This window comes from Puma concolor, chromosome A1 (assembly GCF_028749965.1).
Source record: "Puma concolor isolate L17-30 chromosome A1, mPumCon1.1.hap2, whole genome shotgun sequence".
NCBI classification, from domain to species: Eukaryota; Metazoa; Chordata; class Mammalia; order Carnivora; family Felidae; genus Puma; species Puma concolor.
The window spans coordinates 140,662,544-140,806,722 of NC_141667.1; the positions used below are offsets into that span (position 1 = coordinate 140,662,544).

At 36.8% G+C, this 144,179-nt stretch overlaps 1 protein-coding gene and 1 long non-coding RNA gene across 2 annotated transcripts; one reads left to right on the forward strand and one right to left on the reverse strand.

Annotated features, from left to right (window-relative positions):
• Positions 1–19,486: 19,486 nt before the first annotated feature.
• On the reverse strand, positions 19,487–87,099 carry SRFBP1 (serum response factor binding protein 1). Its single transcript, XM_086705617.1, has 8 exons — positions 86,921–87,099; positions 76,612–76,700; positions 75,506–75,578; positions 37,658–37,729; positions 27,426–27,507; positions 25,611–26,319; positions 23,890–23,918; positions 19,487–20,054 (listed from the first exon to the last, which is right to left on the reverse strand). Exons 1-8 carry the CDS (start codon positions 86,954–86,956, stop codon positions 19,870–19,872), a joined length of 1,275 nt encoding a protein of 424 aa, XP_086561743.1. The 5' UTR covers positions 86,957–87,099; the 3' UTR covers positions 19,487–19,869.
• Positions 87,100–87,192: 93 nt separating this feature from the next.
• Positions 87,193–96,560, forward strand: LOC147584526 (uncharacterized). The gene is made up of 3 exons (XR_015255533.1): positions 87,193–87,538; positions 87,887–88,010; positions 93,783–96,560. It is a non-coding gene; the product is annotated as an uncharacterized LOC147584526 (long non-coding RNA).
• The last annotated feature ends 47,619 nt before the right edge of the window (positions 96,561–144,179 follow it).

Sequence of the window (144,179 nt, forward strand, 5' to 3'; positions counted from 1 at the left end):
TTTAGTTATTACAATGACATTATCTTTTTAGAGGGATGGTATTAGGAAAAAAAAAAAAACCTTTTATGAGAATCTATAGCTAGGGTGCTGCTGGAGGTAACATTCATGGATAAATAAACAATCTGGTAGTTGTGATCACTTCATTTTTGTTTTAGTGCCCTTTGGTTTCTGGTAACAGAAACAGATCTCCAACTTGCTTAGTCCAAAAAGGAATTCATAGGCTCATGTAACCAAAAAGAGGAAAAGCAAAGTTAGGGTTTGCTGAAGGAGCAGCTGTTATCAGGAAATCAAACACCATCAAGGCCACATTCTTACTGCCTGTTCTCTGTTTATTTATATGTCAACTTCAGGCTCTCGGTTTTAGTTTCTTCATGAGGATCGAAACCTTCTTGCCTACAGATACAAATCTGGGTGCACAACTACCTGGCTCGCTGATCAGAAAGAAAATATCAATAACCTGTAGCTCAAGTTTGAAAATCAAGGGAAGGTATTTCCTAAGCTCAGACTCAGTCATGTGAATATTATGACAGGTCTAGGTTGAGTCAAGTGCTCTTTCTTATTCAATCACCAAAGTCAAGGATGAATCGTCAGGCAAGAGACCGGCTGCTCCCATCCAAGCACATGACTGCATTTTGGCTTTATGCATGGGTATGAAAGGAAAGTGAGGGAAAAGAAAATGATTGCTCCAGAGGCAGGGGTGAATTATTATGGGTACTGTCAATGAGAAGTTTACTGGGAGCCAGCAAGCCACCCTATTTATGTCTAACAAAAAGATTAACAACATCAACATCTATATGGTCCAACTCATGACCTTTTCTTCCAGCTAGTCATTCAACTGATTTCTGCGAAGACAATCCCATATTATCAGTATCTGAGGGCTGATTTTTCCTCCAGAAGGAAACAGTGCATTCCTGCTCTCCCTTTCAACACTGCCCTTCCTCCCCTACTGGCAGGTCTAAACAACCTGTTCACTTTCACCCCACCTTCTGTGTTTCATGAAGTTTTAGTAGGACATTTCAGGAGGGAGGCTTATCCTTACAAGTGAGAAGACTTTAGTTCCTTCCTATCCAAACACAGTGGAGTTGCAAAAAGGAGGGTGGAGTCAAAGATAAAACAGGAAAAGAAGAAGAGGAAAAGCCATTCTTTTAAGGTTTTGCTCCCCCAGGTGCTACCCATTTCCAATGACCCCTCTCCCATCCTTCTATTTTCTTGTTAATCATTAAGCATCAGTGAGAGGCTGTCTCTGGAAGCAGTACCTTGGGGAGAGGGCATTGCACTCTTTATTTCTATTAGTTACATTGTGCTTTTAACACATTTACAGTCCCTGTAGCATGGGTACAGTTCAGTGGTGGAAAAAGTCAGAGGGAAAACTCAGAAAAAAGCACGACAACATACCAGTGTTCTGGAATAACTGCAGTGGTATTGAGAGCCTTGGGTGAGAGTTACTAGCAGTCAGCTATGCTCATCTATCTCTCAATATTCACCCCATTCATTCTTTTTAATCCAGGATATAGAAAAACTGACGTGGGGTTGATGCTGGAGAGGTGGGGGTGGTGCAAAGGTGTGACAACTCATCCCAGAGGTTTCTGAACCTGATTCCAAGAGCATCAGTGGTTCAGCTACATTTGCTTTGCAGATCAGAGATCTAAGGAGATGAGGTCAGAGGGATGGGAACAAAAACACACACATGGTGTGGCTTCTTCCCTAATTTAGGCAACCTGCTCTCTGGAAAATTCCCTACCAAGCCAAGATTGTGTCCAAGGTCCAGGCTGACCAGGGATGCTTTTTAGTCCACAGGGAGTTATCCTGTTATTGTTTCAGAGTTTGAGAAGGCTTATCAGGCGTGAGGCACACATAGCTTTATTCCCTACCCCCACCTTCCCAATTTTCTCAGGAGAATATTCTGTGGAAAAAAATGACATACTCTCCTTTTCTCTCTCCTCATGCACAGGATTTCACAATTTAGCTACAGGGGGTCCTCAGGGATTCTTTCTCAGTGATCAACAAGAGGCCAGTGTGAGTACTTTAACCTCAGACACTGGTCTCATTTGAAAATGCAAGGAAAAAAAAAAAATCCAAGACTTGGACTTTACCCTATCAGAATATTTTGGACCTTTACTCAAAATCAATATGTCCATCCTGTTTTAATGGAAATCATTTAAGTTTGTTGCCATTAATAAAAAATACCCATTTCTCACAGTTCTCTAATACCATGAAAAATCGAGTTAGTATTCAAACTTCAAACACTGTCTCATGACTTGTTTCTTTCTTTTTTTTTTTTTTGAGTTGGTTTATTTAAATCAGGATCAAAGAAGGACCACACATTGAATTTGATTATAGTCTGTTTTTAGTCTCTCTCTCTTTTTAAACATCCTTTTTTATCATTTTTCCTTTGTCTTGCTATTAATATGTATGAAAAAAATAGGAATTTTTATAGGATACCTATTCTCTCAGAATTTTCTACATTCTAGATTTTGTCGACTGTATCCTGGTGGTGTCATTTAGTCCACTCCTTTGTTCTTTGCATATCCTATAAAAATTCTGGAGGAGTGACCAGATAGGGGCTGGGTTTGATCTGGGGGAGCAAGAAGACTTGACAGGTGGTAGTGTGCCCCACACAACTGCATCCCATGAGGAAGCCCAGAATGTCCCCGGCTGTCTCTCTTTTTGTGATGGTAAGAATGATCCGGGGATTCAGTGTTGTCTGATGCATCCACCGTAAAATTCCCCGCCATGTTTTCACGCACTCATTTTAGCAGCCATTAATGATCACTGCTAGATCTATTATCAAATGACCAGAAACAGTGACTTTTTCTGAAGAGCTGAGAGAATTCCATAATGGCATGTATGGTCTCTCATTTGAAATGAACTACTTGTTCCTTTCATTAATGTACTTTATTAAATTAAATAACATTTAACATGAAACTTGATAACTGACCTTTTTTTCCCCCCTCCTTTTTGTAATTTGAGATAATTTTGGAACCTTATGAAAGACATTTAAGGTGCTGTGCTCTTTCACAAGCAAAGCCAAAACGTTGTTTTTGGAGCTGTTTTTATCGTGCGTGTGTATTTTTCCCCCATTATTGTCAAGTGTAATTTTAACCTCACACAAATGATCTGTTGATCTGAAATATCATGGGAAAACTATGACCTAGAACATTTTCAAAGAGGTCAGTTACTGGAAATGCAAGAAAGCTAAGGACACTTGGCAAGGTGGATATATTACATGCTTTAAATCTCTACACAAGTCCATAGCTTTCTTCTTCCTCAGACTTTTCAGTTTTAAATTTGGTTTCTCAATTTCCTGTTAACTAAATCTCAAGAACCCTAACAACATTCAAGACCTGCCTTTATCTGGCCCCAATTCCCCACTGCATCGGTTGTATACCCTACCATTTATGTGCATTTCCCTTCTACCCAAGCTAGACAAATGTCCATTCCCCTTACACCTCTTCTCTCTGCAAGAGTAAAGTACTTGTGCTCTGAACACGCAGGAGTTTTACTTCTCTACTGCTTAAGGTAAACACCTTCTTTATAGATTCATGTATATGCATGCTCTCTTATTAGACTTGCACTGGAAGTTACTCTTTCATGGTTAACACCTTGTGTTTCTGCTTTGTTGTGTGTGTGTGTGTGTGTGTGTGTGTGTGTGTGTGTGTGTGTGTGTTCTTGCTTTTAAAAGAAATGAGCAACTTAATTCCTTCTGGGGTAATAATACCTCCCCCACATGGCCCTGATAATCATGGTGTCCTTTGCCAAATGGTAGTGAGTTCTTGGTTCCAAGCTAGATGGATTGAAATATACTTTCTCCATAAAATTTTAATTATAAGAAAAGTAACTAAAATATTAATAATGGTTAGAAGTGATTATTGGCAGCCAGATGAGTTTTGCAAGAATAGCTAACACTCACTGAGTGCTTGTCAAAGAACCCTACATGCTATGTAGAGACTCCTATTTGCAAATGGGGCAGAACTACGTCTTAGTGTTTATTTTGTTCTGTTCAGAGTATTTCTTATCCTTTTTTCTCTCTCATTTACACTTAATGGGTCATTTCTCTACTCCCAATTCATATTCACTCAGCAGCCAAGATTCAAAACAAACCTTAGCCCTAAAGTGCCAGATGAGTTCTTTCAGGCACACTTGGGGGGCTGTTTTCTCTGTCCCCAAAAGAACAGATAAAACTGGAAGGGGAAAAAAGAGTCAGAGGGAGGGTAGAGTGGAAGTCAACACGGAGAAGGAAATAGTCAGAAGGAAGAAGAACAAAAAGTTTCAGAGGTTCAGGGACAAAATGAAAGATTTTCTGATTTTTCCCCTATGAATAACCTGTCACTCAGTAATCCTGGACAGCCGTGGGTTCTCCTGAAGAAAAGGAATAAGGGAACTTGGATCTTTCGTATGAAGATGAGGGCATTAAAACAACAAACCATACCAAACTCTTACTGTAACCACAGTCACATTGGAACTGAATAAAATCCTATACATGAGGCAGTAGTAAAAACCAATATTAATTCTATTTCTTCCTTTCAAGTTAGCTGCACCTATCATATTTCTTTTATTTCAAACTGTACTGGCTTCAGCTTTCAGTACGATGTTAAATAGAAATGTAGTAACAATATAATAATAGCCATCCTTGTCATGTTTCTAACTTTTAATATTTCTTCATTAAATACAATATTGCCTATCAGTCTAAGATACCTGTTTTCATGTTGATGAGTTATCCTCTATTCCTAAATTTTTAAGTGCTTTGCTTAGAAATGGGATAGATTAGTGAGTCTTCCAGTTTTTTACTGGGATGAAAAAAGACTTTTTTATTGGTCTTACTGGAGTGATGTTTTTAATTAAATTCAATAACATCTGAATTGAATTAACCATGATAATGTTAAACAACTTTAAAAAATATAGAGAACTTGGTTTGCAGGTTTGACATTTTCACATCCACATTTATAGATGATTTGGCTCCTCTCAACCCCCCATAATTTTTGTTAGGTATCAAGATTAGCAAAGCTTCAGAAAAAACATGGCAGCATGATGTAGTTAACAACACAGGCTATCCAAGTTCACCTAGTATCCTGGCTTCAACCACTTACTTGCTATGTGACCTTCAACAAGTCACCTGACCGACAAAGATAGGGTGACAGAACAGAATGTAAATGCTCTAAACCTTATGGTTAAAATGGCACAATTAACTAAGGTTGAGAAGGGATGGGAAAGAAAAGATGCGTTTGCTACTTCTTTATATTTTCATAGTGTGGGTTAAAATATGTAATTTAAAGCTGATAAATATATCCATCTATCTATTCTGAGATTTATTAACATAAAGATAAACAAACCCTAAACTCATATCCAGCAGTGGAGGAAAGGATGCTGAAAGGAAGAAGAAATATATTAATGTAATCATTATTCAGAACAGACTATCAAAAGCAGGGGTCGAAATATAAGAACCAGTGGTTAACTCAGGCATACCACCACCTGTTTTGGCAGATAAAATTTAATGAAATACAGCCATTTGTTTACATATTATGTATGGCTGCTTTTGTGCTACAACAGCAAAGTCAGGTAGCTGTCAGAGATAAGCTCCAAAGCGGCCAAAAACGTTTGTTGACACCTGCTCTAAAGCAACAGAGTACTGAGTAGAGCATATAAAATTACGATTATAAAGATAGCCTCTATTAAAAGATACAAATATTTCATATTATCAAAGAATCACTGACACACAAAATTGCCTAAAAGGGATGACAATGTGATTGACAGCCATCTTCTCAATAGAAACTACATCAGAAAACAAATGATATATTTTCATAGTAGCGGAAGAAGATAACTAGCCAAGATTAGTTCCTCTACTAGACTATCGTTGAGAAAGAGATTAAAATAAAGACATTATTTTGACAGACAAAAAGTTAGAAAGCTTACTAGTGATAGATCCTCACTTGTACAAGGCTGAAAAATATGTACTTAAGAAAGTAGTTAATAATACTAGAAATAACATTGGAAACGAAGAAAAATGATGAAGAAAATGGTAAGAATGTGAGGAGATCTACATAAACACTGAATAAAGCAATATTGATATTGTCTAATTCTAGCTAAAAATAAAAAGGCAGAGCTAAAACATTTGACACAAATACATGCAAGATAAAAAAAAGTGGACTAAATCTATGAGGCCCATGTGTCGTTCTGGTAGGCTTAATGGAATTAATTTAGATTTTAAGAAAAGATTCACTTTAAAAGTTAAAGAGTAGTTACCAAAAGAAATTACAAAATAGCAGAGAAGGAAAATGGGGAAAACAAAACAAAACAAAACAAAACAAAACAAACAAAACAAAAACACACACATTTGAAAAGCAACTGAAAAACAGGAGAGAGAAAACCAGTAGCAGAGAAATCGTGATGTATCAGAGTCTGTGGGATATGGTGAAAAGAGCACAAAGAGAAAACTATGTATCTTACTTATGTACACCATTAATCTAGAAAGTATAAAGCAGATATGCAAAATAAGACAAAAGAATTGTGAAACTGAGTCAAAGAAGAAACCTCATTTAAGGTGCCGTCGGAGGACAGAAGGGGGAGCTCTCACCCCCTTGGGTTCCCCACAGGAAGAAGCCTCCGGTACTGCTCCAGCAGGAGAGAGGAAGGATTTCTCCTCAACCAGCAACAGGTTCAGACAATAAGAAAGTACTGCAACTGAGTCAATGAGAAGCCATCACCCTCCTGAATTCTCACTTCCCTCCAATGGACTTGTGTACAAAGTAGCGCCTCCCAATTTTCTCCTTTTCTCTATAAAGTAACATTCCTTTCCTTTGATCTCTGGACTTGCCTATGGTTTGCCATAGCTTGCATGTGCCGAAGTGCAATTCTTCTGCTATTTCTAAAGAAAGCCAATTTATTGGTAAAATAACTGGCCATTCTATTTTTAAAGGCTGATGGAGAATTACCCCAAATGTGCAGAGGTAATTTTAAAAATCAGAGATTACACTGTTTAGCTCTGTAAATAAAATATGTCATGAATAAAATGGTTACTTAAAAAAATGTATATATAAATTGAGTTCAGGTGAAAATCTAAAAAAATTAACATAGAAAACATAGGGAAAGTTGTCAAAATGCACTAGGCTGAAATATTTTTTTCAGACTTATTCTATCCACTAAAATCACATAGAACATTTTCATAAATGGCTTGAAAGGTGCTTGATAAAATTCAACATCTATTCTTGATTTACAAAAATACACCTAAGTAAGAGGAATGGTTCTTCACACCTTAAGACATATCTACCTGCATCTAAATAGACAGCACCAGAAGTATTCCCATTAATGTCGGGAACAGAGAGGAGGTCCACTCTCAGGGCTATTATTTTATGTTGTCCTGGAAGTACCGGACATTCCAGTTAGGCAAGAGAAAGAGTGTTACAAAAACTAAGAGCAAGTAAATGATCACTATCTTAAAATGATATAATTCTGAGCCTGGAAAAATGGAAGCGAAATGATGGGATAACTATGAAAAACGGTGAGAGTTCGGTAAGGTGGCTGAGGAAACTAATGATATACAGAAATTCACAGTCTTCCCATACACCCACCATAACCAGTTAGAAGGTTAAAGAATTTACAACATGAATAAACCATTTATAACATGAATAAAATTTAAAACATGAGTAAAATCATATACTGTTTGGGAAAAAATCAAAGTCATGAGACAAACGATAAAATGAATTTTGTTTTTTTGTTTTTGTTTTTGTTTTTTGCAAATCACGATAGACAAAGGGCTTATTTCCTGAACATATGAAGAGCTCCTACAAGTCAGAAACAAAAATACTACCAGGCGCAAATAATTATGGCCAAAAAACAGGTCATAGAAATGAAGATTCAAATGGCTGTGCTAATTTCTCTGACTTCAAATTAATGACAATGGACGTCAAACGGGCTCCTAAGGCTGCCCAGAATTCATACTGGTTTCTGACTTCAGTTATTCTCATACTTTTCATAGATTAATTCATACCTTCTCCTCTATAATCAGACATTAACTTCTCTCCCATTTTCGTTCCCCATTGTTACTGCCCAAGTCCAAGCCATCCTATCTCTTACTCGGGTTCTTCTAATAGATTCCTAACTGGGAGCTGCAGCTAGTCAATTACAGGAGTCATTAATAAACTGAGAAAGCTTGTATATAGCCATGATTATTTATTCAAACTAGTATTTGAGGTGGGGAGGCTGACAGCTATATAAGCACAGCTTTAACGTGGTGGAAGTCAAAGAAGAAAAATCAAGTGAGGAGGATGGAATAACCAGTTGATGTTTTCAAAGGCAGGTCAGAGAAGCTCTCCCTGACAGAATGACATCTGAGCAGAGACCTGAAATACTGAGGGATGGACCAATCTCAAAGTGGAGAAAACAAATGCAAGCACCAAATAAAGTAAATCCTATGCATTAATTGTGCAATTATAGCACTTCAAAATCTTAAAAATTTGATAGGGCCTGAAAAACCTCTCCTTCTTCACAACTGGTGCCAACAATGAAAACACAAAATTCAGAACTAGTCCACATCTATTTAAGACACAAATAAGTTGGTTGTTGTTGGTATATGTGAGAACTATGAACTTTGGTCCATGATAGGGGGAGTTAAGCTAAACACTGAATTTTTATACCATGCTTAGTTTAAAAATAAACACAAATAACCTTCCTTCCTTCACTCACCCTCTAAGTTTTGGCTGTCTTTACTAAAAAACATCCTTTTAATTTAATCCTGAAAACAACATGGAGAATGACTTTCTTTCAAAACAAGTTTTCCCTTGAAGAGAAACACATGTTCAAAGTACAAACAACATTCCAGTGTCTGACTTAAGGCTACTTAATTTCTGCATGATGACGTCATACTTAGGCTACTGAACATGTTCCTGTATGTATCATTTCTTCTACAAGTCTAGAATTTAGGCCCATTCATGGAAACAGACCTATCATTTTATGCAACTAGAGAATAAAGAGAACCTGTGTACTTCCCAAGTCACAATTTCTCGGAGTAATCAAAATTAATATTCCAACATAATTTTTGAAAATAAAATTTACTAGCTACTTTTAAAATCTGTTTGTAAAGAAAAGCCTAAGAAGAGCTAAGAAAATTTTAAGAAAAAAAGATCAATGATTAAACCAAGGTATTGAGTATCTAGGGAAAATATAAAGCTATAATAATTTTTAAAATATTTATTGTAGTAATGCTTTTTTTCATTTTTATTTTTTTTATAAGTTTCTATTTAAATTGCAGTTAGTTAACATGCAGTGTAATTATTAGTTTCAGGTGCAGAATTCAGTGATTCAACACTTACCTACGGTAACACCAGGCGCTCATCACAAGTGCACTCCTTAATCCCCATTGCCTACTTCACCCATCCCCCAACCCACCGCCCCCTTGGTAACCTTCAGTTTGTTCCCTCTAGTTAAGAATCTGTTTCTTGGTTTGTGTCTCTCTTTTTCCCCCTATGATCATTTGTCTTGTTTCTTAAATTCCACCTATGACAAATCATATGCTATTTGTCTTTCTCTAACTTATTTTTCTTAGCATAATACTCTCTAGCTCCATCCATGTCGTTGCAAATGGCAAGATTTCATTCCTTTTTATGGGTGAGTAATATTCCGGTGTATATATACCACAAATTCTTTATCAATTCAGCTATAATAATTTAGGGTGTAATACTGGATCAGAGAGATAGATAAAAGAGAGCTAGGAGCTAGGAGCAGTTCTGTAATTATAAGGTGACATTTCAAATGAGTAGTGAAAGGATGGCCCAACTACTCAAAAATAGAATTCATATTCATATTAGAAAAACAGAATAGTTAGATCACCACCACTTATTATACATGTATCAAAATAACCCTAGCTGAGTAACAGATAAACATCCTACATCTCAATGACTTAATCAAATACTCACTCACTTCTTGCTCATGTGAAGTTCAATAGGTGGCTGGATGAAGTTCAGGTTCTCTTCCATGCAGTCATGCAAAGATCCTGGCTGATGGAAACTTCATCTTCAAAAGCGATCCTGCAAGGGTGCCCACGATGTCAGCACCCTGCTGGAAAACAAGGGAAGAAATGTGGAAGACTGCCTGGAACATTTTGTGGGGAGGTGAACATCATGTAATAATTTTTACCCACATTCCATTGGCCAACATTTGTCTCACTTCAAGGAGGCTGGCAAATGGAAGTTAGCCAGGTACCTAAGGAAAAGAAGTAGATGAAGTGAGCACTTAGGTCGGACACAGTACATCTTTCTGGTTACCAAGTATCCTCTACCACAACTGGAACACATTTCTTTCTTTCTTTTTCTTTTTTCAAGGGAGACAACCCAAAGTTCTATCCAGTTACTGCAAACAGCTTCAAGTGCAACATCTCTGAATGATGGCATAGTTCTTTCCATCAGCTCTGGATATGGCTCCTTGATCTTCAGTGATACTTGCACCAACAACACAGCTACAGAAATGTCTTTACTGCCACCTGGCCCAACATACTATGATGAAACAAGGATAAATTTGTAATAAAAACTGCATCTGGTATAAGGTATAGCAGAGACACACAGAAGGCACTGGTCTATAGTAGTTACAAAAAACTTCTGGCAGGAATTTTTAGCTCCCCCTATTCCAGCATTAAGAACCTATCCTTGATTTCAACTTGGCTACCTGGGAGGAGCTACTTGTTCAACATTCTTCATAGCTCTGAATCTACTCTTTAGCAGGTTTTTTGTCTATTAGCACATTTGAGATACATGATGGGGACTGACTCTCCTTGGAGGCCTTTAAAGTTTTGTAACCCATATCTTCCCTGAGCAAGTGTAGGAGCCCTAAAATACTTTTAATGACAGAACATCCGAAAGCTGGTCAAGTCCAGGCTTGCAATTTTTTTTTTTTTTTGGCATTACAAATAAGCAGGTTATTGTTTTTGAGAGAAAGGGGATCTATTCAGCTGCATAAGCCCATAGCACTTTCAAAGCTCTTTCCTAAATATAATTCTCAAGGTTGACTTACTTTCCCCCTCCTCTGCCCCGTCTTAAAGCTATCATCCTTAGGAGGAAATGCCACTGTTACTCAGATCTGTGCTGTAGCCAGAAGTCTTAATGGATTTTTGTGCATAATCTCTTGTCCTTTGGGACTAGAAGCAATGGCTTTTTCATCCTATTACTTTTTGTTTTTCTGTCCTTGCAAGCTAACAGGCTACTGTCACATCCCATCTCTTGTTTTCTATCACATTGATAAATGCAGGTCATAAAAATCAACATTACATTTTCTAGCCTTTCCCTAGAGCTATGGGGTCAAGGGCTCAGGTTCAAATTCCAAGTAATTGTAAATGACCTTTCTAAAAACTTGTTTTGTCATTCATTGCATTACACAAACCTCATTTTCTAATACTGGATATTAGTTTTCGTCTTGTCTGTGGGGGCAATGCCATGTACAGTACTTTGGATTTATTTTTACAGTAGCATCCTCCTTCCACCACCCATTTCTGAGAGTAATGATACTTGTTCTATCAAAATCTCTATTGAAATCTCTAATTTTCGCTGATTGAACACGGTAGGTGTTTGTTATATAACTTAAATCCAATTGGCCTAAGTGGAGGAATAAGTAGAGGACTAGAATTCTCATAGCTACTTAGGTTCCTAGGCTGATGGCTATTCCTTCATTTTAAAAATGGTGTCTTCTAGTGTCTCGCTGGGAATTGGCATCCAGCGGGTGGACACAAGAAGAGTGGAGGACAGAAGAGGAGTTTATGGGCTGGACCTGGAAGTGGTTTACAAAATTTCCACACGCATTCCACTATGCAATTCTTAGGTCACAGGACCTCAACCTAACTTCAGGTGATGCTGAGAAATACAGGTTGGTTGCGTACTAATTAATTTGATTAAGGAGCATACCAATCTATCAGAATACATAGGGGTAAGTTCCAGACAAACTAAAGGCTAAATATAACATAAACCTATAAAAAGTACTAGAGGAAAAAAGACCTCTATTTACGTATGTTAATACATTTGCAGAATATGGGGATTCCATGGGCCTACACTGGGCACTCAGGATTCAGATGGGGAACAGAGTGGAGAAAAAGTTTTCATTGATGGTAAAAGCCTGAAAGGAGAGGGTACTGCAGCAGGACACAAATGCCCACAAGGACTCTTGCTCCCTACTGAAAAAAGCTTGTCACTATAGGTCACTGTAAGGTCATCAGATACTGTCAAGAGGGCACAGGTAAAAACTCACCGTGGGTTGGGGAACGGTAAATGAAAAAGAAAGAAAAAAACCCGTATCTTTGGTAAGAGTAAGGAAGCTAACGTGTGTCCAGACTACGGGATAGATATCCTACATCGGGGTGGGGCAAAAAAACTCTTCCAAACAAGACTCACCAAAGATGCAAGAAGAGTTTTGCTGCCACAAAGAGCTGCAGAATCAGTGGATCCACCCATAATCCTTTAACATATGAAAACCACAAAAAATTTCGAACATCAAGAACTCGAAGAATTCTTTCCATGAGTCCTTTCTTGAGGAATCTACTAGAGAATAAAGCCCATCCAAACAAAAAATGACTTGGAAAACTCTAGCACTTTATTGAAAATCTAAGATTAAAACTAATCTCAGAAGCAGAATAATGTTATACAATAATGCTCTATGTCATGCATTATAGGTTCCAATTAAGTCAAAATAATGCAACCAGAAATGGGAGGTGAATGGAGATGAGATGAGGGAAGTTAGAATAAGCTCATTAAAGGTAATTAGACAGTGAAATAGAACAGGTGCAACACAGTGAATAAAAAAATGTGACGATGGGCATTAAGGTGTAACCACTAGAACAGAAATATTAATCTTGCTAAACACAAAATGAATTTTTTAATAGAAAGTACAGTTTGAAGAGAAAGTAAAATAATAAGTATGATAATTCAACAAATGTGCATGGGTTGAATTTGCCTATTAAGTGTTAAGATTTTGAGCTTAGCTCATGAAGACCTAACTATACACTGTACTGAAGAAACACACCTAAAACAGAATGATTCAGAAAGGCTAAAAATAAAGGGATGGACAAAGTATTCCAGGAAAATGGGAACACTAAAAAAGCAGGGATAGCAACACTGACGTCAGATCAAGTAGGAAGCAAACAATAGGGAAAGATTTTCTATGATTTCAAGCGCATATGCAAAAATGAAATAAAAGGAGAAACTGAAATATCTGACTACATACAGTAAGTGACAAAAAAAAAAAAAACATGATAGCAAAGTAAATAACACAAAATCAGAAGAGTTAACAAACTGGGAAAAAATACTTGCAATACCCGTTAAGAGATAAAGGGCTAGTGTATGTAATATATAAATAAATCTTAAAAATTATGGGGAAAAGTCAAAAACAAAACTCACTAGTAGAAAAAAGGGCAAGACATGAAAAAATTCACAAAACCTAATGTAGAAAGTATTTAACAATTTTGAAAAAAGTATCCAACTATACCCATAAGAAAATACATAGTAAAACCACAATGGAGAAGTTGTGAAGAAACAGGCCTCTACTTGTACTGAAGCACAACCTTCATGTTGGAAAATTGGCAATTTTTAAACAAAACTACATATGCACTTACCTTCTGACATAGCATTTTCACTCTAGGAATAAATCCCAAAGAGAGAACTCCAATAATATGAAAAGATATACCGTTGTTTGTATTTTCTTTGCAATATTTTTTTGTAACTGCAAGACAGGGAAAATAACTTGTACACCCAAACATAGATGAGTGGTTGAATAAATTGACGTCTACCTAATGGGGTACTAGAAAGTTTCTTTTTGTTGTTGTTCTTTGTTTTAAATAAGGAAAATCTTTATGGACAAATTTGCAGTGATTTCCAGGATACATTTTAATTATTTTATTTATTCTTATTTTAGAAAAAAGAGTGTGAGTAGGGGAGAGGGGCAGAGGGGGAGAGAGAATCTTAAGCAGGCTCCGTGCTCAGTGCAAGCCCAACGTGGGGCTCAGTCCCACGACCTTGGGATCATGACCTGAGTCTAAATCAAGAGTTGGAGGCTCAACGAACTGAGCTACCCAGCTATCCTTCAGGATATATTTTTAAATGAAAAAGGTAGTTTATAAAATCATCTAGGAGTGTTAACTTCTGCATTAAAAAAGGAGAAATAAATACATACACATTTATTCATCTGTGCAAAGAGAAACACAGAAAGGATACACCAGGGACTAATGAGATGGATTATCTAGAGGGGATGGGTGGGAATTGGGTAAAAAGAAAAGAAACAATTGGAAAGAGGAGTTGCCACCACCTCTCAGAGTATACCATTTTGTGCACCTCTGACTTATGGAACAATGTTCATGTTTCACACACATGAAGAAAAAATAAAGTAAAATTACCAAGGATGGAAGAAAAATCCTTTAAGGAAAATACATCAGAAACACGTGAACTAAAGTTCATTTCAAATGATGTACTTACTACGTGGAAGAAAGGCATGGAAAATGCACTAACCCAGGTCACTTTTTACTGTTATTACTCTAAAAATTAAATATAATTCACATACCGTATATTCATTCTCTTAAAGCACATAATTCAGTGGATGTTTGTATATTCACAAAATTGTGCAACCAACACCACCATCCAATTGCAGAACACATTCACCAATCCAAAAAAGAATGCCTCCATATCCATTAGCAGTCATTCAGTCACTACTCCTCCCTCCCCTAGCCCTTTGTAATCACTAATTAACTTTGGTCCCTATGGATTTACCTATTTTGGATATTTCATGTAAGTGGAACCATGTTTTTGTTTGGCTTCTTTCTTAACCCAATGTTTTCAAAGTTCATTCAAGTCGAGGTATATATCAATACTTCATTCCTTTCTATGGCTGAGTAGTATTCCATGGTGTATATGTGTGTGTGTGTGTGTGTGTGTGTATATATATATATACATACATATATATATCTATATATATATATAGATTGTTATCCAGTCATCTGTTGATGGTTTTTGGGTTGTTTCTTTCTGGTTATTATGAATAATGTTTTATGAACATTCATGTTTTACTTTTTGTTTGAACATTTTTCAATTCTTTTAAGGTCTACAGCTATTAGTGAAAAGGCAGTTCACATGAGACTCTCATTATGCTTATGTTGGTACACTTGATGGTATTCCACACATCTTTGAATATCTGTTCATTGTTTTTTTTTTTTTTTTAATAGGAAAAAATTGACCAATCTTTAGCTTCACCAAATATTTCTTCTGCCTGTTCCAATCTGCTATTGGCCACTTATGTTGAATTATCCGTATCATTTACTGTACTTTTCAATTCCTAATTTTTTTTTCTCTTATAATTTCTATCTCATTGTTGATATTCTCTATATGGTAAGACTGTGTTCTCAGATTTTATTTTAGTTTTTTAAACATTGTTTCCTTCGGTTCTTTGTACATCTTCTCAAAATGGTTTATTTAACGTCTTTGTTGAATAATTCTGAAGTCTGGGCCTCTTGGGGGGCAGTTTGTTTGCTTTTATTTCTCCGTATATGGGACATACTTTGTTTCTGCAGGTCTTCTAGTATTTTAGAAAACTGGTCATTTTAAGTACTATAATGGTGCAAATCTAAAAATCAGACATTCCTCTCTCCCTAGGGCTTGTTGTTCCTGTTTTTTGTTGCCGTTTAGTGTACTTTTGTGAAACTGTCAAGTCTGGATTCTTTGTTGTGTATGGCCACTGAAGTTTCTGCTTCATTAGTTTAGTGGTACACTAATAACTGGACAGAGATTTCCTTCAATGCCTGGAATCAACACTTCTCCAATTTTGCTGAGAGGCTCTGTGTGTGTGTACGGGGGCACACCTTCAGCACTTAGCCAGGAAGTGGACAATTCCACCTGAGCCTTCATTTCCTGCTTGCGTAGAACCTCAAGGTCAGCTAGAAGTTAAGAGCTTAGCACCTTCTCAGCTCTTTCCTGAACACAGACACAGCCCTATGCATGCACATGACTTGCTTAATTCCAAGAAATGTCAAAACTTATCAAAGTCCCTAAGGATACTGAATTCTCCAGATTTCCTTTCAAGCTTTTTGATAAACGCATTTGCCTCAACTGTTATTCACTGCCTTAGGCAGATGTGATGTTAAACAATTACCTCTGATAGTTTTTGAAAAGTGACATCAGGAGAAAAGGCTTTTCACACTGAGCAAGTTCTTGGTCAAGACAGACTTGCAAGTGGGGTCTTCCAGTGGATAACCACATTGGTCAAATAATGACAGTTCTCAGTGAATGTATCTTTGAAGCAGGTCCAACCCTGTTTTTCTTCCTCTAGTGGCTGCCAGGGTGCTGGTTTTCACTATGATTGTGAGCTGCTGGTTCTCAAAACTATCAAGGATCTGAGGAGTGAGAAGTTGAAAATAGGGCAAGTTAAAATGTCACAAAGATCACTGTTCCTATCAAGATGCATCCTTTCCTGAAAAATACTCCCTGGATTGCAGTCAACCTGTGGCTAACTCCATAGTTCAGAACAGGTTGATTCTGACAATATAGTTTTCTCACTGCTTTTTAGGGAGAGAATTTCAGTATGTCTTTACTCCACCATTTTTGCTGACATCATTTCGGGTAACTTTCAAACTTCGTTTTGAGACCATTTGTCCTTGAGCTAAAGAAAAAAGAACTCTAAAACTATACTGAACTTTGGCTAGTAGACTTGTATTTTGCAGAGGCATCAGTTAGCAATTTTGAAACTAACTTCTGTGTATTCTAGGGATGAGATAATAAGTAAATACACTGTGGATAAGGAGAACCATATTTCTCACTGTTAGATAGCAAAAGGATACAAGACAGCCTGAGTAGGCTCCGGCTGGCCAAATTAAGGACAATTTGAGCATCAAAATAAACAATGGATTTCTAATGCTGACGATTATATAGTAATAGGAATCAGACTGGCCATTCTACATTAAATGACTAGAAGACTGGATAAAATATATAAAACTTAGGTTTTCAGACAATGGACAAAAGGCAGTACAATATAGTAATAACTCAGAGAAAGAAAACAAACCAGTTGAGCGCTTTAGCTCATTGCATGGAGTTTCAAACTACACTGCTGAGGGAAGGAACCCTAGAATAGCTCAGTGGCCTTACTGAAGAGACAGAGTTCGGAGTTTACATAGACTACTGTGACTAGAATTTGAAGCAAAATACTAGAGAGGAAGGAGATGAACAGAAAACAAGTGCTCTGGAGATCTTTGCAGGACCCTGTCAAGCCTATGGCTTAAGACTGATCTGTGCAATGTATGAGGAATCTGCCAAGGCCAGGAAAAAATTCACCAGAAAGGAGTTTGTGAAACAACCTACAAAGGGCCAGGTGTAGTTTGTGTTCTCATCTCACCAGATATAACAAAAGGACTTGCTAAATAAAAGACAAAGCATCAGGCAGGATGCTCAGAATGGGAATGCCTCTGGAGTGGAGCCAAATGAACCCTACACCAAGGTTTCTCAATCTTGGCACTGCTGACATTTTGGGATGGGTAATTTCTTGCTGTATACAAAGTAGAATGTTCACTAGCATCCCCGGCCTATATTCACTAGATGTAACACAAAATATCTGCAGATGTTGCGAAATGTTCCCTAAGGGTAAAACTCCCCAAAACTGAGAGCCACTGCAGACAAGATCATTAAAACAGCTATTAACGTCCCATGTGTTCAAGGAAGTAGAGAAAAACCTGAACACGATAAGAAGACAAATGAAATATTATAACAAAAACAATGGCAAAGAGAGGGGGAGAGAAGAGGAGGAAGAGGAGGAGGAGGAGGAGGAGGAGGAGGAGAGCCACGGATAAAGCAAATGTGTTAATGTTACTGTTTGGAGAACCTGGGTGAAGAATATTGTGCAGTAAAGAATTTGGCTTTGCCCAAAGAGAGAATTGCCTTTGCCACTGGCTTCTTGGAGGTAATCTGAGGAATACCTGATAGAAGTCTCTTTGTTTAGGGCAGCAGCTAGCTACAATCATTTGGGCAATCAACTGATCATGCTTACATATTGCAGCCACCACAAAAATTCTGGACACCAAAACTTGAGTGAGCTTCTAACACTGGCCAAACTCTAAGCACACTGATGCCAGGATGGTAAAGTGTCCTGAGGACAACAGAAGCTTTGTGTTAGTTAGAACCCTCACAGACATGGTCCTATGCATCTCTTCCTTTGAGAGGTTCTAATTTGTACCCTTTCCCTGTAATAAACAGTAACTCTGAATAGGTTTCAGTGTGTGTGTGTGTGTGTGTGTGTGTGTAGGTTTCAGTTAGTTCTGGGAGTTTTGTAGCAAATTTTTGAACCTAAGGGTGTTTGGGGAACCCTTCACCCACAACCCCCACCTCCAAACCTGCAGAGGTGTCAGAAGTATGAGAAGTGACAGTGGTCTCGTGTCTTGTGTGGGCTCTTCCCTCTAACCCTGTAGCTGGGCCCTGATTCCTTGCAGTAGGATAAGAAGTCTAGGACAGACTTGGTGGTCTGGAGGACAGTACTCTCCAAGTCACAATTTGGCTAAACCTGGGTAGGCATGGACACATTTTTCTTTCACCTTTCCTGTAATAATTTTTCATAATTAAAATTTCAATGGAAATTAATTTTAATTTTATATAATTGACATGTCAAAATAAAATTTTTTTTTTTTAATTTTTTTTTCAACTTTTATTTTATTTTTGGGACAGAGAGAGACAGAGCATGAGCGGGGGAGGGGCAGAGAGAGAGGGAGACACAGAATCGGAAACAGGCTCCAGGCTCTGAGCCATCAGCCCAGAGCCTGACGCGGGGCTCGAACCCACGGACCGCGAGATCGTGACCCGGCTGAAGTCGGACGCTTAACCGACTGCGCCACCCAGGCGCCCCTCAAAATAAAATTTTTAAAGCAGGGAAAGTAAATTTTGCATTCAACAGCAAAAAACAATTTTCTTTCTGTATACTCTCTTGAATTCCATTGCTTTAGTTATCTAAATTCTTAAGCTCTTGAAAATGACAGAAATGACTCTCCAGAGCTTATGAATTTCTGCTAACCAGAGGCCTTTTCCTGCCATTAACAGCAACATGGAATTTCCTTATCTTTAGTTAGTTAACCAAGAACCTTTAATTTCTTCCAGAGAAGCCAAAGTGAAACATTTGAAAGGAGTTTCAAAATCCTGTCTTTCTTTGAAATAACAGTACTGTATAGCGAGAATAGGCCCTTCCCCTGTGAGGCATCTCATAACCTCATTCAGTTCTCTGGAAATGCTCCTTCAATCATACCTCCTTCAGGATTTGTCCTTATAAATAAATTCCCATCCATGATTCCACAAAAAAAAATGTTTCTATAAAAGCACATTAAAGTAACTACATGTTATACATTCTTGATATAAACAAGTATTTCTATGCAGTGACATATATAACCAATTTTTTGGTCGTGTTGCTACACTTAAACACGTATGTTTCCTAAAAACTAGAGATAAAATTCAGAAATCAAAAACTGGGAGCTTATTTTAAAAGTCAAAGAGATCACAAATCATTAAAAGTATAATAAAAATTAACATTTATTTTTATAATTTATTGTCTTCATACCCATAATAAAAGTTAACTTAGTTTTGCTAAGAATAACTCTTAGGAAAGATGATCTATTTTAAATAACTATAATTTCCTCATATTTTCCACTGTAAAATATATCTCCTAAACATTCATTTTCAAGGCAAGAAACAAGAGCTACACTTGTCATATTCACTTCATGATAAGTGCACATGACCAAGACCGAGAGAGTTGTGATCTCAGAATTCTTGCACAGAGGGAAGAGTGCGGGTATATTATTAAGAAACAATTTAAGTATGTACTTGATTTGTGCACGGCTTATGTAAACATAACTTTAATAACAGGCTGGTTCACAGAAAGAAGTCCTAATCAATCATCAAATGTAATTTTTTTCCCCTGAAACACAGCAATTTTAGACTGCTGTTCTTTCCGCCTCCTGCTTGCTTCCCATGAAGGATGAAGAGGCAGCTGTGACTGCTGTTTTGTATTTTCAAGTCCTCTCTGTGCACTCCTATTAAACGGATTCTTGAGCTGAAGTTCATTTTGCCGAAAACCTGGGAGGAGAAAGCAAAAATAGTGAAAACTAAATGCCTAAAGACCATACAAGAGAAAGACATTTCATTTTCTCACATCAGCGTTTAAAGAAGGAATTTAATTTTACTTCAATGGTATATATCACAATTTAAAATCTAAGTCTAACAGGAATAGTTTGAAATTGTAATATACATATGAATAGGCAATTTCGGGACACATGCCTTCTAATATTTTAAACAGATGTTTATTGTGTATCTCCTCATGTATGTTGTGCTGTCTTATTTGCATTGAGGAAACAGTTTAAGAAAGAAAACAATGCAGACAACATGGAAGGCCAAGAAAAAAAAAAAGAAAAAGAAGAAAAAGAAAAGAGCATCTTATATTTTCAAAGGAACATCATTAGTTTAGGATATCTGTGTATGATGTAGCCAGAAAATTCACATATATTTACTAAAATACTCGATTTGACCATGGTGATGGGAGGAGAGATGAATTTTTAAAGGGCTACTGACTGATTCCACTGCCTTGTTATTGAACATAAAATTATTATGAGATAAATTACTAAATTCACTCCAATTTAAGACAAAGCTCTTTTTCAATCATAAAATTATCCACCAGATACAAGGGTGGCAAGTTGCTTCTAGTCCTTACATCCTCTTAAATTATAAGATACTTAAAACTACGTTATTTTTTTTTTAACGTTTTATTTATTTTTGAGACAGAGAGAGACAGAGCATGAACGGGGGAGGGGCAGATAGAGAGGGAGACACAGAATCGGAAGCAGGCTCCAGGCTCTGAGCCATCAGCCCAGAGCCCGACGCGGGGCTCGAACTCACGGACCGCGAGATCGTGACCTGAGCCGAAGTCGGCTGCTTAACCGACTGAGCCACCCAGGCGCCCCAAAACTACATTATTTTGAACAAGAAAGTAGCGTTTGTGAGAAACACATCAGCCAGAAAAGACATGAATTAATGCATGTTTATAGAATGAGGGTGGGGGAAAGGGAGACAAAAATGTAACAGAGATTTTAAGTAGTACGTGGGAAGTGTAATTTCTCCACTGCAACTTAGACATCATTCACTGTCAAAAGCGTTCTCAAGATCTCCTTAAAAAGTAAATGTCGTAACATTACACAAACAAACGCACACAGTTTGGGACAACATTTCCAAAACATTTATTGTACACAGAATTCAAAACGTCCTGCATGCTACACAAATCACATGTGGTCTAGAAATCTGATATAATACTCAGAGTGGCTCTAGTGATGAAGAACAAAGAGTTTAAATGTTAAAAGAAACTGCTTCATAAAAAATGAGATTTAAATAAGGCAGGCTTCTAAACTAATATATATATTTAGATAATTAGGTAAAGTATATTTGTAGGTGTAAACACATTATAAATTAAATTCTATAAATATATAAGCTAAGCGAAAAAACAAAAGCCCTTCCACTTGGGTCTCCTCACTGGGAAAATGTGGGGGGTGCCTGCAGTTTACAGTTACTCTGTGTCTGAATATAAGGTGAATGAGGCAGATGCCAAGTGTCTGCCAGACCTACTTTTCTTTTCCTCCTGGGTGCACAGCCAGGATACATTCCCCATCCTGACCACAGCTAGATGAGGCCATGAAGCTGAGTTATAGCCAAAGACATGTGAACAAAAGGTCTGATCAGAAAAACCTCACATTCGATCCTTTAATCTCTCTCTCTGCTCCCAGAGAGCACAGAGAAATCCCAGAGGCACGAGATGGAAGGAGGCTGCAAAGAGCACATAGGCTGTGACGAATGAGAATTCAATCACCACGATTTGGTGGCTGCTTGCTACAGCAGGCAGTCTACTACGAATAAGAGCAAAGTGCCACTCGGAAGGAGGATGCAGCCATCACAACAACATGTACAGTTGGCAGTGGCTCGGCCGTTCAGTGGTAGGTGGTAAGGAAATGGATACCCGAGGCTGAAAAGTGGGCATATCTCCCATGCCAATGGAATGGGTAGAACTGTGGCCATTCTCACTGTTGCCAAGTGAGAACCTGGGAGGCAGCCTGTATGCCTATGGAGTTCCCAACACCAGGGTAGGTGGTGGGAAAGAATAAAAGAATTAGTGTACTGATGGCTCTTTGGCAACAGACTACAAAAAAGAGCAGCGTCCAGGAAAGAACTGGCCAGCTCACAGACAGAAACTGAAAGCAACAGAGAATCCAGATATCTGGGAACTAACTTAAGGTTAAGAAAAGCCTTTGGACTTTGAAAGTAAGACGGGAGACTAAGATTTTAAGCAGTAAAGGCCTCTGGAGATTCAGCCCCAGAGCAAAGTTAAGAGTAGAGTATGGCCTTCTCAACCAAACCTGAGAGTCTCAACACAGCAGACACATGGAATGATGCTTGGGGTGGGGAAAAAAATACCCTCAAACATAAAGAAAGCAAGTTTGACAACTTGCTCTAGGAAAAAATTGGTGGTGTGGTGACTAGCTCATGGATGGACTAACGGGAAATGAAGAAGTCAGAAATCCACTAAGTTTTGGAGGGACCTGTGTTGTGACAGAAACCCTAAGTCTGGGCTGAAAAAACTCTCTTGACTGTGAAAGACTCTGAACGGTCTCCAGGACCATATGTTTTTACCAGTCACTTGGTGCAGCCCCCAGGGAAATTATACCAAATGTCTGCTTCAGGTGTGGTCATAGAACAAAAACCTCCCAAGAAGACAGTCAGAAGCCAGGAAGAACAATGGACAAGGAAGTTCCTCCAGCTCCTTTACAATTTTTGCTCAGTAGTGGTAGACATGTTATGTGCCTCCCAATTCTCTCTTAACTGACTGGAAGTTTATATTGTGGTTACCTTGTCCCTGATCTGCCACTAAATATTTGGTTATGAGCTGGGGACGGGCAGTCTGTGTTTAAGTGGCCAGGCCACCAAACTTGGGGCAGTCCCATCCAGGAAACCAGATGGAAAGTACCGCCTCATCCAGGGGATGGATGATGCTGGGCTGGGACTCTGAGGTGGATTCCCTGGGAAGGAGAGAAGTGTGCTCTGTTTGGGGGAGGGGCAGTGAAATGGAATCTCTCACATCTGGTGATGGAAGGATGGTCAGTGGCAGACAGTTACGTGTTTAAGAAATTCCACTTTCTTTTTTCCTCCTAACCACACAATTAGACAACGTTTCTTAGCTCCCCTGTGGCTAAATGGCACCATATAATTGAATTCTGGCTAATGAATTATGAGTGTAACTGATTCCTGCCACTTTCTGGCCTGGCCCATGAAAACCTCCTGCACAATTCTCCATGTACTTCTTCCCTTCTGCTGGCCAAACGGAAACTGCAGGAGAAAGGAGCCACAAGATGAAAGGAGCCTGATCCTTGAATTACTCTATGAAACTGTCAATTCACAGTGGACTGTGATGTGAGTGAAAAACAGATTTTCATTATTTTAAGCCAGTGAGAGTCAGGGATTATGTATAGAAGTGAGACTACCCAAATATATTTAATTTGACTTGTTATGAATTAATGTGAAAATACTTTTACTCTTAACCCAGAAAGTAACATACTTGTTACTGAATATTTAATAGTATGGTGCTAAGACATAACGTATGTGATAACTCAGTTCAAGAGAAATCAAATAGAGCCAATATGTCCTGGTAAGTTTTATTTACACCTTTCCTCCTGGCACAGATAGGTAATAACAACAACAACAAAAAAACCAATTACAATTTAAAAATCACACTGATAATTAGAAAATGTTCTGTTCCCCTTTCTGTGGGTACATAATTCATTCAGACTATTAAGCAACCCGGAGTTTTTATCCTTCCATTCTGGAAAAGCATCAGTTAACTATATAGAAAGGGCAGGAAGCCAGTAATACATACCTGGGGTTTTGCTTTTTGGAGGCTGTTCTCTGTAATTTCCAAAAGAAGAAAAGACCATTAGGACTTTAAAAAGATAAATAACTTTACAAAGATAAAATAAAATAAACTAGGGATAAAACTCAAAGGACTATCGCACTCCCTCATCCCCCCAACAATCGTTAAAAAAATGATAACCGCCCCCCCCCCAAGTTTTAGCTGTATCAAAGTTTGATTTTACAATCAGTATTTACAACCAATATTACAACAGAAACGTGTGAATTTCCTTCTCACCCCACTTCCTTACAGGGACTTCTGGTCATAAAATATCCTATCTTGGTTAATCTATTGTCTCCACTCTTGAAGACCATCCAGACAAAAAATTTCTAAAGTCTTCATAAAGCAGGAAAGAGTCACATGTAACAAAAATTAAGATTTACATTTTGTGAGAGATGGAAGGGATAACGGTATGTTATTCTCAAGTGAGAAAAGAAATGGAGCCTTGTGAGGCAGGTTTGGGACACATAAAAACGATTTTAATTAATTTTAAGGTTCCAAATATGGTTGTGTGTCTTTCTACACTTACTTCCCTGGAAAATGTTAACATCACAAGTTTCTGTTCTATTAAAAATTATCCCTGACTTTACAAAAACAATTTTCTGAAGAAAATAGCTGTTACTGAAGAAATAATGTAACCATGTGAAGCTATCTCCTACCAGATTAGAATTACAAATGAAATTAAACTTACTGACTTATCACAGGAGAGCTGTGGAAACTGGTGGTGAATAGCAGGGACAGAGGCAGCAACATTACCAAATACACAGGAGTCCGGAGAAGCTCAGTGAGAGCAAGCATTTCATAAGAAAAGGACTGATGTTTAAAATGATGGCTCTGGGTTGTCAAAAACATAGCCCTCTGTTCTTTTTTTTTAATTTTTTTTTTTAATGTTTATTTATTTTTGAGACAGAGACAGAGCGTGAACAGGGGAGGGGCAGAGAGAGAGGGAGACACAGAATTGGAAACAGCCTCCAGGCTCTGAGCTGTCAGCCCAGAGCCTGACACGGGGCTCGACCCACAAACTGTGAGATCATGACCTGAGCTGAAGTCGGATGCTTAACTGACTGAGCCACCCAGGCGCCCCAAAGCCCACTGTTCTTTTCAGAAAGTTCTATTTAAAGAGTAAGATATGTGAGATATTTTCAAAAGGTTTTCATCAAAAGCAAATTCAAAGTTTGAAGACTTTGGTCATCTAAGGGATAAACTTAAATTAGCTGGACAAATTACCTGGCTACAGGATAAATGTGGCACTGCCATTTAGGTATTTTAAACAATTTTTATTTTAAGATGTCCCCTTTCTTTTAAAGCTTATTTATTTATTTTGAGAGAGAGAGGACAAAGCAGGGCAGAGAGAGGCAAAGAGACAGAGAATCTCAAGCAGGCTCCAACAGTCAGCACAGAGCCCAATGTGGGGCTTGAACCCAGAACCATGCGTGAGATCATGACCTGAGTTGAAATTGAGTCAGATGCTCAGCCAACTGAGTCACCCAGGCACCCTCCCATATGTGTATTTGTAAATATGATCCGAATATAACATTCAAAAGGGCCAAGTCTAAACAAAGGATGTGTTGTATAAATTACATGTATGTATGGGAGAGATTCTGTCGTAGTTAGGATGTGCAGATATTTCTTATCTTTAAAAAAATTAAGAACTAATAATTATTTTAGGATAGAAAAAATACTCTTACCTTCTGGAGATTTTAGATCCAGATAAAGAATGGAAAAACACTGACTCAAACTTCCTTGATTCTGTACTTGACGGGTTTTTGTCTTTTCTTATATTCTGATGGGTTTCAAGTAGATCTTCTTCAGGTAACACTTTTTTGGGGGGGTTTTGTTCCTTAACTGAAGAATGGCAACTACTTTCTTTCTTTCGTGTCCGTCTGACTTTCCCAATGAAGAAGTCATCACCACTGTCACTATCCTCAGACATTGAAGACTGTTTGTAAAACCTTTCTTCTGTGCTATCATCAAAATACTCCTTTTCTTCTTCCTGTAATTCTTCTCCATCACTGTTATCACCAAGGGAGCTATTGGACCCTTTACTTTTTTTAGTTTTACTTATTGTTTTCATTTTTGGGTCAGCAGGTGTCTTCCGCGGTTCAGATGGAACTACAGAATCCCTTTCAGAAGGCTTTGATGGAGAATCTGGAATGTCTACAGCATTGGGTCCATGTTCCATCTTGGTTATTTTTTCTTTTGAATTTCTTGGTTTCTTTGCCGATATTTTGGCTTCTTTCTCTTTTTGCTCACTGACAATAGTTCCTTCATGCTGTAACTTACTGGCATCATCATTTGAACACAAAGTGTCCTTGGAATGATTTTCTACTGAAGCATTCTTTGATGAGTTAATTTCAACAACATTTTGTCTTGCATCTTTAAAAGCTTTGACAGCAGCTGCAAAAGAAATAGCACATGACTTGCTTCAGCATTAAAACAGATAATAAAACATAACTGTTTCAGTACAGTATTTCTTCAACTATTTGGATATACTTAAGAGGACAACTGCAATTATATATGCAAATATATATATGCAAATATATATGATAGATCTGAACCCACAGAAGAACTCTAGTGACTTTATTTTATTTTTTTTATTATTTTTTTTTTTAATTTTTTTTAAAGTTTATTTATTTTTTTGGGGACAGAGAGAGACAGAGCATGAACGGGGGAGGGGCAGAGAGAGAGGGAGACACAGAATCGGAAACAGGCTCCAGGCTCTGAGCCATCAGCCCAGAGCCCGACGTGGGGCTCGAACTCACGGACTGCGAGATCGTGACCTGGCTGAAGTCGGACGCTTAACCGACTGCGCCACCCAGGCGCCCCTCTAGTGACTTTAAAAACCAAACTGAGAAATGCTCAGAGGTATTCAATTTAAAACTCTAAAATTAACCATCCTTTCAGGCCTTGGAATTATGAAAAACAGTGGAAACTTCAGTGAATACAAATAAGAAAAATAAAATGGCCACTTCAATTTCTTTAGCAAAATTGTGTTGATATGGTTGTGGCACATTATAAATCGTGCTTTCAGACATAAAAATAAATATCTTCTAATCTGTGACAACATTTAATTCTTTCAACGCATTTTATAATAATGAAAATTATGTGAGTATGTGACAACATTTAATTCTTTCAACGCATTTTATAATAATGAAAATTATGTGAGTACGTGGCCACATCAAAAGTAATATTAATAATTACATTAATATTTAGCAAACCAGTTGTATTAAAATTTACCATGAATATATGTTATATATATAAATACATACATATTTATATATTAGAATTTAGGAAAAAATACAGATTTAATTTTTCATTAGACATCAGATAACTTCCATATCAGGCACCTTACCACATTTAAAAATATTTGAAGGAGATATTTATAAAAGGTCCTCAAAATGAAAAAAAAAAAAACATAGAATAAATAAATCAATAGCCATTTATTCAGAATCATATACCCAAGTGCATTTAGGTACATGGCTTAAAAGTCATTTAATTCATACCTTTTAGCACATCTATTTTTTTCTTCAGAAGAGGATGCACTGCTAGCCTAGCAATTGCTCTTTCAGTTGCAGTAGAATCAGGCTGCAAATTGAAATAATAAACATGGGAATAAAAGCCAGATAGTACTATTAAGAAGTGAGTAAAAGAAAATCTATCGTAATTTTTTTATTTTTTTATTTTTTCAATATATGAAATTTATTGTCAAATTGGTTTCCATACATCACCCAGTGCTCATCCCAAAAGTATCGTAATTTTTTTAAAACGAAGAGCTAGGTAACAGGAATTTGTCAGTATTCTCATTAGATAAATCACTTGTATAATCCATGATGAAGAAAAAATAAAGCTCATGGTGACAAAAATAATACTGCCCTGAACAATTAAATCATCTAATCAGGAACACCTCGGTGGCTCAGCTGGTTAAGCAGCAGACTCTTGCTTTTGGCTCAGGTCATGATCTCATGGTCTGTGAGATCGAGCCCAGGGTTAGGCTCTGTGTTGCCAGTGCAGAGCCTGTTTGGGATTCTCTCTCTCTCTGCCCCTCCTCCACTCATACTCTCTTTCTCAAAACAAATAAACTTAAAAAAATTATGTCATCCATTAACAAATATTCTTTGTGGTCTTAGTATATCTCCAGAACTGTGGTAGGCATCCTGTGTGATGGGGAGGGGGAGTGGGGGGTAAGCCCCTGCTTTCAAAGAGCTTAAAAAATCTAGTTAAAAATAGACTAAATAAATATGAAAGAACCAAATAACATATTAGTACTAAGCTGGGTGATTCAAAATATTGTACTGTTTGAAATTCCAGTTAACAGAGATATAGAAATTATCTGATGTTAAATATCTGTATTTTGAATGTCTCAATATCTCTACTGTACTCTCAGAATGTTCTACCAGTGCTTGGCTGATAGCCAACACTTCATAAACTTGATGATGCCTGAATGGAAGCTGATTATATATAATAGTTAATATATTTATGAATTTAGAAAAACCAATGATTTGGGATAATTTCTTTGAAAATCATCTGTAGGCTGACAACTTCCAAATTTCTAACTGCTACTCTAACTTGAGATTGAGGCTCCTGTATGAACCTCCTGCTTGACATATTAAAAGAGAATTCTTTGATATCCTTCCCAAACCTACTTCTTCAGTCTTTCCTATCTTATTATATGTAATTTCAATTTTGCTGGTTGTTCAGAACTAAAACTTTAAGAATTCTCCTATCACATTTCTCCTTCCTTCAGAGCTCACAATTATTCCTTTAGCAAATCTTATAGTTCCAAATGCAAAATAGATTCAGGGCCAGTCATTTCTCACCACTTCTGCTGTTAAGACTTTTGACCAATTCACCAACACCTCTCACCTGCAGCACCAACGAAATATCCTCAAACCTGGTCACCTGCTCCCCTACACCTGATTTTCCATATAGCATCACAGGGAGTTTTTAAAAGGTAACCAGATCATGGTATGTCCTTATCTCTTCTTCTTCAAGCTTTACTGCCTTCTGATGCTTAGGCTATTCCAATATATGCTCTTCTCTACCTGGAATGGTATACTCCCAAGTATATACATGGCTGATCATCTCCTATTATTCATGTATCTGCTCAAATGTTATCTGAACTAACACAACACTTGCCATAATTCTTTATTTACTTCACATCACTTAGCACCGCATGTCAGTGCAGGTATTTTCCTATCTGTGAGGCAGGGGCTTTGTTTTCCTCATTGCTACAGACATAGTGCTTGGATTGGTAACTGGTAACAGGCTGGATTCGATAAACATCTCATAAAACAAGTGAATACATTTCACTAGTGTGTCACGTAGAGTTGTCAGTCTTAAATGTCTTTATTTTAAATTTACTCTTCATTGTTAATGGACCAATATAAAGCTTTTTTTCCCTTAGTAATACAAACTTATGAGTACATTAGTAAGTGCAAGATGATGGCAGTTTGAAGTCTACCGTGTTTGAAGGACTTATCCAGGCAATGTACAAGAATCAGTTGCATTTCTATGAAATAGCTAAAAGGAAAATAAAGAAAACAATCCTATTTACAGTATCATAAAAAATGATAAAATACTTAGGAATAAATACAACAAAGGAAGTGAAAGATCTTTACACTTAAAACTCGATAAGACTTTAATAACAAATCAAAGAGGTTGCAAATAATTGTAAAGGTATCTGTAATTATAGATTGGAAAAATTAGTATTGTTAAAATATCCACAGTTCCAAAACTACCTATAAATTCAATGCAATCCCTATAAAAATGCCAATGGCATTTTTCATGGAAATAAAAAAAAAATCCTACAATTTGTATGAAACCACAAAAGACTCTGAATAGCCAGAGCAATCTTGAGATAGAAGAACAAAGCTGGAGGCATTATGCTTCCTAATCTCAGACTATAGTACCAACTTTTAGTAATAAAATAGTATGGTATTAAAATAAAAACAGACCCCATAGACTAATGGAATAGAAAGGAGAACCCAGAAATAAACATTTGCATGTACAGTAAACAGCTTTTTGATGAGGGAGTCAAGAATACATGACAGGAGAAAAGACAGTCTTTTAAATAAATGGTATTAGAAAAACTGGATATTCATATGCCAAAGAATGAAACGAGACCCATATCTTACCACTCACAAAAATTAACTTAAACTGGACTAAGAAGACTGAAATGTGAGAAGTGAAACGGTAAAACTCCTAGAAGAACACGTAGGGAAAAAAATTCCATGACAGTGGTTGTGGCAATAACTTTTTTTTGGATGTGATACCAACGGCACAAGCACCAAAAGCAAAAATAAACTAGTGGGGTAAGATCAAACTACAAACTTGCTGCGAAACATAAGAAACAGTCAACCAAGTGGAAAGGCAATCTACAGAATGGGAGAAAATATTTGCAAACCATATCTCAGATGAGGAGCTAAAATCCAAAATATGGAAGGAACTTATACAACTCAACAGCAAATAAATAAAACAAATAAAAATAAAATCTGATTAAAACATGGGCAGAGGACTTGAACAGATACTTTTCCAAGTAAGAAATGGCCAACAGGTACATGAGAGGAAGCTCAACATTACTAATCTCTGGGGAAATGCAAATCACCCAAAACCCTGATGAGAGATCATCTCATACCTGTCAGAATGGCTAGTATCAAAAAAAAACAAGAGCTAACAAGTGTTGGTGAGCATGAAGAGAAAAGGGAACCCTGGCACACTGCTGGTGAGAATGAAACTAGTACAGACACTAGGGAAAACACAGGAGGCTCCTAAACAAATTAAAAATAGAAGCAAATGAAGTTCAGTTATCTCAGAGAGATGCTGTGTTCACTGAAGTATTATTCATGATAGACAAGACATGGGAACAACCAGGAGTCCACTGATAAATGGAGTGAATAAAGAAAATGTGGTGTCTATATACATATATATGTAAGTATACACATATATATATACACATATATATACACAACGGAATATTATTTAGCCATGAGAAAGAAGAAAGTTCTTCCATTTGCAACAATGTGGATGAACCTGGTAGGCATTACAATGAGTGAAATAAATCAGACAGAGAAAGACAAATACTGGACTTGGAATTTAAAAATACCCAAACTCACAGAGACAAGACCAGATTGTTGGTTGCCAGAGACTGGTGTTAGTGGTGCAGGAAAAGTGGTGGAGGGGGAGACTTCAGTCAAAGGGTACAAACCTCCAGTAAAAAGATGAATAACATCTAGAGATCTAATACTCACCAGGTGATTATACATAACTATACTCTATTATATACTTGCAAGTTTCTGAAAGAGTAAATCTTAAATGTTTTCACCACACAAAAAAATTTTAATTATATAAGGTGACAGATGTGTTAATTAATTAACCTTATTATGGTGATCTTTCACAATATATATGTGTATCAAACCATCAAGTTGTAGAACTTAAACTTACACAATGTTTGCTACATGTCAATTATATCTCAATAAAACTAGAAACAAAAAATAAAAAAAAATTACCAAAATATTTAAAGTTACTATATCAGCATCTGTAGGCAAAAAGAAAAGAAATAGTTTCTCAAATTCTCATTCATTTAGCTGGAAATCTATTTAACAATAACACTGTCTTGTAGTTAATGTGACAAACCTACTTTGTGCACTATGGTATCTGCAAATATACATTTCAACATGTCCTTATTACTTCTAATTTTTATAAATTGGCAATTTTGATAAGGTCAGCTACTTAACACCACCGCCAAATATCTTAGAGAACAAAGTACTCCTGTTATACTGAAATCTGAAAAAATGTCAAAGCTATTTAAGAATACTTAAACATCAAGAGATAATACAGTGTAGAAATTTCATGAAAATCTTGGTGAGTATGTGAAGGTGCACAAAACATTTCATTTTTCTGGCAAAATGAAATTGAACACTGAGAGGATCAGCCCCGTCATTTTTAGATCTGACACAAAAAGGACTTTGGAGGGGGTTGAAAATGCATTACCAGAATGTTTGATCTGGAAGAGTTTATTAGAGAAATGAAAAAACACAACAAACAAACACAAACAAAACAAAACAAAACAAAAGCAGAGCCAGAGATAGTCAGTGCCCTGTCTAAAGCCATGAAACTAATGGCAAATCAACAGTAGCCAGAATGCAGAAACTCCTAGAAATTTAAGCTTCTTCCCTTTGCCGACCAGCAATCTTTGTAAAAAGAATGCATTGTACAGAACTCCTTAAGGTACATCTAGTCCTTCAAACTTCCTTACATTTAGTGGCCAGTTGTTTTCAATTAATTTAGATCTGTTCTTGATGGTCTGTTACTAATTTGCAAATCTGAGTAGCTTATGATTTGGGGAGTAGAATTCTAACTGGGAAAAAGGGCAAACCGAAAAACTGTTAATGGCATATACATACTTACATGCTTTATCAATACTAAGGATTTCAGTTAGACCAATAAAAAATGTGACACATGTATTTCTTAAAATATTTGATTTTAAAAAACTCTTAGTTAAAAATATCACATTTTATAAGCGAAAACAACCATTTAAATAAACTTCATTTCTCCTAAGGAAACAATGCCAAATTTAACATTTTAAACTTCTTTTGAAGTTTATTCTTAATACAGCAATTTGAATTCATTCAATGCATTTTTTGAATTTAAATTTTAACAAGAGGTAAAGGGAATACAGACCAATGATTTTACCCAATAATTAGACTAAACAGTCCTGACTTGATTTCAAGATTAGCCAGCAAGTTGGGAAGAAGCTAAACTCACAGTCCAGTTTCTGAACTCAGTCTAGTATTCTCTATCAGTTTTCTTCTAAAGTATGTGAGATGACTTTTCTCTCATTCTGTGACTCCCCTCCAAGCCCCCTCGAAGCTTTCTGGAAAGGAATCAAACATAATTATGAACAAAGAGGCTTGTGAACTGAGTGGGGGCAGATTCGTGGCGCTGGCAGTGCCCTGGGTCTCCGCTGCAAGCCGCCAGGTCTCCATTCTGCTGAGGACACTGGGCGAGGTGTAAGAGCTCACAAGAACAAGCAGGGCAGAAGCTGCCATGAGACCCTTCAAATCCTTTACCCCTCCTTATTTTGTTACTGGTCACCTTTCTGCCTCACTTACGTTTTCCCTCTTTATATTTACTGTTACTTACGTTTATATTAACATGCCTCAAGATGTGAAAGCACGGACTTACACATTAAGGACACAAACATCCTCTTCCGAGGCTCACAATCTTGCCCTAATTTCAAAGGTTAAGACAATAATGTATAAAATAAGTGAATGTGATAAACCTCCTTGGAGAGATGAAAAATGTTATGGTGGTTTATAGAAGAAATTCAGTCATATACCTTAAATTTAAATGAACTTATTTATTGTGAAGCTTAAAATGCTAAGTATTCTCTATGAACAGATTTTACACCTGCGTGAAAAAAGCCTTCACAATATTAGAGGATGTGTGAAGGAACCACAGCTTTCCTTATTTAACACTGACACAACATTTGCCATGGAAAATTCTCAGGAAACTGTGGTTTTCACACACCTCCAGTTTCTTCCATTTCAAATAAATTACATAAAAAAAGGGAAAACACCTCATCTTTTTATGGAAAAATTTTATTTTGGCATCTGGGTATTTATTATGAACACAAGCATTTGGTGTTCAATTCTGAAAGGAATTTTGAGAATGTACATGTGAATATAAACAAGTCTAAAAATGAAAAAGCTCTCTTACATGCACTGTTCATTCCTGTGAAATGCTGCCTAGAACAAAGGGACTCTTAACGCAGTGGTAGAAGTAGAATGCTGGTATGTTTCTGACATTAATTAGACTTAATTTCAATTCTAGGTTCTACCTAAAGATATATGAATGTTTGTATTTATTAAAAATATCTAGGGAGGTAATATGAACCAGTCCTTTCAGCTGATTCAGAAGAACTGTGGCAACCTAAGGCTCTGAGTCCACACTTAAGGCAACGGGAGACCTTTCTAGATTTGTTCAGGTTGTATAAAACCTACGACACCATGTTTCCAAAATGTAGTCTGACCGACAGGGGACCCATTCCAGGATTTCCCCCTAAACTTCTGTTTTTTTGGGCAGGACCAGGGTTTAGACCTTGGACCTGCCATCTTCTAATGACTGACTATAGGTGTATTTTTGACCTTTCTGGGCCCCTGTGTCTCATTTGTTAAATGGAATTATTATCATCTTCTCAGAGAAAGCTAATGTATAAAAAGCATCTAATGAGTCAGGCAACTAGTAGATGTTAACAGATATTAATTTGCTTCCCCTTATCCTGTAGTTGTTTACTATAACTATCTTTTACTCCCCAGAAGATGACATATTTCTCTAGAAAATACTGTGTCTCCTATTCCCTTCCTATATTCCACACTGCCTGGCTGATGGCTTTGCAAGCAACAGATGTTTTTAATTGAGAAGCTCCTGAAATTCTGGCACCAGCTGTCTGGAAATGTCAGAATTATCATCCTTCAACTCTCTAGCTTTAAAATTTCATCATATACATATTAACTGCCTACTTAACCTTTCCACCCCTTTTCTGCATTTCACTATTACGACTACACACACACGCACACACACAAATCCATGTGTGTGCACATATACACACCTGAATGCTTTCCACATGAGATCACTGTTGCAAGATTAACTGAGATAAGACTGTATATGGAAGAACTGTGCAAGTTGTAAGATATTACACACATTAGTTTGCTCTGCTCTGCTCATCAGACAGCCTCAAATGTGCAGAGCTCTGTGTAACAGACTTCATTTCTGTGAGGTTATCTTCCACTGAGCAGCTTTTCTATGACACACTGAAGAACAATCAGTCCTCCCTCCACAACACTGCTATCTGCCTCATTTTAAAGAAAATTAGCAAATTTTCATACACAAGAACCAAATCAAGTGGAAGAACATCACAAATGAAATAAAATACTAACAGAACAGGTGAAATCAAATAGCTTGGGAGGAATCTGAAATGGTTTCTTAAGCACGGCAGTCTCCCTTGGCTTTAAATCCCTGCAGGATTCCATCAAGAACTTTGATGAAATAAAACAATTTTTCCTCCCTTCCTCTCTACCTTCCCTTCCTCCCTTCCTTTGTTTGGAGGAAGGTACTAACAGGGCAAAAATATAACCAGGTTTCACTTGACACTTCACAGTGAGATCTTAAACTTTTTATCTGAACTGCTATTAAAAATCTCACGACTACAAATATGGTCCTATGCAAATGATTTTACTTATACAAAGTAACAATGATAAGCTAACATAGACATTTGTTTCCCCATTTTTTGGACAAAAGACATTTCACACAATGGAAAAGCTGAACAAAGGGTTGTACGTAGAAGATACTCTAAAAAACTGATGTGCTTTAAAAAAAAATGTTTATTTTTTGAGAAAACGCGCACGTGCACGAGCAGGGGTAGGCAGAGAGGGAGAGAGAGAGAGAGAGAGAGGGAGAGAGAGAGAGAGAGAGAGAGGGAGAGAGAGAGAGAGAGAGAGAGAGAGAGAATCTCAAGCAGGCACCATGCTGTCAGTGCAGAGCCCAATATGGGGCTTGATCCAGCAAACCATGAGATCATGACCTAGCAGAAATAAAAAATCAGACGCTTAACTTACTGAGCCACCCAGGCACTCCTAAACAATGTACATGACACATGTACTAATATTAACCTTCCAAAGTGAAAACAATCAGGCTAGGAAGATTTAAAAAAAAAAAAAAATACAAACATTGGATTTTTTTATCGTGGGTATTTTCAAATACTGCCAAGTTTTACTGTTAAGAGTTTAAATGGAAACTTATTATTATTAGGATACTACATTGCTTTTTAGTCTCACCGTAAGTGAAACATTAATGAAATACTTCTAGAATTTAAATTTAGCATCCAGAAAGTTCGAAAAATTTATTTCAGTAAAATCTTAAAAGATTATTTTTTTAAACTCTCAAAACAAAAATACATTCTATGATATTTTTACAGTTACCACTATTCTATTTAACATGTATGTCACCATTATGCCTGAGATACAGACCAAACTACAGTTTAAAACCATAATAGGATCATATTTTTTCCTTCTCTTCATGAATAAAATCCTATGAAAAATTACTGTAAAATTATGCTGCTACAAAATAGAGAGGCTGTTGTAAAACCACATTCAAGACTTAAGTGGTTTTTTTTTTTTTGGTTAATGTTGGACAATGACAACAACAAACTCTCCCTCCCTTCAAACAAACAAAACTCTTTTATGTTCTTACCATCTTAAAATGCTTTAAAATTCAGAGATGCCTGGGTGGCTCAGTCCAGCTCTTGATTTTGGCTTAGGTCATGATCTCACGGTCATGGGATCAAGCCCTGTGTAGTGCTCTGCGCTGAGCATGGAGCCTGCTCGGGATTCCCTCTCCCTCTCTCTCTGTCTCTCTCTCTCTGTCCCTACCCCATCTGTGTGTGCACTCTCTCCCTCTCAAAATAAACATTTTTTTAAAAAATGCTTTAAAATTTGACATGTCTCATACCAATTGTAGAGAAATCAGTGGGCAAACTGACATTCATAGTTGGAGATTCCAAACACGTGTCTCTTGGTACTCAATAAAACAAGTAGGCAGAAAATCAGTAAAGAAAGAAATCACCTGAACAACACCAACAACTAATGTGACCTACCTGACATTTTTAGGACACTGATCCCAAGAGAAAACATATCGTTTTCAAGTGCACAGGAAATATTCACCAAGATAAGCCACGTTCTGAACCATAACACTAATAAAAATCAGAGAAAATGTGCTCATGGATCATAAAGGGAACAGTAATGAAAAGATACCTAGAAGATCCCCTAATTGCTCAGAAACTAAACAATACACTTAGAATTAAACCACAGGTCAAAGATGAAGTTTCAAAGGAAAATTAAGTTCTTTGAAAAATTGAGTTCTTTGAACTCAAAGAAGACGAGAATACAACATACCAAATTTAAGGGTGCAGATAAAAGAGTGCTTAGAGGTAACTTTATAGCACTACGTGCTTCTGTTACAGAAGAGGAAAGGTCTAAAATCAGGGCCTGAAGTTTCCACATTAAGAAACTAGAAAAAGAGCAAAATGAACACAAATGCACGAAACAAGAAGCAATACGGGTTAGAACAAATGCCAATGAAAGTGAAAATAGAAAAACACAAAAACATCAATTAATCCAAAATCTGTTTTCAGGTTGGAACTCTTATATGTAGACACTACAGAGTGAGTGGAAATGAAAAAGGGGAAACAGGAAGGGAAAGAGAAAGGGGGGGGGAATAGTATGGTGCAGAACTGGTTTGGAGTCCTAACTGTGCCACGTAACAGTAGTCTCCTTGACTCAGCTCACTCCATGCTTTCTGATCTTCCGTTTCCTCATTTGTAAAAACAGGGGTAAAAATAATCTTTCAAAGAGCAGTAAATATGTTGATTAAATAAATTAGTAACAAAAATTACTTGGAAAAAAATAAAAATACTCTTTGTACTCATTAGTAAGAATAAGAGACTAATTGTTGTCTCACATAAATGCCACATTTTAAGTTCAACATACCTTTAAGGACTTTGAAGGTGTGATGTTACAAGCAAAGCAGTATTCATAAATTACCATAAAATATTTTTTTAGTGGCAATATTGGAGCTCAACTGGGGAAAAATCATCATACATTAATAGTAACTGGCTGGTTGGTAAGTTTTCAAGGAAAAGGGTGACAAGAAAACGAAAGTCAACCAATTATAGATATACCTTTTTGCAGATTTTTTCGAAGTTGATATCATCACCGAGAGCAGATTTAGTTACTATATCAGGTTTCAATTCCTATAAAAAAAATAAAGTAATTTTAGTTATGAGTCTAATTTTAAAGCATCATTCATTACTAATTATTATGAGGTACATTCCTTCCCATGTTTTGCTTTTAAGAAATTTGATATTAAATAAGTTCTTAGTTTTTAGACGAGAATAACTCCTATCATAGTAATAAATTATCATACTCTGAAAAACCACAGAAAAAGGAATTTAAGAGCTAATCCTCCTAAGATAATTACACTCAGATTCCAAGGAAGCCAGAAAATTCAATGTGCCAAGAAATCTCTACCATAATAAAAACTCTTTAACTGAAATAAGATTAAAATAATTCAAAATGTTAATTTAAGATTTCAAGATTAAAAGAAATTACTTATTTCAATGACATTTCAGGACATTGGCAATTATATCATTTTATATCAAAATGTAAATCTTTATAGAGAAATACTTAATTTTAATTATTAAAAAAATCTAACCTACACAATACTTTTATATTATGCAAAGAGCTTATTTTAGAAAATTGAAAAACAGAAAAGCAGAGAAAAAATAAGTAAAATTACTAGCACTGTTTATTTACATGGTTACAATTCTATTACACACTCTTGTACATGCTTCTTTAAGAGAATTTAAGTTTGATATACATTTCACTAAGTAACAAAGGGTGACTTTAGACCATACAAAAATGAAGTTTCTCTTAACAGCTATCAAGTTATTCTATTGTGCAGGAAAAAATACAGTGAACATTTGCATATTTTTTTTTCATAATATTGTTGAGAAGACAGCTAAATAAAAAATGAGCTAGTTGGTTTTAAAACAACATTGACTGACAGTGAGGTAGACGTGTGTGATATGGTAAAAATTGTGTAGGTACTATTACATGAAAATGATTTAAATTATATTTTAAATAAAAATAGAACCATAGCATTTTGTGAGCTAGCTTTATCATCTAATGACAGGGCCAATGTTTATCCTTTTTTTTTTTCCCATTCTCTTACATCACTGTCCTTATTTGTTTAACCAAACTTTTATTATTGGACTTATTTTCTGATTTTTATCTTTTAATAAATAGGAGCAGAATGATATCCTTGTATGTACTGACTTGTGTATCTCTTGAAAAATGTCCACATATTCTATATTAAAGAGCTGTGTAAAACTATGTTTTTGGGAAGAGGAGAATGGAAAAAAAATTAAATATTGATAATTATGATCCAATGTCATAAAGATCAGAAAGCACGGTTTCTGAGAATATTCATTCTTATTGTATATACACTAATATGACTGTACACTAATATAAATATTTAAAAAATCTATATAAACAGCATAAAAAGAAAAGACTCTTTTAAGTGTGTGTGTGTGTGTGTGTGTGTGTGTGTGTGTGTATGTATACATAATACGTCTTTAGGAACTGACGAATTAATATGAAAGATTAGCTTCCCCGAGGTAGTTTAAAGTCAGTAAAATTATTTACAGTACAGCTAAAAAAAAAAAAAAATCCAAATCTTAAGACTTGCCCTGCTTTTGTCATTGGCTGGCTATAAGTACTTTTTTCTACTCTGTAAGTGAAAAAGTCATTCTAAAGAGTGAATCAGTTAAATTTTATTGCAAATATGAACATAATGCTTCCAGAAGGGAATGATGTTGCCTAAATCTCAAACCATCCACATACTCCCTCCTAAAGAATAAATTCAACAAGGACTACAAGAACCATGCCTTCTTCATTATTAGGAGGTACAGGATAACAGAAACTTCAAAACATCAAGTTGAGAAACTTAACACCAAATTCAACAGAGCACTCACTGCATCACAATCTTGTGCACACAAAAAGCCAGGGAATACAAGATTAAGAAGACTCTGGGAGAAAAAAACGTGAGTGAAGGACATACATGAATGACAGACAAAAAGCACCACTAGAACTAGAAAACAAAAACTACTACAGAGAGTCAAAATGGATACAAGACTGAGACTTGGTAATTCACAGCAATGGCTACAAGGGAGGACTTGAAATCAAGTGGTTCTGAAGGCAGGGGCCTCAAGAAGCAGGCACAGAATCAGATAAATAGGGGCTTTGTTCCTCCTTTCAGATATAATGATGAAGGTAAAGGAAGAAAGAGAGAAATTAAGGGCCCTTTGTAGACCAAAGAAAAGACAGGTAAACTAATTCCTCCTTATCAATATTCATTAAAAAAAATGATATATGGTGGATCCAGATGGCTAGGATTTCAAAAAAAAATTAAATTCATATAAAATTAAGAAGAAAACAGAAAATGTAAATAAAAACACTTTATTTCATAGATTCTCTCCTAAAATTATGAAACAAACAAAAACTGTAAACACCCTCCAAACTGTATTAGGGAGTCTCAAACAAGCATTTGGATTTATACAAAAAATATGCAAAATTAGAAATTAAGACACTAAGAACAGAAACAGGTAGAACAAAGAAATACATGAACAGCTGATAAAGTTTAGGAAATAAAATGAAAGAAAAGAAAAATAAAACATCTCAGAGATGGAGAACAGATTCAAAGAAAAATTCAATAAAGCATCTTGAAGAAAATCAACTGGGGCAGTTAGGTGGTGCAGCTGGTTGAGCGTCATCCAACCCTTGATTTCAGCTCAGGTCATAATCTCACAGTGTCAATGAGTTCGGGCCTGATGCTGGCTGTGAGCTGATAGCATAGTGCCTGCTTCCCCCCTCCCTTTGCGCTTTCCCTGCTTGCATGCTCTCTCTCTCTGTCAAAATAAATAAATAAACTTAAAAACAAAAATAAAAACCAAAACCTGGGAGGCTCAGTTGGTTGAGTGCCCGACTTCAACTCAAGTCGTGATCTCACAGTTCGTAAGTTCAAGGCCTTCATTGGGCTTTCTGTTGTCTGTGCACAGCTCCCTTCGGAGCCTCTGCCCCCTCTCCTTCTCATGCTCTGTCTCAAAAATAAATAAACATTAAAAAAAGAAAAATAATTTTTGAAGAAAGTCAAGAAAACTACCAAGAAAATGAAAATGAGGTAAAGAAAATAGCAAAGGAGGATCCCACATATCTATAATTGATATCTCTGAAGATGAAAAACAAAACAATGAAAGAAACCAATACTTAAAACTGTGATTCTAAAAAAAACAAACAATAGAAAACAAACAGTAGAAAACTTAAAAACAGAAAACATTTTGTTTGGGAAAACAAACAATAGAAAACTTAAAAAACAGAAAAGCTAAAATGAGTTGCAATGATCAATAATGCAACCTATCTTTGTAAAGCCATTAGACATTAAAAACAAAGAAAAAATCTTCAGAGACTGGAGGCAAAAATAACAATTTAGTTTAAGAGTAAGAAAATAAAGGTTGTTATCAAGAATAATATTCAAAGCGAGTTCAGAGAAGCATTTTCAAGGTAAGCAGGTTCAAGCAAAGGATTTTATACCTAGTCAAGCTGCTCTACAAGTATCAAGTCTACAGGAAAAAGTTTTGAACCTGCAAAAATTCAGAGAATGTTGCACACATCTGCCTCTCCAGAGGAATCTTCAAGAGGAAAAGCTTTGGCCAACAAGAGATAACTTTGGTAAAAGGACTGATGATGAGTATCTATTTGCCGAGCTATAATGAAAACAAATATGGGGGCACAGGATAAACAATTGAAGGTAAACTTGACATAATCTAAGTAAAATGAAAATGCAGTTGAAAAAATAGGAGAGAAAGGGAGAGTAGAATAAGATCACTCATTGACTACTGTTTAGGTAATATGCAGGAGTCAAAGGACAGGGTTTAAAATGGACTGGAAAGTAAAATATTACATAAGAAAATGGGAAAGTAAGGGCATTATATAAAATATGTAAATACAAAGATAAATAAACCATGGAACAAAAATATGTATTTTTCTAAATACCACAAACTTCTTAAACATTGCAAAAAGAGACATCTAGACAAATACAACATAGAATACCCAATAATTAGAATGTACAATATTATATGACAGAGTTGAGAACACAAGGAGTATATTTTAATGTGAATTAGTTTAATGTACCTACTAGAAGGAAAAGATGTCCAGACTAGATCAAAAAGCAAAACCTAAGTCTATGCCATTTATATGAGACACACAAAAATGTTACTCAAAAACGCTAAAAATGAATTTGCAAAGATACATGAGGCAAATAGAAACAATTAGAAAACAAGAGTTGAGATCATGTATCAGATAAAAAATAATTTAGATAAAGACAAAAAATGTTGGGGCGCCTGGGTGGCTCAGTCGGTTAAGTGCCTAACTTTGGCTCAGGTCTTGATCTCGCGGTCCATGAGTTTGAGCCCCGCATCGGGCTCTGTGCTGACAGCTCAGAGCCTGGAGCCTGTTTCCGATTCTGTGTCTCCCTCTCTCTCTGACCCTCATCCGTTCATGCTCTGTCTCTCTCTGTCTCAAAAATAAATAAACGTTAAAAAAAAAATAAAAAAAAAAAAAGAAAAAATGAAACAAGACAAACAGAAAACTACAGAATATGGAGAAATAGAAATACGTTACTAACAGAAGACTTTCACACAACTCTCCATTCAACAGATCTCAAAATAAGAGGAAAAAGGCATTAGAAAGTCTTAACCTAATAAGGCATATCTATCTGTCTAATGGATTTGTTACCAACATTATGCTCTTATAATACAAATTATACCTTCTCAAGCATACATGGAACATTAAACGATTGATCAAATATTAAGTCAAAGTAAAGTATTATCAAGCAAAGTATGAACAATACTCCCTGATCACAATGAAAAAGTAGGAATTAAAGAAAATCAACCTATAAACAAAAAAGCTCTCCTACCAGGAATTTTTTAAAAAACAACAAAATCCTCAAACAACTCTTGAGAAAGGGAAAATATAAACAGAAATTTCAGGGTTTCTGAAAATTAATAAGGAAACACTATATTTTGGAATTTACAGGAAGTAGTTTTTATTCTTTTTTTTTTTTTTTTTTAATAAAATGAGGATTCCTGAATCTTTTAAAAATGTATTTAGTTTTGAGAGAGGGCATGAGTGAAAGAGTAATAAGCAAGGGGCAAAGAGAGAGAGGGAGAGAGACAGAGAATCCCATGCAGGTTCCAGTCTGTCAGCGCAGAACCTGAAGTGGGGCTCGAGTTCACTTGAAGCGAGCCTTGAAATGATGAACCGTGAGACTGTGACCTGAGCCGAAGTCAGACGCTTAACCAACTGAGCCACACAGGCACTTCTAAAGTGGTTTTTATTGTTAAAACAACTATATAAATAAAAATAAGGTATGAAAATAAATGAACAAATGCTAAACTAAAAGGAACCCAAATTATCTTTGTTCAATTCTTTATCAAATGGAAAAGAAGACCCAATTAAATCATGTGATTTGTCCAAGGTCCTATAGTTTGTGGTAAGACCAATTAATTAGTGCTTCTACTAGATCACTACTTATTTTATTGCTTCTATGATGTTATCCAAAAGATCTTCACCATATTTAAAAGCATTCATGTGAAAACTAACACAAAAGTAAACCGTATTTCATGGTTTCCAATGTCATATGACCATTTGAACATCATCAGAACCTTCTACTGTGTAAGAACCTTCTAGTTTTAAATGAAGCAGTAATGATTTCTATAAGCTGTGTTTAATGTACTTTTCAACACACAAAAAAAGTGTGTTTTTTAATAAATGTGAGGTGCTGAGCAATCCCAGTAGGTAATTTTGGCAACTTCTGTGGTCTTTCAGAGCTACTACAGGGAAAATGTTACGAAGGTTCAAAATAAACACAATACACTTAAAAGAGAAGTACAGACTGAAGTTGATCTGAATTTAACAATGTTGAATATATTTAAAGAAATGTTGCCACTAAAAAAGACTGGGCATTTTTTGGGCTAATTATAAACAACAGCCATTATCAAGATCTGTGAAGGGTCTGAGAATTTACCCTCCTTGAAAGTTAACAGGTTAGCCTGGCATAGTCTGATGGATGACAGCAGTAGACACAAAACTCCTGGGCCAGAAACAAAGGACAGTTTATTACTCAAACAGCAAGAACGAGAGTACCTGCTTTTTATCTTATCCATTGTTTTGCAAAATATCAAAGGCCCCAGACACATAGTGGACAATAAACTTAACGAATGCTGCAATCAAAACTAAGGGAGATTTTTAGGAATATAACACCTTTGAAAATTGGCTATTAAGTACGGAGCATATTCTCAGAATGAAGAAGGACAAGTGTTTACATTTGTATCTTTGATAGTACAACCCGCAAACACAAATTAGGGTTATAATAAATCCCTAGTTTTACAACATAAGCACCTATTATTTACACATTCTGTACTAGGTTGAATGGCTTCCCAAACATGCCTTGAAGATGGAGGAAGGGGCCATGAGGGCAGGAAGGCAAGTGGCTTGTAAAAGCTGAAGACGGCAGCAAAATGATTCCTTAGGGTCTCCAGAAGGCATACAGCCCTGCTGACATCCTTGTTTTAAGACTTCTGACTTTTAGAACTCTAGGATAAAATATCCTTCTTGTTTTAAGCCATCAAATCTGTGATAATTTGTACAGCAGCACTAGGAAACTAACAGACTTTCTATCTCCTACCAATCTTCATATTACAAAGTAATTCATTACACTGTATTATTTGGACAAGCACAATGTACCATAAATAATGCCCAGAATTAAGTATCTTAATACCAACTTATGAAATTACCAAAGTAAATTAAGATGCAATATGGATGGCTTAACCTTTCCTTATGACAATACTCACTCTTGGAGCCAAGTTGGTTATTGCCTTAGTTTTAAATGTAACCACATGACAACAGAGGGAATGCTACCTTCCAAGTTATAGTCCATACAAAACTTTTAAATCATGTTTAAATACTAAGCCTATATGAGTAGGGATGCTGTACCCAAACTAAAATTTCGGTTTAGTGCTATCGTAAGTTGGCACGGAGAAACTAATAAATCCAATGTCTTTCTAGACCATGCAAAAACACCATTAAATATTATATTGTGAAGTTATCCCCCCTTCCCATATGTTTATTCACAAGAAATCAGGCACTGCCTTTTAAATAAGACTCTTCTTGATGTATTATCACAAATGGATAGATAGCACCTCAAATGTTAGTATTCCCTTCAGCATGGTAAGAGGAAATTTAACCCATAACCTTTTTGCATCCTTCTCAGAATGTGTTGTGGAGTTTACTTGGGAAGTTCATGTTAAACTTTCAAAACTCACAAACTGTCTCTCATTGCTCTAAATTCTAGATTTATGTACATTCTGACTCAGAATAGCTAATATACATTTTATTTATTTATTTATTTATTTATTTATTTATTTATTTATTTATTAAAACTGTTCATTTACTTTGAGACAGAGAGAAGGAAAGACAGTGCAAGCAGGGGAGGGGCAGAGAGAGGGAGACAAAGAATTCTAAGCAGGCACCATGCTGGGAGTGCAGAGCCCAATACAGGGCTTGAACCAAGGAATCCTGAGATCATGACCTGAGCAGAAATCAAGAGTCTGATGCCCAAATGACCAAGCCATTCAAGAGTCCCCTCTAATACATTTTTAAAGTGAGAAGTCTTAAACAACATTTTCATTTTTCTTGGATTGTATGAAAAACTAAATAGGTTATAATTTGGCCATATGATTTTAGTCATATTTTAAGAATGAATTACATTTCAAATGGATTATGAAAGCCAGTTGCTATAGCAAATTCCACTAAGGTCCACTAGATCAGTGATTTTAATTGCGAAGATAGGGAATTTACTTATTTATTTATTTATTTATTTATTTATTTATTTAAAATTTGAAGTAATTGACAATTTTCAAAGAATGCTTTGGATGATGGGTAATTTTTAGGATTTTCAGCTGTGGTGTGTCTTACCTGACAATACATTTACTCTCTTTGTTATAAATGAATGGCTCCGCACAAGAGTTTGAAAAACAAGTGAAATTGCAAGGTTTGGGGATAAAACTCCAAAAAGCCTTAATTTAGTTAAAAAAGTAGAGAGCTCTGAAAGTACAAATGATATTTAGAGGCTTGAACAATAAAGAGATGCGACAATTCCAGCTTTTTGGCTAACTATTCAGAAGTGAAAGTACATTCTAACCAGCTTGTTGGGAACAGTTCTGCTTCAAGAACATAAGAAGGAAGCAAACTTTAACATGGCCAGGTAGTAAGCTATCTAGTCCAAACGAAATGGTTTTAGGCATTATACAAATCAGTCACCGAATAAGTTATGCTTATATTAACCTCTGCCTTCCATTTTCCTGATATAAAAAAGGAATGAAAAACACAGAGCGTAAGGTTCTTCCAGGTTAAGAAAGGTGTCTTACACATCTTTGCCCCTAGATTCCAGTATAAGACATTTGTTGAAAGGACTGGACCAGAGTAAAGAAATTTAAAATGCCTATTTGTTAGTGAGAAAAAAGAAAATCTAAAGGAGGTCAGTAAAATCTCTTATCAATAGAAATGGCCAATTCAGGATTTGCGAATAAAGTTTCAGTTGCACGTGTGGGCGTTTTCTTTATGAAGCAAAGGTAAGAACAAATAACTGGGAGAATGGGAGAAGGTAAAATATGACTTAGGGACTCATTGAAACCTACATATCATATTATGAATGGGTGGGAAACTACCTTAGCTAATAAGCCAGCTAACAGATTTATATTCTTTCTGAGAAAAGATTTCATACCAACTGTAAAACTAAGATCCATTTTAACACCCAGCAACAGATATTTTACATAGCAGCTAAGTAATGTATTCCAAGGACATTTTATATGTACTTGGTGTTGAAAGGTTATCTGGTCCCTGCACGCACCACACATGAACATGGTGAAAAAAATATTCATTAGAAATTGAAAGAAAACACACCAGTTCAGGGCTTATATGATAATTTTGCACTACGACATTTCTAGTGTATGGGGTTAATTCTACATAAAATGACTAACCAGAAAGGAACACTTAGCTTTCTTTCATACAGAATAAATTCCAAAGCCTTTTTGCAGAGAAAAGTATTTCTCTTAAATTTTAAAAAGGTCCGGGCACCTGGGTAGCTCAGTTGGTTAAGCGTCCAACTTCAGCTCAGGTCATGATCTCACGGCCTGTGAGTTTGAGCTCCGTATCGGGCTCTGTGCTGACAGCTCAGAGCCTGAAGCCTGCTTCAGATTCTGTGTCTCCCTCTTTCTCTCTCCCCTTCCTCGCTCATGCTCTGTCTCTCTCTTCTCAAAAATAAATAAAAACATTAAAAACGATGAGAAAAAAATTTAAAAAGGTCTTTCTCTATTTTAGATTGAATATAATCATCTCAAATATTCTACAATTTCAAAAGAACAAAATCCATTACTCCATATGGAAATTTGATTTTGTATCAAAGTCATATGCTACAGACTTAGGGAAAAAATACCTAGATATATTTCAATTTAGGAAAACGTTCTGAACATTTCTGAGTCAAATAAGTATGGCTTAACACATTAAGTGACAAAAAAAAAAAAAAAAAGGAAAAACGTTACAAAAGACAAAAGGAAAGACAAAAAACCACAAATGAAACCATTCTCAACTAGAAAACCACGGATCAGGGATAAATAATGGGAAAATGAAAACACCAGAGTTATATTGCAGGTGCTAAATGCGGAATACTGCACTAAACAACTTTAAAATGAGTGCAAGAAAGACTCACACTAAATTAGACAAGCAAAACTTGAGCAATTTTACTCAACAGTACAGAAATCCTATAAAGCGTTTTCATTTTAAAAAAAAGGTCTTTAAATTTATCACCAACACAAGAGAAACAAAAATGATCAGTAATTTACTAATCAAATACTAACTAAACTTAGCTTCTGAAACTGGGCTTAAGTAGTTTCTTTTCCTTAGGTTTCCTTAAAATTACTGAAGTTTGAAAATCTTGGAGTTTATCCACTTGGGAGTTCATTCGTCAGGGGAGCAGGGCTCTGTGTTGACTTGTGCAAGACACACCTTCTTTTACTGTTAGACATTCAATCCAGCTTTATTTTCTAGCATCAGTATAATTTCTTTTATTTAAGATTTCCAATAGAATTATCCAAACCATTTTAAACATTAAATAAAGCATTAAATTCTATACAATTTATATGAGAGTAGTTAGCAATCCATTCATTAAAACACTGGAAATATAAGAGACTTAAGCTAATGAATAATTCTACCCCCATGTGGGAAAGGGCTAACTCAGCAGACCTGGGATGCTCAAACTTCATGTAACTGAGAAAGGTTTATCCTCAGGACTGGCCACTGACTAGCTCTTTGGGATGAGTTCAGAACGCTTGGATATGTACACATAGAACCAATGTGATCAGATAGTTTATGCTAACAATGTGATTGATGGTGGCTATGTCTTTGCTCTGGGAGGCTTAAGTCTTAGCAATTGAGGAGGACAGTCATGCAGATTAATTCATGCCTACGTGACTGGCTCCCAACAATGTGGGCACCATGACTCAAGTGAGGTTTCCTGGTTGGCGACTCTTTGCAAGTGTTGTCACACAACATTGCTGGGAGTGTGACCATGTGACTACACTGGGAGAGGATGCAGGCTGCAAGCTTATGCCTGGTGTCTTCTGGACTTTCCCCTCATGTGCCTTTTCCTTTTGTTGATCTTAATTGATATCCTTGAACAGTAATAATCTGTAACTGAGCATAACAGCTTCTCTTGAGTATTATGAATGCTAGTGAATCAATGAGCCTAAGAAGAAACGATAATCCAAGAAAGTTTAAGAGATCCATTCAAAGAATTACAATAGGGCTAAGCCTGGAATCCCCACAGTTTGCTTTTTGCCATATCCTGTCAGTGGTGATATATTAGAAATTGTTTTCATTCTTTCCTAATCACATTCAACTAAAGTTGCTCAAGTTTCCTACATTAAAAGTAGTCATCCACTAATAATAAGATTCACCAGAATATTCCAGTTCCTTTATTCCATACTATGCTGCATGCTACTGCTTTGCTTATATTCAAAATAGCAAATGTAACTGGAATTAGGTAATCCCAATTTTGATTATTTGGCTATCTCCTTGTCTTTGTTCTCTCCAGAGTACTGAGTATACTGACTCAAAACTAGATAACCAGTGTAGTTTGCATCCAAACTGTTCTGTATTAGGCTGTGGGGAGGGAGACTGAGTCAAGACAAAAATAACTTAGACGCAGTAACCATGCTGACATTTTTAATTCCAAGAGGCTCTCATTAAAGTTGGGCTTTTAACCTAATAAACTACAAAATATGTTTGTATTCTCCAAAATGTGATTAAAACTGGAGTATGTTTAGCTTATGAGGGGTTAATACTGGACACAAGGAATTAAAGGGTGACAAGAGAAGTCTGAATTCTTAAAGATTTTTTTTTTTTTTGTCTTTTTGGAAATGAGGAAAGAAACGCATTTCTCTGAAATAGAGAATCTGAAATAACCCGTGAGAGCTACTGACATCCAAATCTTCATGCTTTTCCAGATGGAAATCTCATTATGGTTACCCTTCAGTGACAACAAAAAACTCTGTTCCTAAATATTGTTCTACTGTTTCCTAAATACATTTCTACCAGATGGAACTTCAATAAGGTATACTCTGTCATCATACTGCCAAAGGATTTTTTCCAAATAAAATATCTCCATCTTCCTCCTTCACCTATTCCTGTGTTCCCGACTGCAATTAATGGCATCTCCAGCCTCTGCTACTCAGATGAGACAGCTTAGAGTAATCTGACACTGTGGGCCTCTTCGTCATGCTTCTGTTATGTTCCTACCCTCCCCGCCTTTTGCTTTCTCTCCTGTAATTCTGTTGAATTTGGTCCCCTCTTTCTGACTACCCATAGGTTCAGGATTTCATTATGGATTATGTGTATTGTAACAGCCTAACTGGGTTTCCAGCCTCCAGGCCCAACAACTTCCAAGGCCCATTGTGTCAAATGCTTAATACAGAACAAAGACAAAGACCTTTAGTCTTATATTCAAACTCTGTCATTATCTGGTTTCCATGTATCTTTCCTATATGTATTATTATATACTATATAGTATATATAATTATACTATAGTATATATAATTATATACAGTATAAATATATAGTATACACTATATATACTAGTGTATATAGTATATATAATTATTATATTATATAACAATATATAATATATACAGTAATAGTATATACAATTATATACTATGAAGGGTCTCATAGGCCATCCAGCTTTACATAACACCTACAAAAATTTTACCTCCTCCAGTGTCAGCATCTTTAGTAACTGTCTGCATTTTCAGTTTTTATTTGTGGAATGCCTTTCTGCCATCTGTCACCTACCTTTTACACTCCCTTGGTCTCCAGTTAAAATCTATCCATGTTTCAACTCTTGGTTTCTAAATGCCACTGAAATGAAGCAGGGCTTCTTAGAGAAATGGCTGATTACAGATTGGAAATATGAAATGTATAATCCCTACAACATTTTGTTATGCCAGAAAAGGAAGAACTAATCAGATTCTCTCAAAAAGAGAATCTTTCTCTCAAAAGTCACGTAGCCAGCTTAGAAGGGATACTACTGGTCAAACTTGGGTGTCAAATAAAACAATGACAGCAAGAGATCATAAACCCAGTGACTGCATAATTTGTTGTTCAAAACAGAACACATGTGGGAGTGACATGATGCCGTATTAAAAATTAAACTGAGACAGGTGGTGATTATCAGAAGAATCCTGGGGAAATCTAGCCTTTAGGGAACCATATAACTGTAACTCTAGTTATCTCCAAAAGCTCTTTATTTTATCTTAATTCCATTGCAAGTAGGCTTCTGCCCCCAATTATTCCCCATGCATATTTTTGTGAAAGTCACCAATGGCTTCCATGTTGCTCAATCTCACAAACAGATCTCAGTACTCCTCTTACTCAGCGTATCAGTACCATCTGGCTCTTCCCCTAGTTGACAATCATCAGCTTTTAACACGTTAATTCCTCCTTCTCCTTAATTTCATTTGACTTAGAGGACCCACAGTCTAGGCTGTTCTATCTTAGCCTCCTTTGCTAGTTCCCCTTCTCCTCTCTGGCTTGAGAGTGGACCAAGATTCTGTGCTTGGTAATTTTCTATTCACTAGTATTTAGTGATTTCATCCAGTCTCCTGACTTGAAATACCACATAAATGTCAACAACTCCCCAAAGTCACTATCTCTAATCCAAATCTCTTCTGCACCCCAGACTCATTTATCAAACTGCTACTTCACAGCATCTCTCCTAATCCTTCCTACTTTACTGTTTTTTCCATTGCACATTATCTACTAGCGTGATATATAATTAACTTAATATGTTGCCTTCCCTTGGCCAACAGACACATGAAAAGATGCTCGACATCACTCACCATCAGAGAAATACAAATCAAAACTACAATATCACCTCACACCTGTCAGAATAGCTAAAATTAACAACACAGGAAACAACATGTATTGGCAAGGATGTAGAGACAGGGGAACCCTCTTACAATGCTTGTGAGAATGCAAACTGGTGCAGTCACTGTGGCAAACAGTATGGAGTTTCCTCAAAAAGTTAAAAATACCTATTGTCCTTTGATCCAGTAAATGCACTACTAGGTATTTATCCAAAAAATACAAAAACACTGACTCAAAGGGATACATGCACCCTGATGTTTACAGCAGCATCAACAATAGCCAAATTATGGAAAGAGTCCAAATGTTCATTGACTGAGGAATGGATAAAGTTGTAGCATATATACACAATGGAATATTAGTCGGCCACAAAAAAGAATGAAATCTTGCCATTTGCAACAACATGAATGGAGAACAGAGTATTATTCTATGTGAAATAAGTCAGAGAAAGACAAATACCATATGATTTCACTCATATGTGGAATTTAAGAAACAAAGCAAGTGACCATAGGGGGAAAAAAAAAGAGACAAGGACTAAGACACATACCCTTAACTATAGACAACTGATGGTTATGACAGGAGAAGTGGGTGGGGGGATGGATGAAACAGGCAATAAGGATTAAGGAGGGCACTTGTGGTGAGGTGCACCGGGTATTGTATGTAAGGGTTGAATCACTAAATTCTAAACATGAAACTAATATTACACTGTGTATTAACTGGAATTTAAAAAAAAACTTGGAAGAAAAAAAATACGTTGCCTTCCCCAATTCTCCCAAAAAAGAAGTTATGAAAGATTAGGAAACTCTGTCTAAATTTCCCCCCCTCAGATGTATCACAGGAGCCTAGAAAATCACATGGCATGTGGTAAACGCTAAAAAAATACTTACTTAAGCTATACATGCTTGCTAGGTATCTTGAATTGTTAAAGAAAGATCTTTGTTATCTCACTATTGGGTACATAGCACAATCCAGACCTGCCAGCAAACACTGTCCCTATTCAGGAACTATGGCAGAGAGTACACTTAATAACTATGTCTTTCATTCAAGTTTACTACTTCTTATTTTTCTAAAAAAAAAAAAAGGAAAAAAATGGGGTGCCGGGGTGGCTCAGTCGATTAAGCATCTGACTTTGGCTCAGGTCACGATCTCACAGTTTGTGAGTTCGAGTCCCGCGTCGGACTCTGTGCTGACAGCTCAGAGCCTGGGGCCTGCCTCAGACTCTGTCTCTCTCTCTCTTTCTGCCCCTCCCCCACTCGTACTCTGTCTCTCTCTCTCAAAAATAAATAAAACATTTAAAGAAAATAAAAAAAAAACCCCACCAGTTAATTTTTACTCTTGCCCACATTGAGATGTGACTATAAATATCGAACTTAACACAGAACTTCTTGTAAGAAAACTAGAAAAATAATCTAAAAACAGTATTTCTTGGTTCTCTAAGTACTTCACAACCTTTTCAAACTAAGAATAAAGCAATATAAATTTAAATCTACATTTTATTACTTGTGAAGTCACAGTCAGTCACCTTTTAAAGGCTCAGCTTCATGCTACAGAAAGCCTTCCTTGAATCCGCAAAGCTATATTAAATGGCCCTCCTCTGATACATCTATGAGTGTTTTGTACATTGTACTGAAATTCTGTTCATATGTCCATCTCTCTCTTTATACACTTCTCAAGGGCAAACATATTAATTCCTATATTTGTATACAGTAGCAGAGCATCTGGCATAAAAAAGCAGAGACCTAATGTATTACTGTTGACCTGAAATAAAGAGCCTTGGTCTTAAGAATAGCCCAGATAGGACATTATAAAAGTATGCTAAATTTTCTGACAAATTATAGGACTAAATAATATTAGGTAATTTTTTTTTTTTTTTTTTAAATCCTGCAGTACTAACTAAATTAATAAGAATGATTTCAGCTTCTGGTCTAAAGTCACGACGCAACGTGGACAATGATGATGGACTGTGTAGTATAGTGGATTTCTAAGAGATCTCTGTTCAAGAACACTGTCACTGAATAGTTTTAGCATAACTTTACAAAAGGCTATTAAAGGTAACAGCTATCTTAAATATTTTCTCTAAGGGCGCGTGGGTGGCTCTGGCTCAGGCGGTTGGGCATCCGACTCTTGATTTTGGCTCAAGTCATGATCCCGGGATTGTGAGACTGAGCCCCACATTGGTCTCCGTGTTGTACATCTCTCTCCCGCCTGTCCCTCTGTCCCTCTCCCCAACTCACGCTGTCTTTCTCTCTCTACAAAAAACAAGTTTTAAAAATTTAAACATTTCGTTGTCATTTATATAGAGTAAAAAACTACAGATTCAAAATCTTACAAAGCATAAGAGACTCTTAAAAACTGAGAACGAACTGAGGGTTGATGGGGGTGGGAGGGAGGGGGGGGTAGGTGATGGGTATTGAAGACAGCATCTTTTGGGATGAGCACTGGGTGTTGATGGAAACCAATTTGACAATAAATTTCATATATTAAAATTTTTTTTTAAAAATCTTAAAAAAATATTAAAAGAGTACTATGATAGGAAGACTGATGTTGCATATTTTATTTAATCCCCACAGCAGTCATATAGGAAATATTTCCAGTTTTAAGATGAAACACACAGATGAGAGTACAAAAACGTATCAATCCAACTTGTTAAACATTTCAGGAAATGACATAAATGGCTTTAATTGTTGTTTTTTTTAATTATATTTTTCCACATCTTAAAAGTTATGAACACATTGCCAAATTTATTTTGAAATTCAAATTCTTAAACCTGAAATGAAAAATTAACTAACAACAAAGTCTAAAGCATTAACGTTAGATAAAGGATAAAAAACAGGAAACTAGAAAATTCACAAACAACTTTGATAAAGACTTATCTTCACTCTGATTAGAAAAATTTAATGGTTTGGGGTGCCTGGGTGACTCAGTATGTTAGTCCTCCAACTCTTGATTTCAGCTCAGGTCATGATCTCACAGTGAGTTTGGGCCCCATGCTGGGCTCTGTGCTGGCTATGTGGAGCCTGCTTGGAATATTCTCTCTGTCTCTCTGTCTCTCTCTCTCTGCCCTCCCCACTCATGTGGTCTCTCAAAATAAATAAATAAAAACTAAAAAAAAAAAAAAAGAAAAAAAAGAAAATTTAATGTTCTTTGCTATAGCCTCTTTAAAAACCTATTTATAACAGATATGCATGTGAATATTTAAACATATTACTGAGTTTTCTATTGTGCAGAACATCAGGCACTGTGTGAAAAGACAACCAAATACAATATTATTGTTAGTACATACCTATCAATAATTACTTTATTCATTTATTTTCCTACCAATAATTATTTTACATGTAAACAGACTAAATGCTCCAATCAAAAGACAGAGGATGAATAAATGGATAAAAAAAAATATAACACCTACCTATAAGCTGCCTAGGAGACACTCACTTCTGAGTGAAGGGATGGAAAAAGATAATCTACACAAACAGAAATGAAAAGAAAGCTGGGGGAACAAAACTTGTATGAGATAAAACAGACTTTAAAACAAAGATTGGGGACTTGAACGTTTTCCATGTGTAGTATAAGACAACAATAAACAATGAGAGTTTTATTTTTTCCTTTCCCATTTGGAGGCCCTTCTTTTCTTTTTCTCATCTGTCATGGCTAGGACTTCCAGTATTGTTTAATAAAAGTGGTGAATGTGGGCATCCTTGTTGTGTTCCTGATTTTACAGGGAAAGGTTTCAAACTTTCATCACTGGGTGTGTTGGCTGTGGATTTGTCACACATGGCCTTCATTATGTTCAAGCACGTTTCCTCTTTACCCTCTTCACTGAGAGTTTTTATCATAAGGGGATGCTGAATTTGTCAAATGCTTTTTCTGCATCTCTTGAGATAACCATAATCTTTATTCTTCATTTTACTTATGTAGTGTATCATGCTGAATGGTTTACAGATACTGAACCACCCTTTCGTCCTCTGAATAAATCCCACTTGACCATGATGTATGATCCTTTCACTATACTGTTGAATTTAGTTTCCTAATATTTTGAATTGAGGATTTTTGCATCTCTGTTCATCAGGGACACTGTTCTGTTAAGTTTGTGTGTTTTTTTTGTAGTGTCTTTGTCTGGTCTAGGTATCAGGGTAATGCTGGACTTGTAGAATGACTTTGGAAAAGCTCCTTTCTCTTCAGTTGTTTAGAATAGTTTGAGGAAAAAAGAAATTAACTCTTCTTTAAATGGTTAGAATTGTGAAGCCATCTGTTCCAGGACTTTTGTTTGTAGGGGGTTTTTTGATAACTGATTCATTTCATTACTACCAACTGGTCTGTTCAGATATTAAGTATCTTCCTGATTCAGTGTTGGAAGATTGTAGGTTTCTAGGAATCTATCCATTTCCTATAGGTTATCTAATTTGTTGGCACAGAATTATTCAAAACAGTCTTATGATCTTTGTATTTCTGTGCTATGTGCTGTAACTTCTTCTCTTTGATTTTCGATTTTATTTATTGGGGGCTGTCCCTTTTTTTTGAGGACTCTTTGTAACGACTTACCCATTTTGTTTATCTTTTGAAGGAAAACACTTCTTGGGGTGCCTGGGTGGTTCAGTTGGTTAAGCATTAGACTTTGGCTCATATCATGATCTTGTGGTTCAGGAGTGTGAGGCCGTTGTCAGGGTCTGTGCTGACAGCTCTGACCCTGGAGCCTGCTTCAGATTCTGTATCCCTCCCTCTCTCTGCTCCTCCCCCATGTGCACTCTGCCTCTCACTCAAAAATAAGCAAACATTAAAAAAACAAAACAAAACAAAGAAACACCTCTTAGTTTCTTTAATCTTTTCTACTGTGTGTTTTTTTTTTTTTTTTTTAAGTCTCTATTTTGTTTACTTCCACTCTTATCCTTATTATTTCCTTCCTTCGACTAACTCTAGGCTTTGTTCTTTCTCTAGGTACTTTAAGTGTAAGGTTAGCTTGTTTTGAGATTTTCCTGTTTCTTGAGGTAGGCCTGTATTGCTATAAACTTCCCTCTCAGAACTGCTTTTCTTGCATCCTATAGATTTTGGAGCATTGTGTTTCTATTTTCATTTGTCTGAAGGTGTATTTTGATTTCCTCTTTGGCTTCTTGGCTGACCCACTTGTTGTTTAGTAGCATGTTGTTTAGTCTCTATACATTTGCTTTTTCTCCAGTTTTCTTCTTGTATTTGATTTCTACTTTCATACTACTGTGGTTGAAAAAGATGCTTGATAAGATTTTTCTTGAATTAATTGAGACTTGCTTTGTGGCCTAACATACGATCTGTACTGGAGAATGTTCAATGTGCACTTGTGAAGAATGTGAACTCTGCTGTTTTTGGATGGAATGTTCTGATTTATCTATTAAGTCCATCTGGTCTAATGTGTCATTCTAGGCCAATGTTTCCTTATTAATTTTCCATCTGGATGATTTATTCATTGATGTAAGTGGGTTATTAAAGTCCCCTACTATTGGGGCGCCTGGGTGGCGCAGTCGGTTAAGCGTCCGACTTCAGCCAGGTCACGATCTCGTGCTCCGTGAGTTCGAGCCCCGCGTCGGGCTCTGGGCTGATGGCTCAGAGCCTGGAGCCTGTTTCCGATTCTGTGTCTCCCTCTCTCTCTGCCCCTCCCCTGTTCATGCTCTGTCTCTCTCTGTCCCAAAAATAAATAAACGTTGAAAAAAAAAAAATTTTTTTTTTTTAAAGTCCCCTACTATTATCTTATTATTGTCAATGTTGAATTCCCCCTTTGTGTCTGTTAATATTTGCTTTATATATTTAGGTGCTCCTATGTTGGGTGCATAAATATTTACAAGTGTTCTATCTTCTTGTTGGGTTGATCCCTTCATCATTTGGTAATACCGTTTTTTTTCTTCTTACAGTCTTTTTTTTTTTTTTTTTTTAAATTTTTTTTTCAACGTTTTTTATTTATTTTTGGGACAGAGAGAGAGACAGAGCATGAACGGGGGAGGGGCAGAGAGAGAGGGAGACACAGAATCGGAAACAGGCTCCAGGCTCTGAGCCATCCGCCCAGAGCCCGACGCGGGGCTCGAACCCACGGACTGCGAGATCGTGACCTGGCTGAAGTCGGACGCTTAACCGACTGCGCCACCCAGGCGCCCCCAGTCTTTGTTTTAAAATCTATTTTGTCTGATATAAATACTGCTACTGAATGAAATCAGTAAAGTTGTAGAATACAATAATCAATATGGGCATACCTTGGAGATATTGTGGGTCTGGTTCTAGACAACTGACATAAAATTAATATCGCAATAAAGGGAATCAAATGATCTATTAAGTGTCTAATAGTATTATGTCTAAAATACAATGTACATTCCTTAATTAAAAAAAAAATGTTGCTAAAAAATGCTAACCATTATCTGAGCTTTCAGCAAGTCATATTCACTGAACACAGATCACCATAACAAATATAATAATGAAAAAGTTTGAAATATTGCAAAAATTATCAACATGTGGCACAGAGATGTGAAGTGAGAAAATGCTATTGGAAAATGGTGCCAATAAGCTTGCTCAACACAGGGTTACCACAAACCTTCAATTAGTAAAAGATGCAGTATCTGTGAAATGCAATAAAGTGAAGCACAATAAAACGAGGTAGGCCCGTATAAAAAGTCCGTTGCATTTCTACACACTAATAACAAGCTGTCAGAAAGAAAAACTAACAAAACAATCCCAATTACACCAAAAGAGTAAAATATCTAAGATTAAATTCAACCAAAGAGATGAAAGACCTTCTCTGAAAACTATAAGACACTGATGAAAAAAATGGAAGATGGCACAAATGAAAGGAAAGTTATACCATGCTCATGACTGGAAGAATTAATACTGTTAAAATGTCTATACTACCCAAAGCAATTCACTGATTCCATGTAATCCTTATCCAAATACCAATCGCATATTTCAGAGAACTAAAACAAATATTTCTAAAATTTGCATGGAACCACAAAAGACCCCAAGTAGCCAAAGCAATCTTGAGTAAAAACAAAAAGCAGGAGGTATCACACTTCCAGATGTCAAACAATACTACAAAGCTATAGTAATCAAAATAGTATGGTTCTGGCACAAAAAACACTTAATCAATGGAAAAAGAATAGAGAGCCCAGAAATAAACCCATGCTGTACGGTCAATTAATCTATAACAAAGTACACAAGAATGTACAATGGGAAAGAGGCAGTCTCTTCCATAAATGCTGGGAAAATTGGGCAGCTACATGCAAAAGAATGAAAATGGACCATTTCCTTCCACCATAAACAAAACAAAACAAAACCAAAACTCAAAATGTATTCAAGTCCTAAATGTTAAGACCTCAAACCCTAGAATAAAACATAGGCAGTAAGCTCTTGGACAATGGTTTTACCAATATTTTTTGGGATCAGCCTATAGGCCAGAAAAACAAAAGCAAAGATAAAGAAACAAGGACTATAGCAAACCAAAAAGCTTTTGCTTAGCAAGGGAAATCATTAACAAAACAAAAAGGCAACCTACAAAATGGAAGAAGACACTCACAAATGACATATATAATAAGGGTTTAAAATGCAAACTATAAAGAACTCCTAAAACTCAATATTAAAAAAAAAAATCAATCCTCTAATTTAAAAGCAGGTGGAGGACCCGAATAGATGTTTTTTTCCAAAGAAGACCTATAGATGGCCAATAGGTACATTAAAAAGATGCTCAAAATCATTAACCATCAAGGAAATGACAAACTACAATGAGATACTACACCATACCTGTCAGATTAGCTATTATCAAGAAATAAATAAATAAATAAATAAATAAATAAATAAATAAATAAAATAACAAGTGTTGATGAGGATATGAAGAGAAGGAAACCCTCATGTACTCTTGGTGAAAATGTAAACTGGTGCAGCCACTGTGGAAAACAGCATCCTCAAAAAAAAAAAAAAAAAAAAAAATTAAAAATAGAACTACCACATGACCCAGCAATTCCACTTCTAGCAATTCTGCTCAGAAAATGAAAACACTAATTTGAAAAGCCACATGCACCCTAAGTTCACTGCAGTATCATTTACAATAACCAGATATGGAAGCAACCTAGGTATCTACTGATGGACAAATGGATAAAGGAGACGTGATGTGTATGAGACAACATGGATGGACCTACATGGTATCATGCTACATGAAATAAGTCAGACCAAGAAGGACAAATACCATATGACTTCACTTATATGTGGAATCTAAAAAACCTGCTAAATGAACATGCAAAACAGAAACAGAATCATCAATCCTGAGAATAAGCTGCTGGTTGCCACAGGGGAGGGGAGTAGTGGAAGGATGGGTGAAATAGGTGAGGGAGACTAAGAGCTATGACTTTCCGTTATACAATAAGGAAGTCACAGGGAAGAAAAGTATAACATAGGAAATATAGTCAATAAACTTGTAATAAGTTTGTGTGATGACAAAAAAATAACTAGATTTACCACAGTGATCATTTTATAATGTGTACAAATGTTGAATCTCTATGTTGTATACCTGAAACGAACAGAATGTTGTATGTCAACTATACTTCAATTAAAAAAAATAGGGGCGCCTGGGTGGCTCGGTTAGTTGAGTGTCTGACTTCGACTCAGGGCATGATCTCGCGGTCCGTGAGTTTGAGCCCCATGTTGGGCCCTGTGCTGACAGCTCAGAGCCTGGGGCCTGCTTTGGGTTCTGTGTCTCCCTCTCTCTCTGCTCCTCCTTGACTCGCACTCTGTCTCTCTCTGTCTCTCAAAAATGAATAAATGTTAAAAAAAATTTTTTTTTAATAAAAGCCAACCAAAAAGAGAATTTAATTTTCAAAGTAACATGCAAATGACCTGAACTGATAACACAAAGGAAGATACAATGCACCACACTGTTAAAAACTCCTTAGCTAAGTACTTTTGTGCATGAAGATGAAGTTAAGCAGGGCAACTTCTGGTTAGGACTGTACTTCTCAATGGTGGGAACAATAGAAAGATACAAATGGCTGTGGGACTGTTCTCAAATTGTACATATTTCCCATCCATTATGATATTATTTCCCCAGGCATGAATCTTCATGCATTTATCCCCTGCCTCCCCCAACCAAACCACTGTTTGCGAGGTTGGTGAAGGCTGTGACAATGACTCACTCTAGTTTTCTTTTTTTTTTTCAACGTTTTATTTATTTTTGGGACAGAGAGAGACAGAGCATGAACGGGGGAGGGGCAGAGAGAGAGGGAGACACAGAATCGGAAACAGGCTCCAGGCTCTGAGCCATCAGCCCAGAGCCTGACGCGGGGCTCGAACTCACAGACCGCGAGATCGTGACCTGGCTGAAGTCGGACGCTTAACCGACTGCGCCACCCAGGCGCCCCCTCACTCTAGTTTTCTAAGAGTGTGTGTGAGGTGGTGATGACTGTTGCCTTTTCGGAGCTAGAGAGTCATGAAAACAGGAATGCACCAAGTACATGTGGGAAATATAATGGTGACTGTTATATGCAGACAGAAATAGAGATGAAAGAGAAAGCTGCTCAATATGAGAAAGGCCAAGTGACAAAAAAGCTTTTAATACCTATGAGGAATTAGACTTGGTGTGGGAGTCCAGAGGAAGCTAATTTAGGCTCCTGAGCAGGAGAGTGATACAATAAAATAAATCAGTCTTACTACTGGGAAATTTTACTAGTGTCAGGTTTTCTGCTGGCAGCCAGTTAAAGAATTACTAAATGTCTACAAATAGTACTGTCTCACTTCAGTTCCAAGTTGACTTTCATGTTTAAAATTACATCTTCATATTCTCAAAATTAAACTGCATACATCTTTCTATTATAAATTATTTTCATCAAGATAGGAAAAAAATGACTAATACAAAAATAACTACAATCTCAGGGAGCAAGCGCTAAAACAATTTATATAATTCAGTATTTCTAAGACTTGCATTTCACTTAACAGTAAGTATCAAATAATTTAGCCAAATGAAACTCCACAACCATCTTGTCATTACCTAGTCCTAGCTCTCACAGCAGAAATACGTTTTAGAAAACAAGACAAAATAGCTTGTTTAACCCAAGCAATCAAAATGGGATATATCTTTTAAGACAAAAAGAAAAAAAATCTAAACTCTTCCTAACACATAAAATTACTCACTTCTAACATGTCCAAAGCGATAGTCAGAGATAAGGTCCAGCATTTACATCAACCTGAAGATTCTACCAAGAGCACTTCTGCATTCTAACAAGTCCGAGGAGACAGATTTTTTCGTTGTAGAGATTTTTTTCTAACAAAACGGCTGGCACTGGGAAGAAAGGTTTACTCTTTTTCCTTTGTTTAAAAGAACATATCGTGGTCAATTTATAAGGAGTAAATGAAATACTTAGAACCACTTAATTTTTATGTCTTCTCAGGATAACGTGTTAAGAACAAAAATAATAAAAGTGAGAGGTTTATAGACAGTACGTGTTATTACTCAGTACATCAAAGAAAAAGAGGAAAAAATTACAGCTTGGTATGAACATACTGTATTCGCTTTTTTACTCCGAAAATATTTCATCTACATATGTTTGCTAGTTTTCCTTGACCAACCATAACCAGAAACAAAGAAAACCTCAAACTCAATGGACAAGTACATAGGTCTATAGCACATTCCGCCCCCCTCTTCCCTCCCCAACAGTGAATCACCTTGAGAATTCATCAAAAAGACTTAGTTAGGGAAATTACATGAGGTGATTGAGCCAGCATTTTCCTGTAATTTCGGAGTTATGACTAAGATATACATATGTGCTAGAAGGAATATAGGAATGTATTAAAAGAGTGGTCTTTAAAAGAATGAGGGAAAATCTTTCAAACTCCCAATGAAGTCAAACTATTTGTTATTATAAAATTCCTTCAAAGTATTTTCCCTAGAATCCTCAAGTTTCTGTAATCTTTTTCAAGGGCACATGATAATGAAATCCATATTCATTTCTTAATTATGTGTTAACAGTTTAAAAAGCCTATACCAATTAATACTGGAGTCGAGTTACATTCAATGTTTTTATACTACCAAATTTGGCAAGAAATGGGAATTTTTTTCCCATTTAACTGAATCATTACTAATTCACGGTCTCAAGGGAATTATTTTGGTCTTTAGCTTCCAGATAATATTTCTAAATGTTAAAATCACACACAAGACCTTTTATAGATATTGAGGCACTCTGTACCCTTAGGAAGGCCCAACTACTCTAATTAGGTCAAATTATGAACCGATCCAAACTTCTTCCCCCAAGAGTCAATGATAATATCTCATCTTTATTTTCCCTTTTCTATTAACATTGATCATTCAAACTATAATGCACAAGCACATTTCTCTACCATACCTAGTTATTCTTGATAAAATTATATACTTAATACTTTTAGGGGGTTAGGTTAGTAAAGTGTTAAGACATGGACTACCAGTTCTGACAGATTTGGATTGAATTCTGGTTTTATCAAGGGTGTGTGACTTTGAGCAGAGCAATTATCCCTTAAACCCCAGTTCCCACATCAGTAAAATGGAGGAGCTCAAGAGGAACCTTGGAGAGATACTGCGAAGACGAGAGATACTACATGTAGGCTGCAGCAAAGTGCCTCCTGGAGCGGGGTAGGCGCTCCACAATTAGTAACTAACATTATTATTACATTGCTTATGAGCAGCGGTGCTCTTACATCCCAAGGTGAGCTTCCTTGTGCTAGAAATAAGTAAGTCTGGGATATGAAGTTGTTGCATTGTAATCTGCTATCTATCCTTCAATTAAAGAATATTAAGGAAATAATCAATTTGTTTAATAAGTAACATTAATATTTTGTATTAAACTGTCAGCTTTCCCAGGAAACCTTCTAGCTAAAAGCAATCTCTTGCTCTTTTAAAAATTTCAAACCACCCATTGTAACTTACAGCCTGTTTTTAGAACTGTGTGTCCCAGATCCTTTCTCTGACAGGGTTAAGATTTTTGCAGAGCAGGAACAATGAATCACATGGCATAAGACCTTGTGTAAAGACATGTTAAGTAAATGTACATGAAAAAATGAAGTCAGTCATTGCTTTCTGTCTAGTTAGCTAGTCTTCAATGTCTTTTCCCTCTAAATCAATCTTCCGTGGTCCTTCAGATTGGTCTTGCCAGAAAACAAATATGATTACCTAAAAACCTTTGGCCATCCACATTTCCTAAACAGCTTTAAAAAGTAACTTCATCTACCATTGTGATTACTATCTTCAACTGTTTGTGACTCCATTCACCCCATATTCCATCCAGGACATTAATTCACTCAAGAAGTCCTTGGCTGAATGTCTGCTTTTTGCCAATTAGTGCACTAGCACTGGGTAAGGCCTTATCCTCAAAAAAGGTGACATACAAAGAAAAAGCTGCAATTCAACTGGCAAAATACTATAAAAGACAGAACTGAATACTCGTCCCAAATCACACCATGTACTTTTAGGCCTGTATGCTTTGTACTCAATGTGCTCTCTTTACCTAGATGGCCTTTTCCAAACCAGAATCCTATCTATTCTTAGAGCTGCAACTCAGTGTCCCCCATTCAGTAAGGTCTTTCCTACGTCCTATAAGTAATTAAATTAACAGATCCCTTTCTGGACTTCTACAACTCTGTGGTTACAATACTGGAAGAGTATGTATCCTAAACAGACACTTATGCTTATTGCTTGTTTCCCACAGAACAGTAGGTCCCCTGACAGAAGAAATCCATTCATCTACATACACAGTAGGAGGTTCCCAATCAAAATTTATTTAACTAACCTGAGCACGTAATACAGAATTTATTGTAAAATTTACAAATTTTATGGATCTTAAGGTAAATGATCATTAATAAACTGGGATGCTATCTTACATTGTGATGAACAGAAGAATAATTTTTATTGGTTAACTAAACCCAAACCTACAAGTTCTATTTTAATACAGAGTTTTAACAGATATCAATAATTAGAAAAGTGAATATTTCCCTCTCCTCCTTCTCACCGGTATATAAAATGGAACACCCTATAAAGGGTTTGGGCAGTGTTTATAAAAAAGGGGGGTAAGTAAACTATATATTTTTATTGTAATTTCTAAAGAAGCATTTTCAATTGAAACAATCACTCCCCTTAGAATTACTGTTATTTCTTAGAAGACTACACAGCTTACATAATTTAGTGGCAAGTAGAGAACACAAAATAAAATTCTTCATATTCAAGAAAAAAAGCTAAAATAATATTTTCTCTTGTGATCATAAAATAGTAATTCTTTGAGGAGCTGAGACCCTAATACCAGTTATTCTAACACGTAGGAAAGAACAAAAAGAATACAAGGTTTGCACTGCGATAGAAATCTAGCAAAGTTGGAGATGTGTTCAAGTTTAGGAGTGTAAATGTTTGAATGTGATTTGTCTCCATTTAACCAAACTTCAGGTGACGTTCAGTTAAATAAAAAAGAAAATACTATTTTGCAAGACCCGTTATTTGCTCTTCTTATTGTTGCTTTTCTCTAGGGCCTGTTCTCTTCCATTGTGTGTTTCCAACAAAGTATGTTGTAATATTTGCCTCTTTTCTCAAACACCACATTATTTCGTACTGGAATTATGATAGTACTATTGGTTGTCCAAATTTTTAAAATTAATAGTTGAAAAGGGCTTTGGGTACTTTCACAGTTAGTAAGAATGTTCTGCCAAGGTTGTAAGTTCAAATTTCCAGAATTACAAAACTTAAAAAATTAAATAAAAACAATACAAAAATAAGAAATATTTTTTAAAAGGTCATGGGATACTCCTTTTTTACTTCCTACCCCTAAATCCTGTTTATCCACTCAGGAGCCTTTGAACTAGGCTGATCTCGAATGAAGCAATTCCAAAATCATTTTTTTTTAAATTAGGTGTGTAGAGTGACTCAGTAAATGATAACCACATATTCATCACTTTTGCCAACAAGAACCTCTAACTTATCCTCCGTTTTCAAGCAGAAGTAAGCAGGTTCAAAGTGAGGATGGGCACCACTTTTATTTGCCACAAATACTCTTACTTAAAAGATAAAAATAAAATCTGTTAAGGCCACCAGAGACTTGATACACTATCTTCCTATCAACACAGCTTAATAATGCAATACTGTTAAGGGTTTCAGGAATATGACTTACTCAGAAAGCTGGCTTAAAGCTGCAGAAACCACATGCCAGGAAGCAAACTGAAATTCCAATGTCATGATCTGTTTCTAAACGCTGTTCCATGAGTGTGAGGGGAGCGGTATATACTGATCTTTTAAAATACCGCTATGACTTCCTGTTTATCATTTCAAATACCACAAGTTGGGTATACAAGGCATCCTACACTGCCTTGGAAGCAATATAAATTCTGGCTTAAAAAAAATTAAATTAGATGGAAAATGGTCCAAGAGCAATGGCTAAGGTGACTGTGAAATGAAGAGCCTATTCATCTTCCGTTGCTGATATTTAACATTAAAAACGACTCTACGATTTTAGACTGTTCTCAATAATGGGTGAGTGTTCTACTTGTCTACAAAGACACAGAGCAACCCTGACATTCTAAATAATGCCAATAAAAGTAAAAAAAATATGCTTAAAATTCACTCAGTCAGCTAGCTAGGCAACATCCACTATGTACCTCACACATTAGTAGGTGTGGGAACAGAGAGAACTGAATAAAACCACCAATTTTCTTCTTTTTTTCCTTAAGGACTGATAGTTATTTTTTTAAATGTTTATTTATTTTTGAGAGAGAGAATGTGTGAATGCACAAGTGGGGGAGGAGCAGAGAGAGGGAGAGAGAGAATACCAAGCAGGCTCCATGCTGTCAGTGCAGAGCCTTATGTGGGACTCCAACTCACCAACTGTGAGATCATGAACTGAGCAGAAATCAAGAGTCAGATGCTTAACTGAGTGAGCCAGCTAGGTGCCTTAAACCACTAATTTTCTTAAGGTCTAAGTAGTAGGAATGGCATGAAAGGAGAATGTACTGCTATGCAACAGAAGAAATACATACAAGGTAAGGGGGCTGTATGGAGGAGGTGGTGAATAATTCTGGGGTCAGAGTGGTGGTATGAGAGACTGTCTCCAAAAGCAAGGAACCTAAGAACTAGGTGTTAAAGAAGAGAATAAGTCTATTCAGGACAGAGAATATATAAAAAACCTGATCAACAGCAAGGAGGCATGAAATAGACTGATACGTCTGGGATTTGGCAGAGCTGGCACAAGAAGTATGGGGTACATGGAAGGGAGAGGAAGAGGAGAAGTAGAGCCAGAGTTCAGATCACACAGGGCCTTGTGTGCCACACCGGAGACTCCTGATCACATCGACATTTTAGAGAGGTCACTGATCACAGTGAAAAATGTGATTTGAAGGAGGTGAGACCAGATGCAGGAAGTCAAGGTGAGAAAGAATAAGCACCCAAGCTAAAAGTGGTTACATACTTAAAAGAGACAACAGATTTGACAAAGGACAAGATTTGGAAGCAGCAGGTAACTAAGGGAGAAGGGAATGCAAAAGGATTCCTAGATTTCTGGCTTAGGAAACTAGATGAACAGTGTCAAAACCAAAATCAGGAACAGAAGAGAATACCTGAATAAGAGAGTCATGGTGAGTCATAAAACGTTAGGTTCAATATTCATATACTGACATCTTTTAGACTATCTGGTCATCCACCATCTCTTCTCTATGGTACAAGTGAAAGCTATCTGGAGGGTCAGAGAGAAGGGGAGGGAGAACAACAGGACAAGTGGGTGAAGGGATGGAAAATGAGGAAAAGCAGAGATGAGCAAAAAATGGGGGCAAAAGGGGCAAGAAGGAAACGTGTAAGAACCAGCTGAGTTTCTTTTTTTTTTTTAATGTTTATTCATTATTGAGAGACAGAGCATGACAATGGGAGGGGCAGAGAGAGGGGTGACACAGAATCTAAAGCTGGCTCCAGGCTCTGAGCAGCAAGAACAAAGCCTGATGCAGGGCTCCAATTCGCAAACCACAAGATCATGACCTGAGCTGAAATCGGATGCTTAACTGACTGAGCCATCCAGGCACTCCACCAGCTGGGTTTCTAAGAGCTCTCTACATTCTGACTATAGTCCCCAGCAAGAAACTGCGTTCTTGCCCTTAGGCTTCTTAAGAAACTCCAAAATCCTAACAAAAGGACTTTGTAGCTTAGCTCTGTGAGTCATGTACAATGTTGAATTTCAAGTGCATGCACAAATACCTAAGTGGAGCTAATATAAGCGTGCATATCTTATATGAAAGATTTGCATCAAAGAGAGATTATAGTGTCCAGAATAGTGATCGTAGTTCAACTTGCAAGCAGCTGGGTTACAGGGTGCCGTGTGAGAAGCTAAAGAAAGAACTGAAGGGGAGGGGCATCTGGGTGGCTCAGTTGGTTAAGCATCTGACTTCTGCTCAGGACATGGTCTTATGGCTCATGGGTTCCCGCTCCTTGTCAGGCTCTGTGCTAACAGCTCAGAGCCTGGAGCCTGCTTCAGATTCTGTGTCTTCCTCTCTCTTTGCCATTCCCCTGCTTGTGCGCGTGCGCGCTCTCTCTCTTTCTCTCTCTCTCGTAAAAATAAACATTTTAAAAAATTAGAAAAAAAAAAAAGAAAGAACTGAAGGGGAGCGCCAATATACAGATAAGAGTTAATGCTACTCAAAGAAACGGAGGAACAGGGAGGAGCGAAACTCAGTGGCTACCAGGGGAATGTGAACTGAGGAGGTCAAGGTCACAGTGACTATACTAGTAGGAACAAAGATGTTATTCTAATAAGGGGAAAAGAAGATACTGAAAGGAGTTAAAGGAGGATGATGGATGTTCAGGCACAGACTAAACACATTTATTAGCTGAGGAACAAACAGAAACAGGGAGAGTTTGAAGCTATTGGTGAAAAAAGGCATAAGTAATAAAAGAGACAAAAGGGACATGGCAAATTAAGAGGGATGGGTCCTGAATAGAAAGTGGAAAAAAAAAACAAAAAACAAAAAACAAAAACAACTTTCCCCTCAAGACCAATGAGAACAAACTATCAGTCTGGGGCTAGTTTCTGAAGAAACAAAGACCTATAATAAATTTTAGAATCACCACATGTCACTTTTTAAATACCAAAGTACAAGGAAGATTGTATCTAAAACAATTATTACCATCACAAAAAACTAGATGTTAAAAGGGTAAATGTCTAGAAAGGCCTTACTCTACCAAAAATATAAAATAAGGAATTGCTGATTTAGTAAAATAGGTATTAAGGGGTGTAAGTAGTATCATGACAACATGTCAAAACATGTCAACGGCTGCTCTGTAATTAAAAGAGAAATTCCAAATATTAAACTACTTCAAAATCTAAATACTATCTCAGTATGAAGCTATAAAGGCACTCTTGCTCATGCCTGAAAGAGACAGGAAAGTAAAAGTTGCGAGTAAGCAAATTCATATAAAAGAAAAGAATGTGGGAGCAAGAAATGACTTTTTGAAAGCTTAATCCATTTGATCTTCTTCATTTGATGGTTGCAAAATGGAAGCCTAGAGAGAGGTTCAAGTTTATCACATGAATTATAGTTGAACTTTACAACTTAGATCTCCATTTTTTAGTTATCAATTTATCCTTACTTTTTTTCTTTTGGCCTAAGGACAGGGGTGGAAAAACTCTTACTACGTTCTAACGAAAAAGTAGGCAGAATCATCGAAAGAAAAAACCTACTCAGCTCAGCAGGATAAAACTGCTTGTTCATGACTGATGTCCTCTCCAGCAACAGATGCTTTTCAGATTTACCTTAGTGCAAGAGCCACTGAATCTGACTTCGTTCAGTCTCCCTATTCACCTATTTTATGAGCTATCTATTCAATAAAGTGTCCACCAGAACAGATACTAGCAGGAGCTACAGTAAAAAAGAAAAGCAAACAAGGGAAAAAGAAGCAAAAATATGATGGGACAAGTAGGAATAAAGGAGAAAAATTAAACAGTCCTGCAGGTGGAACTGTTCTCATCGGTGCCTGGATGGCGAAACTGTTTTGGAGAAGAGTGTTACTTCTCTCCCTTTTATGAACGAATACCATGCTGAGTTTTTATTGGGGATCTTTAAAGTTAACCTAAAGGTTTCAAGAAATCATTTATTACTTGATTTCCTTGATGCACTACAGAAAAATAACCTAATAAAAAGTACAGATTTATGAAAGTTACTTTCAAGTCACAGTATGGATTGTTGCAGACCCAGGAGCCATAAAAGATCATAAGGCACACATGTTCAAAGAATCTGGGAAGTAAATGAGAAAGAGAAACACTATACCTCTTCCATGCTTGGACCAATGTCTGCAGCTTCTAGGTTTCAGAACTGAAGAAAAACAGGGCTTTGAAACAAATTCAGCCTTCAGAGTTGTCAGACATCTTTTTATAGGTACAAAACAGGATGGGGACAGGGAGGAGGAAAGGCATACTCAGGATCACAGGAGTAAGAACAAAACCCATTTTGTTGCGATCAGCATGGTTCTGCAAAGTAGGCTAGGCCGCAGAAGAACTATAACTTAAAAAACTCCTCAATAATCATCATCAAATAATGGAGTTTGCACACTGAAAATGATGCTGCTAACTTTGAAAACACTACCACTACCACTGCTAACAAAGACACCTAGATGATCACTCCGTTCTTGAACGAGCCTTTTGGTTTCCCAGATACCAAACTCTCTTGGTTCTTTCTCCTCCCATGGCTATCCTTTCTCAGTCTCTTTGACTTATTCTTCCTCATCTCTCTAAGATGTAATTCTACATTGTCTTGGAGTGCTCAGGTCTCTTTCCTTAGCTAGTTACAGTTACTTCCAGCTTTGGATACCTTCATTTCTGGGTAGGAGACTAAGATACTAACAGATCATACAGTTAACTCCCTTGTCCCTCACTTCCCCTAGCAACAGCCATAAAGCTTGGACATGCTAGAAAAAACCCTGCCTGAAGGTAATAGGGAGTAAATGAAAGCAGAAATACAGATAGGGAGTGGAAGCTGACTAAGCTAACGTAAAGATGGGAAGCTTTACAAATAAATACATTCTCTTCAAAGTATACTCTTCAGAGTACGGCCCAAGGCTAACTGCAGTCTGCATGGTTAGGGTTCAAGAGCAGTGGCAGGGGAACATGTGGAAGAGCCAGTTTCAAGCAGGTCACTGAAGCAGAAAAGACCTGAACTGAGGCTGGAGCTGCTACCTAAGAAACAAAGTTTGTGGATAAAGCCTAACCAAAAAAATTAACTGCTAATACAACCACTCTTTGCAGAAAACCAATCAAACCCAGAATCTCTACTATCTGACCTCTATTATGTCCAGGGTAAAATCCTCATATGAAGAACCAAAAAACAGAAACACCTGCATTCTCCAGAGGTAAAAATGGCTATTATCAATAACCTCAATGATACATACCTGCATATATTTGTAAAAATTCTCCTCAGTGAATTACAATTTTATCAGAGAAAAAAATCTCAGCAGAGAAACAGAAACAATAAAAAACCATTGACTGATTCAGCCACAGAACATCTATCACTGGGTGAAAGATTACAAGATATTCATATTGTCTCAAACTTGTAACTTCACAAATTTATTTAATAATTGCAAACAGAAAAAGGTGCCTTTAAAATGGAGAAATTGAGACAACATCCAAACCAAATGATTAGAACTCAACACCAATAAACATGGATATGACACAATGTAGCATTATTCTTATTATACTGCACAATCACAATTTTTCTATAGGTTTGAAACATTCTCCAAACAGGTGGAGGGAAGCACAAACAAAGCAAGCCAAAAGACTATTACAAATCCGGGAAGAATTAAAGCAGTTGTCCTGGGATCCATTCACTTTATCAGAAAGAAACTCTAAGAAAAGTAGGTGAAGGAGTTTGATGTACTTGTTAATAATATACTGTTAACTGGTCCTCCTGGTAAACAGATTAGTGATGTTTGTTAAGAGGAAAATCTTTTTTTTTTTTTAATTTTTTTTTCAATGTTTATTTATTTTTGGGACAGAGAGAGAGACAGAGCTTGAATGGGGGAGGGGCAGAGAGAGAGGGAGACACAGAATCGGAAACAGGCTCCAGGCTCTGAGCCATCAGCCCAGAGCCCGACGCGGGGCTCGAACTCACGGACCGCGAGATCGTGACCTGGCTGAAGTCGGGCGCTTAACCGACTGCGCCACCCAGGCGCCCCAAGAGGAAAATCTTTACATGAGGAATGCTCTTAGTAGGATGTCCTTTGTTAAGGATGTTTACAGTAAACAAACTCAAAAATCTACAGACTTATGAGGCATGGCCCACTGGAGAAAATCACTTAAACTATACAACCCTGGGGAATAGAAGGGACAAGTTTCAAAATCTATATGCTCTCTGCTATGAGGTAATAACTACACCTCCTCATTTAAAGACCTCATCTATTCTGGGCCAGAAAGTGCCTGCCTGACGTAGAAAGGACGGACATGGGGAATTGCCCAGAGTTCCAGATATCTCTCCTTGTTCCAGATATGTGCCTTCTAACTGCATATCCTTGCAACTATTAGTAAAGGTGGATGGTTGGTAAGATCTTTAATATGTGTCTGATTGATTCTTTGTACTGGCTTATAAGCAAAAGATGAAACCATCAAAAATAATTATGATCTAAGATGAATTTAAATAAAAACTAAAACGTTAGAATAAGTGAACTGTTCTATTGATTTGATAAAAACAGTTAACACAGTATACTTACAGGAAACATAAGGCATCTTTTATCCTATGGCAAAATTTCTTTTTAAGCATTCACAGAAGAAAACTTTAACTAAAACCTAAGTATATGAGATTTCTCCACCAATTTTTAAAAAGCAAATATAACCAGAAATATCACAAAATTTTAACACATGAAAATATATGATGATAAGCCTGCAATTGAGTGGGTGTATGTAGCCCAGAACTCTTCTCAACATGTCTTTTGAAATACGAATATGCCTAATTTACAGAGTTGTGGTGAAATTCAAATGATAGGACATAAATATTATCATAATCTACACCATTTTTCCTATCTGTGGTCCACAATGACAACCACTTAGAAACAGGCTATAAAGGAGCATGAGACAAGGCGATCCTAACAGCTGATGCCAGCTCAAAGGCTGCTTTGAGTAAGAGCCCTGAACGTGTAAAAAATAGGGGATGAAACAAAATTAGGAAGTTTTAAAACAGAGAAGTAAGGGCAGCAGGCCGGATAAGGTCTCCTAGAACGTGCAAGTTCTCAGTGTCCAGGAATACTTGGCACAGGGAAGAGTAACAGCCTCAGCAAGGAACAAGTAAGAAAAGACACGTAGGGGCGCCTAGGTGGCGCAGTCGGTTAAGCGTCCGACTTCAGCCAGGTCACGATCTCGTGGTCCGTGAGTTTGAGCCCCGCGTCAGGCTCTGGGCTGATGGCTCGGAGCCTGGAGCCTGTTTCCGATTCTGTGTCTCCCTCTCTCTCTGCCCCTCCCCCGTTCATGCTCTGTCTCTCTCTGTCCCAAAAATAAATAAAAAACGTTGAAAAAAAAAAAAGAAAAGACACGCAGACACAGGTAACCGAACATATTTAGCTGGGAGGAATCAAGGAAAGGAAAAACATGTTGCACGTCTTTGGGCCTTAATCCTCTAGAGGACAGCTACCATGTTTATTATATTATCTCATCTGGGAGAGCAGAATCTAGATGTATTTCAGGAAATTCTTATCTTACTGAGGCAGCACCATCAAGTAGCTACCTCCATTCACTTCAAAATAGTTATGAAGCCCATCCCCTAATAGCTGTGTGACCTTGGTCAACCTGCTTAATTTCTCTAAGCCTCAGTTTTGTATTCTGTAAGACTGAGACAATAATCATGTCAACTTCATTAAATCATGAATATAAAATACACAATACAGTACCTGGCACATACTAAATGCTCAGTAAAAGCCAGTCATTACCTTTATTACTTAAGAAGGAATTCCTTGAGCATTTTAGTTGGCTGCATGTTATGTCTTAATTTTACTATCTCCTTCTCTGGCTAGCTAACAAGAATCTGTAAAAGTTAATAAGCTACTTTAACTTCCAAAGAAAAAGGAACTGTTTCAGAAGACAGTACTTACATCAAAGTTTTAAAAGTATGAATACTATTAGCAAAGACAGCAAAGACCTAGTATTCATACATTACAGTCTATAAAATTAGAACCTATGATTTTAAAGTAACATAAAGATCAGGCCTTTTTTTTTTTTTTCTTGGCCAGAAAACGCAAACTCCCATTTCTAAAAATATCTCAGGTTTTCTTCTTGAGGAAGTCAGCTTGCAACAAAATACCCTATTATCATAGAAGGCAAGTATAGGACGATATGTCATGAACAAGTCTATAAAAATGTAGTGGTATAGGAGCTAAAGAAAAAAATTCATCTGGGAAAACAATTATGTAGAGGTTTTTCTCCAAATTTAATTGAGACTGTAAGTTTTCTGTTTTGTAACTATTTCTTTGATACTCCCATGTAGATGATGAACATTTCCTTAAGAAATCACAGATGACCTTTCAATTTTCAAAAGTCCTCTACGATTTGCTTCTTTTAGAAAAGTACACTGATCGTGTAAAAGAATCCGGAGCAAGAAATAAAATTTCAAACGTAAGGAAAGCATACGGTCTTTCTAGTACACTTTTTAGTCTGTTTTTTAAATTTAAATGTAATCCAGTTTTTAAGCAGCATTATGAAAGAAGTTGATGTCAGAGTAACCAATCTAGACCACTAGAACCAAGAATTCAAAGAATATATACACTGTTAATTTTACAAATACAAAGAACATACAGGTGATAACTTTTAGCTTTCTATGAGGCAACAATTCCATAGTGGTCTTATATAATCTAGGAAAACAAACAAACACACAAGGTCATGACACAGCAATTCTGTAAACCTATAAACTTTAATTATCACTGGGCCTGATTTCCTATTGCTGATGAGGTTTAAGAATAACAGAAAACAACTTTCACATGCAGACCAAATAGGCCTTTTCTTTTTAATTAACTAAACTAAATTTATCATTGAGACCTACAGAAGGGAAAATTAATGAATATATTTTAATCTCAAACTTCATACACCACATATAGGCTTATTGTATACAAAACATCCTTTCCAGGGTAAAATAAAATCAGCAGTTATACAGTAGTTCAAAGCATCTCAATAATCTAGGACTGCAAAAATGACTATTTGGAAGAAATTACAGGGAAAAATTTAGGTAAGGAATGTAATTTAGTAAGGACCTTGGTTAAGAGAAAGTGAAAGAGAAAAAGGGATAAATCATAATTTCCTATCTCAGTGTTATAATCAAAACAAAAATCTCCAAAGATTTTATTTCTCATAGGAATTTCACAGAAAAAAAAAAAAAAAAGGTCTATGGAAAGGCCTACGTGATGTGTAATCCATAGTCAGACAAACAATAATTAGGAGTCACATACAGAATATTTTGACTGAACGTCTTGATAAAACGGGGATTAAAACTACGAGAAAGGAAAGATGTATCAAATGAATTCCATGATTTTTGTAGACCTGTGAACATAAATAAAATTACCCCATAAAAAACATAATTCATACTAAAGGAGAATCATGTCCTACCTTTATTTCTAGTCAGATTAACTGTGATAACTTTGTTATAAAACACTTTACAATCCCTTCAAAAGGAAAAAATGGTGAGAAGCTTTGATGACCTAACTCAATTAGAATACTGTTAGAGAAATCTCTTGCTCTTTTATCTATCTCAAAACTTGGAAGATATACCAAAATGTAATAGTCAAACATACATGCAAAATGACCCTACAATTAAGATAATTGCTGGTACCAAATGTTGTTTTTAAGTTCTGCAATAAAACAGTCTCCCAGACATTTAATAGTATGTCATTTGGTAAATGAAAGTTTCCACAAAGTAAGAGCAGTGAGAAGACCTAAAAATTATGCTAGTGAAGAGTCTGGCTGAAAGAAACAAAAATACGGATCATTTTGGTCCAACACTAATTTTATTTCAAGTTACTACAGAGCTGAATAAAATGCTGACACCACCACACAAAAATTTATTGAATTGGCAATAGGCAAAGCATGATGTCAGCCACCAACATCACCATCCGCATTACCGAACAGCATAAACGCTTTAATTCTAGAACTTAACGTGGACTTGATGTGTGTAGTTTGGGTAAAAATAAAAATCTTAGGCATGAGGCATTATTAAACATAGATGAGTTTAGTTTGGCAGAGTTTCGATGCAAATTATTCTAATGCTTTAACAACTTCAGTAAAAAACATGGAAAAATGTAAGCTTAAACATACAATTTTCTAAATGTGCTACATTCTTCAGCAAACAGACCCATAAAAATAAGTCTCAAACAGCAATAACATTCAAATAACAACACACACACACACACACACACACACACACACACACACGGCAGGCTGAGAGGAGACATGGAAACACACATGTATATTCACACTCACACAAGGCCTGACCTTCATTGCATGAATTTCTTCAAGCAATCGTTGTGCCCGTCTCTGGTTTTTTAACAGTGCATCTTCAGTACCCCTGTAAAAATTACATGAAAATGTACAGCCAGGAAAAGCATTTATTTTAGACTCACATCATAATAAGTCTTCATTTTTTCTAGAAGAGCACAAAAAGTCTTTAAATAACAAGCACTATTATCCTGCATTGTCCTGCACATTCACTGCCTAACACATACCCCGATTCCATCAACAAACCCAAGTTTTTGGCAAATTATAAGCATTATCTGGCATTATATTAATGACTATTACTACTGAGAGACAGTATGCCTTTTAACTCCTTAAAGGAAAGGCGAAATAATATTTTTTAATCAAATGATTAACAGCACACTGCATTTAACGTAACATAGGCTAATGAGCTACCATTAAAGTTTGGATACAATTTTATTCAGCAAAATTTTATTCTCTGCAATTAAAGGAATACAGAAAGAGAAATACCTGATTATATCAGAGAAAAAGGTTATTTATGATAGAAAGAACAAGAAATTAAGCAGGAGCAAAATATCTGAAGACTATTCATGCTTAATGAGTAAAAACTGCAAGTAACACATTTACTTTAATATCAGTGACAATGAGGTTTCAAAATATTAAAAAATTGATGGAAAACAATGCTTTGATAGACTTCCACAAGGTTCTAAAGATTTCAACTTACGTAGCAATTCAATGGATAAAGTGCTATAAAATTTTTATTACTGATTCAAGGTATTACCAGATTTATTAAACGACATCAAACATCTTAAAATAACTTCTAATAACATAAAACACATAAGTAACTCTGAAGGACTTTCACTCTGCAAAGGCTTCCAAAATGAGAGCTCTGCAAGAACAGCAGAATTCATCATGTATCTTAAACAAACGTGGCCCAGACCACGTGAGGATGTGCTGACATAGCACACTGTATCCCACTCAGACCCCCTCTCCGTATAAAAAAAAGTGCTGCATGAGTAAGATACTTAATTATTCCTCCAGGTCCCACCCTCAGATTTTGTAAATACTGAATAAAAACAACTTCTGACATTTCATTAGTCATAGGACCATGACTTCAAATGACTAACTTTTTTGACTTGAGTCTGCCAACGCTTCTGACAAGTTTTCGGATAACCAGCACTCGGATTCTCTTCACGTCTTTTCTCATCTTCACAACCTTTGAGGAATGAAACCAAAATTAGAAAGGTATTCTCTTCATTCAAGGAGAAACACACTTTACTTTGAATCTTAATATTTGAGATTACGTCTAGTCACTCTAACTGAATTTTTAACCACAGTTACAGTTAGATGAAATCCAACTTGTTCCATCAACACTGAAGCAATAAATCAACATTCTAAAAATGTGTCTGAGGACTTAAGAGAAATCAGTTACAATTTTTTAAAAAGTCACAGCATTCTCGGTGATTAGTATTTTAATACTGCACTTGTGTTTTGAGCTCCCTGAGATGGGAGAGCGTCATATTCATCTTGGTACCCTTGGGTTTAAAACAGAGCTTCACCTATAATGGTAGGAATTTAATTTACTGAGTGTTCATATTACCAAAAACAAACGTGTGAAAGTGGTAACATTTTCCTTATTTATGCAGCATCCCTTGCATTTGTTTCCAGTAACAAATTTCAAGCATAACTTTAAAAGAGATGTGAAAAACACAAGGGGCATGCGCACATGCACGCACACTGACAGATGCTTTAAATCATCCTATCAGAGAAGAGTGTTGAACTCTAAGAATGAAACAACAGAAAGATCAGCCAAGAAATGGAAATATTCTAATAATGAAGAACTACATGTTATAACAGTACTTAGTACAACACGATGCTATCATTCTGAGTTTGTATTTCGTCTATCATTATTAGGAGTCATATATCATTCCTTATAATGCCCTTCTTCCCTTCTCCACTTTAAGAACTAAATAAAATTCAGTTCAGATAAAATCTTTCCTGAGAAAATTTCCAATGACTTCTTCAGATAGAGATAACCTGTCTGACATTTGCATCCCTAGTAAACTTTGTAGGCAGCATCTATTTCAGTGAACTGTCTCTATTTATTCACATGGTCATCTTTTTTTTTTTTTTTTAATTTTAACATTTATTTATGTTTGAAAGAGAGAGAGAAACAGAGCACAAGTGGGGAAGGGGCAGAGAGAGAATGAGACACAGAATCCAAAGCAGGCTCCAGGCTCTGAGCTGTCAGCACAGAGGACGCAGGGCTCAAACTCATGAACTGTGAGATCATGACCTGGGCCGAAGTCGGATGCTTAACCGACTGAGCCACCCTGGCGCCCCAAGTGGCCATCATTTTCAATGCTCTGGGCACTCCCAAGAGGACGAGGGCCTTGTGGGACTTACATGATGCTTTCTGGGCCTTGAAAGAATGCCTGGCACATACAATCCCTCAAATTCTCCTTACTGAAATAACAATATCAACATGATCCTGTCTCTTCAAGGCTCTTGCATTTGGCTATTCTCTTACCCTCAGTACAACTCACCTTGAAATACTGGCAACCAACTTACAATTTATTTCCGCCCTAACATTTTCCACCATTCCAGGTGACATAGATGTCCATGTTACAACCTAGCCATTATTATATCCTCACTTCTTCATTTCCTCTTTATGACCTAAACTATTCTATCTCAGCACCCATTAATTCAAATACTCCACACTAAGACCACAATGTCTATTAACTTCCTTTTTCAAGTCTAACCACTACAACCATTTTTTACTTCATTGTAACCACCAGTTCACTGACCCCTATACTTTCTCTCATATGATTAGTCCTCTTCTTTTAAACTTTCCTTTTATTCAAGTCATATGCATCATCAACACTTGTGAATACCTGAAACTCCCCTATCCCTCCTTTTAGCAATCCCTCTAGTTAATCCTGGATGAAAACAATATCCTGAGTTCTTTATCACAGCACCCCAATAGCTGGGAAATACATTCTATCTACTTTAAATTCATCACAACTAAACTGAAATGGGCCCAATACTCTTAACTCCTATCCTACGTTTTTGATTAATTCCTTCCACAATGACTATTTTAAACCTTTGCTCTCTAAACAAGAGACCTTCCTCTTCCTCTCTCTTTTCCAATTTCCTAGAGAAGACGAACATCAGATGGGATCCATCATCTTTCTACCACCTATCACCATGAATGCAAATTATCCTCTATTCATAAAGTTACAATGTAAGAAATTCCCCTACACAGCATCTGATGGTAATGTTCTAGTTGTGTTTTGGATCTCATCTTTTCTGCCTTCTTAGAACCTTTACTATAGACTGTCCCTTTACTCTAACTCTGTCAATCTCTTACATGGATGTTTCCATTAATTGTTTTGTTTCTATTAATTTTTATTCAAGCTTGACTCATTTTCACTAGAGACAAGACAGACAAAACATCCTCACTATGAAGATCACTAGGAGTACCTTCTCTCTACAAATGCCTCAGAGCCAAGCTTTCAGACAGGTTCAAACTCCCGATCTCCACTTCTGAATATCACATAATTTCAGTTGGATTTCCATCCCCATTATTCCACTAAGAGCTGTCACAAAAGACACCGATGATTTTTAAAAGTCCCTCAAATCCAACGGAAATGTTTCAGGCTTCATTTCACTTGAAGTCTCAGAAGCATTTGACACTGTTGACCACTTTCTCCTTCTTGGAACACTTTCCCCTTGCTTTCCATAACAGAATACTCTCCAGGGTTTCCTCCATCATCTCTAGCCACTCCACCTTGGTCTTCTTTGAAGGCTCATCCACTTTAAACCAGTCATAAGTTCAAAGGACAATCCTAAACCAATTCTTCTTTTCACAATATACTTGTTAGCCCTAAGTGATCTTACCTATGTATATTGTAATTTGCCAACTAAACAACGGTGACTCAGTAATTTCTGCCTTCGGCTCAGATTTCTTTTAGCTCCAGACCTAAGTGTTCAACTCTCTACTTGACAGTTCCTTTTAAGCATGCTTAAACTCATCTACAACTTACATTTAAACTCATGTTCTTCACCCCCAAATGGATTCTTTTTGTTGTTTCATATTTCATGGAAAAGAACAATCCTTTTGTTCAGTTATAAACCCCGGGCTCGTTATAAGTAGTTCTCTTTTCTAAATCCCTCACAATGAATCTGTTACCAAGTTGTGTTAATTTTATCTCCTAATTATATCTCAAACTGTACTGCTTTTTCCCCTATCTTGACCTCCTACCTCTCCTGGCTGAGTTACTGCTAACTGGTTTCTCTACATCCATTCTTGCCCCTCTCCAATCAGTTATCCACAACTTAGAATACATTTTTTAACACAGAGATCTGATGACAGACCTTTACTTTATTGTCTTCGGTGGTTTCCAATTTATCTTAGGATGGCATACGGGCTTTCTTTTATTCCTTGGTCCTCACCATGCTCCCACCTATTACCAAACCTTTACACTTGCTGTTTCCTCTGGTAGGCATGCTCTTTCTTATCCTTCTGATTTTGGCTCAACTGTCATTTCTCAGTAAAATCTTTTCTGGCTTTCTTAAGTGGGTCAAAATACGCCTATATAAACACTTAAAGAGTGCTACTAGAACTTATCATGACCATTATTTTAAGTTTAATATTTTACTTGTAATCCGATTACAATCTAATGTGTCTTCTTCCCAGTAGGTTATAAATTCCATAAGGATCAAGTGTCTGGTTTTAGTCAATATTATGTCTTAACACCTAACATAGTGATGGTATAGTGTAAGTTTTCAATAAACATGTGTGAAATAAATGACCAGAAAGTCTACAATACTCACTTGTTCATTCACTGTTTCAGATGTATAGTATATTAACAAAGTGCAGAGTAATCAGGTTTTTTTCCCACTAGATATGCTAACCTCTTTGGAATTTATTTTGAAGTTAGATTGAGAAAAAAAAAATTTACTTGTACAAATAAAAAGCCATTTAGACCAGGTTTAAGTGAGAAAAGCTTACATTTCATACACAGCAAAGTGGGAGTTTAGGATACATTTTTTTGAAAGTCCTTTATAAATCGATAGTGAGTGACAAATTATGCATTAAAATATATTAACAACTGTTTCTAATTGCTGCACCCTGAAGTTGCATGAAGTGATTATATGCTCTTTTGCTATCTGCTGTGAGCCAGATGTAACTAAGAAACTACAGTAAGCAGAGTTGGTCCTCAGTTATGTTCCGATCATGGGAAAGCTAGATTCCAATTTTAAAACTCCAATTTAAGAAGTACTATGTTTGTCATTACTGCATTAGGGAATTCTAAATGAAAAGGGAATGCTTTACGTATGTAGCTTCATGTCAAAACCAAAAAATGCTTCTCTAACGTATTGACTTTTCCAGGATTTCTGTGCAAGCTATAAAAAAAATGTCATTACTATATTAGAAAACTAAGTACATTCATTTTATGTAACAATGGAATTATAATTTTATTTTTCTCACAAATGCTTGCCTCAAGCGCTTCACTTTCTTCAAGCACTTAACTTTATTTTTGCAAAAGTGACAAACAGGTACCATGAGCCTCTTTTTTACAAATGCAAAATTCATTTGCACCTAGGAATTATGAAGTTGGTTGACAGAAAACCCACAAGTCAACAAATAGTCCTAAAACATTCAATACTGTCAGAAGGCCAATGCACTACTTAAGGGCAATGTTCTTGGGTTTCCCAACCCAAAGCAAACAGAACTATCACTGTTAGAAATGTGAAATAAGTATGATACTGTCTGGGAGGGAAGGGAGGGAAGGAAGGAAAGAGAAGTAAAGACAGCAAGGAGAAAACAGAGGCATAATAATGGAAATGAAATGTGTTGACAAAGAAGAAATAAAAAGGAGAAAAAGTAAAAGGAAAGAGCTTGAAGAAAGAAACTGAAGGACAAATCTGTAGGTCATGACCAGCAAGACTGCCAAATCCAAGCTGAGGGCTTCCAAGCAGCAAAAGAATGTATTTAATTTGTTAGAGCAGAAGAAAAGGACACACACACACACACACACACACACACACCTGATGCATAAGCTCAAAGTGAGGTGTCAATGAGAACTTAGGCATATGGATGCTCTCAGTTTACCTGGTAAAATCTTAACACATTAACGTAACTTGGGTCAACTCTTGGGTAGACAGTACAAAAATAAGATCATAACTAAATTAAGTGGAAAGCTAAAAGACCTGCTTGAGGAAAGACATGTGGGCACATGGGGAAGAATCAACATAAACACAGGAAAGGGAGCCACAAAGAGCAAAAGCTAGCAGTGTCTAATTCAAGGAGATTCCAAAGAAGATTTCCCAGTTCAGAGACGAGTAATACAATTTGTACTGGAATAACTGAATTATGGGGACACATGTATCAGAGCCCAACAATGAACTGTGTGCAGCCAGTGGAGATCAGCAGACAGTGAAAGAATCTTTTGCAATGTAAGCATTACTGTCCTACATTAGATACATTTAATAAACTAGCTTTCTCACTTATACAGACTCTTATAAGCTACGGTTAATGTGAATTTGCTTTTGAAAGAGTGAGCTATACTTTTGGGGTGACAAGGATACCAAGTTTCTGATATATAAAGCTGAGAGCAACTACGGTCCCAAGATAAAAGTAAATACTACTCTGAATTGACCCTTGTTAGCTACCTGAGAACCAGACTACTAGCCAGCGTCTTTTGGTAATTCATTGACTTTGTCATGCATTTAAATTAACCTATAACAAAATCCCAGAGTTATTAGAAAACAATTGCTCCTTAGACCTTGTATTGCTCTAGGGGAGCTTGCAGTGCTAAGAAAAATCTGAGCATACCTGTGTTTCATTACCCATCTATCAGACCGCGACACACACACACAATCATGGCACATCATGTCCATGAGGCTGTTAGGAAATAGGCACTCTCACATGCTATTGATAGAGGACTACAAACTAGTGTACTTCTGGAGGGAACTCTGGCAACACCTGATAAAAATGCTATTTCTAGGAAATCTATCCAGAGGATACATCTCCAACAATAGGAAATGGCTACACACAGGACCGTTCACAGCAGCCTTCCTATAAAATGCTACATTAGACATAAAATAATGCATATAAATAAAGCACAAACAATGTGGTGTTCTAAATCAATGCAGGACATATGCAAGTATAATTAGGAGTAAACTCTAAAAGTGATGAAAAGTAATTTTTAGAACAATACATGTGGTATGACACTGCATTAATACAGTAACACATGTAAAGTATAAAAATATACAACATAAACACTGTGGGTACACGTAACATAATACATGCTGGTAAATATGCTACTAAATTAAACATATAGATAATAAAATAACACTGAAAGAATAATAATTACTTCTGAAACAGAGAAGAAGGTGAGTGGAATTAAGCATTAGAATATGGCAAAACATTGACACTTGCTAAACACAAGAATGAGATTATAGGGACATTTGTTATGTCATTTTCCATATGACTGAACAATTTCATATTTGATACAATTAATTATGATAGGATAACTTATTATTAGTTATTATGGTATTAATTATACAGAGGACTTCTAATTTGGCCGCTTGGATAATTTACTGTTGAATTATACTTTTTTATTTTTGACGAGCAACAATTTAAAAATTCTAGAATACTTGGTGATTATAACTTAATCATTGAGCATATGCTGCCACCTAGCACAACTTCTCAGAATAGTTTAACAACAGAACAGAAAACAGTTCCTTCTTTTGGACAGACCCTCATTTACTATTTCAGTAAAAAATATTAAAAAGGACTACACACTCAATTATGAAATAGAAGCTTTGCAACTTCAAAAGCACATACAAACACGGTTCTTGACATTTTTATCTTTTACAATACATGGAGACAAATCACTTTGTTCTCTGGCAATTCTGTTTCACGTTTAGGATCTAAGAGGAGGTAGAAAGCAATTTTCTAATGAGCTTCTTGGTAATGTGCTATCAGAAACAAAATAATGTCTGTTTCACATAAAGGCCCTTGGCCCCCCTATGGAATTAAAGTTCATAATGAGATTTTTTCACCTCCTAATTCTGATTGTGCATGTCACTGCTGCCTAAAGAAAGAGATGACTGGAGCAAATCCAGCACTAGTTTTGCGAATTGTGTACTTACTACATGCTAGGGCATTGTTGTTTCAATTGTGCATCCTTTCTCCACTTCAATGGAGAGGGAGGAAAAAAAAGTCTACAGTTAGGAGATTTCCATCGCTCATGTGAACATGAAGTACCTCAGGTTGAGCTATCCATACTGTCCTCTGCCCAACACTATTTACTCATTGTTAACTGTACAAACTAGGTACTATGCTTAAAGTCAGGGAAGCTGCTGTAAGAAGTCAGTTAGATAGTCTCACTTTGAACTCCACATAAACTACAGGTCAAAATAAAACATGTAGTAGATAATCATAAAGTGAAGTATAAAGTGATTTTTTAAAAGAAAAATAGAGGTAAAATTAAAAAGGGAAGATTTTACATACTTAAAAAGAATAAACGTTATTTTAAGAACTGAGAATCAGGAAGTTGTCTATAAATGTCAGCTTTTCTCCTTGGAAAATTTTTGAAAAGAATAAAAACATTAAGGGTAGAAGACAATGAAAGTCAGTACAATAGGTGCCTGTGCAGGCAGGCTTTTTATTTTCACAAAAGATATTTTGGAAAATTAAACATACTATAAATTAGACGGCCACATAATTTATTAAAAGAAAAAGCCTTAAAAATTTTGCACAGATAATGAGTATCAATATCACAAAAATAATACCAGAGATTTATAAACATTTGAGAATCTGGGGTGTGTGCGTGGCTCAGTCAGTTAACCATCTGACTCTTGGTTTTGGCTTAGGTTATGATCCCTCAGTTCATGGGATTCATTTCTGTGTCAGGCTCCAGGCTGACAGCATCGAGCCTGCTTGGGATTCTCTCTGCCCCTCTGTCATTCCCCTGCTCGCACATTCTCTCTCTCAAAATAAGTAAAGTTAAAAAGAAGAGAGAGAATCTGTTGAAACCTGTGGACTCTCCCCCCCCCCGCCCAGAGACACACATATAAACACCAATTTACACATAATTTCAGGCAGTTATTGGATCCCTGAATTCCTAAATCTCAGTTAGGGAGAGCTAATCTAAGTTATTAAGAATCATAAAAATGATGGCTCGAGTTACTCACTGAACAGATGGGTAGATATGATGGTGAGCAAAAAGCTTCCAGATAAATGGAGGAAATAAGAAACCTCTCTCACATTCACACACATATACCCTAAGCAACTATTATAAGAGCTAAAAAGTAAATGGAGTTACAAACGCTTATAGAAGGGATAAAAGGATAAAGTCAAACTCAGTTATCCTGAGAAAATAACAAGTAAAGTAGAAATATGAAATGGACTAATGAGAAGAAAAGGAGTTTTGGGTACAAGGGAGAATACGCGCAAAGGAGGAGTAAGAGTGCGACGCTTCCTAGTAGAGGAAGGCCAGTGAGGCTGAAGAAGGGTGTGGGGTGGGAGGCAGTGGTGTACTAGAAGGGGGAGAGGGGACTGGTCTTGTTTAGGCAGGTTTTTACCAAAAGCAACAGGAAGCCGTCAAATAGGCTGTAAGCAAGGGAGTCATGGGATTAGATTTCTATTTTGAAGCGAGCACTCTCCCTAGCTGCACTATGGAGATCAGACTAGAGGGAGAGAAGAACCAAGGAAAATAGTTGGAAGGCTAGTAAGCAGTTCTGGTCAGAGATATAACTTGGACTGGGATGGGACGGTAACGAAAAAGTAATGGATTAAGATAGTGAACTCTTTTTCTGATACATTTCTTCCTTGGAGGAGTTATTTCATTTCTTTTACCAATTTTCTATGAGACGGTTTCTCCTAACTACTATTTAACAGTAATGACATTAGCCATTTATCTGTCATATTTGCTATATAAATATATTTTGTAATTGGCTGTCTTTCTTAAATTTCAGGATATTTCTCATTTTTATATGGACAACTCTATGCTTGTTTTTCCCTTTGTAAATTTTCCCTCCCATTTATTTTAAATTATAATGTATGTTTACAAATATACGCTAAGATCTTCAGGATTTCCCCCTTCGATGTATCTGTACTCCACTGCCAAGTGAAATCTAGACTCATTAACCTGGAAGTAGGGCAGTATGTAATATATTTTAGTTTAATTTCCTACTTCATCCACACGTTCTCATCAATGGAGAGTTACCTAGCCCTATACTACCCAAGGGGGTCCCTACTACCATCTCGTTTTGGTTTACACCAGTCCTTTTGCCTGGAATGCTTTTTTCCCTTCAGTGAATCACTGACTGCAATGCCAGTCTAAGATCCTTAAAGACAAAGAATAATCACTTCATTTAGCCTTCTTTGGAAACTTTTCTGCACTACTTGTCTTTCTGGGCATTATTCTATACCATAGGCGGGTGCTGCTTACCCTTTCCTATCTGAGTTGCAACCTACAGGTTGCCTGAAAATACAAAGTATGTCTACACACAACTGTGCAAGGTGAACAGTAGATCATGCTCATAGCAAACACAGAGCCACTGAATACAGGATAAAAAACCTCCTTTGCATTAGCTGGGAGGTCCTCATTTGATTCTTGCTTCTCCAGCTTACTTTAAATCTTCAGATGTCTTATGATTCCTTAAATAGAACCAGAAACTGGAAAGGGGATAGCGCTAGAAATGGTAGCCTAGTGACACAGACACGATACGTTAGCAGTGATAAGAGCAAATACCTGGTTTCAGACTGAATTTAAGAGAGAACGAGAGAAGGGGAGTTAGCGACAGCAAGTATAAACAACTCTTTTTAAAAATTTTGCTGTAAATGAAAGGAGAGAAATGGGACAGTAGTTGCAATAAGAAACATGGTATTGAGTGTACCTCCTTACAAACGACACGATCTCACTGTAGATCAGCAATCTCTTAGTATAAGCTAGAGTTCTTAACCTCCCGCCTTCACTTTCAGCACCCGATAAAAGGCAGGTAACGCTTAATGACAGTTTATTAGCTGTCCAGCACCGTGCAAACACTTCCCATATTCCAATTAATTGCTCACAACATCCTTGCGAAGAAAGGATCAAGAGCTTCGTTTTACAAACGCGGACAGTTACCATAAAGATTAAATGATACTCCCAACGTCTCAGAGATAAAAATTCATGGGGCCCAAGGGCAAGAGACAGGTCTCTTGCTTCAGCCACCTCGGAACCGTGAAGGGAAGTTACTGTGACCAGGCTCCGAGTTCCGGTAAACCTGCCTGGGCCCACCCAGCGGCTCCTTCAGCCGCACTCCTTACCCTCGCCCCCAGGAGACCACGCGCCTGTCAGAAAGACCCAAAGAGCCGTTCGTGGGGGGAGGGAGGGTACTAAAGGGCAGTCCCACAAGTTCCCAGACCTCGGCGCCTACCTCGTTATTGAGGTTTAGACTCCCCTGTTGAGCCATGGTGGGTTCAAGAAGCGCTGCGACCAGCACGTGAACTCTGCGAATCAAATCGCTGGTGCGTCGCCACGCCCCTCTACGGCACGCTCTGTGGCCCAAAACTCACCGACCAACTTTCCGCGACGACGCTTGAGGAGAAGGGAGATTGACTCTTTCAGGGACAGAACGGAAGTGAGTGAGAACGACTTCCGGAGTGAAGGGCTACGCGCCGGAACTGCACGTTCCTATGGAAACCGAGCCTGCGCAGGTGGTTCAGAGGAGGCTCGAACTGTCGGCAAATTTGGAAGTTTTTTAAGATGCTTATTTATTTTATTATATTTGTTGGTAGACTTGGCTCGGCTGTTAAAAACCTTGTTTTTGTGTCCCAGTGGGGAGTGAAAAGACATTTTATGAAAGGAACAGTTGAGTGACCAATTTTTGCACCGAATTTTTATCTGGGGTTTGTGAACATTCTTGCGCTTTTCACAAGGAGCCCTAATTAGATGCAGCTCTCCCCAACGCCCCCCCCCCCCGCCCCCGAGGCTCATACTATAGCTGAAGCGTGGACCTATTTTTTCTGCACACTGTAATAAGGTTTGAATTTAGGTAACGAACGTTTAAATAGATTTAATACTAATATAATAATAGTAATAGCTGTTTAAGTAGATTTAAATAGATTTTTCCCTTTAGAAAAGGAAACAAATAATTGAACATTTGAGGAAAACTTTAAAAGCACGTTTGCAACTGCCTAAGGGAATGACTGTTTGAAGTATTTGCCTGCAGGTTGAAGAGACATTAAGGAGTAAATCTGAATTAGATAATCTTTGAATTAATACTTAACACCTGGTAATATTGATCATTAAAATGGGTCAGAGGCTGGGGCAAAAGCTTTACATGAATTATCTCCAAAATACAGACATGCGATGAGATAGGAACTATTCTTATTTTTTACAGATGTGGAAACTGACTTCGGAGGAGCCAAGTGTCTTACCCATAGTTTCCTAGCTGGGGCCAACCACTGCCACAGGACTGAGGGGATGGTTACATAAATCTGCGGAGCCCAGTGCAAAATGAAAATGTAAGACCCCTCATTGAAAAAGTAGGAAAAAGGTGTTTTCCTTTTTTTTTTTTTTTTTTTTTTTTCATGTCTTGCATGGTGTTTCTTGACCTGTCTGTCCTTTGTTTTTATTTGGTATGTAATGTAGTGTTCTGTCAAGCACAAGCATATTGGTGAATCTAGTGCAGACCTTTACAGGTGCCTGGGACCTGTACCCCAGGACTCAGGATAGGATGCATGTTTTGTAACAAGATGGCAGCAGTTGCTGAACAGAGGCAGGAAAGTGGGAAGCCAGAGAATCCAACTGGAATATGTGGGAGGCAAGACCAAAAATGACCCAGGACTAAACCCTTGAGATACGTTTCATTGTCACACTGGACTTCACTTACAAAACCCAAATTCACAGATAAAATTGACAATTTCAAGACTGATGAAAGAACATTTAAGCTAGGCCTCCTTAGGCGCCTCTGTCCAAAAAAGACAGCTGTGTCCAGAGTCCGTGCTCTTAACTGATGATTCTGTATTCAAATTACATTAACTCAGACTTGTATTGTGGTTGTTTTTTTTTTTCTTCTTTTTTTAGTTTATTGTGTGATTTGGGCACAAATCATTGATGGTTGACTTCCTCTTTGAATAATGTTGCACAAAGGTAGTTTTGCCATTAATAAGCCATACATTAAATTGTAATTGTCTCCTTAGTCATCTGTTTCTCTTCATTAAAGCTGAACTCCTGGAATGTAATGGCTTCTTCAACCTAGGTAGGTGGTAGGCACTCCATACATGAGTACATAGGAAAGGGCATCTTAAAGATAAGTGTACAGCTTTATGGAAAATATGTATTTTAACTTGGGACAAGGTGTTTTTATGATTCCATAATAATTCAGAAAATGTATTCTTAATATGAAGTTTGTCTGTAGTTCTTAAAGGCCCTGTAGTGTTTTCTCTGGATGACTCCTCTTGTCCAACACTTCAATCTTCTCAGTTTCAAGGTTTGTTTTCTACCTTTTCTTGGCCCAGGCTCTCTCGTTTGCCTTTCCACATGCCAGATCTGCTTTCTCAATGGCTACTTTTCAAGACTGGATTAAGTTCCATCCGTCCTTTTAAAGAATCCTTTCCGTAACTCCCAACAGAAGTTAATTTTTTTTCATCATCACCTCATTTTTTATATTACTTACAATAGTCTGACTTGAAATTTCTTCTGTAAAAACTATTCTCATACATTATAAGCTTTTAGCAACCTTAGATGCTCATTTTAAACTACTAGTAGTTTTCCATTGTCCCTGATACATCGCTAACAAGTCAAACCATTTCCCCCTTTTGATGGTACAATCTCAAAAATTATCTTGATTCTTTGCAAAGATGATTCTACTAACCTGCTCTTTTAAGCTACATGCATTTCCTCTAGTAATAACAATGTATTTGTATTAATCAGGGTACAAGTGTCTCTGGAAAGCAACACATGAAAACACCTCTTCCTTTTATTCCTGAAGTGTTGACCTGATCAGTTAAATGCTGCCAGATACATGAAAGAACAATTCTATTATTAAAAGCAACTACTGTGAGACCTCTTACCTCTTTATTACAGTGTTCCAATTAGTGGAAGTAAGGATCCAACAACATGTTCAATGGGAATCAAGTTTTCCATTTTTAGGTTTCTCAAAAGTTTGTCAAATCACACTATTTTTGTCTATGTGGGTTGCCATAACAAAATAACACATATGGGGTGGCTCAAACAACAGAAATTATATTCTTAGAGTTAGGAGGGTACAAGTCCAAGATCAAGGTGGCATCATGTTTGTTTCTGGTTGAAGTTCTCTTCTTGGCTTGCAGTGGCCGCTTCTTGTTTTGTCCTCATGTGGCCATTCGAATGGACACACCTGGAGAGAGACTTTTGTGGTATTTCTTGCTTTTCTTTTAAGAATACCAATTCTGTTGGATTCAGGCTCTACCTTTATGACTTCATTCATCTTAGTTACCTCCCTAAAGACTTTATTTTTAAATACCAACATTTTGGGGATTTTAGCTTCAATGTATAGGTTGGAGTAGGGGTAGAGGACACAATTGAGGCCACTTTCTTTGAGAAAAGAAAATTAACTAAAAAGTAATCTTTTCCAGGGCACCTGGGTGACTCAGTCAGTTAGGCATCTGATGCTTGATTTTGGCTCAGGTCATGATCTCTGGATAGTGGGATCGAGCCCTGCATCTGGCTCTGCTCTGAGCAGTAGCCTGCTTGAGATTCTCTCTCTCTCTCTTTCTCTCTCTCTCTCTCTCTCTCTCTCTCTCTCTCTCTGCTCCTGTCCCTGACTCATGCTTTCTCTGAAGACTTTAAAAAAAAAAATTTAAATCAATCTTTTCCTTATCTAACGTGCCCATTGATCTCTGTTTCTATCATTAGATATTGGGTAACAATTGATATTAGGACATTTGCTAAGTGAAATAAGCCAGACACAGAGGGACAAATACAACATTAAATATGTACATTATGAATTGAAAGCAGTCATATTCAAAGAAGAAAGGACTGGAATGGCGTTTGCAAGGGGTTGGAGTGAGGGAAATGTGGATGGACAGGTATTAGTCAAAGGGTACAGAATTTCATTATATAAGATGAATAAGTCCTAGAGATCAACTATGAAACATAATGCCTATAGTTAACAATATCATATACTTAAGAATTGCTATGAGGATAGTTCTTATGCTGAATGTTTTTATCCTCAAAAAAAAAAAAAAGCATTAAAGAGGGCAGGATAAACTTTTGGAGATGATGAATATGCTAATGGAATAGAGTGTGGTTATGGCTTCATGGTATATACTGTGCTCACCTTCAAAGTTATTAAGTTGAGTGTGTTAATTGTGTACAGTTTTTTGTAGATTAATCTTATCTTAGTGAAGTGCTTTAAAAAAAGAAAGTTATGGGCTGGTACTAACAAGGTGATTGTAATGCTCCACCTTTCTCTTACTTGAATGAGTGGGTAAAAGAGAAGTTTTGGGGAATCCTTTCACTTTTTAAGAATATGGTGTAATTTATAATCTTTATAATCTGATGATTTTGTACTCAAATTACATTTGAACAGTTAGTAATTCACTCACAGCAGATTGTAGTATAGCTGGGTGTTTCAGTGCCAACTGTTAACTACTGCATTAAGTTTTTGGTTTTATGGCTCTGCACTTTGAGTTCTCTATCCCTGGATGGCAGTGTTGTTCTCCAAATTTGACACTACAATTGAAATTTGGAAAGGTAGGGGCACCTGAATGTATCAGACTTTGGCTCAGGTTTTGGGCTCTATGTTGGCAGTGTGCAGCCTGCTTGGGATTCTTGCTCCCTCCTATCTCTCTGCCCCTCCCTTGCTCATGCTTTCTCTCTCTTAAAATAAATAAGTAAAACCTTTAAAAATTTTGGAAATGTATAGAAAGCAATCTAAGTAAATGGCTTATGACAACATTTTTTAAATTGGAAAGAAAACAGTTGAATCTATCAGATTTTGTATTTCTTTAAGGACTAAGATTAACTGCTCAGTTTTTAATTTTTGATTTGAAGTGAATTGCCAACAACAACCAACCCTCTAGGTGAACTGCTAATGGGTTTTTTTAAGATTCAACTTTATGTGTATGTATATATAAATACACACACACACACACACACACACACACACACACACACACACACACTGAAGAGCGTAATTGGTTAGTATATAGAAGGCAGGTAATTTGCAAGTTCCTAGGCCAATATGTTTACTAAATTAATCCTCTAACAGATTGCTTTTTGCCTAGATTTTATTTTAATTTTTATGGAGTGTTTTGAATAGATTTATTATTATATCTGTTATTATATCTGTGGGTAGGAATTTTTTAGATACTAAAATTTGAAAAAACTGGTTAATGTTACATAATCAAATTTTACAAAATCTCAGGGAATGAGCTGACACTGAGTTAGCAATTTAGTATTTTGGCTAAGAGGTTTAACTCTGGAGTCAGACTATCTGACAACAAAGTTTAATTCCATTTTTTAATAACTGTATGCCCTTGGGCAAGTTATGTAAGCTCTCTGTGACAAGTTTCCCTTATAAAAATGAGAATGATAATCAGCCTCATAGGATTGTTGTGATGATTAAGCAAAAACACAGTGTAGTTTCTTAATGAATATTTACCTCTCAATAATTTAAACTGCTATTATTTTCCATTATGTCATTTCATCTTGACAGAAACTTTGTAAGATAGGCATAGTACGTAAGAGGGAGTCGTGTCTTATGAATAACAAATATTCCTGAGGTCAGAGAGGTAATAAGAGGGCAATCCAAGTCTCTTGACATAAAATCATTGGTGGCAGTTTTATAACAACTCCATGATATGAGTGTATAAACTACATTTATAATTTATGACTACCATGCCATTCTTTCCCATTCATCTAATTATTTATTGATTGTTCAGTAATTAAAGACTGAATACACTTTATAAACTATAAATCCCTTCCTATATATGATTTGTTTTTTTTAATTAGTTGCCAGTTAACCCAAGATAAGCTCAAGATTATGCAACAAAGCCTATAATGATTTAAGTTGAGAAAACATTATTAAAGCCCTGTATATTCACTTTAAATTTATGGCTGTGATTCATTTTAATCAACATTGTGGAGCATCTATTGTGCAAACCGGTGTACTGGTTTCAATAGGAGATAAATGATTAAGTCGTTGTGCTCTCCATGTTTACCATGGACTTACGGAATAATGACTTTAATAATTCCAATGCCAAGACCAACTATATTGAGTGCCATATAAAGACTATTACAGGGAAGTGAGAGAACAATTTGATTAGAAGACTTCCTAGAGGAGATAGGTTTTGAGCTCTATTTTGAAAGAAGGGTGGCCCTTAAATAGGCAGCTATAGAATAGGGAGAGAATTCTCAGCAAAGGAAATTAGTCATATAAAAGCAAGGTGGCAAAAGACATTGTATTTCATGAAGTAATACAAAGGATTTGTCACACTTTCTTAAAGTTTTTAAAAACATTGTTAGGCATAGAAATTAAAACCTTTTAAATTTCTTAAGTGTATTTCCCCAACACACCCCTTAAAATGATAGTTCTCTTAAAGTTACTGAAATTTGGGGGCGCCTGGGTGGCGCAGTCGGTTAAGCGTCCGACTTCAGCCAGGTCACGATCTCGCGGTCCGGGAGTTCGAGCCCCGCGTCAGGCTCTGGGCTGATGGCTCAGAGCCTGGAGCCTGTTTCCGATTCTGTGTCTCCCTCTGTCTCTGCCCCTCCCCTGTTCATGCTCTGTCTCTGTCTGTCCCAAAAATAAATAAACGTTGAAAAAAAAAATTTAAAAAAAAAAAAAAAAAAAAAAAAAAAAAAGTTACTGAAATTTGTAAAAAGTGAAGCAAAATCTTTTAAGGCAAAAATCATACTTTAGGAATCTTAATAGACTGGGAGAAGCAGGTCTCGAAATACCTGAGGATTTATACATTTGTAAGTGACTAATATTTAAAGGATATTTTGCCGTAGTTATATTTAAACAATGAGATGGAAATTTGGGACAGAATAAAGTGAATGGTGTAAAAGCCTGTTCAGAGAAAACATTTTTTATTTGTAGCAGATATTTCGGTCACTTGTCCATTGAGGCCGAGAGAGTGATAAAGTGTATAGGCTGGGGAGTTGCCTTTAGCTGGTCATTTAGCCTCTCTTTGAAGGAATACCAGTTTTGTTTCTGGTGAGGATTAGGGTTAGAGAAAGAAGCTCTCTTATTTTCCCCAACTCCTACTCAAGATTCTCTAAAGTGCTGTCTCTGCTTCTTCACTTTTCAGCTGTTCCTCAAAGCCCTGCTGTTTGATTCCCTGTTACCACTACACTGAAACTGTGTTTGTCACTGTTACCAGTGACCTCCCAGGTGCTCACTATACTTTTGATTGTTCACAGTATGAGATATCACCCCTTTCTGTTGCCGGGATTGACTCACCTGAATGTGTTGGCTGAGCCAGTGACCCCCTTCCTCTTTTGTCTTCTCACATTTATCATTGTCTAAGCTAGAAGCCTTGCCAAATAGATGGACTATGTAGAGGTTGCTTCATGCTAGACTTTTTCATACCTTACCTTGGTCATGTGAATACTATTGATTCAAGAGAATTACCCAGCCCCACTGGTGATAGTGCTGGACTTGAGATCTGCCTGTGTTCATGTCTGTAACAACTAGTTTAGAGTGCAGGGAAGTTCCAAGCAAGGGCCAGGGTATGGGAGAGGTCAGCTCTGGATGCAAGAAATGAGGGAAGGGGCAAGAATTTTTCTGGAGAAAATTTAAAATTATTTACAATCCTGACTAAAGTCAACCTGCTTCTATTATCACCATGCACTAGAAATGCTAAAAAAAAAAAAAAAAAAAAAAGTGATAAAACTCTCCTCACTGAACAAATATTTTGTCTGTTCTAAATAATTACCACAGTTTTACTATTAAGTTTAAAAAAATGTAGATGTAAGCTTCAAAATTACCACACTTTTATTAACTTTAATAAACATATCTTATATGAAAGTAAGTTGGAGAACTGCCAGGTATGTAATTGGCCTCTGATACACATAGTCTCAGATACCTATTCGGTAGTAAGTTTGTAATGGTCTGGAATCAGCTGAGCACACTTTTCAACACAGCTGATTTGCAGTCTCTGTGATACTATATATTCCCACATTTAATAGCTGTTTGGAGTAAATGATAGAATAATAGCTGTGAATTTTGTAGTTCTCTATTTTTTTCTGATGTGAAGTTTTAGATGAGGTGTATCAGATTAAAAAATTTGCAGAAAGCTGGAATCATCCTTGAATGTTGTACCATGAAATGCCAAGCTTTAAAATCATTTCTTGAAAAGAGGCATACAGGAAATGTGGAAAGTGATATGAACCATGCAACACCAACAAGTGAAAAAAGGTAAGAGAACGGACATTCACATAGAAAAAAGAATCAAATTTCAGAGAAGAACGGGAGAAGAAACAACAGAAGATGCTGGTATTACATTGCCATTAGCAGAGCAGAATAGCAATAGGTGAATGCCTCAAGGGTTTTCACTAAAAATGGACGCTTGCTTTGAAACAGTGCATTAAATAAATTTCGTTATCCTTCAGCCAGTTTCTCTGATTTTTGCAGAAGAAAAAAATGTGCAGTTGTAACCAGTATTATGATAAACCAGAAGTTTATGATGAATTTTAATGTGAAAATATTTTAGTGGAAATATTTTTAACTGGAACCATTTAGCATACATCCTGAAGAAACAGAGACACGGATAATATTACAGTTTCTGGAATTTATTGTGAATGAGATTATAATGATTCACTGCCAAATATTTTCTAAGGTTTAAGACTTAGACTAGTAGCATATAGGTACACGTTGCTTCTTGTGAAAGAAACATCAACATTAAAATTAACTGAAAGTGTTCTCGAGCTATAAATGAAGAGAAATGGACAAATATGGCTATATTATCTATTAAACACGAATATATGAAGATCAATTTTGTATAAAGTTTTTGATAAATATGCAGAGAAGTTCAAGCTTGAAAATAAAAATAATAATATTATCATTGAATACTCTGACAGACCAATATCTAGTAATAAATTTTCAGGTTTGTAGTATATTAATGTAGTTAAAAAGTATGGTTTCAGTTGAGGAATGAGCATAATTCTGACATGAATATTGATTGGTATTTTTATTTACATTAGTGAGTAGATGAAAGTGAAAGTAGTGAAGATATATGCTGAAACTTCATTTGTTCATAAATGAGAAGAGCACTTCTCACTGAATTGGCTATGGTTTTTGATTACAGGAAGAACATTGCACTATCCACAGTGAATGACGTAGACAAAGCAAACTTTTAAACTTAATCTGTGTTGTTAAAATTTTCTCCTTCGTTGTCATAAGGTTAGGGTCAATCAGTAAAACAGTTAAGCGAGCCCTGATTTGTGGTATTTGCTCTTATTCGAAGTGTCAGTGCTCCCCCAGTGTTACCTCTTTTAAGCTGCTAAGGAGATGTCCCTGAGTGGGGTGGAGATCAGAAGAGATTTGCAGTAACACACTATTTTATGGAATCCACCATAAAGATCAATCAGTCATAAGCTCAGGAATATAGGTGATAGTGTGATGTAGTAAAAAAATTAGGAATGTTATCCATTTTTTATTTTTGGGTCTCTTTTGCCTTTGTTTCTAATATAATTTATTAAAGTTTATATAAATTGACTGTTAACGATGCCTGTGTTTTACAACAGATTATATTCTTGTTTTTTTTTTTTTCCTTTTTGGTGTATTTTTACTCATTGAGTGAGCTCATCTACCCTGAATATTTCAACTTTCTTTTGAAACATTTCCCAAATTACATTTGGCATAAAACTTCACATTGATAGATCTGGCTCGGAAAATGGTTCTCTAATGAAATACATTTAGAATTTGTATGATTCATAATATAAAGTAACATTCATAATGTAAAGTAAATCCTATGGTAATTCTAATGTAAAGAACCCTCCCAATCATGTTTAAATTAGTTCTTTCCAGTCTCATTGGAGCATAAGTCATATCGTGTTGTAGTTATTGAATCTACTGAAACTTTGTATACTACTTTGGGAAATATTGTCATAAAAGTTGTAAGTCCCCAATATGTGTATATATCTGATCCTTCTTTTTATCTGAACTCTAAAACTCAATATCCAACTGTCTCATACACCCAGAATTTCTTCAAGATTGTATATTCAGTATTAGGCTCATTGCTATGTCAGTGATTCAAGTCAAAGGCCAGTGAAGCACACTTATGGTTTGAAAAGTTGGGACTATTACTTGTTGCAATGTGGAAGAATGTACAACATAGTGAAGTGTAGGATGTCTCACTGAGGGGATGTTAGAACTTACAAGATTTGGATTTAGTCTGAGTAATTTTGGAGAAGATCTAAGGAAGCAAGGAATAGCTGTATATTGGGTATTTTCAGAAAGCAGAGGGAAAATCTATGATTAGGTATCTCAATAAATTTTATGTATTGGAAGGGAGTGAGGATAAAACTGCATTTGGTAAATTAGTAGTCACTCATTTTGGCTGAGGGAGGGGAATATTTGGTATTTTGTAGGTTTCATGATGATTATCTTTTTGTCTTAGTTATGGTCTCAGTGTTCCTTTGTTTGATGTTCATGTTTGGTGAGATTGTTAGCATCCACGAGCAGATCATAGCTTCGCTGTAAATATGAGATGGATGTGTAGTAACACTTAATCCAACCTGTGAGTTTCAGAGCAGGTCACCTTATCAGGAGCTGCTTTTTTCCTCCTCTGATTTTTTTTTTTTTTTACAGTACCTCTTTGTTCTGTCTTATTTACTGGCACAGTCTCAGTCATCTAAACAAGAAACATTTGGTTAACTATAATCTCTTATGTTCTTATCCCTGATATTTTAGTAGATTATTAGCCACCCATCTCTCAGAAGTATCTGTGAGATGTCTTTCCAATTCATTCCTGCTCCCGTTGTGTCACTGTTAACATTGAGGCCCTCTTTACTTCTCACCTGAACTCTTGTAATTGCCAGCAAACCTGTCTTCCTGATTTTAGTTTTACAGCCAAGCATAAGCATGTCACTCGCTATTATCAGTGTTCTTTCCAAAACAAAAATAAGATTATGTAGGGGCGCCTGGGTGGCTCAGTCAGTTGAGCGTCCAGCTTCAGCTCAGGTCACGATCTCACAGTCCGTGAGTTCAAGCCCCGCGTCGGGCTGTGTGCTGTCAGTTCAGAGCCTGGAGCCTGCTTTGGATTCTGTGTCTCCCTGTCTCTCTGCCCCTCCCCCACTCACGCTCGGTCTCTCTATCAAAAAATGAATAAATGTTAAAAACATTTTAAAAAATAAGATTATGTAGTTCCTCTACTTTATAACCTTTAATGGCTCATTTTGTTTATACATTTTGTTATGCATAGTATAAGCACCTAACTTCCATTTAAGGTCCTTGACAATGTGATACATCTTAACTTTACCATCTCACTTCATACCAGTCCTAACAGTCGCGCTGTATGATCTATGTCCCAAAATTTATTCAGTAAACTTTTGTTGAAAGTCTTTATTGTGTGCTTTCACTGGACCTGTTATCTTCTTTAAATAACTTTCAAAATTATATGGCCAATAGTGTGCTTGTTTAGTATCTGTCTCCTTACTAAACTCTAAGCTCAGTGTCAGCAGGTGCCAGGGGTAGTTTGGCTACCTATTTTACTCTCTAGCATCTAGCAAAATACCCAGGCTATTAATAAAGACTGTTGTGTGATTTTTGTCCCCCAGAGTTATGTAGCAGTGCAGGCTGAGACTGAGTACCTGGTTGTATTCAGAATATTTTAAACAGAAAAGAGTCAGACTTTCTGAATACCCAAGACTATTATTAATAGTAAAAGATGAATAAAAAGTTGCATCAGTGTGACCATAATGGCAGATTGAGCAATGGATTAAATGAATCCTCGGGGTGCCTGGGTGGCTCAGTCAGATGAGCGTCTGACTTCTTGATTTTGGTTTAGGCCATGATCCCAGGGTTGTGTGATTGAGCCCTGCATTAGGCTCAGTGCTGGGCATGGAACTTGCTTAAGATTCTCTCTCTCTCTCTCTCTCTCTCTCTCTTTCTCTTTCTCTCACTCTCTCTTCCTCTGCCCTTCTCCCTCGCTCACATGCTCTCTCTCTCAAAAAAAAAAAAAACAACACATACACATAAAATCCTTAAAAAAATGTAGAATTTAGGTAATACAGAATGACTGTAGGTTAAACTGGCTTTTTGACTCAATGTTGCATAGATCATGAATATAAGAATTCTAAATTGATGTACTGAGTGAGATCTTTTCAAGGTTGAACAAGCTAAAATTTGATGAATAACTAGATTTTGCCAAGACAATATTTAGCTAGATTTAAGATCCATGTAATGGAAATAAAAACATTTCTATATCTAGTACAGTTGACCCTTGATAACATGGTAGGTGTAGGGACACCAACCCCTACACATTCAAAATCCACTTATGAAATTGATCCCCAGAAACTTACCTACTAATAGCCTGTTGACCGGACGGCTTACTAATAATAGTTGGTTAACACATATTTGTACATTATGTGTATTATATACTGTATTTCTAGAATAAAGTAAATGAGAGAAAATTTTCAGAAAATCATTGGGGAAAAAAATTACTTTTATAGCACTGTGCTGTATTTATTCAATAAAATCTGTGTGTAAGTATACCCTCCCATTGTAAACCATGTTGTTCAAGGGTCAGTTGTACTAGTATTAAAACTTATTAGCTCTCTGGCCCTGGGTTAGTCATTTTATTTTCCTGAATCTCAGGATCCTTACCTGTAGAACTAGGGTAGTAGGTGGATGCTCTATGTAGACTATCTTAATTCCGTCAGATAAAAGGTGTCCCTGTACACCAAATGCTTTTGAAGTCCATCCCACACATCTTGCATGAAGTGGAATACTCTCATTTTGTTCTAATTAATTTAAAGGAATTATATATCAAGGGTAATTTAAGGTGTTTCCTACTTGTCACTTCTTCTATTTAAAATCATAAATCTTATCCAGTGAAAGATCAGAGTAGGTCTTTGAGGGGTTCAGCATGTATAGACTTAGCTCCTGGGCCACTAACCTCTTTATTCACTATTGCATTTCTCCGTACCTTATCTTTAGTTGGTCTTACTTTTTTTTCATGCTTGGAAATATTGATTGCTGAGCTTTCTAGTTTCAGTCTAGTTAGCTTTCTAGTTCCCAGTCTCTAGATTGGTAATTCTATAATTGTGGCAGAGATTGAGAGTTCCTTCCATTACCTGTTTTCCTCATCTGATACTGCAAAACAATCATTGATTGATTTTAAGGTAGGACAGCTAAAAATATACTTAACCATCCAGAATACAGACTCTGTTTTAGCCTCCTTTACCAATATCTCTGACCAAAAGGGTATAAATGTAAGTTGTAGGTACACTTTATGTTGAACTGAATGTACCTCCTGTTCTTCCTCCTTACCACTGGCTGGAATGTTGACATAATGGCAGGGCTCCAGCAGTATTTAAAAATATACAGATGAAGGCCACATACATAATGGTGAGCTCAAAATTTGGAAGGAATATAGGTCCCTAACTACTTCATTGAATGGTTATACCAAATCTGGACTTTTCCTTGAGTGAAAGAAATAAAAAACAAAACTTAGGTGTTTGAGCCCCTGTAAATTTGGGTTTTATATAACAATAAGGTGAACCTGATTTTGTCTGATGTAATGATAATGGTAAATGCTTATTTATTTTGAAAGGGAGAGAGTGCATGTGCATGCACACAAGCGGGGGAGGGGCAGAGAGAGGGAGAGGGAGAAAATCCCAAGCAGGCTCTGAGCTGCCAGCACAGAGCCCAATGTGGGGCTTCATCCCACAAACCTGTGAGATCATGACCTGAGCTGAAATCAAGAGTCAGAAGTTTACCGACTGAGCCACCCAGGTGCCCCGATAATCGTATTTTTAAAAATTCTGTTCACTTATCTACTCATGTATTACTTTCCTTCCCAGTCATTTTTCTTGTTGTTTAGTATATATCTGTCCTATAAAAATGCTTATATTTTTGTGTTCTACAGCTGGAGGGTATCCTAGGTTTTGATTAAGCAAAGTGTTGTTTCAAACTATTAAAGATCAGGTTAGAAAAACACCATAAATAGATCTATATTCATTTGTTTGCTTTCTTTCAGGGATTACAGCCCTGTGCTGCCTGTTACCTAATATATGAAAGTTATATATAAGTTACATATGAAATTCCATATATTTTATTCAGTTTTCAAGTTGTTTACAACAGAGTGTAATCCCAGACCCTATTATTCTCTCAAGGTTGAGAGATGAATGTCCTCCCTGCCTTTTTTTTTTTTTTTTTTTAGTGTTCTCAATGTCAGTATTAATTCTACTTCTGCACAACAGGATGTATTTTATGAGTATTTGCATTTTAAAATTATTTTATTGTCTTATTTTAAGAACTAAAATAATTCCTAGATACCATGGTGTCATGGTATTTAATTTGTCCTCTAACCCTTATGTTTCTTATGATTTGGTACTTAGATCTGGAGGCTGAATGGGACTCTAACTCTTGAAAATAAAAACACTTCATCAGTAAGATTGTGTACTTCCATTCGAAGACTTGGGTATTTGACTCCTCTGTGAAATTAGTACCTATTTTGATCATTATCTAGCTCTATTAATTTCTTAATGGTTCAAAAATGGTGATAATTTAAGTGCATTATTTGGTATTTATTTAGGCGGTATCCTGCTTCTATAAAGAGAAACTTTTCCTTCTCAACTATTTTGTTATCTTAGGATATGATCGTGTAGAAGAGGTGGGATAAATACTTGATAGCCTTTATCAGTTTTAAAAATGAATTGGTTTGCTAGCATAATAAAAAAGTTGACTAAGGAGTTTTCTGTTTTTTGTTTGTTTTAATACCCTTTTAGAAAGTAAGCACCAACCTTGGGGGAAAAAAAAAAAATCTACCTATCTGGGTTCTTAATCCTGCTCTGTTGACCAGATGGTCAGGGAATAAGTAAGGGTAGGTCATGTGATATAAGAAGGTACATGTAAGCTGCTCAGCAACTTTCTTTCTCTTTCTCAGCAACTAGGTACAGTCAGACAAATTGAAATGTTACTGCTCCTTGATGGTTTTTCCTTCCTTCCTTCCTTCCTTCCTTCCTTCCTTCCTTCCTTCCTTCCTTCCTTCCTATCTTTCCTAGCAGAAAAAGTAACAGGAATGAAAATCCTAAGGAAAAAATAGGGTTTTTTCGCAGAGGGCTGCGAGTTATCTTGAGGTGGAGATTCACAGACCAGTCAGGTTGCTAGGAGAGGCTGCAGTTAGGCTGCAGTTTGATCAGACATATTAATTGCCCAGAGTGAACTAGTATAGAAAGACTCAGAGAGGGAGAACCAACTGTATTTTAAGACACTAAAAAGTTCAAAACAAAACAGGAAAACCAAGTTCTTTTACTAAATTCTGGAAGTAATTGCTGGGCTGAAAACTGGAGGCAAAGGAAAGAACGTTAGAGACAATAGGCTGTAGGATTCAGAGAGATCAAGATCAATTGTAAAGTCAAAGGGCCTAAGATAATTGCTTTAAAAGAGTTGGAGAATCCAAAGGTTATTTTCATTGAGCCATTTACACAAGACTTGAACAGAAAGATGTGAAAGGAAGAAATTCTTAAAATACTGAAGTGCTCAGTGTTTAATTTATTCTGGGGTGACCTAATTTGTTTCAGATTTTGGGGATGTGGTTGATTATATATATTTGATTATATGCTGATTTAAATTCTGTATATATCTTTATTAGAATAGAACCCAGTTTTAAATGGAGTTGTTCCAGTTTTGCTATTTGGATGATAAAAAGACCGTTAATTCTAGGTGCACCTGGGTGGCTCATTCAGTTGAGCATCCGACTTCGGCTCAGGTCATGATCTCACACCTTGTGAGTTCAAGCCCTGCGTCAGGCTCTGTGCTGACAGCTTGGAGCCTGCTTCTGATTCTGTGTCTCCCTCTCTCTCTGCCCCTAACCCACTCGCATTCTGTCTCTGTCTCTCTCAAAAATAAATAAACATTAAAAAAAATTTTTTTTTAAAAAGGCCGTTAAGGGGCGCCTGGGTGGCGCAGTCGGTTAAGCGTCCGACTTCAGCCAGGTCACGATCTCGCGGTCCGTGAGTTCGAGCCCCGCGTCGGGCTCTGGGCTGATGGCTCGGAGCCTGGAGCCTGTTTCCGATTCTGTGTCTCCCTCTCTCTCTGCCCCTCCCCCGTTCATGCTCTGTCTCTCTCTGTCCCAAAAATAAATAAAAAACGTTGAAAAAAAAAATTAAAAAAAAAAAAAAAAAAAGGCCGTTAATTCTAATAGTGGTTCAATTAAACAATCATGAACAATACCTCTTGTCAGAAATGTTAGATGGAAGGATAGCAACTGCTTGTCAGCATCATCAGCCTGCCATGTTAAAAACTACCTTCTCTATTTTCAAAGTAGAGATTCAGCAGTACCACTGCAGGGCTACAACCAGACTCTAAACACTACAATTCTTCCAGTTGCCTGAGTTTTATTATATTGGTTGTAGCTAAGCAGAATTATATCTTACTTAGCATATGTGCAATCATCAATGTAAGAAATACTAATAAAGAAATGAAAGAAACCTCCCCCACCCTCAGGTTGCAAATGTAAGAGCGGCCAAAAGAGCAGTAGTGTAAATAGTGTGCCATGTCAGTGGAGACAGATCAGCAAGGTTGAATGGGTAGAACAAAAGTATGTAATCAGAAATCATGAAAAAGTCTGAAAAGAAGTTGTATTTCACGGGAGAACTCCAAATGTTTCTTATTCCTTCTAGTATGTCAAATCCATGTAATGACAGAGTAGTTTAAGAAATGTCAGTTTTGGTTATAATTTTGACAGTGTACTATATTATCTATCTAGTCTAGAATACTGTTATTTAAACAGAAATGGGAAAAATGGACTCATGAATTTGGAAGAATGATGAATCACCCATGTTTAATAATTTTATGTCAAAAAAGAAGTGTAAAGCTATGGTTTTAGATATGAATTTCACCTTATGAAGATTTTTGCAAGGCAGTTTCCACAGCAAAGACATGGCCTTTCTGTTTCAGGTAAATGTGACAATTTTTTTCACTTTTCAGGAATTGGACTTTAAATTTTCATGTTATCATTTTTAACACAAGAAATCTTCATCATATTTTTAAATCTAGGAATTAATTACAATGTATGGTTGTATATTCTTAATAAAAACTGATTTCTACTTGGATCTGCTATCAAAGATATTTTATGCCCTCAGAATATTGGAACTTGTTGCCAAAAATTTTTTTAATGCATGTATGAAATGATGCTAAACTTTTAATTGAAGAGACAGATTTTCCAATGGTCATACATATTTAATGTATTTACTAGAGTTTAAGTCCATTTTTCATTGGCTTTGCACTGAGGTTTTCAGAATAGCACCATTCTGGTGTGACAGCCAAAAAATTAGGTCATCACTGCTTGTGGGATAAAGGAAATGTGTGAATTTCTAGGTTGATACAAGCAAAGGTATTGGAATAACATTAAGCTTTCTTTGATTCAACTCTGCAGCCATTCTAAGTGAAGACCATGCTTCCCATTTTGTTGCCTCCATAATATATCAAGATCTAATAATAATAGGCTCATAATTAAAATGTTATGGCTCTTAAAAGTGTTACTAAACTGGAGTGCCGGGGTGGCTTAGTCAGTTAAGTGACTGACTTTTGCTTTCAGCTCAGGTCATGATTTCACAGTTCATGAGCTTGAGTCCCATATCAGACTGTACATCTGGTGGTATGGAGACTACTTGGTATTCTCTCTCTCCCTCTGTCTCTGCCCCTCTGCTCCTCACACTGTCTCTTTATCTCTCAAATGAATAAAGACTTATAAAAAAGCATTACTAAATCAAAAATGTTCAGATCAGAACTACACTTTTTTACCTATTTCCTTATTTTAACTTATTGAATGTTATATTTTTCAAGTGAAAATCTCTCATAATAATTAATCCTATAAGTCTCCCTTGTTTTTCATGCTTCTCTCATACTGATTTGTGTTCTTTGATTGTAATGTTTGGGCTAGCAGTGGACAGGCAGCAAATGATCAATTCAGTATTTTGGTTCAGTGTTGAAAACTGCTAAAAGCTATTTACCAATCCTTGTTCACGTTCTGATTCTGTAACCCAAATGTTACCATACACATTCACATTTGCATTCAAGCTCATGTTACAAAAGCAATTTATTATACTTTCTCTAATCAAAACCTTCTCGCTTCCTTTAAATCCCCCCAATATCCATTACTTGCTGTGTATTACTGGCTCCATGATCATCCCCGATACCTGAGTCTGTCATGAATTTTTCCCATTATCTTGCTTTTTGCATAAATTGCTGTAGCTTTTTTTTTCCCCCCTGAAGCTTGGTCGTTTTTCCTAAAGACATCTCATATCTCTCCATGCTTCTCCATCCCTACTGCCACATTTATAGCTGAGGCATTAATCATTTATCACCTGCTCTAGGAACAATCCTCTTAGCTGGACTTTTTGTTTCTAGAGTGACATCATCCAATTCAGGCCATACTGTGTCCAAGGTAATCTTTGTTACAAGGTTATACATTCTTCAGTGGTTCCACACCTCTTACAGGATAAGTTTTAAACCCCACATGGCATATAACACCCTGCTTCTGTGTATAGCTTCAACCATTAGAACTCTCACCTTTGCACTTTATATACCACAAGTGTTCAACTACCTGTAATCCCTGAAACATTCTACTGTTAAGAGCCTCTGAGCATTTGCTCAGTCTATTCCCACTGTTTGGAAATCCCTTCCCTGCCTGTTTGCCTGATAAATATCTACTCTTTCTGCATGCTTTTGGCAAGATATCCCCGACTCTTATTCCCCTTCCATCTTTCAGAACTTCATCACCCAGTTGGTCTCTGAGACCCATCACACTTTTGATTCCTGTGTATTTTGTCCCCCACCAGAAGATCTGGACTCATCCTTATTTGGACTCATGGCTCATTTGACTTAATTTTTTACCCCTATTCCCAATTTCATTTTCTAAATTCTGCTAGCATACCCTCTGGAACTTGTGATTTGTCCTTATCAAAATATCCTTCAAACTCTTTTTTTTTTTTTTTTAATTTTTTAATGTCTGTTTTTGAGAGGACGAGACAGAGTGGGAGCAGGGGAGGGACAGAGAGAGAGGGGGATACATGGAATCCAAAGCAGGCTCCAGGCTCTGAGCTGTCAGCACAGAGCCCGACACAGGGCTCGAGCTCATGAACCATGAGATCATGACCTGAGCCGAAGTTGGATGCTCAACCGACTGAGCCACCCAGGCGCCCCTTCAAATTCATTTTAATTTTTTTTATTGTCTCTTTATTTTTGAGAGAGATAGAGACAGAATGTGAGTGGGTTGGGGCAGAGAGAGAGGGAGACACAGAATCTGAAGCAGGCTCCAGGGTCTGAGTTCTCAGCACAGAGCCCGATGCAGGGCTCAAACTCACAAGCTGCGAGATCATGACCTGAGCCGAAGTCAGACGCTCAACTGACTGAGCCACCCAGGTGCCCCCAAACTCTTTATTAAACATTTCCTTTACCTTTGTCCTCTAGCCAGGACTTGGTTGTACCCTACACTATTTTTCATGTAACTTTCTCAAGTAGTGGCTAATTTTTCTCCTCTGGCCCTTGTGCCCCTGAGCCTGAAATTGGAATGAATTCCCTTGTTCCTTTCTCTTGTATCTTGTATCTTGACCCTCTCTCCCTCCTAAAAGCATCTAGCACTGAAGCTTCCCATCAGACTGTGTCACTCATTATTGGCCAATTTCCCATTCCTTGAAGGTTTAAACAGTGGTTAACTATACCTTTCTGTAGTACAACAAATACAAAATTTTGATGATTTCAGTATCTACAAAGATTTAAGTAAATGAATTTTCCAGTTCCATGCCCTGGTTTCTCAATTCCTTGATTTTCATTTATTTACCCTATTTTCACCCTAAAACAGCCAACCTCTCTCATGTTTTTACTCTAAACTAGCCATAACTAGCAACTGCACTCCTTCCTCCATAATTTCACTTGTAAGCATCCTGCTTTCTTTTCCTTTCCAGCATTTTGTTATAGAAAGTTCAAACATACAAAAACGTTGAAATAATTTTACAGTAAATACCTGCATAATCACTACCTAGATCATATCATTAATATGTTACTATATTTGTTATAGAACATACCTATGTGTTTCGCTTTCCATCCCTCTATCCATTCTTAATTCATCTTCTTTTAGAAGGTATTTTAGGTGTATTTAATTCTTCTTTTACGTGTATTTTAATTTTTTTAAATGTTTATTTTTGAGAGAGAGGGACAGAGACAGAGACAGTATGAGTGGAGGAGAGGCAGAGAGAGAGGGAGACACAGAATCCAAAGCAGTCTCCAGGCTCTGAGCTGTCAGCACAGAGCCCAACACGGGGCTCAAACTCATGAACTGTGAGATCATGACCTGAGGCAAAGTCAGACACTTAACCCACTGAGCCACCCAGGTGCCCCTTAAAGGTATTTTAAAGTAAATTATAGACATCAGTATACTTCCTGTTTAATATCTCATTATGAACACAATTAACTACAGTTTAATATTTGTTACAATAATAGTAATTCTCTCTGACACTCATGAATAATCTGCATTCTACTTTGCCACTGGACTCTGATCTCCTTGAGGGCATACACATGATCCACTTATATTTGTATCTGTAGTGGCTAGCTCAGGAGTGTTTTGTAGGTGGTAAATAAATGCTAGTTGAATGAATGAAGGTTTCTTCTATAGTAACACTAATCCAGTAATGAAGATAACAGAATAAATTCCACTGGATCTCTCAAGTCCAGAATTAAGTACCCTTAACAAATCAGGCAAGGATGTCAGGACGCAGACTGAGTTTATAGACAAGTCAGGCTTTTCCTTAGCATGTTTTTCTTACATTTCACTATGTTCTAAAGAAACGACAAGACTGAAATTTGGTGCCAGAAAGGCATGCTTATACTTGTAGCCATATTTATTTTCTATTATGGCTAAGTAAAAGCTAATACTTTTTATTATTAGGTTAGTATGCGTAGAATAATTATGATGATAGTCTCTCAAAATAGAATTACTTACAGAGTATGCTTTATCTACAAGCTTGTGTAAGCAAAACTATATGGTATATAGCAGAAAGAGACCACTAAGAATAAAATATTCATGTCAAATCTTGTTTGGTTACATGGATCAGGCATTTAATAAACTGGACACAACCTGACTTGGCTTTTAGACATCTGTGTTGATTTTTCCATGGTTGCCTCTAGTAGAAGTTATATTGATGTCATGATGTTAATAAGGAAATTAGGACTGTGTAATATACTGTCCTCCCAGCAATGTAATTGGATAATTTATCCCTCCTGGTATGAAAATCAGTCAGCCTACTTACTGAACAGATGCAGAGGAAGAGAAATGTGTGAGATACTCTGACAGAATGACACCATCCACAATGCTAAACAAGAAGCATGCATTGTGAATGCAAACCTTACATAATAGAATAACACCTTTTAAAACACAAGTGTGATCATAAAACCATCTGCTTCATAATCAGTTTGCAGAGTACATCTGGTATTGCTATATTGGCTCACCAAATTATTCCTAGATGCATTTTAAAACATAAAAGGAATACAGATAGTCTATAGGTTGAAAGACTAAATGTCCAGATGGCTTCCTTAGTACCTTTCTAATTTCATCATTGTACTTCTTAATTAAGCTCTCTTAGTAAGCATGTAACTGTTACCATTAAAAACACATATTGATTAAATGAGTGTTTGAAGGACTCAGATAAGTGGTGTTTTCAATTTAGTTGTGTAAGTTGAGTCTATTTTTATTTCTCTTTAATTACTCCTTCCTATTAAAATAAAAGAAAATGCAACATCAGAAGAGTTCTTATCCCAGTGGTAATACCATACATGATTATATTGTTAGAGGAAATCGCAAAGCTTAAAATGATGGATTAATGTAGAGCACACAGTTGGTTCTGACTTTGAACAAATTTAAAAAGGTAGTTAAAAAGGTAGTCTAAACTCAGAAGATGCCCTTAACTTTTATTGTCATTGACATCAGATAAATTTGTTACTACATCCTCTGTAACAGTTATGCTTGAGTTGGAAATAATTATTTTCTGGTTGATCAGTATTTCACAGGCAAAGTTCTTTATTTTGGAGAAAAACTGCAAAGAATTGATGCATGTTAAAAGATTATTTTAAAAACCATGTGGATTACTGTTTTCATTATGACCCTTTACCATTTCCTTAGTTTGGATTTTAGGATTCTCATTTGCATTTGTGTCTGTCTCCTGTCAGTATTGTTTTTCAAAAACATTTATTTTTAGGGGCACCTGGGTGCCTCCGTCGGTTAAGCGTCTGACTTCGGCTTAGGTCACGGTCTTGTGGTCCCTGGGTTCGAGCCCTGCAGCAGGTTCTGTGCTATCATGACAGCTCAGAGCCTGGAGCCTGCTTCAGATTGCAGGTCTCCCTTTCTCTCTGCCCCTCCCCTACTCATGTTCTGTCTGTCTCACTTTCTCTCTCCCTCAAAAAATAAACAAACATTTAAAAAATTTAAAAAACGATTGTATTTAAATATAATATCTACATTCAACGTGGGGCTCGAACTTACTACTCCAAGATCAGGAGTCCCATGCTCCACCAACTGAGCCAGCCATGCACCTGTCTCCTGTCAATACTGGTATTTTTAGTACAATTCTATTCTTTGTGCTGTCCTGAGGGGAAAGGAAAGAGTGTTTTTAATAGAATGTTGTAACAACTCTTAAAATCAATATATTTAATTTCTTATCCAGTGTTGAGGACAATGTGGGAGAAAGGCCACTGCTTTTAATAGTTTAATATTCTAGTGTTCTAGTAATTTTTAGAGAAATTTAGTGATATGCATTAAAATGCAAACTTTTTATACCCTCTGATTTGGCAATCTTATTTTGAGGACTATGGGTACACTTAAATGTACACATACATTTACAGAACACTCATATCATTTGAGAATATTCATCATACTCTCATTTGCAAATTGTGAAAAATTGGAAACAAGAAATTGTTGCCTAATAAGGGGCCAATTAAACATATTGTGTCCCATCTATGCCCTTGTTTTGTCAAAAGGAATCCCAAACTATTAAATGTTGTAAATGCCTAAAAACAGACAGAAACACAAAACAAATTAAAAAAAAAAAAACATTGATAAAGTGTGTGTATGCTTTTAAAAAATCTAATTTGTTTTCTTTGGGCTTGGATCATGGAAGACTTCTTTCTATGTTACAAAGTTCTATTACACTTAAATATTTTATAGCCAGCATGCATTAGTCTTGTAAACTGACAAATAGTAAAGATAATGAACAATTTTAGTAGTTGCAATGGATACTTGGAATGATTTTAATTCCTTTATTCCCCCTCCTCCCTATATGCGACAGTTAACCCTGTTAACCCTTTCATACTACTTTTGAAATCTTCCCCACCTTTTGCTATCTTAAAATCCAACCCTTCCCATAACTGTTATTTTTTCAATGTCTATTTTTTTTCAGTATTATTATTCTTACTGTGATTTCCAATTTACATTTCTTTTTGAAAATTTATTTTGGGTTCAGAATAATTTGTTTCCTGTACAAAACTGACAGATACACTTTGGGTGGTCTTTGGTTTTTGTTTTTGTTTTTGTTTTTGTTTTTGTTTTTTGAGAGACAGACCACACAAGGGTGGGAGGGGCAGAGAGAGAGGAAGACACAGATTCTGAAGCAAGTCAAGCTGTGAGCTGTCAGCACAGAGCCCTACAGGAGACTCAAACTGGCGGGCTCAAACTCGTGAACCGTGAGATCTTGACCTGAGTCGAGGTCGGATGCTTAACCAACAAAGCCACCCAGGTTCCCCAGTGGTGATCTTAATTTTAGACACTTCTGCAACATAGTTATTCTAGCACATCCTAGGCTTTTTCTCCCCCTTGTCCTAGAATCCTATGCTATGAAAACTGTGAAATTGATATGTCATACAATTAAATGCCATTAGATTGGTAATACGCACTATATCCGAGAAGGCACAGTTTTTTAAAAGGTAATTGACCCCAAAAAACTTTGAAATAAAAACAAATCAGGATTTAAGTAGTATATACACTTACAGACTTCTTGTCTCTAAGTAAATTTCAGTTGAATGCCCCATACTTGCCACAGACAATAGAGGCTTTGACATCTGAAGCTTTACCAATGAGCATTCTGTAGTTCTTTAACGAAAAGTATGGAACAAACAAATGCAATTAGAATTAGATCTTTTAAAAGTCAGAATGGATTTTGGTGATGTAAGAATACTGACTTTTAGTTTTAGGTCATGTCTGAACTAATAGGTAAAGTAATAAGTACAGAGTATTATTTCAGAAACTTTGAAGATAAACACTTGAAGTAAAAGTTAGTTATGTAACTAGTCCAAGTTAGGTGATAGAGAAGAAAATGAGGAGAGAAAAATTAGCAGTATTAAAATTTCCTAATTATTCATAGTGAGTGGCAGTGGTAATCAAAGGCAACTTTCTATAAAAGTATAGGACCAAATATATTTTATAAAGTTGTACTTATATTGGTAAGTATATAACTAAAAGTAAATGATTAAACTTGTAAATTATTCCTATAGATTACTGTAAGTTCCAAAATATTCCTATAGATTCCAATAAATTCCAAATTATTATGACAAAACCAAAATAGCTTGATTTCAAAAATAAAGCATCCTTAGAAAGAATTACTAAAGGATTGTTCCAGTAAAATAAAAATGAATGAGCTATTAGTGAAATTCAAAAATCAGCAGGGAGAAAATAAATTAAGAAGCTTTGCTAACTCTAAGTATAGAACCTTTAAACTGCTTTAAAAAAATACGAAAAGAAAATTCCAAACCATATCAACATGGGACATTGAGCAACAGAAGCAAGTAGAGAGAAGGAATATGATATAGCATATTAATGTTCTGTTAAAGTAGAGAATATTGATGAACTCTAGATGCTATTAAAAATAAGTGCAAGTGATGGCAATTTCCTAATGACTAGAAGAAAACAGAGTGTATAATGTAAAACCAATAGGGGAAAAAAGAACAAAAAGACATAAGACCCCCCCCAACAAAAGGCACAAAAGAAGAAAAAACAAAAAGTGAAGTAAAAATTAAAATATAAAATGATACAGTAAAAAATACAAACATAGCAGTAACCACAATGAATGTGAATATGTTAAATATACTTACTAAAAAAAATAGGAGTTCAAATTAATTTAAAACCCTTTAAATCCAGGTAAATCCAGTAAGAGACATTTATACACATGTTCATTACAACACTAAATAAGCAGAGGAACATAGAGGACTGTTTCCCCATCATAAGAACAGTTCATCATGAAGAACAAAAATTTGCTTGGAATTTATTACACAATTTGAAAAATATAAAATCTACAATCATAGTGGGAACTATTTTTAAAAATATTTAATTTTTTAAAAAAAGTTTATTTTTGAGAGAGAGATAACATGCATGCATGAGTGAGCAGGGGAAGGGGAGAGAGAGGGAGAGAGAGAGAATCTCAAGCAGGCTCCACACTGTCAGTGCAGAGCCTGACATAGGGCTCAAACTCAGAACTGTGAGATAATGACCTGAGCTGAACCCATGAGTCATACACTTAACTGAGCCACCCAGCTGCCCCCATACTGGAACTTTTAATATTTATCACTTGGAAAAATAGCTTAAAAGATTAAAATAAATTAAGACTGTTGAAAATTACAACTTTAAATGCTAGGGTTGATCTAATAGAATTGCATGAATTTCCTATTCTCAAAATATAGAATATGTATTTTTTCAAACATGTAAAAATAGTCTTCAAATAATTTATGTTTAACCTTGGAAGAAATCTTTTTTTTTTTTTTTTTTAATTTTTTTTTTTTCAACGTTTATTTATTTTTGGGACAGAGAGAGACAGAGCATGAACGGGGGAGGGGCAGAGAGAGAGGGAGACACAGAATCGGAAACAGGCTCCAGGCTCCGAGCCATCAGCCCAGAGCCCGACGCGGGGCTCGAACTCACGGACCGCGAGATCGTGACCTGGTTGAAGTCGGACGCTTAACCGACTGCGCCACCCAGGCGCCCCAACCTTGGAAGAAATCTTAACAAACAGGAAGAATTGTTTTCCTGCAGATCACATTTCCTGATCACAATACAGTGCAATTAGATATCAGTAATCAGGAAAGTACATGACTAGAAGATAAAACCACAATTCTAAATGATGTTTGTGTCCAAGGGGAAATGGAGATGGCTATTATAAGGTGTTCATAACTGAACAAATATGTGTGTATCACATATCCCAATTTGTGGTTGTGGCTAAAGCAGAGCACTCAAAAAATTTAGGACTTAAATACATGATAAAACTAATGAAATAGTGAAAGTAAATGAAATGAACTTTAAGAAGACTAAAAATAAAATATACCTCCATCGAGTTCAGTACTGAAATTAATAGAAAAGAAGGCAGAAATATTAAAAATAAAACATAAAAAAAATCTCAGAAGATTTTATCAGTGAAACTAATATTCTTTTGAAACTAATAATAAAAAGAACCTTTGGTAAATGCCATCATGAAGAAAGCAGAAAGCACACATAACTTCAGCTTGTTATTACTTGCAGTGCTACCAGGTAGTGGTACAAAGGTGATGACAGACTTTATGAAAAAAAATTAGGACATCTAGAGACAGTGACAATTTTCTAGGGCCATATAGAAAACCAAAATTAACCAAGAAAAAATTAAAATGAGTAGACACATGAATTGTATGTGTTGGAGAGTTCATCAAACTGGAAAAACATGAGGCCAAATGCAAAAATTAACATAATTTTCTACATGTCTTTATCTCATTAATCAATTTATTTACCTCAACAATAACCACTTACAAAATGTTCAGTGGATGCGTGCCTGGGTGGCTCAGTAGGTTAAGCGTTAGAGTCTTGATTTTGGTTCAGGTCATGATCTCACAATTCGTGGGATTGAGCCTTGTCTTTGTTTCTGTGCAGACAGCGCGGAGCCTGCTTGGGATTCTCTCCCTCCCTCTCTCTCTGCCCCTCCTCTGCGTGCTCTCTCTCTCTCTCTCTCTCTCAAAATGCATAAATAAACTTTAGAAAAAAATAATTTAAAAAAAACGTTGCGTGGAAAAAGCAAGTTGAAGTATTAGTTCGACAGTGTGATACAATTTATGTAACCACTCCCTTCAGTTAAAAGATAATACTTTTTTTTATTACCGCTAGACGTGTATATAGGTAAATATGATACACAAGGAGTTACCTGGATGGTTTCATGGCAAACTCACTGGGGTGTTTATACTATTATAGGAAAGAGGACTAGGATGGTGGGTGGTAGTCAAATTTTAAACATTATCAATAAGACTATGAGTAGAGTCTAATTGGTAAGATAAAAGCAGAGGTCTTATTTGTAATTAAAAACAATTTTATGAGATTACCTTTCTCTTACTTTCACAATTAAATATTAAGTTAAAACATAAATATTCAAAACATAAATATTAAAAATTAATAATACCCTGTTGTAAGGATATTTTACTAGGAGAATGTAATGGAATGTTGAGTCCCACATTGCATTTTGCCTGTGGCAGTGTGGGGCTCCTCATATTATAAATGATGAGTGTCCTAGGCAAACTGGGACATACGGTCACCAGAGTTATGTGAATATGCAGCTCCAAAAGCTGGCTGGCAGGTCAGTCGCGTAAGATGACAATAGGTATCAATGAAATAGCCTAAATAAATAGCTTCAAGCTGCGGAATAATAGGTTTTGGAGAAAAAGAGTCATAGTATAGGGACCAGGTATTCTTCATTTTTATGACCAGTCCCCTATACTTGTTTTGCTCTTAAACATGAAATGTTGAAGTTGAGAACTCTCAGCAAGTAGTTGGAAGTACTTTTGTGTATGTGCTCACCCCCCTGACAGTAGAACCTTGGTTTATTTTTACGCAGTCTATTTGAATTATACCCAGAACATGTTGGATCTTCATGAATGAATCAAGGATCTTTATCCCTGAACTCACACCCGAACTCACCATTTCAGTTTTAAATTGTTCATTCAAAAATAATTTTTGAGTTTCCACTGTGTTTACATCACTCACTTTTTTAGAAGTTTTGACAGGAGATATTGTCATTACACTCAAGTAAAAATTCTTTAAGAATAGTGACATGAGAAGACTTTGTTAAAAAGGTGATTTGTCACTTGGCTAAGATTTTGGACACTTGGTCATTGAGGAAGTCCAAAATAAGAAAGAGACCAAAGTGGGATTTCAAGAAAGAGGAGATGGGAGGAGAAATTAATACGAATTTAGCACTTTTTACTAAGCACTACTATGCTAGGCACTATCCATATGTACTTTATTTACCCCCCACAGCAGCTATGTGAGGTTAAGTCATCTAAATTCATCGTTTCCCAAATATATATTCTTTTTTCTTGTAGTTGTAAATTCACGTTTCTAGTTGGGATGTTGTAGTAGTACAATTAAACTAAAATATAGAGGTCCTTAGAACAAAGAAATGGTAGCAAAGACTGACAATTTTTGTGAAAAGCAATTTTTGATGCCCTTCTCATCAAGCTAAAGAACTTGAATTTTGGTCTAGAGATTTTGTAGTCACATTAGTAACATACTCTACTATTGTTAAGGTAATAAGCAATCGGAGTCCATAAGGGAAAGCAAGAGAGTAGAAGGAAGGGTTAAAGGATCTCATTAAGGTACTAAAATGTCCGGTAGCAATATTTCTTTGACATTTCATATGTATCCTTAGGAACTCATCAAATATGTCCTATGAAGCTTTCTGGCTCAAGGACATCTCTCCACTTTTTCAGAAAACAAAAGACTGTGATAAATTGCGTGGGAAGAAGATACTTTGACAGTCTTTTTCTGCTAAAGGTTAGTTGTGAAAGATTAACTACATGCTTTATTTATTCATTATGTATATCTTTCTCATTTTCAGAAATGAAAGGACTTTAACTTGTTATAGGATTAAGGAGTAGACACGTTAGAAAAAAATATATTATTTTGAAATCAGCAGGTTGTGTTAAACAAATTTAATCACAGCAGTAACAACCTTATATTGTTAGAATTTCTATTTCCCAGGAAGATTAATTGCTGTTGGGGTATTGGACACCACCAATGTGCCATATATATACTTTGGAATGCTATGTAGAGGACAGAGAGTGAATTTAGATTGTAAATAGGGAGTAAAAAACAAAAGATTAATTGAACACCATCCTTTTAAATTCTAAGTTATGGTCACATTTGACGCTATCACCTTTCTTGGGTAAATCTATATGAAGCTAACACCTGAATGTTTGGTAGAAGAGAATGATTGAAGGGAATAAATGATACAAACAATATAACAAGAGATACAAAACCAGAGAGGCCCTGTAAGGACCATTGTTCACAATAGTCCTGAACAATATAATATTATAAACAACTGGATTTAGTCAGAAAGAAACAAAAAAAGAAACTGAGAAAGAGGGAAGTAAGGAAGGAAGAAAAGGGAGGGAGGGAGAGAGTGAGGAAGGAAAGAAGGAAGGAAGGAAGGAAGGAAGGAAGGAAGGAAGGAAGGAAGGGAGGAAGGGAGAGAGGAAAGAAAAGGCAGATTGAAAGAACCATGTGAAAAGGAGGAAAAAATGTTTATCAATAAAATATCAGAGTGGTACGAATGAGTACTTGATTCAAACCCTACCTTTAAAAATTGAAGGCAAATAGAATTATTGTCTACAGTCTCTTCCACTTGCTCCTCCTCTAGTGGAGACCAGAGAGGGTTTTGTGATGGTGCTTGCTGTGTGTACATGTTGTGTATCTCTACAGTTAGCCTTAATGACTTTGCCAATCCCTTTGCTGTACTGAAGCTGTATACATTAATCTCGATAGACATACGTTGAATTAATCTTACAAGCTGACTAGAGTTCCTGAGGCTCAGCTCCCTGATTCCCACCCCCACCCCCCAGCTACTGTCTGTGATAATTTTTATGACAAACCCTTTAAATAATTTTTTTTTACATTTATTTATTTATTTATTTATTTATTTATTTATTTATTTATTTATTTATTTTTGAGAGACAGAGACAGACAGAGTACAAGTTGGGGAGGGGCAGAGAGAAAGAGGGAGACACAGAATACGATGCAGGCTCCAGGCTCTGAGCTGTCAGCACAGAGCCCAACGTGGGGCTCAAACTCACAAACCATGAGATCATGACCTGAGCCGAAGTGGGACGCATAACCGATGGAGTCACCCAGCTGCCCTGATAAAGCCTTTCAAAGTATAATTTGTTATTTTTGGATTACCTCCATGAAATCATTTTCAGTCAGCACTGACTACTATCAGGAGCTGTAATTCTCAGTGCACATCATCCTATAATATTTCTGACTTTTTTTTTAACATATCATTTACATAGAGTACATTATATGAATTTTACATTTGGAATCACATATGTCTTTTATGCTTCTGAATTACCATGCTATTGACTTTTTCAGAAAGTATTGAAGCACTTGTATCTTGAATACTCTAATACTGTCTATTTTAAATTTGTATTTATAGTTTGGCATTATCTTCTAAAAAGAAGAGCGCAAAGTGGAAGCTTATGTCCCAAATAGAAATAAAGGCCATATATCATATATTCTTTAAAGAATTTTATTTTTAAAAATTAACTGTAGGGGTGCCTGGGTGGTTAAGCATTCGACTCTTGGTTTTGGCTCAGGTCATGATCTCATGGTTTGTAAGATCGAGCCCACATTGGATACTGAGCTGATAGCGCGAACACTGCTTGGGATTCTCTCTCTCTCTCTTTCTCTCTCTCTCTGTCTCTCCCTCTCTCCCTCTCTCCCTCTCTCCCTCTCTCCTTCTCTCCTTCTCTCCTTCTCCCTCTCTCCCCCTCCCCAACTCGCACATGTGCATGCGCTTTCTCAAAATGGATAAACTTAAAAAAAAAACATTAATTGTATTTAATTTCCCCTACAAAATAAAACGCACATTTCACACAATTTGAGAGAGTGGTCAAAATTTAAAACTTTATCTAATCTGACTTTTACAAATACAACATTGTTCTCCTTTTCCTTTGCACCTGTTAAATGGAACCTACTTTTTGTCACATTCTTACTATAATGCAGTGTCAGGAATGGAATCTACTTTACTCTTAGTTTTGCTTTATTTTACATGGTACCTAATATTTGTGGCTCAAATAAATTTCTAGAAAGGCTTTTAAGGAGCACTTACAAATCTTTTCAGGCCCTTGGTATTTATTGTCCTTTACAGAGTAAAGCACATATCTGAGTGGGAGAAAATCTATAAATATTATACATTATTTAAAATGCAGCACATTTATTTCTTGGCTTGGTTTGTAAAAGTAAATGCTTGTAATGTCACATTGAATAAAACATTAGCTTCGAGATATGCCTGAAGATATTACCCACTAATATGGAACCAAATTATTCTCTTTTTTAACTTCAGTAACAACTATGAATTAGTTATGGTAATTTAAGATGTCCTGATTTTGATGCTTCTTTTGAGACTATAGCCAACCTTCAACTATTTTTCAATTATATTACTGTTTTTCGAACTTAAGTCATTCTTAGAGAATTTTCGTAAGTTTTGCATTGTCCTTATGCCATGCCCACCTATTATTTACCTCCTTATTGTCTGTTAAAATGACCTAAAACAGGGGCGCCTGGGTGGCGCAGTCGGTTAAGCGTCCGACTTCAGCCAGGTCACGATCTCACGGTCCGTGAGTTCGAGCCCCGCGTCAGGCTCTGGGCTGATGGCTCAGAGCCTGGAGCCTGTTTCCCATTCTGTGTCTCCCTCTCTCTCTGCCCCTCCCCCGTTCATGCTCTGTCTCTCTCTGTCCCAAAAATAAATAAACGTTGAAAAAAAAAATTAAAAAAAAAAAATAAAATGACCTAAAACAAAACTTATGTATTGTTTTACTTTGTCCTTACAATACTATCACAATTTTGATGTATTAGTAATATGTTTTTATATTAAAATGTAGTAAGTACATTACATCAGAATTAAAAATGTGGGAGCGCCTGGATGGCTCAGTCACTTAAGCATCCAACTTCAGCTCAGGTCATGATCTCGCAGTTTCTGAGTTCAAGCCCCACATCAGGCTCTGTGCTGTCAGCTTGGAGCCTGGAGCCTGCTTTGGATTCTGTGTCTTTCTCTCTGTCCCTTCCCAGCTCGTTCTCTGTCTCTCTGTCTCTCAAAAACAAATAAACGTAAAAAAATTTTTTTTTAAATGTGTACTAACCGAACCATATCAAGTATTCAGTGTTAAGTTCCCCACATTTGGGGAGCAACTGTGTTATATTATACATTTTTATGTTATGAGGGAATGAGGTTCCTTTGGTCACATCTCTAACTTCTAACTGTAGTGCCATATAGGTCTACTGGTGTTTGGCAATTATGGGGCTATAAAATCTGGTAAAAGGATCAACCATTTGGAATCATGGGTTTCAGTGTATGGAAGTCTTAGACAAATATAGTTAAACTACCATATTTTTTTATTTTTTGTATTTTTAAAAAAAATACTGATTTTTGAGAGAGAAAGAGAGAGAAAGAACCAAGCAAGGGAGGATCAGGGAGAGAAGGGAGCGAGAATCCCGAGCAGACTCCATGCTGTCAGCGCAGAGCCCAAAGTGGGGCTTAAACTCACAAACTGTTAAGATCATGACCTGAGCTGAGATCAAGACTCCGAAGTTCAACCAACTTGAGCCACCTGGGTACCCCTAAGATGAACTACTTTAAGTTTCTGTTTTTTTAAAAAATGGTGTTTTACATTAAAATATAAATTAAGAAACTATGATCTGGATAAATGAAGAACAGTCCCACAAAAATGAGTACTTTCTTTGAATAAATCCTGAATGCACAATCTTATCTGCTATTTATTTGTGTGCAGAAACAATCAGGAAAAAAAAACGGAGATAAAGCTTCTCAAAAGGAAAAAAAAAATGGCCATCTAGGATTTTGATAAGTAAATAGCAGATTCTCTTGGGGTTTTCATGAAGTCCTTATTTTCATGGTGTTTCTTAAATGTCCATTTCTGTGTGTACGGGTATGTGTAGATATTGTACAAATAACTGAGGTTGAATATTCAGATAGGTTCTAAATAACTAGCTTGATAGATTTTGAAAGTCCTCAGGAGGATCAGTGAAAATGCTTTCAATGTAAAGCTGTCTAAAAAAAGTCAGTACATTAGAGAATCAAAGGAAGCCCATTGGAAATGTTGTGTACAATTTAAGAGTTTTAGGACGTATTGGACATCATGACATTTAGAAATTACTATGCTGAACCATGTAATGTTTAATGTGTGAAACTAGTTAAAGTTTTTGCTGAGATTTGACCTGAGGGGTATGAGATTCTCTTTTCTGCTCTTAATAATCTATTAGTGTCTATAATTTAGACATTTAATGTTTAATAATTATTATACATGTTTTAGCAAAGCATCTATTTCTTTTTTTATTTACTTTTTAAAATTTACATCCAAGATACTTAGCATATAGTGCCAAAAAACACTGTTTTTATTTTTATTTCTTAAAATCTTTACTTATTTAATTAAGTAATTAATTAATTTATTTATTTATTTATTTTTACTTCAAAATATATATGTAAATTTTATTTTTTATTTTTTTCAATATATGAAGTTTATTGTCAAATTGGTTTCCATACAACACCCAGTGCTCATCCCAAAAGGTGCCCTCCTCAATGCCCATCACCCACCCTCCCCTCCCTCCCACCCCCCATCAACCCTCAGTTTGTTCTCAGTTTTTAAGAGTCTCTTATGCTTTGGCTCTCTTCCACTCTAACCTCTTTTTTTTTTTTTTCCTTCCCCTCCCCCATGGGTTTCTGTTAAGTTTCTCAGGATCCACATAAGAGTGAAACCATATGGTATCTGTCTTTCTCAATATGGCTTATTTCACTTAGCATAACACTCTCCAGTTCCATCCATGTTGCTACAAAGGGCCATATTTCATTCTTTCTCATTGCCACGTAGTACTCCATTGTGTATATAAACCACAATTTTTTTATCCATTCATCCGTTGATGGACATTTAGGCTCTTTACATAATTTGACTATTGTTGAGAGTGCTGCTATAAGCATTGGGGTACAAGTGCCCCTATGCATCAGTACTCCTGTATCCCTTGGGTAAATTCCTAGCAGTGCTATTGCTGGGTCGTAGGGTAGGTCTACTTTTAATTTTTTGAGGAACCTCCACACTGTTTTCCAGAGTAGCTGCACCAATTTGCATTCCCACCAACAGTGCAAGAGGGTTCCCGTTTCTCCACATCGTCTCCAGCATCTATAGTCTCCTGATTCGTTCATTTTGGCCAGTCTGACTGGCGTGAGGTGATATCTGAGTGTGGTTTTGATTTGTATTTCCCTGATGAGGAGCGAAGTTGAGCATCTTTTCATGTGCCTGTTGGCCATCCAGATGTCTTCTTCAGAGAAGTGTCTATTCATGTTTTCTGCCCATTTCTTCACTGGGTTATTTGTTTTTCGGGTGGGGATTTTGGTGAGCTCTTGATAGATTTTGGATACTAGCCCTTTGTCCGATATGTCATTTGCAAATATCTTTTCCCATTCCATTGGTTGCCTTTTAGTTTTGTTGGTTGTTTCCTTTGCTGTGCAGAAGCTTTTTATCTTCATAAGGTCCCAGTAATTCACTTTTGCTTTTAATTCCCTTGCCTTTGGGGATGTGTCAAGTAAGAAATTGCTGTAGCTGAGGTCAGAGAGGTTTTTTCCTGCTTTCTCCTCTAGGGTTTTGATGGTTTCCTGTCTCACATTCAGGTCCTTCATCCATTTTGAGTTTATTTTTGTGAATTGTGTGAGAAAGTGGTCTAGTTTCATTCTTCTGCATGTTGCTGTCCAGTTCTCCCAGCACCATTTGTTAAAGAGACTGTCCTTTTTCCATTGAATATTCTTTCCTGCTTTGTCAAAGATGAGTTGGCCATACTTTTGCGGGTCCAATTCTGGAGTCTCTATTCTATTCCATTGGTCTATGTGTCTGTTTTTGTGCCAATACCATGCTGTCTTGATGATGACAGCTTCGTAGTAGAGGCTAAAGTCTGGGATTGTGATGCCTCCCGCTTTGGTCTTCTTCAATATTACATTGGCTATTCGGGGCCTTTTGTAGTTCCATATGAATTTTAGGATTGCTTGTTCTAGCTTTGAGAAGAATGCTGGTGTAATTTTGATTGGGATTGCATTGAATGTGTAGATTTCTTGGGAAGTTTTGACATTTTATCAATATTTATTCTTCCATTACATGAGCACGGAATGTTTTTCCATTTCTTTATATCTTCTTCAATTTCCTTCATAAGCTTTCTATAGTTTTCAGCATACAGATCTTTTACATCTTTGGTTAGGTTTATTCCTAGGTATTTTATGCTTCTGGTGCAATTTTGAATGGGATCAGCTTCTTTATTTGCCTTTCTTTTGCTTCATTATTAGTGTATAAGAATGCAACTGACTTCTGTAGATTAATTTTGTAGCCTGTGACTTTGCTGAATTCATGTATCAGTTCTAGTAGACTTTTGGTGGAGTCTGTTGGGTTTTCCACGTATAGTATCATGTCATCTGTGAAAAGTGAAAGCTTGACTTCATCTGTGCCAATTTTGATGCCTTTGATTTCGTTTTGTTGTCTGATTGCTGATCCTAGAATCCGACACTATTTAAACAAGAGCAGTGAGAGTGGACATACCTGTTGTGTTCCTGATCTCAGAGGGAAAGCTCTCAGTTTTTCCCCATTGAGGATGATATTAGCTGTGGGCTTTTCGTAAATCGCTTTTATGATGTTTAAGTATGTTCCTTCTATACCGAGTTTCCCGAGGTTTTTTATTAAGAAAGAAGGCTGAATTCTGTCAAATGCTTTATCTGCATTGATCGACAGGATCATATGGCTCTTTTCTTTTATTAATGTGATGTATCACATTGATTGATTTGTGAATGTTGAACCAGGCCTGCAGCCCAGGAATGAATCCCACTTGATCGTGGTGAATAATTCTTTTTCTATGCTGTTGAATTCGATTTGCTAGTATCGTATTGAGAATTTTTGCATCCATATTCATCAGGGATATTGGCCTGTAGTTCTGTTTTTTTGCTGGGTCCTGTCTGGTTTAGGAATCAAGGTAATACTGGCTTCATAGAATGAGTCTGGAAATTTTCCTTCCCTTTCTATTTTTGGAACAGCTTGAGAAGGATAGGTATTACCTCTGCTTTAAATGTCTGGTAGAATTCCCCAGGGAAGGCATCTGGTTCTGGACTCTTATTTGTTGGGAGATTTTTGATAACTGATTCAATTTCTTTGCTGGTTATGGGTCTTTTCAAGTTTTCTATTTCTTCCTGTTTGAGTTTTGTAAGTGGGTGGGCGCTTAGGAATTTGTCCATTTCTTCCAGGTTGTCTAGTTTGTTTTGCATATAATTTTTCATAGTATTCTCTGATAATAGCTTGTATTTCTGAGAGATTGATTGAAATAATTGCAAATTTATTCATGATTTTATCTATTTGGTTCATCTCCCTTTTGTTTTTGAGAAGCCTGGCTAAAAGTTTATCAATTTTGTTTCTTTTTTCAAAAAACCAACTCTTGGTTTCATTGATCTGCTCTACAATTTTTTTTAGATTCTATATTGTTTATTTCTGCTCTGATCTTTATTATTTCTCTTCTGCTGGGTTTGGGGTGTCTTTGCCGTTCTGCTTCTAGTTCCTTTAGGTGTGCTGTTAGATTTTGTATTTGGGATTTTTCTTATTTCATGAGATAGACCTGGATTACAATGTATTTTCCTCTCAGGAAAATACATGCCTTCGCTGCATCCCCAAGCATTTGGATTGTTATATTTTCATTTTCATTTGTTTCCATATATTTTTTAATTTCTTCTCTAATTTCCTGGTTGACCCATTCATTCTTTAGTAGGGTGTTCTTTAACCTCCATGCTTTTGGAGGTTTTCCAGAGTTTTTCCTGTGGTTGATCTCAAGTTTCATAGCATTGTGGTCTGAAAGTGTGCATGGTATGATCTCAATTCTTTTATACTTATTAAGGGCTGTTTTGTCACCCAGTATGTGATCTGTCTTGGAGAATGTTCCATGTGTACTCGAGAAGAAAGTATATTCTGTTGCTTTGGGATACAGACTTCTAAATATATCTGTCAAGTCCATCTGATCCAATGTATCATTCAGGGCCATTGTTTCTTTACTGATTCTCTGTCTAGATGATCTATTAATTGTTGTGAGTAGAGTATTAAATTCCCCTGCACCACATTGTTATCAATAAGGTTACTTATGTTTGTGATTAATTGTTTTATACATTTGGGTGCATCAAATTTGGTGCATAGACATTTATAATTGTTAGCTCTTCCTGATGCGTAGACCCTGTGATTATTATATAATGCCCTTCTTCATCTCTTGTTACAGCCTTTAATTTAAAGTCTAGTTTGTGTGATATTAGTATGGCTACTCCAGCTTTCTTTTGACTTCCAGTAGCATGATAGATAGTTTTCCATCCCCTCACTTTCAATCTGAACGTATCCTCAGGTCTAAAATGAGTCTCTTATAGACAGCAAATAGATGGGTCTTGTTTTTTTATCCATTCTGATACCTTGTGTCTTTTGGTTGGAGCATTTAGTCCATTTACATTCAGTGTTATTATAGAAAGATATGGGTTTAGAGTCATTGTGATGTCTGTAGGTTTCATGCTTGTAGTGGTGTCTCTGGTACTTTGTGGTCCTTGCAACGTTCCACTCACAAAATCTCCCTTAGGATGTCTTGTAGGGCTGGTTTAGTGGTGATGAATTCCTTCAGTTTTTGTTTGTTTGGGAAAACCTTTATCTCCCCTTCTATTGTGAATGACAGACTTGATGGATAAAGGATTCTCGGCTGCATATTTTTTCTGTTCATCACTTTGAAGATTTCCTGCCATTCCTTTCTGGCCCGCCAAGTTTCAGTAGATAGGTCTGCTCCTACCCTTATGTGTCTACCTGTGTATGTTAAGGCCCGTTTATCCCTAGCTGCTTTCAGAATTCTCTCTTTATCCTTGTATTTTGCTAGTTTCACTATGATATGTCATGTAGAAGATCGATTCAAGTTACGTCTGAAGGGAGTTCTCTGTGCCTCTTGGATTTCAATGCCTGTTTCCTTCCCCAGATCAGGGAAGTTCTTAGCTATGATTTGTTCAAGTACACCTTCAGCCCCTTTCTCTCTCTCTTTTTCTTCTGGAATTCCTATGATACGGATATTGTTTCATTTGAATGTATCACTTAGTTCTCTAATTCTCCCCTTATACTCCTGGATTTTTTTATCTCTTTTTCTCAGCTTCCTCTTTTTCCATAATTTTATCTTCTAATTCACCTATTCTCTTCTCTGCCTCTTCAATCCGAGCTGTGGTTGCCTCCATTTTATTTTGCACCTCATTTATAGCATTTTTAGCTCCTCATAACTATTTCTTTGTCCCTTGATCTCTGTAGCAATAGATTCTTTGCTGTCCTCTATGATTTTTTCAAGCCCAGCAATTAATTTTATGACTATTATTTTAAATTCTTTTTGCATTATATTGCTTAAATTGTTTTTCATCAATTCGTTATCTGTTGCTGCTTCTTAGAGTTTCTTTTGAAGAGAATTCTTCTGTTTTGTCATTTTGGGTAGTCCTTGTGGTGGCTCCAAATTGTGGGCACTTCCCCTGTGCTATCGGGAATAACTTGTGTTGGTGGGCGGGGCCGCAGTCAGACCTGATATCTGCCCACAGCCCACCACTGGGGCCACAGTCAGACTGGTGTGTACATTATCTTCCCCTCTCCCAGGGGAAGGACTCACTGTGGAGTGGTGTGGCCCTCGTCTGGGCTACTTGCGCACTGCCAGGCTTGTGGTGCTGCTTTGATGAGATCTGGCGTATTAGCTGATGGATCCACAAGGTGCACAGGGGTGGGAAGGGCAGGCTTAGCTTGCTTCACCATCAGTGGTCCCTTGCGGGAGGGGCTCTGCAGCACTGGGAGGGAGGGAGGGAGGCAGGCCTGTCAGAGGGATGGATCCACAGAAGCACAGTGTTGGGCCTTTTCGCGGTGCCAGCAAGTTCGGTGACAGGAACTGGTTCCCTTTGGAATTTCGGCTGGGGGATGGGAGAGGGAGATGGCGCTTGCCAGCGCCTTTGTTCCCCTGCCGAGCTGAGCTCTATCTTCTGGGGCTCAACAACTCTCCCTCCTGGTGTCCTCTCACCCTCCCCACTCTCCGAGTGCAGAGCTGTTGACTTTTAACGTTCCAGATGGTAAGTCTCACTGGCTGTCAGAACTCATGGAGTCTGGCCCCTCCACTTTTGCAAGCCAGACTTTGGGGGCTCTGCCTTGGTGGGCGGGCTGTCCCTCCGCTGCCCCAGGAGTATCATGCACCACCTCTTGGCCCTTCCTACCCTCTTCCGTTGGCCTCTTGTCTACGCTTGGCTCCAGAGACTCCATTCTACTAGTCTTTGGGCAGTTTTCTGGGTTGTTTAGGCCGATGTGGGTGGAATCTAAGCGATTAGCAGGACAAGGCGAGCCCCGCATCATCCTACGCTGCCATCTTCCATAAAGCATCTATTACTATAGAATAAGCTGAGATTGAATAGAAAAATTTGCTCTGATCTTTGGTACAGGATGTTTATGAATCTAGTGTAAATTGCTGATGGTAATACTCTGAAAGGGCCAATATTTAACAGTTGTTTTGCTCAATAAAGCAATCATCTTTCTGCATTTTAGGAATTTCATTTTCCTGTTTATTGTCTAACTTAAAATTAATATTTTATCAACAATAGTCATTAAAATGAGATTTTGAGTGGTATCATCATGTTTTTTATTCAAGCAGTCTAAATTTGTGGCTAAGCATGAGTTCAGGAATCAGATCTGGGAAGGGCTTAGATTCTTCTGGTAACCAGACCAAGAAACCCTTCCTAAGCCTCAGTTTTCTCATCTATAAAATGAAGATCATAAGAGTACCTCTTGAATTCGATTCTCGTGGAGTTGAAATGTGATAATTTCCATAAAGTTCTTGGCATAATGGTAGGGACAGAGTAAGCACTCCACAAAACCTATTACTTTAAATGATAATATAATAATAAATAGTGAAAATGAATGTAAACCAAAACCAATGACATGATTTAAGAGTGTAAAATTTGTATAAGTAATTAAAGAGAGGTTCCTAGTTAAGATGAACTTTACCATATTGAAAATTCACTAGCACTGGGTCTAAACCATTCAGTTTTCAGGGAAATAGAATCTTCCTTGTTGGGGGCCGGAGGTCCCCAGCACTGTGAAAGCCAAATGGTGACAATGCAGTTTGTGTAACTTACCAACATTCTTTGTTGATTATTTAGAAGAGGTAAAAGTGAGCTTTTTATTTTTAAATTGAGGGCTACAAGTTTTTCAGATGACAACCCAGTGGCATTTTGTTCTATAGGGGTCAGTTAAATTCTGTTTATTTTTAAGTTGAGGGCTACATGTTTTTTCAGATGACAACCCAATGGCATTTTGTTCTGTAGTGGTCGGTTAAATTGTGTTCTAAGTTAATGATGGCTCACTGCACCCCTACTGTTCATTCTTGACCTTTTCTTTTCACATAATGTGTACAGTCAGATTTGCTGCCTTTTTACCTCTCCTAAAATTTCTAGTTGCCCTGAGTGTCCCACATGTTAGAGAAAAATGGCATTTAATCCCTAAATCAATTCATTTTTTCTGATACATTTTAAGAAACAAATATGAAGAAATGAGAATTACCACAAATATGGATAGTATACAAGGTCAGGGAAAAAATTATGATTGAATACTTTTTTGCATCAACTACTTTTTACAGGTTTTTTGATGCATCTATACTATTATTCAGCTCCTCCAGAGAAACTGAATGATTGTAAGAAATAAACTTTTTGACTGTGCGTCTTCTCCCTTTTTTTCTCCTTATGTATTACTCTTTTGGGAATTTATAAACAATCTACTGAACTTTTAGAACAGTGGTCATCATAAAGGAAAACTGCAATTTTGAGAATCTAAATGTAGATTCTCAAAATTGCAGTTTTCCTTTTTTTCCCCATTTACAATTAAAAATAATTGTCAAAAATAAAATAGCATCGTGTCAACATACTTTGGTTTCTAGATATTTGTGTTTTTGAGCTAATAGAAACAGTGCAGTTTGGGCTTAGACCATGAAGCATTTGTAGTTGTAAAATATAAATGAAAAACAAACATAAATATGAATGGTATGCCTTATTTGTTACAGTAAAATTTTGCCATTAACAAATATTTGAAATCTCCCTAATGATTTCTTTTTAGGCTTAAAATAAGATATACTTGATTTCACTACACTGATAGTAAAGAAAACTTGAAACAAAATTGTATTAAAATATGTTTTGAAATGAGCTTAGTGATATTATTAACACTGGCATTTTTTTCTTATGTAATATTAAATACTATCTTATCAGTAAAATTAGGTGTTTTTCTATATAATAATATATATTTATATCATGAGAAACATGTACTTCCTAAACTGCTTTTATATTACATTCTTATACATTATTCATTTATTATTCAAAACTCAATTATAAAAACTGCTGTGACAATGATGATGTTCATTTTCTCCTTTAACTTCTGAAATCATTAAAAGAAAGCATTTATAGTGACTTGACTATAAATAGCATAATTATGTTTATATAAATACCTGCGTTGCAATTAAGCTGATCTATGGACTGTAAAAACAATAGATCCCACCGTGTAGTCCTCTTTTAGCAGGAAAGGATGTAGCTAGATTTCTTTCCTTCACGTACAGTTTGTATTTTAATGAGATTAAGCATTATTCCAAAGGTTTTTATATCTGTAGAATAGTATTTACCAAATATGCCATTTGGTTGTCATAAACACCAGTATTAGAACAGAATCTTTTTTTATTCATCTGTCCATCCATTCATTAGTTCACTTATTGAGCTCTTAATATGCACAGGACTATATTAAGTAATAAGAGTAGCATTAGGAATAAGACACAACCTGTACAAAGAGCTCTTAGGCCAAGAGAAGAGATGGATAGATCAGCAAGAACAGTAATGACATAGTGTGATGAGAGTTATGGGAGAGACACGCCCAGGATGCTATAGGAGCACAGAGAGGGTACACTAGAGCAGTTTGGATGCTTCTAGGAAGAGGTCATGATTGAGTATATGCTGATAAATAAAAAGTCGGGCAGTTAACAGGAGGCAAGAATTCTTTTGTTTTTTCTTTCCCTTCCCTTCCTTCCTTTCTTCCTTCTTTCCTTTTCTCTTTCTTTCTTTCTTTCTTTCTTTCTTTCTTTCTTTCTTTCTTTCTTTCTGCTGCACAAAGTAAACTTGATTTGCAGCAAATAAGGAGATCATGAGGAAAGAACATTTCTAACATGTACAAAAGTATGAAGATAAGAGAGAGCATGATATGGTCAAAGAAAAAAAAGTTCTTTCTCAAAGTATAGGTGTGGATAGATGGATAAACATGGCAGCTGAAGTTTGGAAGGAATAAATAACTTGATCAAGGACATAAAGCTAGTTAATGACAGAGAGAGAGGATTATAACAAAGTTTTAAAATTTTTATTTATTTAAAAATGTTAATTCTAGTATAGTTAGCATACAGTGTTCTATTAATTTCAGGTGTACAATACACTAATTCAGGAGTTCCATATATCAGTCAGTGCTCATCAAGGTAAGTGTACTCTTAATCCCTTTCACCTATTTCATCCATCCCCCCACCCACTTCCCCTTTGATAACCATCTGTTTGTTCTCTGTAGTTAAGAGTCTGTTTTTGCTTTGTCTCTCTTTTCTCCCCTTTGTTCATTTGTTATGTTTCTTAAATTCCACATATGAGTGAAATCATATAGTATTTGTCTTTCTGTGACTGGCTTATTTTGCTTAGCATTATACTCTCTAGATCCACCCATGTTGTGGCAAATGGCAAGATTTCATTCTTGTTTTACGGCTAAATGATGACCCTGTGTCTCTGTGTGTTGTGTGTGTGCATGCACATACACACACACAACACTTACACATATATATATCACATCTTCTTTATATGTTCATCTACTGATGGACACTTGGGCTACTTCCATAATTTGGCTATTGTAAATAATGCTTCATTAAACATAGGAGTGCATATATCACTTTGAATTAGTATTTTTTTATTCTTTTGGTAAATACCCATTTCTGCAATTACTGGGTCATATGGTAGTTGTATTTTTAATTTTTTGAGGAACGTCCATACTGTCTTCCAGAGTAGCTGTACCAGTTTGCATTCCCACCAACAGTACAAGAGGGTTCCTTTTACTCCACATTCTCGCCAACACTTGTTGTTTCTTCAGTTTTTAATTTTAGCCATTTTGATGGGTGTGAAGTGACATCTCATTGTGGTTTTGATTTGCATTTCCCTGATGATGAGTGATGTTAAACATCTTTTCATCTGTCTTTTGGCCATCTGTATGTCTTTTTTGGAGAAATGTCTGTTCATGTCTTCTGCCCATTTTAATTGGATTATTTGTTTTTTTTTTTTTTTTTTTTTGATGTTGAGTTGTGTAAATTCTTTACATATTTTGGACACGAATGCTTTCTTGGATATGTCATTTGCAACTATCTTTTCCCATTAACTGGGTTGTCTTTTAATTTTGGTGGCTGTTTTCTTTTTTTTTTTGTTTGTTTGTTTGTTTTTTGCTATGCACAAGCTTTTTATTTTGAAGTAGTCCCAATAGTTTAGTTTTGCTTTTGTTTCCCTTGCCTCAGGAGACATATCCAGTAAGATGTTTTTATGGCCAATGTCTGTGAAATTACTGCCTGAGCTCTCTTCTAGGATTTTTATGGTTTAGGTCTTACATTTATGTCCTTAATCCATTTCAAGTTTATTTTTGTATATGGTATATAAAGTGGTCCAGTTTTCCCAACACTATTTGTTGAGGAGACTTTTTCCCACTGCATATTCTTGCTTCCTTGGTTGAAGATTCATTGACCATACCATGTCTTTTGCTTTGTTTTGATAATTAAATATCTCAGGCAAGGAGTTTTTATTTCATTTTCTATTGTGGATTTCAAATCCCACAGCTCCAAGGAGTGTAGTGATTTCCCTGATGTACAGTATGCTTATCACATCTTTGTTCAAATTTGGAGACCACTTCCTTTAGACTCTTCTTACCAAAATCCATTTTTAAGTGAGATATAACCTACATAAGACCAAGCCTTAACTCTGCTGAGTGTCTAACAAAAATTTGGATTGGAAAGGTGAAAGAAGGGTGGGCTATAAGTAAAGGTAAGGCTAACTGGTGTTTGAAGCTCTGAGAAAGAACAAGCTAGGTCACAGAGGTTTTGCATGCATTAAAGTGATTTCTATATAGTGTACTTCAGCAAAAAGGACTTAGAATATATTAATCAAGTTGTTGATAATGGCAGTACTCCTGACAGAATCTGTACTACCGATTAAATTAATATTCATTTTTCCATGGTTCTCACTTTAGACCTCAACAGACCTAGTGAATTATTAGAGAATTTGGAATAATTGGTGCTGCTATGTAGCCTACTTGATAGCCTTAAAGAGGAAATTTGGTAAGTAATACAGATAGTTTGATAGAGACTTAGGTGTGAACTAGAGTAGGACATAAAAAGGGTCTTCAAATTCAAGTCACATTAATTTATATCATGAATGCTCCTGAGTGATATTTCTAATTTTAATATAAATTAATTTACTAAACCATTACTGAGTGATACTTATATACCAGATGCTTTTAGGACTCTGGAGATACAAAGATAAAAAACATTTTCTGACTTAAAGGAATTTACTGTAGAGTGAAGGATGCTTGTGGTACTAATAATTACCTTTCTAAAGGTCATTCTCCAAATAACTGCAAAACTGACTTGTCCCTCTCTTTACAATAAACTCTATGAATTTTAAAAACTCTTTGTGGATGCCTGGGTGGCTCAGGTGGTTAAGCATCTGACCCTTGGTTTTTTGCTCAGGTCATGATCTCATAGTTTGTGAGTTCGAGCCCTGCATCTGGCTCTGCACTGACAGCAGGGAGCCTGCTTGGGTTTCTCTCTCTCTCTCTTTCTCTGCCCTTCCTCCACTCTTTCTCTCTATCTCTCTGAAAGTAAATAAACTTCAAAAAAAACCTCTTTGTGTATTGACATATGAAATATATTCAAACATATTTGTTGACTCTACTATGTATGCCAGGTATTTTATAAGATGTTAGAAGCACCACATGAATAAGATTTAGTTCTTGCTTTCAAGAAATGTTTAGTTGTGTGTGATACATTATAGAGCCAAATGCATGCCAACTTTAAAATTTATTAATAAGTTAATTTGGAGCTAGTCAGAAAAAGGAAGAAAATACTATGTACAGTCTTGCTTTTCTCTTCTCTATCCTTCTCTAAACTCTTGAGTGCTATTTTAGTTTTTTTCTTTGATGTTTGTGTGAATGTGGATTAGTTTTGTTTAGATGAATGCATCAGTTAGGATTCTAGGTGACCAGTAGAAACTGAATTTGGTTAAATTTAAAAAAAGAAAAGGAATTTATAGGAAGGATAATGTATTACTCATGATACAGGATAGTAAGTTCAACAACAGGTTTCTAGGAAAGAAGAGAAACCTACTAGAGTTCCATTGATCTCAGTAACAAGGGCTCGTAGTCATGTTCCTTGGAAGTAACTCAGTTCTATCCATTTGATACCTTTATATATCTCCATCTCATAGTCACAATCCTGGGAGGGAAAATCTGATTTCACTAATGTGAGTCATGTGCCCATATGTTGGATAAGGGACAAAGCAGCAGCATGATTCATTCTTCTACTTCAGCCATGTGGAACAGAGGAGTGGTCTTCCAAGGCATGAATGGGATGCTATTACTAAAGTTAGGACAAAAGATGCTGGGTAGGTAAGAGCCTTGATTCTCAAAGTTGAGAAGTTCATGGCACCTTTTAAATGAAAACAAAAATGATCATATCCCTCAATGTAGTTTAAAATTATTTTTCTTCTTCTTTATTTTCAATATTTTTAAGGGTTCAAGATTTTTGGCTTATTGTTGGGTATACTACTCCTTTTTATGAGGTTGTTGAATGGATAAGAGTAAAAAAATAATGACTGATTTTTGTGTCTTGATTTAAAACAACATAAAAAATTACATGTTGATGGTACAGTAATACTGTGTTCTTGTTTTCCTTCCTAGTGGTGCTGTCAATTGGTAGCCTTTCCCCCCATAATCTCCAAAATAATCTTTTCAATCAATGCAAACAAAATGAAAAGAGAACAGAAATTTTTATTTAAAAACATTGTTTTACTATGACATATGATGTTGTTTGCTAAAACTGAATCAGTGCTCAAAATATAAATATGAAACCGGCTGCCACAAGGCAGGTTCTTTTAAGTTTGGCCTATCTTTTACCTTCCCTTTGTTTGCTCAGGGAAAACTCAAAAGTCCCTTCACTTGTCTTCATGGAAACAGTTATATAACCATTGTTTCGAGAGTGTTTATTGATACCCATTGAACATTCGTGCAGAGTGAAAATACTATTTTTATATTTACCTCACATCTGTGCTTTTTGTCATTAGCTTCAGCAAAATGGTGAACTGTTGGGTTTCGGTATGGTAGGAAAGACAGATACATGGGTACTGAAATGATGAAGCTACACTCAAGTACTGACAGATATCCAGAATGTGCTTATGTATAAAATCTTAGATTGTTAGTAAAATAAACACATGCAATTAAAAAAAAAAGTATCTTCAGGGCCGCCTAGGTGGATCAGTCAGTTAGGCATCTGACTTTGGCTCAGGTCATGATCCTCCAATTCATTAGTTCAAGCCCTGCATCAACTCTCCACTGACATTGCAGAGCCTGCTTGGGATTCTCTCTCTCTGTCCCTCCCCCATTTGCATGCTCTCTCTCTCAAAATAAATAAACTTTAAAAAAGTATCTTCATTGAAACTCACATGCCCTAATTGGAAAACATTGCTCTGGGCAGTCTGATTGTAATGAAGGATGGCAGGAGCAGAAATATAATCAGCATGGGCAGTACACGGACTCCATCTCTGCCTGCTTCTCTCTCCCTCATTTTGGTTCAGCTTTTGTTAGCAGATGCAAACAGCTTTGGTTAAGTTTCCTTTTTCTCTTACACAGATTTTTATTAGGTGAGTAGGAATGAGAGAAGCCATATATTTTACAGGATGACTTACTCTATGATATTTCTTGATGCAGATTGGGAAAGCACTTCTCCAAATAAATAAGTAGACTGATTCATTTGTAAGAGAAAGTCGTTGTCTGCAGTAAATCCTGTTTCATATGCTGAGGGGACTTGAACAACTATTGCTAATAAAAATTATTTTAAATTTGAACTTTGCATAAATTAGCATTTTTTACTCAAAGTAATAGAGCACCTGTTTCCTCAGTAAATATACTACCCCCTTTGCAAGATTGTTGACTGTGGAAGAATGAAAAATGGTTACATCTGGAGAAAATGAAGTCATTTATCTTGAAGAAATATCTGCACACCCATATGTATTGCAGCATGATTCACAATAGTCAACGTATTGATACAACCTAAATGAAGGGATAAACACTATAAGTACACACACACACACACACACACACACACACACACACACACAGGAATATTAGTATGCCATAAAAAGAAGAAAGATCTTTTATCATTTGTGACAATATGGGTGAACCTGGAAGGCATTCTGCTAAGTAAAATAAGCTAGACAGAGAAAGATAAATAGTAGATTGTGTGTGTAATCTAAAAACAAACAAACAAACAAACCCCCCCGCCCCCAAAACCTCCTGCTGATTTCATAGAAAAACCGAGTATAGAAAGAGCAGGAAGATGGCGGCGTAGGAGGACGCTGGGCTCACCATGCGTCCTCCTGATCACTTAGATTCCACCTAGACCTGCCTAAATAACCCAGAAAACCGCCAGAGGATTAGCAGAACGGAGTCGCCGGAGTCAAGCGCAGACGACAGGCCCACGGAAGAGGGTAGGAAGGGCGGCGAGGCGGTGCGCGCTCCACGGACTGGCGAGAGGGAGCCGGGGCGGAGGGGCGGCTCGCCGGCCAAGCAGAGCCCCCGAGTCTGGCTTGCAAAAAGCGGAGGGGCCTGACGGACTGTGTTCCGACAGCAAGCGCGACTTAGCGGCTGGGAGGTCTTAAGTTAACAGCTCTGCTCAGAAAGCGGGAAGGCTGGAGGACAAAGGGAAGGAGAGCTGCTGAGCCCCCTGACGACAGAGCTCAGTTTGGTGGGGAACAAAGGCGCTCGCCAGCGCCATCTCCGCCGCCCATCCCCCAGCCAAAATCCCAAAGAGCACCAGTTCCTGCCAGGGAACTTGCTCGCTCCGCGCAAACACCCAACTCTGTGCTTCTGCTGAGCCAAACCTCCGGCAGCGGATCTGACTCCCTCCTGCTGCCACAGGGCCCCTCCTGAAGTGGAACACCTAAGGAGAAGCAAGCTAAGCCTGCCCCTCCTGCCCCCGTGCACCTTGCCTACCCACCCCAGCTAAGACGCCAGATCCCCAGCATCACAAGCCTGGCAGTGTGCAAGTAGCCCAGACAGGCCACCCCACCCCACAGTGAATCCCACCCCTAGGAGAGGGGAAGAGAAGGCACACACCAGTCTGACTGTGGACACAGCGGTCTGCTGGGGGCAGACATCAGGTCTGACTGCGGCTCCGCCCACCAACTCCAGTTATACACCACAGCACAGGGGAAGTGCCCTGCAGGTCCTCACCACGCCAGGGACTATCCAAAATGACCAAGCGGAAGAATTCCCCTCAGAAGAATCTCCAGGAAATAACAACAGCTAATGAGCTGATCAAAAATGATTTAAATAATATAACAGAAAGTGAATTTAGAATAATAGTCATAAAATTAATCGCTGGGCTTGAAAACAGTACAGCTGACAGCAGAGAATCTCTTGCTACAGAGATCAAGGGACTAAGGAACAGTCACGAGGAGCTGAAAAACGCTTTAAACGAAATGCATAACAAAATGGAAACCACCACGGCTCGGATTGAAGAGGCAGAGGAGAGAATAGGTGAACTAGAAGATAAAGTTATGGAAAAAGAGGAAGCTGAGAAAAAGAGAGATAAAAAAATCCAGGAGTATGAGCGGAAAATTAGAGAACTAAGTGATACACTAAAAAGAAATAATGTACGCATAATTGGTATCCCAGAGGAGGAAGAGAGAGGGAAAGGTGCTGAAGGGGTACTTGAAGAAATTATAGCTGAGAACTTCCCTGAAGTGGGGAAGGAAAAAGGCATTGAAATCCAAGAGGCACAGAGAACTCCCTTCAGACGTAACTTGAATCGATCTTCTGCACGACATATCATAGTGAAACTGGCAAAATACAAGGATAAAGAGAAAATTCTGAAAGCAGCAAGGGGTAAACGTGCCCTCACATATAAAGGGAGACCTATAAGACTCGTGACTGATCTCTCTTTTGAAACTTGGCAGGCCAGAAAGAATTGGCACGAGATTTTCAGTGTGCTAGACAGAAAAAATATGCAGCTGAGAATCCTTTATCCAGCAAGTCTGTCATTTAGAATAGAAGGAGAGAGAAAGGTCTTCCCAAACAAACAAAAACTGAAGGAATTTGTCACCACTAAACCAGCCCTACAAGAGATCCTAAGGGGGACCCTGTGAGACAAAGTACCAGAGACATCACTACAAGCATAAAACATACAGACATCACAATGACTCTAAACCCATATCTTTCTATAATAACACTGAATGTAAATGGATTAAATGCACCCACCAAAAGACATAGGGTATTAGAATGGATAAAAAAACAAGACCCATCTATTTGCTGTCTACAAGAGACTCATTTTAGACCTGAGGACACCTTTAGATTGAGAGTGAGGGGATGGAGAACTATTTATCATGCTACTGGAAGCCAAAAGAAAGCTGGAGTAGCCATCCTTATATCAGACAAACTAGACTTTAAATTAAAGGCTGTAACAAGAGATGAAGAAGGACATTATATAATAGTGACAGGGTCTATCCATCAGGAAGAGCTAACAATTATAAATGTCTATGCGCCGAATACCGGAGCGCCCAAATATATAAAACAATTACTCATAAACATAAGCAACCTTATTGATAAGAATGTGGTAATTGCAGGGGACTTTAACACCCCACTTACAGAAATGGATAGATCATCTAGACACACGGTTAATAAAGAAACAAGGGCTCTGAATGAGGCATTGGATCAGATGGACTTGACAGATATATTTAGAACTCTGCATCCCAAAGCAACAGAATATACTTTCTTCTCGAGTGCACATGGAACATTCTCCAAGATAGATCATATACTGGGTCACAAAACAGCCCTTCATAAGTTTACAAGAATTGAAATCATACCATGCATACTTTCAGACCACAATGCTGTGAAGCTTGAAATCAACCACAGAAAAAAGTCTGGAAAACCTCCAAAAGCATGGAGGTTAAAGAACACCCTACTAACGAATGAGTGGGTCAACCAGGCAATTAGAGAAGAAATTAAAAAATATATGGAAACAAACGAAAATGAAAATACAACAATCCAAACGCTTTGGGACGCAGCGAAGGCAGTCCTGAGAGGAAAATACATTGCAATCCAGGCCTATCTCAAGAAACAAGAAAAATCCCAAATACAAAATCTAACAGCACACCTAAAGGAAATAGAAGCAGAACAGCAAAGGCAGCCTAAACCCAGCAGAAGAAGAGAAATAATAAAGATCAGAGCAGAAATAAACAATATAGAATCTAAAAAAAGTGTAGAGCAGATCAACGAAACCAAGAGTTGGTTTTTTGAAAAAATAAACAAAATTGACAAACCTCTAGCCAGGCTTCTCAAAAAGAAAAGGGAGATGACCCAAATAGATAAAATCATGAATGAAAATGGAATGATTACCACCAATCCCTCAGAGATACAAACAATTATCAGGGAATACTATGAAAAATTATATGCCAACAAATTGGACAACCTGGAAGAAATGGACAAATTCCTGAACACCCACACTCTTCCAAAACTCAATCAGGAGGAAATAGAAAGCTTGAACAGACCCATAACCAGCGAAGAAATTGAATCGGTTATCAAAAATCTCCCAACAAATAAGAGTCCAGGACCAGATGGCTTCCCAGGGGAGTTCTACCAGACATTTAAAGCAGAGATAATACCTATCCTTCTCAAGCTATTCCAAGAAATAGAAAGGGAAGGAAAACTTCCAGACTCATTCTATGAAGCCAGTATTACTTTGATTCCTAAACCAGACAGAGACCCAGTAAAAAAAGAGAACTACAGGCCAATATCCCTGATGAATATGGATGCAAAAATTCTCAATAAGATACTAGCAAATCGAATTCAACGGCATATAAAAAGAATTATTCACCATGATCAAGTGGCATTCATTCCTGGGATGCAGGGCTGGTTCAACATTCGCAAATCAATCAACGTGATACATCACATTAACAAAAAAAGAGAGAAGAACCATATGATCCTGTCAATCGATGCAGAAAAGGCCTTTGACAAAATCCAGCACCCTTTCTTAATAAAAACCCTTGAGAAAGTCGGGATAGAAGGAACATACTTAAAGATCATAAAAGCCATTTATGAAAAGCCCACAGCTAACATCATCCTCAACGGGGAAAAACTGAGAGCTTTTTCCCTGAGATCAGGAACACGACAGGGATGCCCACTCTCACCGCTGTTGTTTAACATAGTGCTGGAAGTTCTAGCATCAGCAATCAGACAACAAAAGGAAATCAAAGGCATCAAAATTGGCAAAGATGAAGTCAAGCTTTCGCTTTTTGCAGATGACATGATATTATACATGGAAAATCCGATAGACTCCACCCAAAGTCTGCTAGAACTGATACATGAATTCAGCAAAGTTGCAGGATACAAAATCAATGTACAGAAATCAGTTGCATTCTTATACACTAACAATGAAGCAACAGAAAGACAAATAAACTGATCCCATTCACAATTGCACCAAGAAGCATAAAATACCTAGGAATAAATCTAACCAGAGATGTAAAGGATCTGTATGCTGAAAACTATAGAAGCTTATGAAGGTAATTGAAGAAGATTTAAAGAAATGGAAAGACATTCCCTGCTCATGGATTGGAAGAATAAATATTGTCAAAATGTCAATACTACCCAAAGCTATCTACACGTATTCAATGCAATCCCAATCAAAATTGCACCAGCATTCTTCTCGAAACTAGAACAAGCAATCCTAAAATTCATATGGAACCACAAAAGGCCCCGAATAGCCAAAGTAATTTTGAAGAAGACGACCAAAGCAGGAGGCATCACAATCCCAGACTTTAGCCTCTACTACAAAGCTGTCATCATCAAGACAGCATGGTATTGGCACAAAAACAGACACATAGACCAATGGAATAGAATAGAAACCCCAGAACTAGACCCACAAACGTATGGCCAACTCATCTTTGACAAAGCAGGAAAGAACATCCAATGGAAAAAAGACAGTCTCTTTAACAAATGGTGCTGGGAGAACTGGACAGCAACATGCAGAAGGTTGATAGTAGACCACTTTCTCACACCATTCACAAAAATAAACTCAAAATGGATAAAGGACCTGAATGTGAGACAGGAAACCATCAAAACCTTAGAGGAGAAAGCAGGAAAAGACCTCTCTGACCTCAGCCGTAGCAATCTCTTACTCGACACATCCCCAAAGGCAAGGGAATTAAAAGCAAAAGTGAACTACTGGGACCTTATGAAGATAAAAAGCTTCTGCACAGCAAAGGAAACAACCAACAAAACTAAAAGGCAACCAACGGAATGGGAAAAGATATTTGCAAATGACATATCAGACAAAGGGCTAGTATCCAAAATCTATCAAGAGCTCACCAAACTCCACACCCGAAAAGCAAATAACCCAGTGAAGAAATGGGCAGAAAACATGAATAGACACTTCTCTAAAGAAGACATCCGGATGGCCAACAGGCACATGAAAAGATGTTCAGCGTCGCTCCTTATCAGGGAAATACAAATCAAAACCACACTCAGGTATCACCTCACGCCAGTCAGAGTGGCCAAAATGAACAAATCAGGAGACTAGAGATGCTGGAGAGGATGTGGAGAAACGGGAACCCTCTTGCACTGTTGGTGGGAATGCAAATTGGTGCAGCCGCTCTGGAAAGCAGTGTGGAGGTTCCTCAGAAAATTAAAAATAGACCTACCCTATGACCCAGCAATAGCACTGCTAGGAATTTATCCAAGAGACACAGGAGTACTGATGCATAGGGGCACTTGTACCCCAATGTTCATAGCAGCACTCTCAGCAATAGCCAAATTATGGAAAGAGCCTAAATGTCCATCAACTGATGAATGGATAAAGAAATTGTGGTTTATATACACAATGGAATACTACGTGGCAATGAGAAAAAATGAAATATGGCCTTTTGTAGCAACGTGGATGGAACTGGAAAATGTGATGCTAAGTGAAATAAGCCATACAGAGAAAGACAGATACCATATGGTTTCACTCTTATGTGGATCCTGAGAAACTTAACAGGAACCCTTGGGGGAGGGGAAGGAAAAAAAAAAAAAAGAGGTTAGAGTGGGAGAGAGCCAAAGCATAAGAGACTGTTGAGAACTGAGAACAAACTAAGGGTTGATGGGGGGTGGGAGGGAGGAGAGGGTGGGTGATGGGTATTGAGGAGGGCACCTTTTGGGATGAGCACTGGGTGTTGTCTGGAAACCAATTTGACAATAAATTTCATATATAAAAAAAAAAAAAAAAAGAAAGAAAAACCGAGTATAGAATGGTGGTTGCCAGGGAGCTAAATGGGAAGATGTAGATTAAAGAGTACAAAGTTCCAGTTATAAGGATAATAAGTTCTGAAGATCTAATGTACAGCATGGTAACTAGTTTAAAACACAGTATTGTATACTTAAAAGTTGCTGAGAGTAGATCTTAAACATTCTTAACACACAAAAATAAAAAAAAGATATGTGAGGTGATGGATGTGTTCATTATCTTGATCTTGGTAATCATTCTGCAATGTATATGTACATCAAATCATCACATTGTCCACTTTAAATTTTTTGTAATGTTTATTTTTTAGAGAGAGAGAGACCGACAGAGTGCGAGCAGGGGAGGGTCAGAGAAGGAGACACAGAATCCGAAGCAGGCTCCAGGCTCTGAGCTGTCAGCACAGAGCCTGATGTGGGGCTCAAACTCACTAATGATGAGATCATGACCTGAGCCAAAGTCAGATGCTTAACCTTTGAGCCACCCAGGCACCCCTCACAAGGTCTACTTCAAGTATCTATGATTATATTTGTCAGTTATTCCTCAATTAAGTTTGGAAAGAGAAAGGAAAATGATTGCCTAATTTTTGTTTCTAAAGCAACATGAAAAATTGTAACTATAGTAATACTAGGTTTTATTTGACCTGGCCAGTGGTGCCATCAGTTGTTAGTGTGGGAATATGTTCCCCATAATCTACATTAGCTTCCATCCAGGCCACTCCAAGTGGACATAGAATTTTAATAGAAGTAGCACATTTATTATGAAATTACACCTTAAAGACAAGCCCTCCAGTGATACTATATAGCTACAACTGTATTGCTCAATTTCTTGATAGAAATTCTGGAGCTGCTGTGGAAATGCTAGAGCTGCTGACACATTCACTCTCAAGAAAAGCTGGTTGAGGGGCGCCTGGGTGGCGCAGTCGGTTAAGCGTCCGACTTCAGCCAGGTCACGATCTCGCGGTCCGTGAGTTCGAGCCCCGCGTCGGGCTCTGGGCTGATGGCTCAGAGCCTGGAGCCTGTTTCCGATTCTGTGTCTCCCTCTCTCTCTGCCCCTCCCCCATTCATGCTCTGTCTCTCTCTGTCCCAAAAATAAATAAACGTTGAAAAAAAAAAAAAAGCTGGTTGAATGGTTTTGACATGGGGTCACTCATGGATGTAGCAAATATTTCATGTTGCTAAAACAATTGGCCTTTTAGCACACTGATATTTCTGTACGCAGTTGTTGAATATGCATACATGAGAAAAAGAGTTTAAAAGACTTTGAAAGGAATTTGTATCATACAGATGTGAAATAAATTTTTCTTGTAGTGTAAACATGGTAAACATAAAAATGAATCTATTTAAAGTGATTAATGGGTCAAGGTTTAAGACCTCTTTTTTTTTTTTTTTTTTTTTTTTTTTTTTTTTATTTTTGGGACAGAGAGAGACAGAGCATGAACGGGGGAGGGGCAGAGAGAGAGGAAGACACAGAATCGGAAACAGGCTCCAGGCTCTGAGCCATCAGCCCAGAGCCCGATGCGGGGCCCGAACTCACGGACCGCGAGATCGTGACCTGGCTGAAGTCGGACGCTTAACCGACTGCTCCACCCAGGCGCCCCTTAAGACCTCTTTAATGGCAGAAAGTATAAACTTTATTTATTCTCCTTTAGACAAGACTTTATACGATCGGAAGTCAGAGCCAATAATCCCAATTTTCCAAAGGTCAATTTTTACTTGTAGGTTTGACAAGCAAACAAACAAAAAGCCTCCCACTAAACCCCCCAAAACAAAGCCTTCATTTAATTATTTTTCGACTCAAACTACGTTAAACATTTACTGAACACTGCAAAGATTTGTGCAAGGTGCTGTCAGGGAGACAAAGGGTGAATAAAGCCTGAAGGCTGCAGATAAGATGCATACACACATCATCATGACACATTGCTGCAGTGCACACACAGTCTGAGAGCAATTCTAGGACAGGGACAGAAAATTGCACATAGGTGGCAAGAGGGAATGATCACTACATCCCCCGGTGCTGGGAGTACAGAATTAAAAACAGATATCACTCTTTGCTTTCAGGTCACTCACTGTCTTGTAGCAGAAACAGAATAACTCAAGTAATTATGCAAATATTTAAATAATGATACGTGCTATAAGAATTACACGGAGAAACATATGTCAGAAGTGTATAAAACTGAGGTCCTAACCTCTTATGTGTTGTCAACAAAACCTTTCTTGAGATGGAATTTGAGATCTGAAGGAGGCCTTATGAAACTGGCAAGGGATTTGCTTCCAACATTGTCGAGGAGGCTAACCATAGGGAAAGACGCCTGTTGGGCAGTGGATTTGGTGGACTTGGCGAGAGAAGGAGGGGTTTGCAGGGCAGATCCAAGAGAACCATCTAATTGTTGGATCCTAGGATTATTTGAAGGGAGAGCAGTGGGGAAAAGTATAGGAGAAGTCGGGTTAGATCAGAGTGTGGACTTGAATGCCTTCCTTGAATACTTACCCAGGCACTTGGCCTAAAGGAGGCTTTCAGGAATTATTTAAGCCACTTGAGCAGGGGATATAACCAAAAGCAGGCCACAGGAAGAGGACTCTCTCAGGAATTTGCACCATGCCTTTGTGCAGGAAGGAATCAGCATTAGAGAAGCTGGGTAGAGGCTGTTACTGGAACTGAGAGCAGTCTGAGCGAGAACAACTCCGGTGGTAAAACGGAAGGAGGGATAGGGTTAGATGGAAGGGTGAATGAAGTAGCAAAAGTGACGTCATGACTTTGCATCCGGATGGATGTTTGGGGCCAATGTCAAATGTCAAAATTAGAGGACATGCTAAAAAAGAGTAAATTTTTACTCTTTTTATGAACTTAACTAGTGATTTATGAGCTTAAACTAGTGATTTATGTGATCACTAGTTTATGTGATTTATGAACTTAATGAATGTGATTTGTGAACTTAAACTAGTAACTGCTTATTTTTAAGGAAAATAGTAACATCTAATAGGCAGAAATGATGGGTAAATTCATGTGACAAATCTTTCATACAAATACAGAAAAAAAATTATGTTTTTTTCTGTTATTGCCCTTATTTGAAAGGAATAGGAATTTTTTTAGTCTAGAAATTATATTCATTTTTTAACTTCTCTCCCTCCCACCCCCCCCACCCCTTGTTTCTCACTACTGATAATACTTTACCACTGTTGAAAAGTAGGGAAGAAACATGTAAGGAAGACTGTATTGTAATTTCTGTCATGTAGCCAGCATTCTAATGGCTACCCTCCAGGGAGATGCTTGGCAGCTGGTTCAATAGTGTGAATCAAAGGGCCCGGCTGGAGCCAGGTAACTTGACTATACCTTTAATGAGACATTTTTGTGCACATTTACAGTGGCTTCTTTATTCTCTTTCCAGAAGCTTGATTTGTAACCCCAATCAATTTCCCAGTGTTTATCTAATTAATTTAAAAAGAAGAAAAGATCAACTAATCCTATTCCTGCCTAGAATAACCAGCTAGGTTGAAATAATTCCAATTCTTTAAAAAAAAAAAAAAACCAAAAAACTTATTTTGCACGTATACAATTTACAAAGAATGTCTTGCTAGTCCACAATTGATTTTTATTTGTTCATTCTTCGCAGTCTTATTCTGCCCACTCTACAGTATGGACAGAGTGAATATCTTCACTCAATCTGAGTTCACATTTTATCTTTAATAGAAGTTGCTTAGTGAATCGCCTCTTAGTTGCTGGATGGGAGAAAGCTGGTCCAGAAAGTAGACTTGATTCTGGTCATTTGGGGATGGGCAGAATGTTTGAAGGGGAGGAAAGTTGGATATTTTCTCCTTTCCAGCATATGTCTTTGTCTCCTGG

Bases quoted from the DNA above. Each gene is read 5' to 3' on its own strand.
- SRFBP1 (XM_086705617.1), bottom strand. From the start codon at position 86,956: ATGGCTCAACAGGGGAGTCTAAACCTCAATAACGAG. The intron at 75,579-76,611 runs GTTAGTCATTTG...TAATTTTTACAG, and splicing joins GGCAGACTCAAGTCAAAAAA to GGGTACTGAAGATGCACTGT. The intron at 37,730-75,505 runs GTCAGGCCTTGT...TTTTTTTTATAG, and splicing joins AAGAAATTCATGCAATGAAG to GAATTGAAACCTGATATAGT.